Raw genomic sequence first — 144,179 nt, 5'->3', positions numbered from 1 at the left:
AAAACGTGAAATTGTTATTTCAATGTTGAATTAATTCACTTAGTTACGGTGAATTAGAGGGGCTCTGTGGTAAACTCTTTAATAGATATATGCGTGCGTGTGTGCGGTGTCTAAACAGAAGTAAATAAAGAAAGAAATACATTAAGTACAGAGGTACCAATGGGGTGCATACACAAACGTAATCAATCTAAATGACAACACTGAACCATTTCACATTACCCAGGAAAAGGAATTGCAATCATCATTTCAGTTCTTTAAACTTGAGCTGCTATTCATTAAGCCAACCAATAGATGGCACTGTTACCCTAATTTCCAAATGCGCGGTGGTGGCGTTCGTCTACTAAAAGGGAAACGCCTTACATTTAAATGTAATTCTGCACAGTCGAAACATATCGAAATGAGTAGGTCCCACAATTTAGCACGGCAAGAAATGGTAAATTCCGCGGGCCGGCAAATGCAGTACCAGAACTCCATAAAACTAATTCGTAACCCAAGCAAAATAAATGCAATTTTTCTTATTCTTAATCCTTAATAATAATAAATCGTAATACGTAATACTAATCAAATAGGTATATCAAAGCATTCACATCCGCACATTTTAATCCACAGATTTCCTTTAGGTAAATGATGCTGAAACATATGTAGGCATAATATTATTCTAAACAAACTGTCGAATAATGTTTCTAAAGTTATTGTTTATTTATTGTTGAAGAAAACGGCACTGTAAGCTTGTAGGTTTTCTTGTGACAGAGAATATCGCAGTGGTGACAACACCGATCCATATTTTGAGAACGAACGTTCCACATCAACAGAAGAGATCGGCAGCGCAATATAAACTTTAGCAAGAGCTGCTAAGCGAGGCAGTCTGTCCTCTAAGGCACGCCAAAAAGCAGCGATATCAGCTGGAATTACTTCACGAGATGCTATGTCCAGATAAGCTTGCCATTCATCTGCTGCAGCCATCATTGTTGGCACTGATTGTGCATGATCAGCAAATTCTTCGATAAGACTGGTAGCTGTCGTGGATCAAATATTCTCACAGATCTGAATAGGTCTACTGCCGGCTGTTTGGTTCCCACAAAATATTCTTCAAGTTTAGCAGCAGCATTGTGCTTTGCATCTTCAGAGCTGGTGGTTGTAATTGGAAATCCGTACGATTTCGGGCAAGACAGTAAGTCAGACACTTTGTTGTAGACATCGACAGCCATGAATGACTGTGCCTCAAAAGAAGTCAGAGTGTTCATAATTGGTTGGAAATGAACAGATACAAATTCAAGTTCAGCTCTCAGCTCGTTAAGTTTATCAGGACTTTGCAGCAACGCCGACAGCTTCTTTAACTGGACTGTAGCTCCACTGTTTCAGTAGCAACGAACGAGATATTAATGAGATGATGCAATAGGCTAAAGAAAGAACTTAAAGAAGTAATCAAAACTAATCATACTAATATCAATATGCCTCAAATGGTGAGATTTCATTCAGATTTGGAATTTTCCGCGGCAGTTAGGTTACGTTTTACTGCTGCAAAACCCTAAATTAAGCGGCGTGGCGTTAAATTCTATGGGCCCTAGAAATGAGCGTCTTAGAATACAGTTAAGTACAGCGCATTTCCCTTCAGTGTTATCAGTGATTAATATTAATATCCTGCTCATTCGCAACCAGAAACAGGGTTAGCATTGGCGCATTTACATGTACGAGAACTACGTGTTATTTTTTGTTTTTTTTATTTATTTATTTTTTCTCCAGCCGTCTGGATTTTTTTTTCCGTCCTTCCTGGCCATTGGACCTTACTCTTATTCTATGTTAATTAGTGTTGACTTATTTTGTTTTCTTATTGTGTCTTTTATTTTTCTATTCTTTATTACTTTGAGCTACTGTTTGTATGAAAATGTGCTATATAAATAAATGTTGTTGTAAAAGTTAAAGCGTGGGTTGTAAACTTAAAGGACACTAAACGTGTTAATGATTCAAGGCGACAGAATCTTCAGCAACGCACAACACACAATCAGCGGGTGTAAATTCAAACGCTGAACAGAAACCACAAACAAGTATGGAGTGGTAGAGGAGCAGCAGAGGACATCAGTTGTGTGTAATCTGATCCCATGAGGAGCCGGGAGTTGAACTCGACTGAATCCCCCAGGTCGGTCGGTCTGCTAAGTGTCTGTACTTCCTATTCAATGCCACAGCCGGGTTCAATTAATTGGCAGTAAAGGCCCGTTAGACACAATATTTCATTCTAGGGGTTGTTAATGCGGATATGAGACAGCAGCACCTTTGAGGTGGACAATATCATCAGGGATGTGCGGGCAGGGAGGGAAGGGGAGGCTTGCCATGTATTTGTAATGCAGTACACTATCGTTGCCTTTTTTTCCTTTGATAAGAACGGACGAGCAGACAGCGCATGGCTTTTTCTTTCTTGTCTTTATTGAACAGCAACTAACAAAATGTGCAAGGCATTACCAATCATATCACTAGGTGTCAACCCACAATCCGACATCAATAGCTGAACTGAAATGCACACTGTATACTGATATATAACAATTCCTCCCCTCTAAAACTTAGAAGTAATTAACTTATTCCTTTTTTTTTTTTTTTTTTTGAAGAAATCAAAACATTGAATTCAACCTATACATTTACTTTTCAATTAGTCTCTGTGGAGGCTTGCGTATGCGAATTGGGTAACGTCTCTCTTCACAGGGTAATTTTTCTTGATTTGTTACAGCAGTGTTCGCCTCTCAGAAGGTGATGGAGATAATGCACATGGGCTCTGTACTTGTGCTGCTTGAGGAGATGGTAAGTGCTCTGGACAGTTGATAGGAGCAACAGCAGGGCAGTCAACTGGCAGTGTGGGTATCTCTTCAGCTCAAATCAACCCTGATTTTCTCAACTGGTCAACATGACGTCGCCACATGACACCTTGAGTAACCACTAACTTATAGGACGAGGGACCAGTTTGCTCTTTGACTAGTGCAGGAACCCATTGCTGGTCTCCTCTGTAGCTCCTGCCAAGAACTGATTGTCCAATGGCATAGCTACGTGTAACCTTGTCAGTTGCTTTATGGCCTTGTTTGATTTGTCTGTCTTGCACAGTCTGCTTGAGATATGGTTACAACAGGTCTAATCTAGAGCGAAGAGGACGCCCCCAAGAACAACCTATTTGGAGTCTGGTTAGTTGTAACATGGATGGAATTCCGATATTCAAATAAGAAGTTGGCCAATTTTTGCTGAAGGGTCAGCTTCTCATTTGTCAAACTTTGCACAAATCTCTCTGCCAGGCCATTTGTGGCTGGATGCCACGGGGCAGATGTAATGTGTCGTATGCCATTTCTACGGAGGAATACCTGGAAATGTAATAATTGCTGCGAAATGGGGTCCGTTGTCACTCACTAGTTGTTGTGGAACTCCAGTTCTAGCAAATACACCCTTCAGTACTTCAATGGTGTGAGAAGAAGTGGTGAAGCTCATAGTGAAAACCTCTGGCCATTTAGAGCATGCGTCGACTACCACCAGGAAGGTTGTCTCCATGAATGGTCCTGCAAAGTCGATATGAAGCCGCTGCCAAGGTAATGTAGGCCATTCCCATGGGTGAAGTGGTGCACGTTCTGGATCATTCTGAACCATCTGGCAGCCACTACATTGCTGCGCTATTTTTTTTGATGTCTTCATCAATGCCTGGCCACCACACAAAACTTCATTTTCACCACACCTACTGTATACACAGTGGGTACGGAAAGTATTCAGACCCCCTTCAGTTTTTCACTCTCTGTTATACTGCAGCCATTTGCTAAAATCATTTAAATTAATTTTTTTCCTCATTAATATACACACAGCACCCCATATTGACAGACAAAAAAAAAGAATTTTTGAAATTGTTGCAGATTTATTAAAAAAGAAAAACTAAAAATATCACATGCTCCTGAGTATTCAGACCCTTTGCTCAGTATTTAGTAGAAGCACCCTTTTGAGCTCATACAGCCAGGAGTCTTCTTGGGAAAGATGCAACAAGTTTTTCACACCTGGATTTGGGGATCCTCTGCCATTCCTCCTTGCAGATCCTCTCCAGTTCTGTCAGGTTGGATGGTAAACGTTGGTGGACAGCCATTTTTAGGTCTCTCCAGAGATGCTCAATTGGGTTTAAGTCAGGGCTCTGGCTGGGCCATTCAAGAACAGTCACAGAGTTGTTGTGAAGCCACTCCTTCGTTATTTTAGCTGTGTGCTTAGGGTCATTGTCTTGTTGGAAGGTAAACCTTCAGCCCAGTCTGAGGTCCTTAGCACTCTGGAGAAGGTTTTTGTCCAGGATATCCCTGTACTTGGCCGCATTCATCTTTCCCTCGATTGCAACCAGTCGTCCTGTCCCTGCAGCTGAAAACCCCCCCACAGCATGATGCTGCCACCGCCATGCTTCACTGTGGGGACTGTATTGGACAAGTGATGAGCAGTGCCTGGTTGTCTCCACACACTGAGGAGAGGCAAGACACATGACAGCCTGCATGGAGTTTGCTAAAAGACACCTGAAGGACTCTGAGATGGTGAGAAATAAGATTCTCTGGTCTGATGAGACCAATATAGAACTTTTTGACCTTAATTCTAAGCGGTATGTGTGGAGACAACCAGGCACTGCTCATCACTTGTCCAATACAGTCCCCACAGTGAAGCATGGCGGTGGCAGCATCATGCTGTGGGGGGGGTTTTCAGCTGCAGGGACTGGACGACTGGTTGCAATCTAGGGAAAGATGAATGCGGCCAAGTACAGGGATATCCTGGACAAAAACCTTCTTCAGAGTGCTAAGGACCTCAGACTGGGCCGAAGGTTTACCTTCCAACAAGACAATGACCCTAAGCACACAGCTAAAATAACGAAGGAGTGGCTTCACAACAACTCTGTGACTGTTCTTGAATGGCCCAGCCAGAGCCCTGACTTAAACCCAATTGAGCATCTCTGGAGAGACCTAAAAATGGCTGTCCACCAACGTTTACCATCCAACCTGACAGAACTGGAGAGGATCTGCAAGGAGGAATGGCAGAGGATCCCCAAATCCAGGTGTGAAAAACTTGTTGCATCTTTCCCAAGAAGACTCCTGGCTGTATGAGCTCAAAAGGGTGCTTCTACTAAATACTGAGCAAAGGGTCTGAATACTTAGGACCAGGTGATATTTCAGCTTTTCTTTTTTAATAAATCTGCAACAATTTCAAAAATTCTTTTTTTTGTCTGTCAATATGGGGTGCTGTGTGTACATTAACCCTTATCATTCGGGGTCATTTTTGCTAAATCGCCTGTAATTCGACCTCTCCAAATTAGAATCATTGCTGTTATTGAACTATCTGGAGTATAAACACATGTTTGGTCTCTTTGTAAAGGTAACATTCTCTAGTTTCACCCTTAGTAGTCAGAATCACTGTAGGTGTGACTGATCAAAAGTTATGCACATTAGAACTCACAAAAAAAATGAATTTTTTTGTTCTCGCCTAAGTTTTTTTATGAAAATAAAGGAAAATAAAGCTGCAGTAGGTAGGTGGGGACAGAAACACACTATGTACCAACAGAATAACTTGTTGACTACTCAAATTTCAAATTTGAAAAGAATACCTGTAAAATGACATTTTTTACGCCAGTTTTTATGTGGGCATGCCCAGGGGCTTTTTAGAGGGACCATTATCCACATTTTGGAACGTATGGAAAAAGTGTAATAACTTTTGAATGCTTCAACCCACAGATATCAATGAGGGCTCTACTGAAAGCTTACACCTAAAGGAATCTATATCTACACACAGTGTCACTCTATTAGTTATGGAAATTCATGTTCCATAATAAAACAATAAAAATACACATTTCTATGTAAAAATAGTCAATACAAGTTATGGGCCAAAAATATATATTATATATTTTTATTTTTACTTTTTTTATAAAATGCACACAAACTATATATATTTCTTTTACAAACTGTTACAACACAGCTCAGCGTTTTCCATGTGCCACTTGATGGCAACAATCACTAGCAAGCAGAAAGCACAAGGGTTAGGGCACGTCGCTCTCTCCCATTATACCTCCGTGCGGTTGAATACTTTGCAACGCGTACATGCATCTATTATTTAATCGAGCGTTTATTTACGTTTAAACTTCTACTTTTATTCATATTTAAAATGCGAAAAAACTTGGCGAAATCACAATAAACAACCACGCACCAACTCTGCAGACTGGCACAAATGCCACCTTCACGCAGCCCCGATCGTTTTTTACAAGTTAGTATAGCAAGTTACATATCAAAATGCTCGGCTGCTCATTGGCTGTAAGTTTTGAGTGTCAGTCACAGTGTCCAATCAAACTGGTAGATTCTACCAGCGTTCAGAGCTATACGTCATCCTCAAGCTTTCTGTGACACTGGTTGGCTATACGAGGTGCCAGTCAACCCCAGACCCGTCGTAATTGGCCAACTTAGCTGTCTTTCGAAAGCTAACACTTCCGTGTTTCATGCGGTAGCATGGTTATCGCCGACAGAAACAAATTACGTCTAATATGAGCAATATAAGTGAAAAAAAATTACTTAGGTGGTCTCAAGTTATGAAACGTTTTCTGGAGTTTTTGTCCCTTTGAGAATATATCGTGTGTTTTGGACCTAAATCGTTTTACTGGATTATATTCGCTGGAGCCTTACGGACACAATGGGATCAATACTGCTCGGAAATATTGATGTTTGACTTGCAGGGGGTCTTCAAAGGTAGGCACAGTCAACTCTTAAAAGTATGTACTTCTCTGTAAAAAAGGCTTTAGTGTCAGTGCTGTGGTTGTTGTGTGTCAAAATGGTTTATATCATCGGAAAGACGAGACTTTGAAGTTTCATTTGATGGGTAGTGTGTCGAGGTGTATGACAGAGGGGCATGCACACATTACTGTAACGTTTTTAAAACGCTGTTATGTCCCGGGACCGGTACGTGTGCGCGTTATTAATGAAGGAAAAAATTAATTTAAATGATTTTAGCAAATGGCTGCAATATAACAAAGAGTGAACAATTGAAGGGGGTCTGAATACTTTCCGTACCCACTGTATGTCTATGCTCAGACGCAACTTGGAGAACGAACTGAAAGTGGTGTTCTCTCATTGCTGCTCCACAGGTTAGTGTACAATAAATTAGAATCATTTACCTTTTAACTGAGAGTCAAGTCTAATCAGAACATTACAGTAGTATGTTGACATGTATTGCTACAGAGGCGCGAAGTTAAAACTCGCTAAGTGCAGGCGGTAAGCTGCTCGTTTGTAAAGCAGATAGCCGGCGGTGCTGTGGATCATTAACCAGACAAGAGTGTGGCGTTTGAAATAGTTGCTCGGCTCCTGAACACTTGGTACTCTTGTTAAATGTATATTTTCTAAACTGTATTAGGTGTAAATAAGTTATAGAGTGGTTGAGATGTTTTTGATGAATGGTTATTGTTGTATTATTTTGTTATACTTGTATAAACATGAAACAGTTATGAAAGTGTTTGAAATATGATACGAGTAACATTGAAGATTTTTGATCAATGCTTAATGCTGTTGTTTCATACCTTTAGAAATGTTTTTTAAAAAAGGGTATTTTAATGAAGAAACATAGCTTGTTTTAAATACAGCATTTCTGTCATCTTTTTCTATATTACCCAAGTGTCTCGGAATTACTTACTGTATGTACATGTGTATGTGATCCTGTTTATTGAGACTCTTGGTGGAATGAAGAGGTATTGGGAGGTCACCTGAGAATGTGAATATAAAATAGTGAAACACATATATATATATATAATATATGCAGGGTTATAATGACTTTTGAATGTGAATAAAGAGACACAACTTGAACAACAAACTGAAAGCGGTGTGCTCTCATTGCTGCTCCACTTTACCTATTCCACAGGGCCAAAGACCTGGATCACATCACCACTGAGGGCCAGTGGAGTTCAGTTCCTGACCTGGTTGACGTAGATCATCCTCTGGTGGAGGGGAAGTTCGCGTACACTTCGGGATTTGCTACTTTCATCATTTCTGTTGCTGCTGCCCACTAGTGGAGCCCGTGACACCAACATCGATGAACGGAAAGGCAGAATCATCAGGGATGAGAAGTTTGGGGATCACAGGTCAGTGGCTAAGGGCATGGAAGGTCAGAATAAAACTTGAAATTCTGTTGATAAACACCCATCAGATAGAAGCACTAATGAATGGCAAACATCGATAAAGATTCAAACTGATCAGGAGCTTAAAAAAGCTGAGGGAGAGCCTCTATGTGAATTTCAGATAGCAAAGGTGACACCTGCTATAGCTAGCATTCAGCAGTTCAAAGAAGAAAATGGAGGTAAAGTCCTGGCGTTAACCCTTGTGAAGAAGCCTGGACCAAGGGAGGTCATCAGGTCAGGGGGACACTAAAATAATTCTGATAACAGGATCTCAGGTGCCCTACTGTCCTCCCCTAAACAGGTTGTCATCAGAGTGAACAGCCTGGGGACTGGATGGAGCACATGGACCTCCTTTAACAATGTCCTTTGGACTATTGGTACAGTGGCATGCAAAAGTTTGGACACCCCTGCTTAAAGTGTCAGTTACCGTTAATAGTTAAGTGAGCAGAAGATGAGCTGATCTCCAAAAGGCATCAAGTTAAAGGTGATACATTTCTTTTTCAGAATTTTATACAAAATTAGTGTATTGTTTTTGCTTTGTACAATTGTACCGTGAAAAAAGGAAAGAAGCACCATGCCAAAGTCTGGGCACCCCAAAATATTTGAGGTCTGAGATAACTTTTCCCCAGGTGGTCGCAGACCTTCTTTAGCTCACTAGGCCTATGGCTTGTTCACAGTCATTGTTAGGAAGCCCCAAGTGGTGCAGATTGCAAAGCTCTATAAATTCTCTGACTCCTCAAACCGTCCTAAAAATCAGCAGCCATGGGCTCCTCTAAGCAGCTGTCTAAAAGAATTTATTTTAATAAAGCTGGAGAGGGTGACAAGATGGTAGCAAAGCATTCTCAGGCTCATATTGTTATTAAGAAGTGGCGGTTAGCAGGAACAGTGGAGGTCAAGTTGAGGTCTGGAAGACCAAGAAAACCTTCTGAAGGAACTGCTTGTGGGATTGCTAGAAAGGCCAATAAAAAACACTGTTTGACTGAAAAAGACGTTCTGGAAGATTTAGCAGACTCTGGAGTGATGATCCACTGATCTACTGTGCAGCAACACCTCCACAAATATGACCTTCATGGTAGAGTCAGAAGAAGAAAACCTTTTCTGCATCCAAGCCCGAAATTCAGCGCCTAAAGTTTGCAAATGAACATCTAAACAAGCCTGATGCATTCTGGAAACAAGTGTTGTGGACCGATGAAGTCAAAATGAAACTTTTTTGGCCACAGTGTGCAATAGTATGTTTGGAGAGAAAAAAGGGGGGCGAATTCCAGGAAAAGAAAACGTCTCCAACTATTATATCAAGCTTTGGGCTTGTGTTGCAGCCAGTGGTATATGGAACATGTCATTGGTAGAGGGAAGAGTGGATTCAAATGAATACCAGAAAATTCTAGAGGCAAACATCACAACATCTGTAAAAAATGTTGAAGGATGGGACCAACAATAAGATAATGATCCGAAACACACCTGAAAATCGACAATGGAATTCCTCAAGAGGCGCAAGCTGATGGTTTTGCCATGGCCCTCACAGTCTTCTGACCTAAACGTGATTGGAAATATGTGGGGAGTTCTCAAAAGAGCAGTGCATGCAAGACGGCCCAGGAATCTGGCAGAATTAGAAGCCTTTTGCAAGGACAAAATGGGCGAAAATACCCCAAGTAAGAACTGAAAGACTCTTGGCTGGCTACAAAAAGCAATTACAAGCTGTGATACTTGACAAAGGGGTTCTTATTAAGTCCTAAACATGTCGGGTGCCCAAATGTTTGCTTCAGGCCTTTTTAATTTTTTTGATATTTTGCACTTGTGAATAATGGAAATAAAAATGTAATCTTACATAAAATATTAAAGAAATCTGCCATCTTTATGTTTATGCCATTTGGTGATCAGTTCATCTTCTGCTCACTTAACTATTCACAGAAGCAGACACTTTCAGATAGGGGGCCTAAACATTTGCATGCCACTGCAATCCAGGAACTGAGAAATATGTGACTCTGTCCCAGGACTCTTATCTGGCAACTAACCGGCAGGAATCTTATGGCTCCATTTTCTTTGACGTTCTCTGGAATCTGATCAGTTATATTTGTGACTTAGGAGAACACCGAGGTAAGTGTGACTGTTGAGAACAATACATCTGTTTGGGTGGGCGTAATGAATTGTAAACCTGATTCGAATGCAACATTTTGTAGGACAATTGAGAGGGGGTAGAAAATGACTGTGGTATGTATAGCTGGAAATGATTTGGCTTTATTTTTATTACTGTATCTAGCAACTATTGAAACAGTACCAGTAATGCTACGGGAAATTTGTAAAACAAGAAGAGGGAAAGGCCGTCCATTTAACACGACTTAAAGGCTGTAAAAACGTGAAGCAGCAAATAAAATCCTGACCATAACACTCACTATTAATAGCAGATTTGATGTAAAACTATAGGAAAATCTGAGAGGAGAAAATATGGTACTACACAGAAAAGAGAAAACCTTTAATTTTAAGAATTGGTGTCCTCATCAGGCCAAAATAAAACAAAGCAGGAATGAGACCTTTGGGGGCTATAGGAACTGGTCTAGGAGTAGATTGGTTAGGTTTAGGGTCCATAAACACTGCTGATACAGAACAAATATAAAACAAAATGGCACCTGTTGGTGTAGAACAAGCAAACATCTTCTGAAAAGTCATCATGGATGGTTCAGTGAATCAGTATGGACCGATTTTAACATTCCATGGATTATAAGATGTAGGAAGAGCTTGTATGTTTAAACAAATCCTAGCAATATAGCAGAACTGAAACTTTAAAACAAATTGGGTTTTAAACAATCGAGAACACCGGAAAAGAGAATGAAAACTGCCAGCAGACTGGTGATTGACGTCAAAATCATTTAAATGCGAAGTATCTGTTGGCCAAGCTGCATTCCAGGTGGCAGCTGCTACAGAAGAAGACACTATCTGGTGTCCATTTCTTGTCATTCCTGCTTTTTAGGAAGAACATGGTGGGTACAAAAACATAGATGGAAAGTGGATTGATATGGAAAATAATCCTGAGGAGCCTGAGGTTTGTTATACCTGGCAAGAAGGGTTTGTATGTCAAAGGGTGGGCACCGCAGTCCATCTGTGTTCAGATTTATTGGCGAAAAACAGCAGGGCACTTCACAGACGTAATTCAGACATCTGTGTGTTCCACGACTGTACAGGATATAACAGTCAGGGCTCGGGGTATTGTGTCGTAATAATGAAACTAATGGAAGTGACTAGGAAGCAGAAGCTGAGCCATCCCTCCAATTACAATTTGCTTTTATAGCAGAATTGCACAAATATAGAAGGAGGAGTCAGAACACGTGGTCATTGTGACATTGGAAAGCATCAGGGACCTGGGAGTGACCATTAAAACTGGAAAGAAAAAAAAATGAAGATGTCCACACACCAGTGGTGGGATGTTTTCACCAAGTGGTCGGTGTCTGCTAGCTAAGTGTGGCTACACATCCAGTTGTGTCACTAACTGTAGTATTTTATTACAAGATTAAGCCAAGAATTTGACTGGCATTACACTGCAGTTCTCTGTAAGTGTTCCTGATGAGCATTCTGTAGTATGAGGGGGATCGAGTGCCTCCTGTCTGTGGACAAGGACCACTCAGACCCACAGTGTCAAAGGGGGTTCGTAGTCAAAGGTTTGAAATGTGTTACTGTGACTTATGAGTTACATTCTACACTACATTATTTTATTATATTTATACACTAGGGGCTTCGCCCCCTGCTCGCTTCGCTTGCCAACCCCCCTACCTGCGCTACGCACCAGCAACTTCACGTCTCTGCTGCTCGCAAACAACAAAACTTTAATTTCTCGCGGATACGGGGGAAACACTGCTTTTCTCTGATGGCAACGTGAATTAAATGATCTAAAGTCTCCGACTTAAAGTTTAAAGCCCAACAATATCTACATACTTCTGTCATATCACCTATGTCCGTATATTCAATCTCTTTTTGCTTTTACCTTTTCCTCAACATCGCATTGAATTTTGATTCTGTATTTGGAATTACATTCTGACAACGCAAAGTATAATCGCTCATGAGTGAACATCATTTCTTTCTCTCTACATGAACTGCGTCTGACAATAGCATTCACACAAATGAGAAATGATTGAACCATGTGCTTGGTTGTAAATGTTTTAGATGTGGGCAGGACTTTTCCAGATCTCTTTGCATAAACTCTTGTCTCACGGGGCTTGAAATTTTCTCTCACAGGATTTCACTTTCACCAAACAACCAATCTTTTAATTCTCGCAGATAGAAAAGAAACACTACTTTTCCCTGATTGGAACACAAATTAGACGATCTACAAATCTCCAACTTAAACTTTAAATCCAAACAATATATTCAATCTCTTTTCGCTGTTCTGTTATTTCAACGAGTAATAATTTCCACGTGTTTGCGCTAATGCAATCTTTACGATCATTTTTTCGAGACTTTCAAATTTCTGTACTTCCATTATCTCTGACCTGCTTTGCATGTGTATCGAACCAACGTTTTTGAATTCTTTATGACGTTCTACTTTGTCATCTACTCTTTTGTCTTTTATTTCTGGCCCCGGGCGTAGTTAAATCTCTTGGCACAAAGTCTTGTCTCGCGGGATGTCAAAGTGTCTCTCTTCAAAAGATCACGTCTCGTCGCAGGAAAAAAAGTCTCGTCAACCAAGATTTTTTTATTATAATAGAGAGATTGTAAAGATTTGGTGACTAAGGCAACATATAGACACTGCTAAAACAACTGAAGTGGATTGGCAGACAGAGACAGAGAGAGACGGGGTGGTAAAGTGAGATGGATGGAGCAGGTCAAGGGGGCGCTTAACAGGCTGCAGTTAACAGGGACCGACGTGCTCCATGAGTGGTAACCGTCAACATGTGGTGAGGGGCCACTGCATTTGGGGATGGCAAGTGGGGCAACCACCCCAGGCTCCGCGCCTAAGGGGTCTCACTTTTGAGGTTGGTGTGTCCCATTTGAGTGGATTAGTCAAGTTATATTCTCCAGTATATATTTGAGATGCATCTAAGAGGAACCCTTTCAAAATCCCTCTTCAAGGTCAAATTCCCTACATGTATGTCTTTGAAACCATTCCATAGTCCGAATATTAATGCACAAAAACATGACATCAACGTGAGTTATGACTACGACATCCTGCATATCGAGACTCCGAGTATACTTGCAATCTGGGTCCTTTTCTAGAAGAGGCCCTGCTAATTTCCGCATGACACCGCATCGCATTTCGCACTGTCGTGGTATTGTCATGAATTGCACTTTTTTCATAGATTATATCGTTATATTTTGATAAAGTCCATAAAGTTCATACAGTCCACACATACCAGTAACAACGTTTGACGTAACCGGTCCCGCATTGGGTTGGTCAGCCCAAGGCCTCACACACCTCTAAGGCCGCCTCTGGACCACTGGGCTGCTAAGAAAAGTCTGACTGGGTTAGCAAAGACAGGAGTCCATGTTTATCTACTGCTTGTTGTTATTTTGGAACCAACGAATGAAAGATCAGTTGAAGAGTGCTGGCAAACTTTACTTCAGGCAGAACTTCAGTCAACTTCAAAACAAGAAAAGCGGATTCTTTCTTTAAAGTCATTTGCCTCCATCTTAGTTTTTCCAAAATAAAACTGATAACATGTATATTGTAGTGTGTATGAATATATATTTACAGTTGTGCTTATTTACAGTTGTGCTTGAAAGTTTGTGAACCCTTTAGAATTTTCTATATTTCTGCATAAATATGACCTAAAACATCATCAGATTTTCACTCAAGTCCTAAAAGTAGATAAAGAGAAACCAGTTAAACAAATGAGACAAAAATATTATACTTGGTAATTTATTTATTGAGGAAAATGATCGAATATTACATATTTGTGAGTGGCAAAAGTACGTGAACCTCTAGGATGATCAGTTAGTTTGAAGGTGAAATTCGAGTCCGGTGTTTTCAATCAATGGGATGACAATCAGGTGTGAGTGGGCACCCTGTGTTATTTAAAGAACAGGATCTATCAAAGTCTGCTCTTCACAACACGTTTGTGGAAGTGTATCATGGCACGAACAAAAGAGATTTCTGAGGACCTCACAAAAACAGTTGTTGATGCTCATCAAGCTGGAAAAGGTTACAAAACTATCTCTAAAGAGTTTGGACTCCACCAATCCACAGTCAGACAGATTGTGTACAAATGGAGGAAATTCAAGACCATTGTTACCCTCCCCAGGAGTGGTCGACCAACAAAGATCACTCCAAGAGCAAGGCACACGTGTAATAGTCGGCAAGGTCACAAAGAACCCCAGGGTAACTTCTAAGCAACTGAAGGCCTCTCTCACATTGGCTAATGTTCATGTTCATGAGTCCACCATCAGGAGAACACTGAACAACCATGGTGTGCATGGCAGGGTTGCAAGGAGAAAGCCACTGCTCTCCAAAAAAACATTACTGCTCGTCTGCAGTTTGCTAAAGATCATGTGGACAAACCAGAAGGCTATTGGAAGAATGTTTTGTGGACGGATGAGACCAAAATAGAACTTTTTGGTTTAAATGAAAAGCGTTATGTTTGGAGAAAGGAAAACACTGCATTCCAGCAGAAAAAACCGTCTCCCATCTGTGAAACATGGTGGTGGTAGTATCATGGTTTGGGTCTGTTTTGCTGCACCTGGGCCAGGACGAATTGCCTTCATTGATGAAACAATGAATTCTGAATTATAATAGAGAATTCTAAAGGAAAATGTCAGGACATCTGTCCATGAACTGAACCTCAAGAGAAGGTGGGTCATGCAGCAAGACAACGACCCTAAGCACACAAGTCGTTCTACCAAAGAATGGTTAAAGAAGAATAAAGTTAATGTTTTGGAATGGCCAAGTCAAAGTCCTGACCTTAATCCAATCGAAATGTTGTGGAAGGACCTGAAGCGAGAAGTTCATGTGAGGAAACCCACCAACATCCCAGAGTTGAAGCTGTTCTGTACGGAGGAATGGGCTAAAATTCCTCCAAGCCGGTGTGCAGGAATGATCAGAAGTTACCGGAAACGTTTAGTTGCAGTTATTACTGCAAAGGGGGGTCACACCAGATACTGAAAGCAAAGGTTCACATACCTTTGCCACTCACAAATATGTAATATTCGATCATTTTCCTCAATAAATAAATGACCAAGTATAATATTTTTGTCTCATTTCTTTAACTGGTTTCTATTTATCTACTTTTAGGACTTGTGTGAAAATCTGATGATGTTTTAGGTCATATGTATGCAGAAATATAGAGGATTCTAAAGGGTTCACAAACTTTCAAGCACAACTGTATATACATATACAAACAATAATAAAAATAATAATAGTAACAATAGAGGTTGATGGCATATTAATCTTGGAAATACAACAAAATTAGAATCTGCTAACTGCCACATGGTTCACCGAGGCTCACGTGATCGCTCTTGTCTTGGTCGACTGTCCTGTTCAATAGTCCATTGAAAGCAAGTGCAGCTCATATAGATGGAGGCACCAAAATCTTTGAAGTACTTAGGGCCTCTAAAGGTGCTAATCTGACCCTGCTCAGTATCTCCTTGATTGTATTTGTTACTGCTGAAGGTTTCCGACTTCATCATATGTGAACACTTCAGAAAGACTGCAAGCATTTGCCATTTCACTGTCTGTGTATTTAAATTCTCCCTTACTGTTCTTAATACTCTTAGTCTTCTCTTTGACTGTCCTTTAACTTCTAAAATATTACAAGAATCTCTGTAGGTCATCTTTTTCTGTAATATTGCTCTCCATTTGTCTTCTACCTTTCACAGTATCCTTTTTAACCATTGCTCTAATAAGCCCTACAGGTAGTGCTGAACTTATTACTCTTCTAAATCTTCTGCAACTCTATTTTCCCTTTGCACATTTGTTTCAGCTTCTTATTTATCCACTGTGACATTTTCTTCATGACTTTTTCTAAATTTTCTGATTCACTCTTCTCGTGGATCTCCTTAACTGTCTCCATATTTAACAGTTCATCCCAGTTCATCTTTAGGCTTAGCTGCATCTGCTCAAATCTCAGTAGTTTTAGGTTTTGTATTACATTCTGGTCACCAGACCTCAATGGCTCTGTCACCTCTACCCCCTCAAGTCTAGCCTAAATTTTACAGAACTATAAATCTGGACAGTGGCCATCTTGGTGGTGCTTTAAAATAAAGTTAGTGATTACAATCAAAAACCTCTGTTCTTGTGCTCTATTTGTAAGGCTAGCCCCCTTAACGCTTAGGAAATTCAAATCTCACAGGACTAGAATATCCTCATCTAAACAAACTTTTTTTTTTTAAACTAAAACTATGGTTAACACCATTCTACCTCATCGACTGAGTGGAAATCTCAAGGTTTTGAATCTTGATGCCCTCACTATCTCCTGGACCAACAGACAGCAGTTTGTGAGGCTGAGGGACTATGTGTCTCAGAAATGGTGGTGTGCAATACTGGAACACCTCAGGGGACTGTCCTGTCTGCCTTACTGCCTACCCCTCTACACGGCAGCTTTCCTGCACAATACCAGCGCTTGCCATCTCCAGAAATTTTCAGAGGACTCCTCCATCATAGGCTACATTAATAATGGGGACAAGTCAGAGTACTGGTGCAGCGTGAAGGACTTCATCTTGTGGTGTAGGGTGAAAACGTACAACACAACATCAGCAAGACAAAAGAGCTAGTGGTGGACATCTGGGGTCCCTCTGATACCACGGGGAGAAATTGGAAGTGGTGATGCAGAGCTACAAGTACCTGTGGGTTCACATGAACAACAAAATGGACTGGTCTGACAACACAGTGGTGCTGGACAAGAAGGACCAGAGCAGACTGTGCGTCCTAAAGAGAGTCAGGTCTTTTGATGTGTGCGGCAAGCAGCTGGAAATGTTCTACCAGTCCAAGGTGGCGAGTGTGAGGTTCTACACTGCAGTCTCCTGGAGAAGCAACCTGAGCTCAAAAGATGCACAAAGACTGAACAAACCTATCAGGAAAGCCTGCAGCATCACAGGGCCCTGGAGATGCTGGAAGATATTATGGAAAGGACAATGATGGCAAAATTGGATGCCATCATGAAACGTCCCCTCCATCCCATTCAGGAGGCACTCTCTTGGAGCACATTCACCTACGGTGTGCTAAGAAGTGCCTCTGGGGGTCTTTTCTGCCCACTGCTATCAGGCAATTCATTGCTTCCTCCCGGGGCAGTCATTAAGTTCATTTTGAAACATCTGCACAATATACATGTATTTGTTTATTTTTACTTACATCTCGCTTGATTGACTGATTGATTGGCTGTATCATCTGTCCTGTGTGTCTGTATCTTTGTTTTAATGTTTCTGAATGTCCCCACAGGATTAATAAAGTTGATCTAACCTAATGATCTAATCAAATGGGTTGGGTTGGTGCATAGCACGCTCTTAACATGAGGCTTCCATCACTGATGCCTTCTAGTTGAATCTGAACTTCTTCACTAAGATGTCACTCATCATTTACGGCGACCTCACCTCTTCTGCTTTGCATGTCTGTCTTATAAAAGTGCATCTGTCTATCTTCAAGTCATTCCCCATCTCTGGTGTATACCCAGGTTTCCATTACTGCTATTATATCATAATTATGTGCAGCTACATATAAACACAACTCACTTTATTTCTAATACTACTCCCATTATGGCAGCCAATGATTTTTTTGATCATATATTACTTACTTTGTCTTTTTAAAAGTATCTATCTACTGTGGTCTATGGCCGGCTTGTCATCCCAGCCAATACCCCCAGGCCGCCAGATGGAGCCCTCCCTGCAGCATGGAGGTGCCCCAAAGACCAGCAGGGAATCATGGACAATGGAGTTTTCATCCACCGCCCTGCTGGATACCACAGGGGCCGCTAGATGGAGCTACAGGGAGGAGCAAAGAATATTATTTGCACTACGCCCCGGAAGTACGTCCGAGTCACATGGACAAGGGCAATGACATGCTTCCGGGGTGAAGAAGAAGAGTTTTGATCTGACCCGGAAGTGCTAAGAAGTCACATGGACTGAGGGTTCAGAAGCACTTCTGGGTCACGGACTATAAAAGGACCTTGGCAGCTCCGAGACGACGAGCTGAGCTGGGTGGAAGGGTGGCAACGCGTCTGGGAGTGGAGGATTGGATTATTGTAGTGTAGTGTAGTGTAGTGTAGAGGAGGATGCTTTGTGCACTGTTGTGTAAACATAAAGTCAATATTTGGGCTTTTATCTGGTGTCTGGCGATTTGGACAAGGGTTCAAGGGAGCGATAGCACCCCCTATCTGTCACACTATATACATACATATATATATATGGTTAAATAGTTTACTGTCAAATAATGCAAAGAGTACGCAACACATGTGTTTCGCCCTAATTCTGGGCTCATCAGGCGTACACACTCACTGCACCCCCTCTCAGGAATCGAACCTTGGATGTCAGTGTCAGAGGCGACGCCTCTTTACGTTGCGCCAAAGCGCGTGGTTCGTTTATGTGACAGCATGTAGATTGGGGTAATTATTTGACAGTAAACTATTCAGCCATTCTATGATCTGCTTCTCGCAACTGAAAGAGGGCACTGTGGCGGACGTTTGCCGACTTGCCTACCAACCACAAGCGTTACCCGGTAGGTAACCACCCGTACAATCAGATTGTGATTCAGACTACGAATGCCATGAATGTAATTACCCCGATCTACATGCTGTCAAATAAACGAACTACACGCCGTGGCGCAACGTAAAGAGGCTGACGTCTGAGGTTCGATCCCCAAGAGGCGGTGCAGTGAGTGAGTGTGTACGCCTGATGAGCCCAGAATTAGGGCAAAACACGTGTTGTATTCATACTTCATGTACGGTTCTAAGCCTGGCTTGGGGAGAATCCTCGACTAACCTCCTCATATACATCTCCAATACCCTGGTGCCCCTCCTGTTCAAATGTAGCCTGTCATGGCAGGAGAGATCATATCTGTTCCAGAAGGAGCCTGAATGTCCCATAATTCTATGCCTCACTGTCACAAACCAAAATTTGTGTATAAAGCCTTCTAATCTCCTCCATTTTACCCAATACTAGCATGTGGCAGAGGCATAACTGTGAAGACCACCTTACCAATTCTGCTCCTCACCGTGATCCCTAATTTTTTAAGTTTGTATTGAAGAGCTGACAGCCTGCACTTTATGTACTATTTCATTTGTTCCAACAATTATAAGGACAACTGGAAGAATAAGACGCATCACGGGGTTTTCCCACAGGAGCTTCCAAGGCCTTCACGTTTGCAGCTAAAGTAGAACTGAGCAGATCTTCTACAGCACCAGCTGATTACTGATGTGTCAGCCTGGAGGAGCAATGCACATGATATGGCAGTGCCAGTGTGAAATTCATTGATTCCTTACATTGCTCACGTACAGACTGTGTGTGGTACGACAGCTGCAATTCCTCAGTAAGGAAAGCAAAGAACAATTGGTCGTACCCTGCCCACTCTGGAACAAATCTACAAAAATGCCACAAAAAAGCAATAGATATTTCACAGGATTCATCACATCCCGGTCATTGCCTCTTCCAGCTTTTGCCATCGGGTAAGAGATACAGAGCAATGAAAAAAAGGACAAACGCCTTAAAAACAGCTTTTATCCAAAAGCAATCATGGCCCTGAACTCCAATAAAGCTGCTCCATATCATTCTCTCAATGTGTAATATGGACCTTAAGTCAACCAGTGCAATTTGTATATATGACAAGTGTAATTTGTATACTGTATGTTTGTAATGTACTTTTGTTACGATTCCTTTTGTTGTTTTTTTAATTCTTATGCCTCACACTGAGTCGACAGCACCTTCAATTTCGTTGTTCCTTTGTAAAAGTGACAATGACAATAAAGATCTATCTATCGATATGGATACACTTATGAAGTTTACTTGTTGACTCAATAAAAACACTTTAAACTATATAATGAATTACGTTACTCACCATGATTTATATGTACAGTGGTGTGAAAAACTATTTGCCCCCTTCCTGATTTCTTATTCTTTTGCATGTTTGTCACACAAAATGTTTCTGATCATCAAACACATTTAACCATCAGTCAAATATAACACAAGTAAACACAAAATGCTGTTTTTAAATGATGGTTTTATTATTTAGGAGAAAAAAATCCAAACCTACATGGCCCTGTGTGAAAAAGTAATTGCCCCTTGTTAAAAATAACCTAACTGTGGTGTATCACACCTGAGTTCAATTTCCGTAGCCACCCCCAGGCCTGATTACTGCCACACCTGTTTCAATCAAGAAATCACTTCAATAGGAGCTGCCTGACACAGAGAAGTAGACCAAATGCACCTCAAAAGCTAGACATCATGCCAAGATCCAAAGAAATTCAGGAACAAATGAGAACAGAAGTAATTGAGATCTATCAGTCTGGTAAAGGTTATAAAGCCATTTCTAAAGCTTTGGGACTCCAGCAAACCACAGTGAGAGCCATTATCCACAAATGGCAAAAACATGGAACAGTGGTGAACCTTCCCAGGAGTAGCCAACCGACCAAAATTACCCCAAGTGTGCAGAGACGACTCATCCGAGAGGTCACAAAGACCCCAGGACAACGTCTAAAGAACTGCAGGCCTCACTTGCCTCAATTAAGGTCAGTGTTCACGACTCCACCATAAGAAAGAGACTGGGCAAAACGGCCTGCATGGCAGATTTCCAAGACGCGAAACCACTGTTAAGCAAAAGAACATTAGGGCTCGTCTCAATTTTGCTAAGAAACATCTCAATGATTGCCAAGACTTTTGGGAAAATACCTTGTGGACTGATGAGACAAAAGTTGAACTTTTTGGAAGGCAAATGTCCGTTACATCTGGCATAAAAGGAACACAGCATTTCAGAAAAAGAACATCATACCAACAGTAAAATATGGTGGTGGTAGTGTGATGGTCTGGGGTTGTTTTGCTGCTTCAGGACCTGGAAGGCTTGCTGTGATAGATGGAACCATGAATTCTACTGTCTACCAAAAAATCCTGAAGGAGAATGTCCGGCCAACTGTTCGTCAACTCAAGCTGCAGCGATCTTGGGTGCTGCAACAGGACAATGACCCAAAACACACCAGCAAATCCACCTCTGAATGGCTGAAGAAAAACAAAATGAAGACTTTGGAGTGGCCTAGTCAAAGTCCTGACCTGAATCCAATTGAGATGCTATGGCATGACCTTAAAAAGGCGGTTCATGCTAGAAAACCCTCAAATAAAGCTGAATTACAACAATTCTGCAAAGATGAGTGGGCCAAAATTCCTCCAGAGCGCTGTAAAAGACTCATTGCAAGTTATCACAAATGCTTGATTGCAGTTATTGCTGCTAAGGGTGGCCCAACCAGTTAGTAGGTTCAGGGGCAATTACTTTTTCACACAGGGCCATGTAGGTTTGGATTTTTTTCTCCCTAAATAATAAAACCATCATTTAAAAACTGCATTTTGTGTTTACTTGTGTTATATTTGACTAATGGTTAAATGTGTTTGATGATCAGAAACATTTTGTGTGACAAACATGCAAAAGAATAAGAAATCAGGAAGGGGGCAAATAGTTTTTCACACCACTGTAGTACTAGGGTGCAGTACCGTGTTAGCCATTAAGAATGTAGTGAGAAGTCAAAGCTTGCATATTGTAATCTTTTTAGTTAGCCAGTAAAAGGGTCATTTTGCTTGACTTCTCACCATGACCAAGCTGCAGGGAAATTATCTTTTCAATAAAAAAAAACAACAACAATAAATCACAATATCAAATCTCATTAGATAGACCATCACAATACTTACTGAACCAGTAGGCAAAAATCACTGTAATATCGAACTGAGAAGCCTCTGCAGATTTCTAGCCCTATCCAGTAGGCTGATTTGTGATTCCGGGTCTCTTCTCTCTTCTCATCGATGCCTGCCCATGTATATCCGTCGAGTCCACAAGTTCTTCTTTAATTTCCCGAATGAGTTTGTCCTCTCATGATTTTGTCATTTCTTCTAGTGAGATGTTCTCTTATGCTGGTTTACTTTTTTTCTGTCTGTGTAACTAACTACATGTTCTTCACATTGATTTTTTTTTTCTAATTCTCACTGCCCCTCTTCTTTATCCATTTGGGGTGATCTTCTCTTGTGACTTCTTTGCAATTTCTTTAAAGTGCAAACTTTTGCTGTCACATTCAGTCTGCTGTTAATCCATCCCTTCCTCGATTAACTCCTCCTGCTTGCTTTAGTGTTAACAATTCACTGTTTGAGAATCGCTTACTTGTGAGGAAATTCCACTTCCTCCACTTTCTCTAGTTCAGCGGTTCACAAACTCGGCCCTGGGGACCCCCTGTGGCTGCAGGTTTTTGTTCCAACCAGCGTCTGCTTTTCATTGGACTCTCAGCCTAATTAAGTGAGTCATTATTTCCCAGTTTCTGTGTTTTAGAGTCAATGTAGAAATAAATAATTAAAGTTGGTAGATGTTAATTAAAATATAATAAGCAGTCTGCGTTGGGCTGGCATGGGCCCTGCCCAAGTTTGCTCCTGCCTTGTGCCCTGTGTTGGCTGGGATTGGCTCCAGCAGACCCCGTGACCCTGTGTTAGGATATAGCGGGTTGGAAAATAACTAAGTGACTGACTAAGAAGCAGTTATATGGGGAATACGTAAGTCATTAACAGTATTTTCAACACAATTTTCAATGTGCTTTTCCAGGTGTTCAGGTTATTTAATCCATTATTCATTAATTAGTAAGTCTGACACCGGAGTCGTTGCTGCTTTCATCATCCTGGGTGTCTGCTGTGCTGGTTGTTAATTGTCACTATTAGGGTTAAATGAAGGGAACAAACTACACAGGAAAAGGGAAAATAATAAGAAAACAACAAAAGAAAGTTAAGCATTTATAGGTTTAGAAAGACAGAAATATTTCTAAACGTATTATAAATGTGTTTTTTCTGAATGCAGAATAAGAGAAGAGTAAAAAAAGACCAGCTAATTAAATGAAATCAGTTGTTATCAATTATCATCACCGATTGTGAATCTCGTTGGGACAAAAACCTGCAGCCACAGTGGGTCCCCAGGACTGATTTTGGGGACCACTGCGCTAGTTGTGGGTGTTAATTTCAGATTTTCTGATATGTAAATACTTTCAATGCAATTCTCTGCTGATAATATTATTTTATTTAAATGCTGGCTTTCATTCCCATATTTCTTTTTTCACTGTTAATTTGAAGTATTCAACTTTCTCTAGACTAGTTTGTTTTCTTTTTTAATTATTCCAGTTTTTCTTCTTCTTTTGGCCGCTTCCATTAGGGGTCGTCACAGCAGATCATCTTCTTCCATATCTTTCTGTCCTCTGCATCTTGTTCTGTCACACCCATCACCTGCATGTCCTCTCTCACCACATCCATAAACCTTCCCATAGGCCTTCCTCTTTTCCTCTTCCCTGGCAGCTCTATTCTTAGCATCCTTCTCCCAATATACCCCTCATCTCTCCTCTGCACATGTCCAAACCAGCGCAATCTTGCCTCTCTGACTTTGTCTCCCAACTGTCCCACTTGAGCTGACTCTCTAATGTACTCGTTCCTAATCTTGTCCATCCTCGTCACACCCAATGCAAATCTTAGCATCTTTAATTCTGCCACCTCCAGCTCTGTCTCCTGCTTTCTGGTCAGTGCCACCGTCTCCAACCCATATAACATAGCTGGTCTCACTACCGTCCTGTAGACCTTCCCTTTCACTCTTGCTGATATCCATCTGTCTCAAATCACTCATGACACACTTTTCCACTCTGCCTGTACTGTTTCACTTCTCTTCCACAATCCCCATTCCTCTGTACTGTTGATCCCAAATATTTAAGCTCATCCACCTTCGCCAACTCTGCTCTTTTCATCCTCACCATTCCACTGACCTCCCTCTCATTTAGACACATTTTCTGTCTTGTTCCTACTGACCTTCATTCCTTTCCTCTCTAGAGCATATCTCCACCTCTCCAGGGTCTCCTCAACCTGCTCTCTACTATCACTACAGATCACAATGTCTTCAACAAACATCATAGTCCACAGGGACTCCTGTCTAATCTCATCTGTCCGCCTGTCCATCACCATTACAAATAAGAAAGGGCTCAGAGCCAATCCCTGATGTAATCTAACCTCCAACTTGAATGAATCCATCACTCCCACCCCAGACCTTATCACCGTCACACTTCCCTCGTACATATCCTGTACAACTCTTACGTACTTCTCTGCCACTCCCGACTTTCTCATACAATACCACAACTCCTCTTGAGGCACCCTGTCATATGCTTTCTCCAGGTCCACAAAGACGTAATGCAACTCCTTCTGGCCTTCTCTAAACTTCTCCATCAACATTCTCAGAGCAAGCATTGCATCTGTGGTGCTCTTTCTTGGCATGAAACCATACTGCTGCTTACTAATCATCACCTCACTTCTTAACCTAACTTCCACTACTCTTTCCCATAACGTCATGCTCTGGCTCATCAATTTTATCCCACTGTAGTTATTACAGTCCTGCACATCCCCCTTATTCTTAAATATCGGCGCCAGTACACTTCTTCTCCACTCGTCAGGCATCCTCTCACTTTCCAAGATTCCATTAAACAATTTGGTTAAAAACTCCACCGCCATCTCTCCTAAACACCTCCATGCTTCCACCGGTATGTCATTTGGACCAACGGCCTTTCCATTTTTCATCCTCTTCAATGCTGTCCTTACTTCCTCCTCGCTAATCCGTTGCACTTCCTGATTCACTATCTCCACATCATCCAACCTCTTCTCTCTCTCTAGTTCTCTTCATTCATCAGCCTCTCAAAGTACTCTTTCCATCTGCTCAACACACTCTCCTCGCTTGTGAGTACGTTTCCATCTTTATACTTTATCACCCTAACCTGAGCTGCTTTCCCAGCTCAGTCCCTCTGTCTAGCCCATCGGTACAGGTCCTTTTCTCCCTCCTTAGTGTCCAACCTCTCATACAACTTATCATATGCCTTTTCTTTAGCCATCAGTTCCACTCTCTTTACTTTCCTCCTCTCCTCCTGCCTCCAGACACATCTCCCCGCATTTCTTCTTCTTCGGCCAACAGTAGCCCAATTTCTGCCAGCACCCTGTTGGCTAATAGTACTGGTGGCGGTTGTTGTTAACCCGGGGCTCGACCAATCCGGTATGAAAATTTGTATTGTTGTCCGCATATTGATTAGGCAAAATTTCACACCGGATGCCCTTGCTGATGTAACCCTTCCCATTTATCGGGGCTTGGGACCAGCACCAAGAAACACACTGGTTTGTGCATCCCCTGTGGCCGGTTAAGTATCCTAAATATGCATCAGTTATCTAATTTGGAAATCAATATTACACTTCTGTAAGTGGTAGCTTGCCTCGGTACAGTAGGCTGGTGCACGAAATGTGGGTGAAATAAAGTCCGAAAGGCAGTAGATATGATCAGATGTCTGGCCACAGGAGATGCCGCTATCAACTCCACAGTTGCCCAACTTTACTGCTGTAAACACCCCCTTCGAGGTGGTACAAAAGTAAAAATTACTTCAAACGCAGTCTGAACTCAGAAAGGACTTTAATTCCTGTTGCTGTGGTCTGTAAACAAAGTTAAATACATACGCTAAGTCACAATGTTACAAACAAGTACACATTTTAACTATTCTGTGCATCTTAAGTTTAACAAACATTGGAACCACTTTAAATTAATTTATCTAGAATAAACTTAATTTTCTGCAAGAATGCACAGCATTAATGGCTCAGGTGATATGGGAAAAGGAAAATCTGATCTCACAACGTGCAGTATGCAAACAAGGGAATGGAAAAATAATGAAGCATGAACTTTCACCTGGAAGTATGTAAGAAGAAGTTCAATGAGTGGTTTCTAATGTTCTGCATTTAGAGGTCGCCATTTAATCTGGCAAAGGACTTTCTACACTGAGGTTTTGCACAAGCTGTCCCAGGATACATTTCAGCTGAAAACTCATGGCCAGTTCTGTAAAACTAGCATCACATGGTCTCCTCTTTAACACTTGAGTGTCAAGTCCCTATATTTTCTTACTCACGGTATGATCGTGGGGTCTGGCCTGTTCCACTGTGGTGAGGCCACTTGTCCATTAATTTGTGGCTCTGAAGTGGACTCCTTTGTGATAAGCACTTGCCACATCCAGAAAAGCAAAATGGCTTTCCTCAAGTATGAATTTTTCGGTGGGTCGAAAGATTGCTCACTCGCGAAAAGCACTTGCCGCATTCAGAACAACGATAAGGCTTCTCTCCTGTGTGAATTCTTTGGTGGATCTGAAGACTGTTTTTGTACAAAAACTGCTTGCCACATTCAGAACAGCAATAAGGCTTCTCTCCCGTGTGAATTCCTTGGTGTCTGTGAAGTAAACTCCTTTTTAAAAAGTGCTTGCCACATTCAGAACAGCAATAAGGCTTTTCGCCTGTGTGAATACTTTGGTGGCTCTGAAGATGGCTCTGTCGCAAAAACTGCACGCCACATTCAGAACAGCAATGAGGCTTTTCTACTGTGTGAATTCTTTGGTGGCTCTGAAGATTGCTCTTTCGCAGAAAACGTTTGCCACATGCAGAACAGCAATAAGGCTTTTCCCCTGTATGAATTCTTTGGTGGCTCTGAAGATTGGTCTTTTGCAAAAACTGCTTGCCACATTGAGAACAGTAATAAGGCTTCTCTCCTGTGTGAATTCTTTTGTGTATGCGAAGATATCCTCTGGATGTAAATTGTTTGCCACACTCAGAACAGCACTGATGTTTGTCACCTGTATGAAGTTTTAAAGAAAAAAACATTAAAGCTTATTCTCAATCCACTTCTCTGTTATTCCCATTATGCCACAACATTAAAAACTTCCGGTTGAACAAACGCTGGTGGGACTGGTTGCCGCTGTTTGCCGGTAACTTTTACCTTTTTTTTTTGATTAGTTTATGACCTAATAGAGTGAGCAACTGTTTTCATTTGGCAGACTTATTCTTTGACTATTCTTTTTCAGTTATTTATAGCTAGACTGATGGTTTCTAGCTCACCTGGTGATTTTGTGGCTGTGCATGAACTAGTTTCAGCCTAACCCTGTTTTGAGACTTACCTGGTTCTGTTCTCTGGATGTCTGAGTTGTCCATGTCCTCGCCTACAATGTGGACTGATAGAATATTTAATTTGGTTTGTGTTTGTTTGGTCCCTCCTGTTGCTCGCTATCCAACCTGCAACAGGCCTGCTTCAGTACTCAGCTGCTGAGCTCCTCCAACTGCACTTCCACCTGTCTGAGCTTCCATTGACAGCACTGTATCTCTACCCTGACATCATATGCCTACCCTGTCGTAGAAGCATCCACTGTGGGTCCCGCCGGAGATTCCAGGCTGACACCTCAAAAATAATAAACTCCATCTGGTCCAATGCTTGACGTCCTCCACGTAACATAGGCAGGGTTGCTGACCACAGTATGTTAGCCGGCCTAGCTCGGTCGGCTAACACCGTTGCCAGATACAATAACACCATTGTCAACTTTGGCTTGTTGAACATCCGCTGACTTACGAAAAAGGGGCATCTCATCCAGGATCTCCTCACTGATCGTAAGTTTGACTTTTTCTGTCTAACCAAGACATGGCAACAACCTCTAACCCTAACCCTACCCCACCCTCTCTATATATGAAATCCAACGTCTGTCTCTCTCTATGTCTGTTCACTTTTCACGAGAGAATTACTTAACGGATTTAGATTGGGTTTTTTTCAATAATTTGCTTGAACATTCCGGTTGATGTTGTGACCTCGCTCATCGAGCTAAGTGTCATAGGTCGCTTGCGGTAACGATTTATTTGTGCACATCCGAGAGAGATGCAGCGGGCCAAGGAATGGGGATAAGCCTTCCTCACTCACTCAAGTGCCATCCTTGGGGTGTATCTTACATTCGCTTACCTAATGAACGAGAGAACTACTTAAGGGATTTAGATAGGGATTTTTTTCTAGAATTTGCGACTTCTCTCATCACGCTAAGAATCATAGTTTGCTTGCAGGAGCGATATATTTGCGCTAATCCGAGACAGAGGCTGTGTGCAGCACTTTTTGTACTTATTTGTAATTTCAAAGTTTTTAATGTTATATTGTAACTTTACATTGCGTTTTGTTGCATATGACTTGGGATCTGATTCAAATATGTAAAAGTTAAATGTTATTATTTATTAAGTTTTCCCTGCAGACAAGTCAAATTCTGCCAATGTATAAAAGGTACACAAACTCAGAAATGTGTAGCGCTAATGGATTCTTAAAATATAAGAATTTCTTCTTCTTCTTTCGACTGCTCCTGTTAGGTGTTGCCACAGTGGATCATCTTCTTCCATATCTTTCTGTCCTCTTTATCTTGCTCTGTCACCCCCATCACCTGCATGTCCTCTCTCACCACATCCATAAACCTTCTCTTAGGCCTTCCTCTTTTCCTATTCCCTGGAAGCTCTATCCTTAACATCCTTTTCACCAATATACCCAGCATCTCTCCTCTGCACATGTCCAAACCAACACAATCTCGCCTCTCTGACTTTGTCTCCCAACCGTCCAGCTTGAGCTGACCCTCTAATGTACTCATTTCTAATCCTGTCCATCCTCATCACACCCAATGCAAATCTTAGCATCTTTAACTCTGCTACCTTCAGCTCTGTGCCCTGCTTTCTGGTCAGAGCCACCGTCTCCAACCCATATAACATAGCTGGTCTCACTACCGTCCTGTAGATGTTCCCTTTCACTCTTGCTAATATCCATCTGTCTCAAATCACTCCTGACACTCTTCTCCACCCTGCCTGTACTGTTTCACTTCTCTTCCACAGTCCCCATTACTCTCTACTGTTGATTCCAAGTATTTAAACTCATCCACCTTCGTCAACTCTACTCTCTTCATCCTCACCATTCCGCTGACCTCCCTCTCATTCACACACATGTATTCCGTTTTGTTCCTACTAACCTTCATTCCTCTCCTGTCTCGAGCAGATCTCCACCTCTCCAGGGTCTCTTCAACTTGCTCTCTACTATCGTTACAGAACACAATGTCTTCAGCAAACATCATAGTCCACGGGGACTCCTGTCTAATCTCATCTGTCAATAATTCATTTAAAAGGGAAAAAAAATTCCACCGCAAGCGCTTTTACAGTGAAACAGCACTAATTAGAATATTGATTAAAAAACGGAACTGTGAAAATTACAATTGAAGTCATAGGTTTACATTCTGTACATTTAGGGTGAATTCTTTTAAGATCACTTTATAACCTTCCACAGATTTTATATTAACAAACCTTAAATTTGGCATGTTGTTTAAAACATCTGCTTTGTGCAGGGTAGAAGTATTTTTTTCCAACAATGTTCACAGTATTTCACTCTTTATTGATTACTAGGGGGGCAACCCCCAGTTGCAGCTAGAATATTAGTAAAATCTGTAAATGTACAAAAGAAAAATTATTATTTATTGGAGTCAAAAATTACAAAATTCTATAAATATGTAAAAGAAAAATTAATTATTATTTAACGGAGTAAAAATCATGAAATGAGAATAAAATATTTACTCTCTTACAGATTGGAGTATTCCCGTTAAACTGAGGTCCACTGTGCTCGATAAGTGTTTATAAGAGACTAAATAAATGATCCATTTGTTTTAACTGACATTCGTATAGATAAAAAAAAAACTTTTTTAAAAAAATGACTAATTTAAATAACAGGAAAAAATTACGTGAAAACTAAAGTGGTATGCAAAGGGTCATCGTAACTCGACCTTCAGCTAACTAAATCACTTAAATACAAACATTGGTGTTATGAATAGATCTTTTCTTAATAGTTTGTTCCTGTTGTGGTCTATGGCCGGCCAGTCATCCCGGCCAATACCCCCAGGCTGCCAGACGGAGTTCTCCCTGCAGCATAGAGTTAGTTAGCTAGTTGAATCTGAACTTCTTCACTAAGATGTCACTCATCATTTACGGCGACCTCACCTCTTCTGCTTTGCATGTCTGTCTTATAAAAGTGCATCTGTCTATCTTCAAGTCATTCCCCATCTCTGGTGTATACCCAGGTTTCCATTACTGCTATTATATCATAATTATGTGCAGCTACTTATAAACACAACTCACTTTATTCCTAATACTACTCCCATTATGGCAGCCAATGATTTTTTTTTTATCATATATTGCTTACTTTACTTTGTCTTTTTAAAAGTATCTATCTACCGTGGTCTATGGCCGGCTTGTCATCCCGGCCAATACCCCCAGGCCGCCAGATGGAGTTCTCCCTGCAGCATAGAGGTGCCCCAAATACCAGCAATGAATCATGGACAATGGAGTTTTCATCCTCAGCCCTGCTGGATACCACAGGGGCCACTAGATGGAGCTGCAGGGAGGAGCAAAGAATACTTGCCCTACGCCCCGGAAGTACGTCTGAGTCACATGGTCAAGAGGAATGACGTGCTTCCGGGGTGAAGAAAAAAGACTTTTTATCTGACCCGGAAGTGTTCCTAATCACATGGACAGAGGGAGCGAAACACTTCCGGGTCAAGGACTGTGGGGAAATCCTCAGACGACTAGCTGAGCTGGGTGGAAGGGTGGCAACGCGTCCGGGAGTGTGAAGGATTATTGATTATTTGTATTGGATTTATTTAATGAGTATTGTGGAGAGAAGGGTGCTTTGTGCACTGTGCAGCTCAAATAAAATAATAATTTGGACTTTTATCTGGTGTCTGACGTTTGATCTGAGGGTTCAAGAGGACGATAGTACCCTCTATCTGTCACACTGTGAAAAAAAGTTTACTTGATCAAAAATAAAAACCACAACTTTCTTGATATTTTAGTTTCATTTTGCTTGAATTCTCACTAAGTTTCACACAAAAAGCTCAAGACCACCCTTTCAGGATCATAACTCCCGACCCTAAAGCTTACACATGCTTTTATTTGTAACTTACCTTTTCTGGACTTCACTGAAGCTGATGGCTGATCTTCCCAAGTTTTAACAGATGAAACTTCTTCAGCCCTCTTTACTTCAAACTGTAATGATTCAGACTCCGCATTGCTAGAAGACTGTGGTGATGGACAGTGTCTGCTTTGAGAAGAAGCTAACTCTGTCACTGCTCCATCTTGTTCATCTTCTTTGACGCTCTCAGTCGTTTTATATTTGTGTACCTCGATGCTGACGGACTTCTCTTCAGCCTCTTCTTTAATGCCCACTGACCCCAGTTCACATTCCACAACCTTAATGCCCAGACTTGCCTGTTTAGGTTGGACACACTCCCTTTCACAGTCCTCCTCCTTTACATGTGGGGTCCGTTTCTCCATGCTATTCATGTCAGCCTCACATTCCTCTTTTTTCACATCCATCTAGGCGTTAGAGTAAATGGCAGCTCTCTCTCTTTCTGTGGAAAGAACAGGATTTGATTCTAACAAAACTGCTACATTCGGAGCTAAAGACATTTGCATTGAATTTTACAACATCCTCTCATTTAAAGTTTAAATCAAGTAAGACAATACATAGCATGTTGATAGTTCGTCACTACTGTTTATATAAAATTATAAGGTGTAAAACAAACCAAAGAGGACTGAGGGTTCAATAGACTGAAAGAAGACAACCAACTCCCACTCCACTTTTCATTACTTGGATTAAACATACGGTAATATTGGGGTCCTAGAACTGTGTTATCAGTTATGATGAGGAATTTTTAAACAAGTAAGGCATCAGGATTTTGGCATTAGTTATCCCACCGGCAGCCATGTACTGCATAATGAAGATTAATTGTAAGACGTGGTGTGTTGGCGGACACTGACAAAGCCCTTTAAAGTGGGGATTTATAAACATTGCAATAAAAGAAAAATCTGAATTTTACAGTTATCTTCCAATTGCTTTGATGAGAAGGTGTTAGCATTAAAAACATTTCAGGGATCTCATGTTTATGAGTGAATCGCGACAGAATCAGATGCAGAACAGCTTTTTTAAGGCACTTGTAGATCAAAGAGGGGCAGTGGTACATGGGGAAAAAATGTCACGAACTATATCGTGAAAGGGTCTGGCAACAAATTTTAGTAATTAAGATAACGGGATAATACTTTGAAATCATGAAAAGGCCGATTGTGGAAGTGAAGTGCAAAAACAGATCTGTAAAATGCTGCAGCCTTCCAAAGTGTGTCTGGAGTAAGTCGATGCCAAAATGAGTGCAGGTAAAACAATCAAACGTTCTCTTACAATCAAATATCACATTTTGTGTTTGAATAAAACAGTTTTAAATAAATACAAGTTATATTTGAATAGCAATAGTTGGCCAAATAGCCCAGTTGTGTGAGAACATACGTGAGAACATAAATTTGTCAAACGAGAGGGAGCATTCAGTCCATCAAGTCCATTTGTTTAGCTAATAGCCAAGATGTCCCCAATATCTCATCCAGACTCTTCTTAAAGGGTGTGAAGGTTTCTACTTCAGCTCCATGTCTCAGTAGATTGATGCTTAGAGTCCCACAACTCTTTGTGTAAAGAAGTGCTTCCTAGCTTCAATCCTAAATTTCCTCTGGTGTCTTTGAGTATGTGATCCACAGTTAAAGTTGCAAGAATCCTGCTGTATCTACTTTATCGATATCTGTGAGGATTTCAAATACCTGGATTAGCTCCCCACACAGTCTTCTCTGCTTGAGACTAATTCTCTGAGCCTGTCTGAGTAGGACATGTCTTGAAGTCCTGGGACGTATCTAATTGCTGCCCTCTTTACAGCTTCAAGAGCTGCTCTGCCTTTCCTGTAATGTTACTTTTGTTAATTAACATAACATCTTCTCCATCCCTCCTTAATCCAATTCTTTTCTAAGATGAATGGCTTCTGTCCAAAGCCACATCGTCGGTTTAGGCCACACAGTTTGAAGACTGATTGACTGACATGTATAACAGAGGCATTAGGCCTTAGCAAGGGGTTTACAAAAAAACTGCCTGGAAAGAGGTCTATTAATAAAGGACAGCAGCCGAATTGTGCAAGTCTTAATGAATAGTTGCAGAACTTACATCAGAAGCTCTAAAACAGACAATAACTTTATTGTTGTTTCCAAAACCTCGAAACAAGTTTCAAGTTTATCAGTTTCATCTTGTTGAGGTAAACATTCACAAACAAAAAAAATACAAATAATGTTTTAAATGGTACTAAGCCCCTATTAATTCCCAGCTCCAACAGTATTGTGACCTTAGTGTAGTGGAGGCCTTCAAGTGACTCAATCACCCTTACAGCACCAGTACATGGAGATCTGTGATAACCTGATTGACCAATCAGCTATGGGCAACCCTAAGGGGAGGAGGCAAATGAAGAACAACCCAATACTGACCTCTATGAGTATTCTATTTAATTTAATGAGGACCTTACCAGGTGGTTCGTTGTGTGGTGGGTGTGGCAGCAGGCTATAAGAGCACACTCCCAACCTCTGTTACCCAGAAGAGGAATACTACATAAGAGTTCCTAGTGGTATTTGGGTGTAGCTATCGCAAAATAAATTAATTATAAATAAATAAATAAATTGGGTGTGACAAGGATGGATAGGAATAGAAATGAGTACATTAGAGGGTCAGCTCAAGCTGGACAGTTGGGAGAGAAAGTCAGAGAGGCGAGATTGCATTGGTTTGGACATGTTCAGAGGAGAGCTGCCAGAGAAGAGGAAAAGAGGAAGGCCTAAGAGAAGGTTTATGGATGTGATGGCAACCCCTAACGGGAGCAGCGAAAAGAAGAAGAAGAAGAAGATATATATATAAATATAAAAGCCAAATACCACTGACTCACTCATCACGAAATCACCCAAACCATGAGGACTTGGGACTTGAAATTTGGAATGTAGGTTACCCTTGGCCCATAGGTGCTCAATAACAAATGGTTTTAAAAAATTTTGTCTGGATGTCTGTCCGCTTTTCACAAGAAAATTACTTAACGGATTTAGATCTGGTTGTTTTCTATAATTTCCTTGAACTTTCCGGTTGATTTTCTGACTTCTCTCATTGCGCTAAGTACCAGAGTTTGCTTGCGGTACCGATGTCTTTGTGCAAATACTAGAGAGTGGCCAGGGGGCGGGGCCTTCCTCATTCCCTTGCCAGCCTCTGTTTGAATTGGCCTACATCTCACCACGTGTTGGAGTGCACCTTGCCTCCACTTAGTTAGCGATACCTATTTCTTCAACAGACAATTATCATCTACAGATTGTTAAGGACTAATGTTTGATGTTTTTGAGAGAGAGATCAGAGCTCCCTGTGTTTTAGAGGGTAGCTGCTGTCTGCCAGAGATTTCATGGCCATGTGCTTTTCTCCCCACGTGGGGTATGCTTTCCCGTCACAGCTGAACACGATCAGATACAGTGCCAATGTCTATTGATTTTTAAAGTTTGTCCTGTTTCATAACTATGTGGGCGTAGCCACAAGGCGCCACTTGCGTTGTGCTGGGGGGGCTGAATGCACGCTTTGCTGCTGCCGAGCTGTGTGCTCTGCTTGTTGCGCTGCGCATGAATCAGTTTTTTTTTTAATTATAATAGAGAAATGTGTGTGTATATATATATGTAAATTTGATACTTGAGTTTGTAGAATATATTTTGTAAATTATATTGTATATTACAATACTTGCGGTGCAATCTTATTGTAGATATTTTCTTTTCAAGTGTAACTATTTATTTTTGATCTCAATGTATTTGTAACTAAGTATACAAAGTCAGTCTGAAGGGAAGAGTGCTGTGGTCATGTGATAAGCTTCATTGGTGGAGCGGAAATACACATATTGAGACCCTTAATGGACGCTCAGCTGAAGTAAGGTGTTTTCTTTTAATAAGATGGACATGAGTGCAGTATCAGAGGGACTGCAATAAGGACTACTGAAATTCTGGTCTGAAGGGGCACACGGCATGTTTTAGTTTTGTTATCCCTTTATCTGTGTAATTCATTTACTGTTTACTAGCTTAAGTTTAGTTTTTCACGGTGTTAGAAAGCGGTAAAAAACAGACAGGGCAACTAAATACTCTTCAAGCATCAGTCAGGGTGTGGTCTCATCTGTACCAGGAGAAAACTTTCAGGAGCAGCTACACTTGGGGGTGACCCACAATGCCCAGTTGGGCTCATCATGGTAAAGCTACATGTAGCAGCCACCACATGGGACTCAGCTGCAACCACACCACCATCGTCCAGTACAAAACAAACACAAACAGATGCCACTGGGATCCGAGAAGAAAACCAGAGTACCGTAAAGGGCAGGAACCAACTATGGGAAACTGCATAGATAGATAATCAACAGACCGAGGTTCAAATTCAGCCTGCTGGAATTATATAACTGTAACACTAACCACAGATCTCTATTCACTTCTCTAATACTCGTTAACAGGAATTAATGGTGTGGGCTTTAGCAACGAAAATGGGATTTTGGCGTATCTGATACCGTTTTAAAAACCAATACATCCAAATGCATGTGCTGTCTAACTTATATTAAGCAGGTTTTATTATGTCACGTTAAAAATGCACACATACTGATGTTGGTGGCCTGCATTTACCAGTTATTACCATTCAGGCACGTTAACAGAGGAATACAGCTACAGCGTTCTCCCGCTATTCAGCTATACTCGTTCTCAATCTGACTCTTCTCCACGGTCACCGACTCCTTTTTGTTCAGTTTGCTTTTCTCTTTTACGAACTAGAAGTGTAAGTCCCGACCCCCACTAATCAAGAAGAAACTAAAGCGCTGTGTGGGGGCGGAATCACAGCCTATTTGAATTCGGCGATTCGATAAGGACGCGACTGAAGGAATACACGAAAATGATCGATGAGAAGGAGGCGGCGAGTTGGAGTAGAAATGGGACTGGACAACGTGAAGTAAACCACAGATACCAGTGAACAGCAAAGGCACGCGGAACACAAGCCGATTCACTCGAGCAAAAGCCGATAGTTGGCTCACGGACACGGACACGGACACAGACGCGCTGCTCGCCTCTCATTCACGTCGCATGCGCATGCACTGATTCTGAGTGGAAAGTATGAAAACTCATACGTGCATAAGGCGGCGACCTCAAACTCGGAGGACTTACCCTTGTCCTATCGGTGATGAGTTATTTATGACACTCGTTTCTCGTTTGCAAACAACTCGATAGCAGTTTTTTTTCTATCGTGCACGGCCCAGTACAAGACGGTAGCGACAGTGACAGTGTGGCTTCACTTTTCCGGCGCCCGTGATGACGTCACGCGGCGCCTACTACGTAGATATCGACTGTTAGCAAATCAGGCTTAAGTGCGGAGTGTATAAAGACTCTCATCGCCGAAACACAGCAGCTAAGTGTTCGGGGGTTAGGGACGCCAGAATTACTGCATGCAACTTGAATCAGAACCTCGCGTGTCTCTGGTTTACGTCAAGTGCCCAGGCCCACCGACGAGAGTTTATTTAATTTCTTTTATTCCTGCACTTGTGTCTTTTTCGAATCGGCGAAGAACGCTAGGAAGCGACAATTCGACGCACACAAACGCAGCTTTGATGTTTGCCTTTCTTCATTCAATTGCGGTGCTCCGATCAAAAAGAGTTTAAGTAGTTGGTGAGCGCTCGGCTGTTGAATGAGCAGCGAGGGGTCAGTCGGGCTTTATGCTTCTGATTTATAAAAGAAAGAAACGTACTGAAGAAACTGGAGTTTGTGAGTGTGGAGAAGAGTCGATACGAGCCGAGAGCGAATACAAATATAAAGTGAGAGTAAACCACACTGCTACTCGTCTGTTAACCTTATGACTGAGGAAATGTGGCCATCATCATCATTAGTATGTGTGTATTGAGAAAGTGTGTCATCTCAAACACTGCTTAATCGAATTTAGACCTCTTGTATTTGGATTTTTTTTTTTGTTCATCATCCAATGTTTATAGAAATTGAAGAGTTAGCAGAGATTGTTATTAGTGTTACTGCCTCAGAGCTCTCGCAGACTGAATTTGGACCTCCGCCTGTTCATGGTGTGTATGCAGTTTCCATGTGTGCCCTGTTGTTGTTGTTGTTTTTCCCCATTTTTTTTTTTTTTTTTTTAAGATGCATAGTTTTAGTGGACTGGCAGATCTAACTTGTTTTTGTGTAATCATGACGATGAATGTGAGAGTACCCTGTGATGGCCTATAGGTGGCTCCTGCCCTGTACAGGTATAATAGTTGTGTAGCAGGAGGACATTGTGGTGCTGCCATACTGTTTATTCTTCAATTAATGTGACTGTAGAAATTTTAAATTAAAGGATAACTGGAAAGTCTTTCTCACCAACATCAATATTATATCTAGACATACATAATTTTATATGTGTATATTTTTAAATGTGGCCTAATATTCTGAAACTTTTTAATATTACAATATTAAGGTGTTTAAATTAAGCACGTGGAGTTTACAAATTCCGCTGATAGCAGAGGAAGATCATCGTCATGCCTGAGAGACAAGACTACCCCGATGGGCCACCTCAGATTAGGACCCAATTGCTGTTGTGCAGTGGGCGACGCCTCAGCACCACACCAGTTCCAATCCCCAACAGGCCTGACTGACCCCATTGGCTCTGCGGCGGTTTCGACTCTTCCAGGGATGAGACTCCAGAGGGCTTTCCTGCATCCCCTTCATAATGCGAGCAGCTGCCGTGGAGAGCAGAAAGGAGTCCTGTCTGCCATTTTGGAGCTGTGTGAGGTTTTTATGGTGGCTGCTGTGCCAGTCCTGCCACCAACCCACAGGTATTCCCTGCAGGGCCGGATGCAGTTTAACGTAATACCAAGGACAGTTTTCCGGAGGGTGGGACTGGACTGCGTGTCAGCCGTGGGGTTTGCTAATTGGGACCCTGAGCTGTTTTGCTATGTGTGTGTGTGTGTGTGGTGATGCACTGTACCAACGCATGCTCCCCAACCTGACCTGACCTGAATATTAGGTAGACAGCATGTACATCTACAGTAATCCTTCGCTATATCGCGCTTCGACTTTCGCGGCTTCACTCTATCGCGGATTTTAAATGTAAGCATATCTAAATATATATCACGGATTTTTCGCTGGTTTGCGGATTTCTGCGGACAATGTGTCTTTTAATTTATGTTACACGCTTCCTCAGTTTGTTTGCCTAGTTGATTTCATACAAGGGACGCTATTGGCGAATGGCTTAAAAGCTACCCAATCAGATCATGTATTACTAAAACTCCACAATGCTATAAGATATGCTTCCCGTGCGGTGTTCGATTGTTTGCTTGTCTCTGCCTCTCTCTCGCCCTCTCTGACATTCTCTGCGCCTGACGGAGGGGTTGTGAGCAGAGGTGCTGTTTGCACAGAGGCTGTTTGCTTAAAAGATACTGACGCTCCTCTAAAAAATTCCGCTTTATTGCGGTGCTCGGCATATTTAAAAGCACACGTATTGATTTTTTGATTGTTGCTTTAATCTCGCTCTCTCTCTCTGACGTTCTCTGCGTCTGACGGAGGAGATGTGAGCAGAGGGGCTGTTTGCACAGAAGCTGTTTGCTTAGAAGCTACTGACGCTCCTCTGAAAAATGCCGCTTTATTTATTGCGGTGCTTCGGCAAACTTAAAAGGACACATATCGATTTTTTGATTGTTTGCTTTTCTTTGCGAGCGCTCGCGCTCTCTCAAATTCTCTTCTCCTGATGCAGACACTCCTTTTGAAGTAAAGATATGTTTGCATTCTTTTAATTGTGAGAAAGAACTGTCATCTCTGTCTTGTCATGGACCACAGTTTAAACTTTTGACTAAAGGGTGTTATTTCATGTCTAGAGGGCTCTAATAATGTTAACAGTGTGGGAGAGTTTATAAGGGCTTAAAATATATAAAAATAACCATACAAACATATGGTTTCTACTTCGCGGATTTTCATCTATCGCGGGGGGTTCTGGAACGCAACCCCCGCGATCGAAGAGGGATTACTGTATTTGCATTGCTTGGACAAACAATTATGCAAATGTATTCATTTTTACCCCATTTCAACTATATAAATTATAGCAAAATCCCCAAATTAGCAACTTCAAGACTATTCCATTTTTGTTGCTAAAACACAAACCAGCAAAGTATGTGAATGATAACTAGAGAAGTTAATAGAGATTTATGGCTAGTGTTAACTTCTCACAGTTTCAGCAGGCTGAATTTTGAACCCCAGCCGGTCTATGCAGTTTCCAATAGTTGGTTCCTACCCTGTACAGGTACTCTGGTTTTTCTTCCCATATCCAATTACATCTGTTTGGGTTTGTTTTCTACTGGACCATGGTGATGAAGTGGAAGTTAAATCCCATTTGGTGGTTGCTGTTTGTAGCTTTATCATGATGAGCCCAACCAGGCATTTTGGGTCACCCCCATATACCACTAGGAACTCTCGGGTGGCATTCCTCTTCTTGGTATGGTTCTCTTTGCTTTAATTACAATTCACATGGAGGTCAGTTCAATACAATGCAATTTATTTTTGTATCGCCCAAAAGTGATACAATGGGCTTTAACAGACACTGCCTCTTGACAGCCCCCCAGCCTTGACTCTCTAAGAAGACAAGGAAAAACTCCCAAAAAAACCCTTGTATGGAAAAAATGGAAGAAACCTTGGGAAACGCTGGGAGGGTGGTGCAGTGGGTAGCGCTGCTGCCTCGCAGTTAGGAGACCCGGGTTCGCTTCCTGGGTCCTCCCTGCGTGGAGTTTGCATGTTCTCCCCGTGTCTGTGTGGGTTTCCTCCCACAGTCCAAAGATATGCAGGTTAGGTGCACTGGCGATCCTAAATCGTCCCAAGTGTGTGTACTTGGTGTGTGGCTGGTGCCCTGCCTGGGGTTTGTTTCCTGCCTTGCGCCCTGTGTTGGCTGGGATTGGCTCCAGCAGACACCCATGACCCTGTAGTTAAGATATAGCAGGATGGATAATGGATGGATCTGCTGGGAAATATGTTTTTTGCAAGCAACAACTTTTCATTTCCGATCTATCAATTCTGTAGTAAGCAGATGTAAGGCTTGGTCATCCCATTTGAGCACAGGTCTGTTGTTTAATAGTTTTGTAGCTTTGCTACATCAGATTCAACTCCACCTTTACATTTTCTGTAAGGGGTGGCAGTTTGTAAGAAGTACTTGCATGAAGACAACTTTCTTGTACTGTATATCTCCAGTCAAGTTTGATGGTTACTTTCTGAATCTTTCAGCTGGCAGTTTATAAAGGGAGCATGTCTTTCAGTAAGCAATATGTGACAGCATCTGTAATTTCTGCGTCATCTTGATGTTTTCTCATACAGCGTACCACTCGCAGACACACCGGTATAATTGTCTGGTTTGGCTGGGCCAGGCTTTTGTCTACCGTTAGTTTCACTTATATTTACGTTTGCATATTTACAATGCATTCATTGTAAAGTTCTGTGTGTTTTCTGTGATGCTGATAATGAATTCTTGTGTTTCCTCCAAAATGTATCTACTTCCGTGTAGCACGTTTTTGTACAATACCACAGACCCATCGATTGATGTTCGATCGTTTTTTTTCCTTCTTTGGTCAAATCCAAAGTAAAGTCAAATGACAGATTCAGATTTTTTTTTTCGTTACCAAGTCACCAACTTCTCCCTCCTCCGTTGTACTCCTGTTGGAAGAATGAACAACAGATTGGTTTATTCTGTTACCCCCAAAAGCACACACTCCACTAGTCTACTAGTTCAAAACCAATGACAATGGGACCAATTGAGAAGACATCTGATTGGTCAGAGTTCCTGTGTGTTCCACACGTCCATAGCTGAGGATCAGTAGACTGTAAGCAAAGCCCCCTGTAAGTGGGTGCAGCGACTGGAGGCACAATGTGAATACTACTGGTAGAAAATCGCGGCCTTCTGCATTTTAGTAATCGCATGGGTTCAGATCGCAATTTTGGTTTTAATTCAATTAATTTTGCAGCACTACTTGACAACCTTTAAGGTGTATCTAGATGAGATATTGACACAGCTTAGCTACTGGCTAAACAAACAAGCACGGTGGACTGAATAGTCTCCTCTCATCTGTCATGTTTCTTATGTTCTTATATATGTTTTACACAACAGGGCGGTCAGATTGAATATTGCTATTTGAATACAATTCAGATTTATTTTAAAAAGATCTTATTCAAAGGCAAAGCTGACATTTAGTTGTAAAAGAATGGTTGTTTGATTGACCCGTACTAATTTGGGCACTGAGCTGCTCCTGGCACTTTATGGAACGCTGCAGTAAGTATTTTGGCAGATCTGTTTTTTGCACTTCACTTCTACAAGGGACTCTGCTCTGTTGGGCCCTTAACCTGCAATTGCTGAGCGCTTTGAGTAGTGAGAATAGCGCTGTATGAATGCAAATAATTAATCATCCTTTTTACAATTTTGAATTGTCAGCTTGTTATCTGCATTACTAAAGCTTGCAGCCAGGGCCATTCACAACATAATTTGGGACAGTTCTTTTTTTTTTTTTTCCCCCTCTTCTGGGTTTACATCTGATAATATGGAAGAGAAAAATGTATATATTAGCATAAATAGCCATAAAAGTAATTGACAGCTTCTGAAACATTAGATTTAGCATAAAATAGAATGTCAAGCAAATAGTTAAATAAAAAAAATCAGTCATATTGCATTATTTTGTAAGCTTGAAGCAGAATTACTAGTGTGTGAAAGGAAAGACAGAACAGGAAAAGGATGACGCACAGAAACTGCCGAGGACAACAGAAGGAGGGGTGTGTGCACCTGTGTTCAGCAAGTTAGGAAGCTAAGAAACGAGATCAGTGAAAAATGGCCTTGGTAGGCATGCAGGAGGCCAGCTAGATTGGTGAATCGGCAGAAAAACAGCGAAGGGTGTTGCTACAAAAGAGGTCAGGATGATGTAATGCATGAAAGTAAAATTAGTATATTCAGGCACTAGCATAAATAAATCTAGAAGAATATATTAGAAACTAGCAGACCTCGTGCTGCAGTCGCTGTAGTTGGAATAATTATGTATCAACATGCGACTTATAGAGCTTCTTTATATACAACATTTTTGGTTTGTTCTCCTGGTGCCAAAATATATAAATTTTCTCTATGACTAATTTGTGAACATGCTACATAAAAAATAGAAATGTGAAAAACAGCAACACCTCCGGGAACAACAATAAATGAGATAAAGTAAAAGTCTACCAAACACTAAATGAGATAAAGTAAAAGAGGGGAACACCGCCGGGAAGAACGGTAAAAAACAACAGTAAATGACATAAAGTAAAAGTCTACTAAACACTAAAATACAAAAACGAAATAGAAAGTAACAGTAAACCGCAATACCGCCGGAAACACTGGCACACCGCGTCTACTAGAAACACTATAGAGAAACACTAAAGGAAAAAATACTATTCAGTAAGTACTGCGTCTAGTAAACAGTAAATCAGTAAAGGAGAGAGAGGACCAAACACTAAGGAAAAAGAACGGCAAGACCGTGTGAGGTGCGGAGCTCAGCTCGGAGCGAAATGAAGTGAATGAAATGACGTGAATGGGAGGGGAGATGATCACGTGACTCCCCCACCCGCCTTAACTCTCCATCCCTCCACAAACACAGTCTCTCGGATCCCAACTCTCCTTTATATGTATAGATTAACTTTAGCACAGAAATTAAGGCAAGTCAAGCAAATGATTAAATAAAGGCATATGCCATATTTCTTTTTAATTAAAGCTTAGCTTTGGGCATCAAATAAACCGGCTTAAAAGTCAGAGAAAGAGGAAGTGACGAGAGGAAGCCCATAAATGGAAGAGAGAGGACGTGGCCAGTGAAAGAAATAAGCAAAAATAGAAACTAAAAATGGACAATAGACAGTGAAATAACAGAGGCCAGCTGCAGGGAAAGTCAGGAGATAATGACGGTTCCCATGAGAACCCGAGGTATTGGCCGGACAGGTGCAGAGGGGAGTCAGAGAAAACCAGCAAATGAGCTAATTGAGCGAGGATGGAGTGATAAGAAATTACTATATAAGTTTCAAATTCTGAACTGTTTGGGGCTCAATCTCGTTTGGCCGAATTGGGTTGAGTCCGTGTTGTTGTTTTATTGCAATAAAGCTTTAAAACTTTGTTTGCCTATCCTGAGTCCTAATAGCCTTCATTTTCAGGTAAAAAGCCTCTTGGTGCCAATTTTTCACCACGACAATAACAAGCTAAGCGCCCCCCAGCAAAGCCGTTTAAATGACCCAATAGTCCAGTTTAAAAAGCAAGAGCCAGAGAAGCCATTGTGTAAAGGTGATGTGCTTTTGGTTTTTCACTATCAGAGTATTTAATTTTACCACATGTTACCTGCGGTGTGTAAATTGTTCAATTTAAGTAATATTCTTTCTTGTGTAGAAGGAAAGCCTAACTGCTATCCAGTACCATACAGTATATTATTGTTGAGTTTACTTGTGCACTGCACACAAACAGACAATGAGTGTTAAGGAGTACTGTACTTTATGAAGAAATCCTTGGTGGGCTGTAACATAGGTGATTACTACGGTTTATTTGATATTTGGTTAAGCTGTTTGAGGCGTGGACTTTGGATGTACTGAGAATGCATTATTCTTATTCCCATAGAAGATAATACGGTATAATGGAGGCTTCCTCCATCTGACTGACTGCTAACAGATGTTTTCTGGAACAGCTTATATTGGGATAACGCAGGATTAGCTGTACTTTGTTTCCACTAAGTTGTAACTAAAATTCAATTATTGTATTTTACGTTAAACAAATATGTTAAAATTTGCTAACTTTCTTATCAGCACTGTAGCAGTGCTACCATTAGTCAGAACTGCATCTCCCAGCAGTCCTTTCAGGGGCTGTTGGGGGTCAAAGGTGGCCAGAGGGGTTTGAAAGGAGGGCAGGGGTCGAAGGGAGAAAGAAGTTTGTTTTGTTTGTTTGGTGCTTGTATCTATCTGTTGAATTGCCTACCGTTTTTCTGCCATACATTTTCGTGTCCTGGATTGTATTGTTTGTTGGAGTCTGGAATCATTTGTCTACCTGTCTACTGTTACTGAGGACGGTGTCTATACCTGGAAGAAGGAGCGCTCCTGAACCATTCATCTGTCATCATACTTCAACAATTACCGGTAGGACTGTGTTTTTCCATTTCCCTCTCTTCATGCAAATCGCTGGACTTAACTTCACCGCTGCTCATTTCATCCATGGACTTTACTGCGTGTTTGTCGTGTTTATCTGTTAAATGTAATATCGCCGAAGGGAGCAGGGGTGGTATTATTGTTTTCATTTAGTTTAATTCCATTATACTTTTTTATCGTTTAAATTCCCAGCGTGTTTCTTTGTTGTCTCTGTAGTGTGTGTGTGTCGTGCCAAGGCTGGGGTTGTCCCTGGTAATCCTCGAGTAAAATAAATCACCGTCACTCCCGACGGTGTGAATCTTTTTGTGCTCATCTCGGCCACCATAAAAAAACCTTCCACTGGTTTCCGTTCCATCTGAACCCGTGTGGTGCTGAGGTGCCATCCATTGCATGGCTGCTCTCGGGTCCTAATCTGGGGACTTGCGTTGGTTTGTCATGTGGTGGGTGCGGCAATGCACTGTATCAGTGCCTGCTCCTAACCTCCTCCTCCTCCTCCTCCAGTAATGAAGGATGTCCGAGGAGCTCAAGTCAGGTCGGTGAGCTGTTTACTTCTGCAAAGGTGATGTCCAGCATTCAACAAAACAAAGCACATTTAAAATTGACTAGTCTATAAAAGGTATTAAGCAGTTACTATGTAAACGTCTTTGTCTAATGTATCACCAAAAATGTAGGGTGACCCTCATAATCCACACATCAGCGAAGGCTAGCAAACCCCTTATTTCAGCCACTTGTCTTCTCCTGTGGTAGACCGTTAAAGTTAAGCTCCACTTTCATGTCCGCCTTCTTGATTTGTCCTGAGGCCATACACAGTTAGAAATTCCTTAGCATAACTGCTCACACAATTCTAGGACCCTAACAACACTGTGCGTTTTAATCCAAGTAATGAAAACTGCTGACCTACACAGCTGTGGGAGATGGTCGTCTTCTTCCAGTCTGAACCCTCAATCCACTCCCAAGTTTGTTTTTACATCTGATGATTTTACAAGAAGAGTGATGACTTACTGTTTTACTGTCTTAACTGAAAGTCAGCCAGTCATTACCCAACCCGCTATATCCTAACTACAGGGTCATGGGGGTCTGCTGGAGCCAATCCCAGCCAACGCAGGGCACAAGGCAGGAGCAAATCCTGGGCAGGGCGCCAGCAAACACACATTTTTGACAATTTTAGGATCGCCAATGCACCTAACCTGCATGTCTTTGGACTGTGGGAGGAAACCCACGCAGGGAGGACCCGGGAAGCGACCCCAGGTCTCCTTACTGCGAGGCAGCAGCGCTAACACTGCGCCACCATGTCGGCCCTTAAGTGAAAGGATGTTGTAAAATTCAATGCAAATGTTTTTCGATTTGATGAATCCTGTTCTTTCCACAGAGAGAAAGCTAGCTGTGATTTACTGTAACACCTAGATGGATGTGGAAAATGAAGAATATGGCACCAATATTATGGAGAAAAAGGAATGTAAACGTTAAGGAGGAGGAGAACAGAGTCTGGGCATTAAGGATGAAGACTATGAACTGGGATCAGTGAGCATTAAAGACCGGAAAATTCTATTTAACAACAGCCAAGTGAAAGATATAAAAGCAACAGTCTCCATGTCAGTACTTTGTGGAACCACCTCTTTCTTTAATTACATACAGCACTGAGTCTTTTGGGATTCTTCTCTACCAACTTTGCACATCTAGACTGTGTAATGTTTGCCCACTCATCTTTACAGAACTCTTCAAGCTCAGTCAGACTTGACTGTGATGGTTGGTGGACTGCAATCTCCAAGTCGGGTCACAGATTTTCAATCCGGTTTAAGCCTGAGCTCTTATGAGGCCACACAAGGACATTCACCTTTTTCTCCTTCAGCCACTGTGTGGTCAACTTTGCTGTGTGTTTCAGGTCGTTATCATGTTGGGAGGTGAACCTTCTTTCCACTGACAACTTTCCAGCAGGTTTTCCTCAAGAATTTGACAACATTTCTACCCAGCCATGTTTCCTTCTATCTTGACAAGTTCCCCAGTCCCTGCTGAAAATAAACACAGGATGTTACGACCTCCATGCTTTATTGTAGGTATGGCGTATTCTTTGCATGTAAGCTGTATTGGCTTTCTGTCAGATGTATTGTTTGACATTGAGGCCAGATATCTCAATTTTGGTCTCATTTGACCATAACATTTTTCCATTTTGCTGTTTCAAGCTGTATTTTGGCAAAGCTCAAATGAGACCTAATGAGGCCTTTCTTGAGGAGTGTCTGTTTACTTGCCACCCTCCCATAGAGGCCATATTTGTGGAGTATTTGTGATATTGTGGTCACATGCACACAATGACCACTCTTTGTGAAAAATACCTGGTACTGACTCAAAGTTGCCATTAGGCCTCTTTGTGGCCGCTCTGACCCATTTCCTCCCTGCTCTTCCATCCAGTTTGGTGGGATTCCACAAAACTACTTTAATCTATTCCCAATTATAAACAGAGCTTGTTAGATAAATATATAACGTGAAAAGACACTATATGACAGTGTCACACACGTGCGTTTAGGAGGCAGCTAAAGGGCCTGGGGAACTGTAATACTACACCAGACCAGGGGGTGGCAGAGCGTGCTGACTGTGTCTCTCAGTCTCATGCAGACCATTCTCGGGAAATTTCACCCGACTCCGGCGCCTCTGATGATGTCACTTCCAGTTACGGACTAGATGACATCATTTCCTTCCCCAGCCCTTAAAACTGCCATCTTACCTCCAAACACTCAGTTCTGTTTTGGACTCTGTCTTGTGAGCATCTCTGTTCAATTATTACAAAAACTTATGCAGCTGGGAAATAATATACGGGTGGTTGCCCCAAACCTTTATGATGTCTGAAGTCTCATCTTTATTACAATAGATTGATATTTACTTGTCCCCAGGTAGATATCTGGCTTTTTACAAAAGCTCTTTTTTAATAAATAAGTTATGTCTCTAAATCAGGGGTGTTGAACTCCAGGCCTGCAGGTTTTCATTCTAACCCTTTTCCTAATCAGCGAGCAGTTTTCACTGCTAATTCACTCCTTAATTTTAATAGCCCTGTTTTGGAGGATTCAGTCCTCCTCAATTGATTTCTTTCTTCATTAAATGACAGCCAAAACGAGCTAACAGATGACCAGCTAAACTGGGATTTCAACCTCCAACCAGCCTCTTCATGAGAAGCCAATTCCTGCTGTTAATTAAACCTGTTATTTAATTCCATGGCTTGTTGCTGCTCTCATTCTGCCACAGCACACATTTCCAAAACTGTTGATTTTTCTGTCTTTTCTGAGAACACCGTCAGAATGTTTTGGTGTCCTGAGAGAACAACCTTACTGAGACCTTCACCTCTCTTTAATTTCAGATATTGTGTGATGGGCTCGTTTTGTGTCTCATTATTGTTTGCCTGCTAGTTAAGGAAAATCGAGACAACTAAGGGGCCCAAGTCTAGTTAATTAAAACAAAGGCAAAAGGAATTAATTAGCAGCCAAAACTGGTCACTAATGAGAAAGATGGTCAGAATGAAAACCTGCAGCCACTGCGGCCCACCAGGACTGGAGTTCGACACCCGTGATCTAAATAAAAAATGTGTAACCTTCATGTGACGTTATCTCTTGGAGGAACCACTTTGGCACCATTATTTTTAAGTGTGGGGCTACAGTTAACGTGTTTTACTTAATGTGGAAACTAATATGAAAATAAGTGAAAAATTGTTTGTTTTTTTTAAAATGTAAATTTAAAAACAATGGGGTGGCGTACTTCCATGATCCCTTTGTAGGCCTAAGAAAAAGTCATTTTCTTTCATAATTGGTAAGAAATTCTACTTGTACGTGCTTCTAAATGCTGATTTGATTGTTTGTGGGACAAGAAAAAGACCTTATTTATTAGCATAAACCTACAGGGTGGTGCAGATCTAAGTATGTAATTATGAAAAGGTGAACACATCGCACCCACTGCTCGACTGACAACCATTTTGGAATGCAGGCCAGGTGGTGCCATCTATCAGCAACAAAAAGATTTTTTTATGAATTCTCTAAGTAATAAACTTAAGTTATAGGGTAATGAAAATTGCATAATTAGATCTGGACCACCCTATATTTAAAGCTTCATAACCTAACCTGTAGGGGGCATCATATTTTCATGATCAATTGTGAAAATTCAATTTCCTCAAGCATTTAATAAATTCCACTTCTGTGTTTTCTGATCGGTTATCTGTTTCACTTTGGAGTTAAGATAAAATGTGTAAAGAAAAAAAGAAAACTCCTTTAAATTTTAAAAATCCCAATCTAAGGGGGAGTGAGTGTTTATATTTTTACTAGCCGAAGCCCGCCGTAGCATACGGCAGTGTAAGAATAGGAACGGAAAACGGTGAGAAAGGAATTCAGTATAACAAAGGTTTAGGAAACCACCGTCGCAGTATAACGAATATAAGAAGGAGCGAAACCAATGCCAATGGTCGAAAGAGTACCGTCCTGTAGCAGGCTACGGAAAACATAGACATATATAGACAGACGCCGGATTCACTGTGTTGCCCAGTCGACACGATACGTCAGCGCGTCCGCCCTATTGCGAGTGGCAAAAGTGCCATTTAAACTACTACAGGTAGACAAGGAAACCGGGTTTTCTGATGAAAACACAATCACGTTTAAAACAGTATCGTTTACATACAACAGATTTTGGCGAATCGTTTACATGCAAGTATTTATATCCATTTATACACTAAATGCGTGCGTATCTCATGGTCTTAGAGTTGGCGAGCGTGGCTCTCTGTCTTGCGTACCCTTGGTGAATTATATACTCAGCAAAAAAAGAAACGTTCCTTTTTCCAGGACTGTGTATTTCAACAATAATGTTTTAAAAATCCAAATAACTTTACAGATCTTCATTGTAAAGGGTTTAAACAATGTTTTCCATGCATGTTCAATTAACCATAATCAATTAATTAACATGCACCAGTGGAATGGTCGTTAAGACCTTAACAGCTTACAGAAAGTAGGCATTTAAGGTCACAGTTCTAAAAACGCAGGACACTAAAGAGACTTGTCTACCGACTGTGACAAACACCCAAAGAAAGATGCCCAGGGTCCCTGCTCATCTGCGTGAACGTGCATTAGGCATGCTGCAGGGAGGCATGAGGACTGCTGATGTGGCTAGGGCAATAAATTGCCATGTCCGCACTGTGAGACGCCTAATTAGGGCTCATTTATACTTCACGCGACGCGACGCATGCTGCAGCGGACGCTCCTGCTACGCAAGCGTTGAAGTGTTTATACTTGCGCGCGTACTTTACGTAAATCTGGAGGAGTCCACCAGGTGGCAGTGCGAGATATTATCACGGTGAGAACATGTTTGGCTTCTCTGTGTTGTGAATTGCCTAAAACACCTATTAAATTCCGATAACACCTTACCGCAATATCTGTGAAAAGGATGTTTATTGATTAAATCCATCAATCCAGGGATGTGTCCATTCCAAAAAGCATTGGGCACGACTGAGAAACAATCCCTGGACGAAGTCTCCGCTCATCGCAAGGTGAATACAAGCACACATACACTAGCGTTATTTTAGCGGCACCAAATCCCCAAATCTGCTTATCTTTGGAAGGAAACCGGAGCACAGTGTGGAATACAAGCAGGGAATACCAGCAACGTAACTCCCTGCGAGACAGCAGTGCTATTGCTCCGCCACCGTGTCACCCCCATGTGTGTAATTATTAACAGTATTCATTATTTAAATGAAATTATATGTAAAATGTAACATACACACTTCAATGCATTTCATCATGAAAGTGATATCAAGTATGAATCTAAAGATTCTAAATGTGCAGAGTTGGAATATCATACATTTAATTTGTTCTGTTTGGCGATCTATTGCTGCTTCCGCAGCTGTCAGGTCCAAGAAGCTCGTAGCGATTAAAAACTGGGATGACGTTTACGATGGTCTGCTTTAATGATAAAGTAAACTACGAGGTTAAAGTGGACAATTCGAGATTAAAGCCGAAATTTCCACTTTAATCACAAAATACACGTTTTCACCGTGTCCTTTATTTTTTTCTCAGTGGTTCAAATATAACGCTTTACATTATGTTGCTGTTGTGAAGTTGCAAAAATAAAAAAATTTAAAAAGACGACACAAAAGATGGTATGTGAGACTTTTAAAATGTATCGTGTCATTACATTCGGGAACTATCTACATGTGACAGAAAGCCTCTATGCCGATCCTACGGGATGGATGCTTCGATGTGGTGAAGCAAAATGCTGACATACAAATGCATTCGTGGTGCTTTTATATTCAAGCGTCTCATATTCCCGATCGTAATGACACGATACATTTTAAAAGTGTCAGTGCCGTCTATTTTTTTGCAACTTCATATCGGCAACATAATGTATAGCGCTGTATTTGAGCCACTGAGAAAAAAATAAATGACACAGTGAAAACGTGTATTTTGTGATTAAAGTGGAAATTTCGGCTTTAATCTCGAAATGTCCACTTTAACCTCGTAGTTTACTTTATTATTAAAGCAGACCATCGTAAACGTCATCCCAGTTTTAATCGCTACGAGCTTCTTGGACCTGACAGCAGGTAAAGTAAAAAAATAAAAAATAGACGGCACAAAAGATGGTATGTGAGACTTTTAAAATGTATCGTGTCATTACGATCGGGAATATGCGACGCTTGAATATAAAAGCACCCCAAATGCATTTGTATGTCGGCATTTTGCTTCAACACTTTGAACCATTCATCAAACAGCAAAGCGCGCACATCGATCCCCGAAGGATCTCCATAGAGGCTTGCTGTCACATGTAGATAGTAAACGGAGACTCTGGCGTCACGTTCCGACTTTTAGCACACTGCGCCCCCCGACTTTTTGCTGGTACTGCATCTCGCGCACGCGTCGCGTTAATTTCTGAGGACCTGCTCAGAGGACGCGTGAAATGAACGCTGGGAACGCGTGGCAGCCATGATGCGGGCGCGTACGCGTTCTGAGCGTGAAGTATAAATGAGCCCTAAGACAGCGCTACAGGGAGACAGGAAGGACAGCTGATCATCCTCGCAGTGGAAGACCACGTGTAACAACACCTGCACAGGATCGGTACATCCGAATATCACACCATGCGTGACAGGTACAGGATGGCCACAACTGCCCGAGTCACACCAGGAACACACAATCCCTCCATCAGTGCTCAGACTGTCCGCAATAGGCTGAGAGAGGATGGACTGAGGGCTTGTAGGCCTGTTGTAAGGCAGGTCCTTACCAGACATCACCAGCAACAACGCCACCTATGGGCACAAACCCACCTTCGCTGGACCAGACAGGAGTGGCAAAAAGTGCTCTTCACTGATGAGTCACGGTTTTGTCTCACCAGGGGTGATGGACGGATTCATGTTTATCGTCGAAGGAATTGAGCACGTCTGGGACCTGTTGGATCGCAGGGTGAGGGCTAGGGCCATTCCCCCCCAGAAATGTCCAGAAACTTGCCGGTGCCTTGGTGGAAGAGTGGGGTAACATCTCACAGCAAGAACGGACAAATCTGGTCCAGTCCATGAGGAGGAGATGCACTGCAGTACTTCAAGCAGCTGGTGGCCACACCAGATACTGACTGGTACTTTTGATTTTGAGCCTCCCTTCATTCAGGGACACATTGTGAAACATTTTGAGTTTATGTCTTATGGTGTTGACTCTTTTAGTGTTCATACAAATATTTACACATTAAGTTTACTGAAAGGAAAAACAGTTGAAAGTCAGAGGACGTTTCTTTTTTTTGCTGAGTATATATATATATATATATATAATATATAGAGAGAGAGATACATAGATGACCATTTTTTTACATTTGTATGCTTTTTAAATATTGGTATGATTTATTGGAGAACAACAGTCAAACATTAATCCAATTTAAAGGTAAAAACCTGATTTTGGAGTGGGGTAGAGCAGATTCCCACAATTTCTCTTTTGCTTGGGAAATGCTACTGCTGCTTCATTTGATCAACAATTTCTCCTTTTATCTTTTAAAAGCAAGATCTGTTGAAGTACATATGAAAAGCACAGTGTACAAAAATTAACAAATACATACAAAAAACCTTGACTTTTTATGAATTCTTCACTTTTGGCTTTACTTTTTTGGCCAGATCAGTATATGAACAACAATACAGATTTCCATATCAGATTGGTCAAGGCCTGGGTTAACAACGGCCGCTACCAGTTAGACGGCGGCAGCGCTGTGTCCGGAGGAGGAAGGTAAAGAGAGTGGAAGTGAGGTTAAGAACTTTAAATGTGAGTAGTATGGCTGGTAAAGGGAAAGAGTTAGCTGATATGATGGAGAGAAGGAAGGCTGATATTGTAGCAAAGGACTACTGTATCTTTGAGGAGTTCAGGACTTGGAGTGTTCAGTCCAGAGTGTCATTCAGGACACTGGTAAATGATGCAGAGAATTCCACGCAGCAGCTCAGAATGAAATTGACTTATTTATTTGAAAATATGCACGTGTATTTGAATAGCTATATATGTGTGTGTGGTCTTCAATAAAAAGAATATATAAAGCATATTGGTAAATTACACAAAAGTCCACTAGATGGCAGAATTATTCAAATTTAGCACTAGCTTATCAGCAGTATGAAATCCAAATCCACAAAGTTCATCAGTAAACAGTATTAACAAACTTATAGTAATGTACATTGATGTAATACCATAAACTATTATTAAATAATATTGCTGCATGTAAATAATACTAAGGCACATTCCCAACATATACAGAAAAATGTTAAACAGTACACTTTAAACAACGTTGCATCTTAACGTATAACATACACTACGAGTCAAGCGCAAATGAACCCACCTCTGGTCATTAACGCACACCTCTTACTGACTCATAGTTATTCCAAACACATGTTTCTCTATGTGGAAATGACTGCTGTAGAGCGCGTGCATCTCTTTTGTTTTTTAAACATCCCATAATATGTGCTCTTGTGCATGCTGGGAGGGGCTCTTTGAAATGTGAGCCATGTCTCTTAATTATTGCTGTCTCTCTAAAAGATATATTGAGCTTGAAAGAGACCAGACAGAAGGGGGAGTAAGGCCAGGTGGATCAGAGGTAGATTCAAATTGTTCTATCACGGTGTGGATAGGAGGAGAAATGGAGTAGGAGTTATTCTGAAGGAACAGTATGTCAAGAGTGTTTTGGAGGTGAAAAGAGTGTCAGATATAGTAATGATTATGAAGCTGGAAATTGGAGGTGTGATGATGAATGTTGTTAGTGCATATGCACCGCAAGTTGGGTGTGCAATGGGGGAGAAAGAAGATTTTTGGACTGAGTTGGATGAAGTGATGAACAGTGTACCCAAGGGACAGAAAGTCGTGATTGGAGTGGATTTCAATGGGCATGTTGGTGAAGGGAACAGTGGAGACGAGGAGGTGATGGGTAGGTATGGTGTCAAGGAGAGGAATGAAGAAGGTCAGAGGATAGTGGATTTTGCCAAAAGGATGGACATGGCTGTGGTGAATATGTATTTTAAGAAGAGGGAGGAACATAGGGTGATGTACATGAGTGGAGGAAGATGCACACAAGTAGATTACATCCTATGCAGAAGAGTTGATCTGAAGGAGACTGAAGATTTCAAAATGGTGGCAGGGGAAAGTGTAGTTAAGCAGTATAGGATGGTGGTCTGTAGGATGACATTGGAGATCAAGAAGAGGAAGAGAGTGAGGACAGAGCCAAGGATCAAATGGTGGAATTTGAAAAAGGAAGACTGCAAGGTTGAGTTTAGGGAGGAGGTGAGGCAGGCACTGGGTGGCAGTGAAGAGTTACCAGACAGCTGGGAAACTACAGCAGATGTAGTAAGGGTGACAGCAAGAAGTGTGCTTGGCGTGACATCTGGAAGGAGGAAGGAGGAAAAGGAAACCAGGTGGTGGAATGAGGAAATACAGGAGAGTATACAGAGGAAGAGGATGGCAACGAAGAAGTGGGATAGTCAGAGAGATGAAGAAACTAGACAAGAGTACAAGGAGATAAGGTGCAAGGTGAAGAGAGAGGTGACGAAGGCTAAAGGAAAGGTGTATGATGAGTTGTATGAGAGGTTGGACTCTAAGGAGGGAGAAAAGGACCGATGGGCTAGACTGGGGGGGGGCGAGCTGGGTATGATGTGCAGCAGGTTAGGGTGATAAAGGATAAAGATGGAAACATACAAGTGAGGAGAGTGTGTTGAGCAGATGGAAAGAGTACTTTGAGAGGCTGATGAATGAAGAGAACGAGAGAAAGAAGAGGTTGGATGATATGATGTGATATTTAAGAATAAGGGGGATGTGCAGGACTGTAATAACTACAGGGGGATAAAATTGATGAGCCACAGCATGAAGTTATGGGAAAGAGTAGTGGAAGCTAGGTTAAGATGTGAGGTGATGATTTGTGAGCAGCAGGATGGTTTCATGCCAAGAAAGAGCACCACAGATGTGATGTTTGCTCTGAGGGTGTTGATGGAAAAGTTTAGAGAAGGCCAGAAGAAGTTGCATTGCGTCTTTGTGGACCTGGAGAAAGTATATGACAGGGTGCCTCGAGAGGAGCTGTGGTATTGTATGAGGAAGTTGGGAGTTACAGAGAAGTATGTAAGAGTTGTATAGGATATGTACGAGGGAAGTGTGACAGTGGTGAGGTCTGCGGTAGGGTAGGAGTGACAGATGCATTCAAGGTGGAGGTGGGATTACATCAGGGATCGGCTCTGAGCCCTTTTTTATTTGCAATGGTGATGGACAGGTTGGCAGATGAGATTAGACAGGAGTCCTCATGGACTATGATGTTTGCTGATGACATTGTGAACTGTAGTGATAGTAGGGAGCAGGTTGAGGAGACCCTGGAGAGGTGGAGATATGCTCTAGAGAGGAGAGGAATGAAGGTCAGTAGGAACAAGACAGAATACATGTGTGTAAATGAAGGGAGGTCAGTGGAATGGTGAGGATGCTGGAAGTAGATTTGGAAAAGGTGGATGAGTTTAAATACTTGGGATCAACAATGCAGAGTAATGGGGAATGTGGAAGAAAAGTGAAGGAGAGAGTGCAGGCAGGGTGGAATGGGTGGAGAAGAGTGTCAGGAGTAATTTGTGACAGACGGGTATCAGCAAGAGTGAAAGGTCTACAGGATGGTAGTGAGACCAGCTATGTTATATGGGTTGGAGATGGTGGCACTGACCAGAAAGCGGGAGACAGACTGGAGGTAGCAGAGTTAAAGATGCTAAGATTTGCATTGGGTGTGACGAAGATGGATAGGATTAGAAATGAGGACATTAGAGGGTCATCTCAGGTTGGACGGTTGGGAGACAAAGTCAGAGAGGCAAAATTGCGTTGATTTGGACATGTGCAGAGGAGAGATGCTGGGTATATTGGGAGAAGGATGCTAAGGATGGAGCTGCCAGGGAAGAGGAAGGCCTAAGAGAAGGTTTATGGATGTGGTGAGAGAGGACATGCAGGTGATGAGTGTAATGGAGCAAAAGACAGGAAGAGATGGAAAAAGATGATCCATTGTGGTAACCCCTAACGGGGCAGATGAAAGAATATTATTATTATTATTATTGGCATTTCTTTAGGACAAGAAAATTAATCTATGAAGAATGAAATACTTTATGAAATGATAATGCCATTTACAGAAAGTTGAAAAATGAATGATAATATTATTTTAGGGGAAAAAACAATTGTTTTATTAAAGATGAACCTTTTTAGCACAAGTCTCTCTCTCTCTCTCTCTCTCTCTCTCTCTCATTCATATATATATATATATATATATATATATATATATATATATATATATATATATATATATATACACACGTGGACAAAATTGTTGGTACCCTTCAGTCAATGAAAGAAAAACTCAAAATGGTCACAGAAATAACTTTAATCTGACAAAAGTAATAATAAATAAAAATTCTATGAAATTTAACTAATAAAAGTCAGACATTGCTTTTCAACCATGCTTCAACAGAATTAATAAAAAAAAACTCATGAAACAGGCCTGGACAAAAATGATGGTACCCCTAGAAAAGACTGAAAATAATGTGACCAAAGGGACATGTTAATCCAAGGTGTGTCCACTAATTAGCATCACAGGTGTCTACAATCTTGTAATCAGTCAGTGGACCTATATATAGGGCTCCAGGTAGTCACTGTGTTGTTTGGTGACATGGTGTGTACCACACTCAACATGGACCAGAGGAAGCGAAGGAAAGAGTTGTCTCAGGAGATTAGAAAAAAATTATAGACAAGCATGTCAAAGGTAAAGGCTATAAGACCATCTGAAGCAGCTTGATGTTCCTGTGACTACAGTTGCACATATTATTCAGAAATTTAAGATCCATGGGACTGTAGCCAACCTCCTGGACGTGGCGCAGGAGGAAAATTGATGACAAATCAAAGAGACGGATAATAGAATGGTAACAAAAGAGCCCAGAAAAACTTCTAAAGAGATCCAAGGTGAACTTCAAGCTCAAGGAACATCAGTGTCAGATCGCACCATCCGTCGTTGTTTGAGCCAAAGTGGACTTCATGGGAGACGACCAAGGAGGACACCATTGTTGAAAACAAATCATAAAAAAGCCAGACTGGAATTTGCCAAACTACATGTGGACAAGCCACAAAGATTCTGGGAGAATGTCCTATGGACAGATGAGACAAAAATTGAACTTTTTGCCAAGGCACATCAGCTCTATGTTCACAGATGGAAAAATGAAGCATATCAAGAAAAGAACACTGTCCCTTCTGTGAAACATGGAGGAGGCTCTGTTATGTTCTGGGGCTGCTTTGCTGCATCTGGCACAGGGTGTCTTGAATCTGTGCAGGGTACAATGAAATCTCAAGACTATCAAGGGATTCTAGAGAGAAATGTGCTGGCCAGTGTCAGAAAGCTTGGTCTCAGTCGCAGGTCATGGGTCTTGCAACAGGACAATGACCCAAAACACACAGCTAAAAACACCCAATAATGGCTAAGAGGAAAACATTGGACTATTCTAAAGTGGCCTTCTATGAGCCCTGACCTCAATCCTATTGAGCATCTTTGGAAAGAGCTGAAACATGCCGTCTGGAAAAGGCACCCTTCAAACCTGAGACAACTGGAGCAGTTTGCTCATGAGGAGTGGGCCAAAATACCTGCTGAGAAGTGCAGAAGTCTCATTGACAGTTACAGGAATCGTTTGATTGCAGTGATTGCCTCAAAAGGTTGTGCAACAAAATATTAAGTTAGGGTACCATCATTTTGTCCAGGCCTGTTTCATGAGTTTATTTTTTAAATAATTCTGTTGAAGCATGGTTGAAAATCAATGTCTGACTTTCATTGGTTAAATTTCATAGAATTTTTATTTATTATTACTTTTGTCAGATTAAAGTTATTTCTGTGACCATTGTGAGTTTTTCTTTCATTGACTGAAGGGTACCAACAATTTTGTCCACGTGTGTATATCCATCCATCCATTTTCTAACCCGCTGAATCCGAATACAGGGTCACGGGGGTCTGCTGGAGCCAATCCCAGCCAACACCGGGCACAAGGCAGCAACCAATCCTGGGCAGCGTGCCCACCCACCGCAGGACACACACCCACACACCAAGCACACACTAGGGCCAATTTAGAACCGCCAATCCACCTAACCTGCATGTCTTTGGAGTGCCCGGAGGAAACCGGAGTGCCCGGAGGAAACCCACGCAGACACGGGGAGAACATGCAAACTCCACGCAGGAAGGACCCGGGAAGCGACCCCAAGTCTCCTTACTGCAAGGCAGCAGCGCTAACACTGCGCCACCATGTCGGCCCTTAACTGAAAGGATGTTGTAAAATTCAATGCAAATGTTTTTCGATTTGATAAATCCTGTTCTTTCCACAGATATATATATATATATATATTTTTTTACTTCAAACTTGTTTGGTTCAGTAATGAGACCCCGCACAATTCATAACGGTTGGATTATTAAGCAAGCAGTTAAGCAGGCAGACTAAGCAGAAAAAGACCTGGTGGTGGGCGTGGAGCAAGATGGTCGACCCAAGGTTACAGGAGTACTGTGTGTAGCATCTGTTGTTTCAATACAGTTTGAAATTAATTCATAATTTGAAAATTATTCCGACTTGTTATTGGACTGTTACACTGGCGACGAGGTTGTGGAATCTCCGGATATTGTAAATACCGCGTGAAATGGAGACATAACGAGAACATTTCTGAGTCTGATCGAGAGATGGACGTCTGGCAACAATACATAGAACGTCTGGAATTTTACTTTGAGGCCAATGATGTCTCCGATAGGAAAAGAAGCGCAATGTTTCTAACTGCTGATGGCGGTAAAGTGTACGCCCTATTAAGAGACCTGTGTCAGCCCTCCAAACCGTCCGAGTTCACTTTCATTCAAATCGTAAATTTACTTACGGATCATTTTGCCCCCAAACACAGCGTAATTGTTCTAAGATACAAATGTTACTCCTAGATGATGAAATCCGGCCAGTCTGTGTCCGATTTTATAGCCGAACTGCGACAGGCGTCTGAGTTTTGTGATTTTGGTGGAGCCCTGCAAGGCATGATAAGAGGCACAAAACGATGATCGGTTACTTTCAGAAGCGGAACTTCCGCCGAAAAAGGTCGTGGAAATGGCACTGGGTATAGAAGAGGCGGACAGAGGTGTCGTGGAGTTACAACAGATGGTAAATACTGTATGTCTTGGAACGTCCATAAACTCCAGGCATCCCAGGCTAAGGATGCAGTTTCCTGTTTTCGTTGAGGGGGCGATCACAATAGCGTTTGGTGCCTTTTCAAAACTGCAGTGTGCCATTTGTGTCACAAGAGGGGGCTCTTAGCCAGGAAATGTTTAACCAGAGGACAACACACCGACCAACAAAAAAGGATGGCACAAAAAGGAAAATACAGTACAACCAATTTTTTGGAAGATGAAGAGAAGGAAAGTGAGGACAAAAAGGCATTCACATTGTGCCAACTAACAAGCAATACCATATAAAGTCACTATAGAAGTGACTTTGAAATGGAAATTGGCACACCATAATGAGTGAAGAGACTCACAAACGACCGGGCGCTGTTGAAGTGCAGGAAGCCGGGGTGTGAGAGGTAATGGGGCAAATCTTATGGGCCTGGTTGAGGAAGATTTTTTTTTTTTTTTTGTTCTTTATTTCACCTTATACAATTTCTTGTATTAGGAATTTGTTAGTTTTCCGCATGACCCTTAGGGTCAGCCATTGTACAGCACCCCTGGAGCAATTGCAGGTTAAGGGTCTTGCTCAACTGCCCAGCAGAGTAGGATCTCTTTTGGCAGTGACGGAGATTCGAATCGGCAACCTTCAGGATACCAACACAGATCCTTAGCCTCAGAGCCACCACTCCACCCTTTACTTCAACTGGGGTGAAATATACAAAGTAGAGCCTGACCTGGAGACTATGTCGTTAGTGTTAGAAAGACACACAAGAATACTCAGGGAAGGACTAGGGATTCTGGTGGGACAGAGGAAAAGGTATACTGTATGTGGATGGAGAGGTTCAGCCTAGATTCTTCAAAGCTCATCCATTGCCATACAGTTTGAAAGACAAAGTGGAAAAAGAATTGCAGGGGCTTTGGAGTGAGGGTATTGCAGGACCTTGTCTTTCAGAGCGTGTTGTGCTGATAGCACCCGTAGTTAAGGCTGATAAAACAATTCAAATCTGAGGAGATTAAGGGCTCACCATAAATTGAGTTTCCACACTAGATAATTATCCAATTCCCAAAACAGAGGATTTATTGGCAGAGTTAGGGGTTAGTCAGAAGTCTGTGCAATTAGACCTCTCCCTGGCCTATCAACAACTAGTGCTAGAACCAGTCCCACAAGTTTACCACTATCCAAAATTTCATTCTCTCCGTAACATTGCTCGCCTCCATCCATTTTTGTCCTTTAATGATGTCCACCTCTGGTTCATTGTTTCATAATGTCTCGTATTGATTACATTGGCCTCCCTGCTAAATCTACACAGAAGCCACAGTATATTCAGAACTCCATACCCACACAAAGCGGTTTGCTCACATCTCCCTTGTTCTCTCCCAGCTTCACTGGTTACCAGTTCCATCAAGGATTAAATTCAAGATTCTGCTTCTCACCTTCAATGCCCTACATAACCTTTGCCCCCCTCTAGCCCACTCAGTTACTAGCTCCTTACACTCCTTTGTCGATCTCTCAGGTCCTCATGCAGTCATCTCCTTACTGTCCCACGCACCAGACTCTCCACCCAGCTCCTTCAGTGCTATAGCCCCTCAACTCTGCAACTCTCTTCCTCAGTCTCTCCATGATTGCTCCTCTTTCTCCACCTTTAAACCTCATCTGAAATACTTTCCTTTTGTCTTCTGTGTGATCTTTTTTTTTTCCTCCCCATCTATATGTAAAGTGACCTTGGGTTTGTGATAGGCGCTCTATAAATGCAACGTATTATCTCCCTACTACAAAAGAAAATTCGATTAAACGATTTTAAGATGAAGTTTATGATGTTCTACTTTAATGACAAAATAAACTACGTGATTAAAGTGGAAATTTCGAGATTGAAGTTGACATTTCGTGCCTTTTCCCCACCGTGTGCCTTTTTTTCTCTGCACCCTAATAAACTTTCATATGACACTCAGGCGGTGGGCTACGACTCGGCTTTTGACGGCGACTTTGATATGTGACTTCTTTTTTATTTCCGGGACTGTGCGATTTTGTGGATGTGAGCTTTCAAGTTTCTCCAACACGCTATGTCACTCGATCAACTTCACTTTGTTGATTATACCACGGTTTATTTGAACAAATAGGATGTTTTTCCTTTGCCTCCACTTGGTATTCTCTGAAATTCTTATATTTTCCCCGTGCTTTTCCCATTGTCTTTTCACAGAAGGCTGAGCTAAAGAGTGATTTATATTGATTTGCATATTCAAATAGGTGTAATTCTGGGAGGATTTGGGGCGTTACATAAAGCGCGTGCACGAGCGTTAGTTTTCACGCTGATAGGGATTTATGTAGCGGAAGAACGTGGAAGTTGGAGTACGCACAGATTCCTGCATCTGGATTTTTCTGTGCGTAAGCACATTTCGGCTTTTGTGCTTACGCCATGTTATAGTGCGAGTTCTTCGCACGGCGTTATACATGAGGCCCCAGGGGCGGAGAACTCGCACTATAACATGGCGTAAGCACAAAAGCCGAAGTGGACGCAAAGGAAAAACATACTATTTGTTCAAATAAGCCGTGGTATAATCAACAAAAGGAAGTTGATCGAGTGACATAGCGTGTTGGAGAAACTTGAAAGCTCACATCTACAAAATCGCGCAGTGCCAGAAATAAAAAAGAAGTCACATATCAAAGTCGCCGTGGAAAGCCGAGTTGTAAGCCCACTGTCTGAGTGTCATATGAAAGCTTATTAGGGTACAGAGAAAAAAGCCACACGGTGGGGAAAAAGCACGAAATGTCAACTTCAATCTCGACATTTCCACTTTAATCACGTAGTTTATTTTGTCATTTAGTAGAACATCATAAAATTCATCTTAAAATCGTTTAATTAACCAGTTTCTCAAATGACATCGTAATTAAAGTAGCACGTTAAATGCTTTGTTTTGTATTTGATCTTCTATGTGCTCTATGTGTGTGAATCACTACTTGCTTCTTAAACTGGCTCTCTTCCTCCAACTGGACACAGAATCCATTACATTCGTGATATTACAGCTCTCTGAATAACTAAAATACTGAGATGTATATGTGATGTCATTTTCATGATGATGGGAGTTAAAGCACGTTATTAAACATGGGTTTCACTTCGATGAAATAATTTATTGCAGCAGTACAATCAGGGGCGGCTCTAGGCTTGTGGTGGCACTGGGCAGAGGAAGAATCGGTGGCTCCTTCGCCCGCCCGTCAGTAAGGTAGCTTATGCACAGTGGATGGCTGCATAGCTGCCTCGTGCTCATGACACAACTTTTTCCGAAATTTGTCGCTGTGTTTTTAGCTGTGTTGTTATTTTCTCTTTCTGTTTAATATTCAATATATATTGGCGTGGCCGCCCCAAGAGTCCTTGCTTTTCTTTACCCAAGTAACCAATCGTCATACAATCAGCTCTGTAATAGACGTTAAGCCATCTGTAAGCTTAGCGCCGATTCTTCAAAACGTTTAAAGAACATTGAAATATCTTCGTAGTACATGTTTAATTATTCTATCCTTCACGACACTCCCAGTGAAGAATATAGATTATTTAAATGAAGTTAAAGTTTTATCTGTATAATTTAATAAACATATTTTGCTGAATTTCACCTTATAAATGATATCGTTTCTGTTTCTGAACCGCGAGCTTCATTGCAGTCCACCTGTGGTAAATTCAGTTGATTGGACATGATTTGGAAAGGCACACACCTGTCTATAGAAGGTCCCACAGCTGACAGTTCATGTCAGAGCACAAACCAAGCATGAAGTCAAAGGAATTGTCTGTAGACCTCCGAGGCAGGATTGTCTCGAGACACAAATCTGGGAAGGTTACAGAAAAATGTCTGCTGCTTTGAAGGTCCCAATGAGCACAGTGGCCTCCATCATCTGTAAGTGGAAGAAGTTCGAAACCACCAGGACTCTTCCTAGAGCTGGCCGGCCATCTAAACTGAGCGATCTGGGGAGAAGAGCCTTAGTCAGGGAGGTGACCAAGAACCCGATGGTCACTCTGTAAGAGCTCCAGAGGTCCTCGGTGTAGAGAGGAGAACCTTCCAGAAGGACAACTATCGCTGCAGCAATCCACCAATCAAGTGTGTATGGTAGAGTGGCCAGACGGAAGCCACTCCTTAGTAAAAGGCACATGGCAGCCCGCCTTGCGTTTGCCAAAAGGCACCTGAAGGACTCTCAGACCAAGAGAAACAAAATTCTCTGGTCTGATGAGACAAAGATTGAACTCTTTGGTGTGAATGCCAGGCATCACGTTTGGTGGAAACCAGGCAACGCTCATCACCAGGCCAATACCATCCCTACAGTGAAGCATGGTGGTGGCAGCATCATGCTGTGGGGATGTTTTTCAGCGGCAGGAACTGGGAGACTAGTCAGGATAAAGGGAAAGATGACTGCAGCAATGTACAGAGACATCCTGGATGAAAACCTGCTCCAGAGCGGTCTTAACTTCAGACTGGGGTGACGGTTCATCTTTCAGCAGGACAACAACCCTAAGCACACAGCCAAGATATCAAAGGAGTGGCTTCAGGACAACTCTGTGAATGCCCTTGAGTGGCCCAGCCAGAGCCCAGACCTGATTGAACATCTCTGGAGAGATCTTAAAATGGCTGTGCACCGACGCTTCCCATCCAACCTGATGGAGCTTGAGAGGTGCTGCAAAGAGGAATGGGCGAAACTGGCCAAGGTGTGCCAAGCTTGTGGCATCAAATTCAAAAAGACTTGAGGCTGGAATTGCTGTCAAAGGTGCAAAGGCTGTGAATACTTATGGACATGGTATTTCTCAGTTTTTTTTATTCTTAATAAATTTGCAAAAACCGCAAGTAAACTTTTTTCACGTTGTCATCATAGGGTGTTGTGTGTAGAATTCTGGAGAAAAAAATGAATTTAATCCATTTTGGAATAAGGCTGTAACGTAACAAAATGTGGAAAAAGTGATGTGCTGTGAATAATTTCTGGATGCACTGTGTGTTAACAAAAAATGGTCTTTGAATCTGTCACAATATAATTTGTTTAAAGTTTCAATGATTTCATTCCCAAACGGTGAACTAAACAGAAATGATAATCACCAAAGCCTATTTTTGGTTGCATTTGCGATTAATTTTATTTGCAGTCTGGAGCTCTGGTGGGACCACAGGCTGGGCCACTCAGCGGTTGGGTCTGGGACCACATGTGGCCCATGGGCCGCCATTTGAATAGTCCTGCCCTTAAGAGTACATCATTCACTGTCAAGTCCCGTATTCTATTAGTCCTTCCAGCTTCACCATGGTACAATCTTGGATGTGTGTTGGTATCTTCATGCAGCACAAGGAAAGTAAGCCAACTGTTTATTACTGCATTTGTACACATTGTCGGGCCTGCCTTGTCTGTGAAAACGATGTGAGCAAGCCGCCTTTAAGAGCTGAGCTCCTCACTCGCAGCTTGCTCTGTCCACAATGTGCCATTTCACATGATCTCCTTTCAAATGTCACCCAAGTTCTGTGAAAAACATTGCAATGTCATTTCAATGGAGTTAATATTACTTTTGAGATTACTACTTGAAGTAATGGGATCACTAGCAGTTTTCAGGATTTGTCTATTATTGTCTTCATTAGATGCCCTGTAACACTTAATGCTCAAAAACGGTGACATTTTTACAATTATTATTTTATAACTATCTACAGTAGAGAGAGGGAGAGCAATTCACACCAGGGCAGGAATGTGCAGTACTGTCAACAACAATGGCAGGAGACCATTTGATGAGGTTAAAAAGACATGCAAATATGGTAGGGTTGCCAGGCGTCCCTTATATACGGAACATGTCCCATATTTGATAGTTTTGTCCCCTGTCCTGTACTGACCTTTCAGGGTCACCCAAATGTCCTGTATTTAGTTCATTTTCAAATTTCATAATAAAAATATATTTTTACTACCTTCTTATGGTATTTAGATGCAACTTTATAAGTAATTATTCTTTCTTTCCTCAGATACTCTTGATGAAAATAACCCAAATGTAACGTGGAAGCTTGTGGTTGCGGTTTGCAACTTGCTCAGTTCCTATGGTTGGCTGAGGACGGCGACACTCTTACTGCTTTGCTCTCCAGCTGCACTGCTCTGCAGTTCTGTATCAGCATTGCAACATACAGGGTCAACAAAGTAGGTCGTTATTGTATTTCTCTGTTGTCTGTATTAAATAAATATTTTTAAATGATTTCACTTTTACAGAATTTTTTTAGCTTGTATTAAATAATTTTCAAATGATTTTACTTTTGTTTTCCTCATAACCCATTAAAATCCTTGCTTTATGTTTTTAACTTATGTCTCTACTTTTATATAATATATTGGTCTGGGTGTGTAGGGGGCATGTATATGGGGGTCCAGATCTAATTATGCAATTTTCATTACGCTATAACTTATTAAGTCTATTACACAGAAAATCACCCGAACAATCCCGGACCATCGAGAAGTGTGCGAACTGACGACGTGAAGAATCGTCTTCACGCCGAAATGGAATCATCCCCGCATAAGTCAAAATCATCCAGATGATCTGGTTCTGCATACTTAGATCTGGACCACCCTGTATACATTTATATGCAGAGTAATACAGAGAGAGATAGAGATTTTAAGAGTTTCCCGTATTTCTAATCTGGCAACTCTAAAATATGGTCAAGTTTCTTTTTTAATTTCATAAACAACATGCTTTAAAGTTATAAAGGTTGTGTTTAAGACAGGATCTCAGATGGAAGAATTATTGTCCTTGATTTGCCCATTTCCACCAAGCAAATCAAATGAGTTAAACCCATTGTTGTCTTAAAAAACCTTCCAGTGAATAAATTGCTGAACTTAATTTCATTTTAGTAAAGACTGTCACTTACAATTTCTGCTGTTTTGACCCTATAAGTTCCTGATTAAAACTGACTACAAATTTTTACAAGTTGGTGTTTTACTTAACAGACACGATTCTAGTAAGTTAGTGAGCAGCAGGATGGTGTCATGCCAAGAAAGAGCACCACAGATGCGATGTTTGCTCTGAGGATGTTGATGGAGAAGTTTAGAGAAGGCCACAAGGAGTTGCATTGGGTCTTTGTGGACCCGAAGAAAGCATATGGCAGGGTGCCTCGAGAGAGGTTGTGGCATTGTATGAGGAAGTCGAGAGTGACAGAGAAGTACGTAAGAATTGTATAGGAGATATGTACGAGGGAAGTGTGACAGTGGTGAGGTCTGCGGTAGGAGCGACGGATGCATTAAACGTAGAGGTGGGATCGGCTCTGAGCCCTTTCTTATTTGCAATGGTGATGGACAGGAGTCCCCATGGACTATGATGTTTGCTGATGGCATTGTGATCTGTAGCGATAGTAGGGAGCAGGTTGAGGAGACCCTGGAGAGGTGGAGATATGCTCTAGAGAGGAGAGGAATGAAGGTCAGTAGGAACAAGGAAGAATACATGTGTGTGAATAAGAGGGAGGTCAGCAGAATGGGGAGGATGCTGGAAGTTGGAAAAAGTGGATAAGTTTAAATACTTGGGATCAAATTGCTCTGGCGCGGAGGGGGAAAATGGCACAGAATTAATATGAATCGGCAGCGGTTTGTCCGTGCGCTTTGAAGGAGAAATGAGAATCGACAACGTGAAGGGCAGTGCGCCGCAGACTGCCAGAATGAACTCTGCTCGCCTGTGATTGAAGTCGCGTAACTGTGACGGAGCAAATGAAAAAAACATCTCTTTATCTATAAAGTGTTTGACCCGAACTCGGATTGCATACCTTCTACCTCTTGATGATGTGCTAAAACGGACTCACTCAATACCAAGAGCCCACGGTGTCGTTCACTGCCTTTAGTTTATTGTCCAAGTTTAGAAACACAAAGCACACATCAACTGCAGTTCTCGTCGCATTTGATGACGTCACAAAGTAAAAGTCTCGCAATCTGCCGGTTACGTGAACGCGCGTTCGCTCGCTCTCGCTTATGTGAAGCTGCACGCTGCCGCGATTTTCTGCCTCTGTTCCCCTTTTAAACGATTGATGAATGAATGAATGATCAGGAAGACTCGTTTGTAAAGTGACGTTTGTGATATAAAAGTATAATCTGTGTACACATTTTTATTATAGTTTAAAACAGAAAGGTTGCTGCAGAACGGATTACAATAGGTTTAAGGTCGAGGTAAGTATGTTAGTCGTGTAAAATTTCATGACTTGCATTTTAATCATTAATTAGTAAAGTAATCTGGATGCCATGCACAAAACGACATGCTGCTGATTTTGAGTGAGCCAACTTTAATTAAAAAGTACCACATTACCAAGCGGCAGAAGGTAAGCGATTCGACTTTGGGGCCGTCACTTTAAAGGACGTGGGGTTGTTCATTCTTTCCAGTCAGAGAGACACATCGTAAGAGTTGAATCGCAGTTAAACGGAGCGTTAAGGACTCTGCTCGGCTGAACTTCAATGTATCCCACAGTATGTCGTGTGAAAATTACGTCACTAACATCACTATAATCAGAAGCCCATGAAGTCCTCAGTTACAGTAAATACAGGTAGTCAAAGAGCTCAATCGAAGTACTGCACATCTGTCTCCGCTCACACTGTCATGCTGCATGCTTGCAAGGCGCTGATTGGCTGAAACTATTTATAGCGAATTGACGTGATAGGTAAGTGCCGTATACCGCTCAGAAACGGAAACACACATTTTAGGCATGCTGGACAGCAGTGTACCTGTTTAATATACATTCAGCGGACACCACTGTCTCCAAACACTTAAATATGAAGTTATTGTAAAGATCAGGCTTGAGGCTCGTAAGGCCATGTGGCTGGGCAGCTATTGAGCGCTGTGATTTCAGAAGGAGCAGTGCGATGTGAAAATGAAATATCTCGGCGAGAAGAGAATGTCCCGAGGAAAAGGGTGGAGCACGAGAGAGGGCGGAAAGTGCTGGAACAGAAGCGCTCTCTCTGCGTTGGTGACAAGAGAGTAGGAGGACACACTGTGCGGCTGTGGCACGCAGGCAGATAGGAAGGAGAAGCACGGTGTGTGCGAGCAAGGAATGGGGACTAAGAGTAAAGAGCGGCTTGGTTCTGGGCCGTAACAATGAAGAGGAAGACGAGCAGCACAGAAAAGTTAAACGAGTCAGAGAGCAATTACAACGTTAAGGCGCCGCCCTTGGACAGAACAGTGAGAATGCAGCTGGAACGCAATTACATCTTGCCTGAAGAAGGGGCCTGAGTTGCCTCGAAAGCTTGCATATTGTAATCTTTTTAGTTAGCCATTAAAATGTGCCATTTTGCTTGGCTTTTCTCTACATTCATAATGGCTAACACGGTGCAATACCCTAGTACTTAAAGCGCATCAGTGATACAAACTCCAGGAATGTATACTGGCGTTGTTCCTCCCTGCCTGGCTGTGGTTTTACAATATCCCTTCACAGCCACAATATCAGCGATGATCTAGACCAGGGGGGTATTTTTCGTACGTGGATTACTCGTTTAGCCGGATGTAATTGTTGACAATTTGGCCTGATCCTTAGATCTGTTGGTTTTTCGAAACTCTTGCTGGATGTGTTGTCATAGTAGCAGATCAAAATCCTCAAACCTGTTCGGAGCAGGTTTGTTCTGTGTAAACGAGGATTAGCTCACACACTTAATCAGTGTCCGTGCATGGAATTCATTCAGTCATGGCTTTGCCGTTCATGAATGAGCGACCAATTGATATCGGTAAACAAATTATAAGAAGAGAATTTCATATAGAGAGGGTTTTGCGCGATCGGCAAGATCCTTTATTGCTCCCGGAGGAAATTCTTTTTGAAAGATACCACTTTAGCCGAGGGGGAATATTGTACCTCAAAGATTTATTAGCACCTTCTATTCAAAGTCAAACTAGGCGAAGTTGGACTCTCACAATCACACAGAGTATGCATTGCTTTGAGGTTTTTTTTTACAAGCGTCACTTTTTATATACTGTAGGCGATGTGGAAAGTCTATCCAATTTGCAATTTGCAAAGTCTGTTTGGCTCTGAAATATTTCCTTCGGGCTTTCATAGTGTTTCCTGGACAGACAATAAAGGAGGCGTTTCATGCCATTGCAGGTACAGGCAAAAACACTCACAGTTCCATACAAAATCTCATAATCAGCCTAACGTTCTCATTACCCAGGATTTCCAAATGTGATTGGGGCACATGGGACTGATCAGAGTGGAGTTTGATCAAACATTATTTGGAAAATGTACCTCTTCTCCTGATGAATATTCAGACTCAGTGTCTTCATAAAATATTTGACCTTCGTTAATATTTCGTTGGTCAGAAACAAGTTCTAGGGATATTACATTCCATACAACTGACCCAACAAAAAAAAAAATGCCCTCAGAAACAGGGCGATGGGCATTTTGCTGGACAGCCAACTCTTCTGCAGGGGTTAGGTCTGGACTGCGTGGACCTCCACCTGTTTTTTGCTTGTCTGCCTTATTAACTTTAAAATTAATGTTTTTTAATATTATATACGATTCTTTATGTCAACCATCCATCCATCTTCTAACCCGCTGAATCCGAACACAGGGTCACGGGGTCCGCTGGAGCCAATCCCAGCCAACACAGGGCACAAGGCAGAAACCAATCCTGGGCAGGGTGCCAACCCACCGCAGGACTCTTTATGTCAACAATTCTTTAAATAGTTACCCCTCCTCAATCGCGGGGGTTGCGTTCCAGAACCCCTCCGCGAAGTAGAAACCATAGGTTTATATGGTTATTTTTATATATTTTAAGCCCTTAGAAACTCTCCCATACTGTTTATAAATATTCACCACACAGTTTTACAGTAAACCATCGTTTATCGCGGTTAATCCGCTCCAGACAGATAAATTAATTTCCACGAAGTGGGATTCTTTATTTATAAATCTAATATTTTCGCAGTTAGAGCATAGAAAAACTGTTTACGACCTTCTAAATATGTTTTTTAACATTATTAGAGCCCTCTAGACATGAAATAACACCCTTTAGGCAAAAGTTTACACTGTGCTCCATGACAAGACAGAGATGACAGTTCTTTCTGACAAATAAAAGAATGCAAACATATCTTCCCCTTCAAAGGAGTGCGCCCGTCAGGAGCAGAGAATGTCAGAGAGAGAGAGAGAGTAAAGTAAACAATCAAAAATCAATAGGGCTGTTGGGCTTTTAAGTATGCGAAGCACCGCGATAAAGCCGCCGCAATGAAGGGATCAATGTGAAGGTAGTCTTTCAGCATTTTTTAGAGGAGCGTCCCTATCTTCTAAGCAAACAGCCCCTCTGCTCACACCCCCTCCGTCAGGCAGAGAGAGTGAGAGAGACAGAGAAAAGCAAACAATCAAAAATCAATACAGGCTGTTAGAGCTTTTAAGTGTGCGAAGCACCGCGCAGGGAGCATATCGTATATCATTGAGGAGTTTTATTTAATACGTAATACATGCTTTGATTGGGTAGTTTCTCAGCCATCCGCCAATAGCATCCCTTGTATGAAATCAACTGGGCAAACAAACTGAGGAAGCATGTACTTTAAATTAAAAGAGCCATTGTCCGCAGAAATCTGCGAACCAGCAAAAAATCCGTGATATATATTTAGATATGCTTACATTTAAAATCCGCAATGGAGTGAAGCCGCAAAAGTCGAAGTGTGATATAGCAAGGGATCACTGTATATCAGTATTTACCAGTTTGAGGTATATTCTTGTACTTCACTTTAACCTGTCCCCATGTTCTCCTTGTGCTGACATTTGATCTGGAATTATGACAAATTAAATAATAATTAATCTGACACATAGGAAATGAAACTCTGCTTTCGGTATGTACAATGCACACTGCTTACGTGTTTAATCGGTCTTAATCTGCGTTTGAAAAACTGACTTATCCCGGATGAGTTGCACTGGCATTAACTCATCCAAGATGAGGCATCTGATCTCGGATGATTTAAGCGACATACAGAAAATACCCCCATGGAGTGATACAGCGTGGTGAACACACTCAAAAGTTCAAGTTCAGAAAGTCACGCAGTGCCTGAAAGAATAAAAGAAGTGGTCAGATATCATTTTTTTGTCAAAGTGGTCAAAATCAATTTTTGGAATTTGTCATATAGGTGTCAAAACTGCTCTCAGAATAAATTCTTTCTGTACGTTTGTGGTATAGTGGGTCCACAGCTTAGCAGAAAAGGCCAGTTTTAAATAACCGGCGCACTCGCGGCTTATAGAGGGGGCGTGGTAGTGTGGCCGGGGCGGTTCTCGGATGTGACGTGGTGTGGGCGCTTCCTCCGTTAAGTGCACAGGTGAGGAATCATCCGCATCCGTAATTGAGGCCAGAAGCTGCTAATCACCACACCTGTGCAACGTCTCCATTATAAATAGGAGAAGCGCAAGTACGTGGGGGAAGGCAGAGAGGCTGGCTGTAAGGGCAAGCAGCTGGGATAAGTGAGCCCTAGTGGTGTGTTTGGCCGGCACCCGGGGCAGTGTGATTGGGTCGCTCCTGCCAAGCGCTTGAGAGGAGCAGGAATGACTGGAAGGTGGATGGCTCGCCGAGGAAGGCAGCCGGAGTCAGATTTGGGAATGGAACCCCAGCGTGAGCACCCCAGCTCTTGGGGGGAACCCATGTCTTGGTCTGGGTAGTGGTGCTGTACAGAGACAGGATGGAAGACAACCAGACATGGAGGAGGTGGTCAGCTGCAGGTAGGGCGACTGCCCTGGTGCATAGCCTGAATGGGAGAAGCAGGAGGGCCGCCAGTCGAAGGCACCGGGTTTTGTTTTTGAAAGGACTGCTTCCAGCCAGTATTTCAACCTCGCTTTTAATAGAACTTTTCATTTAACATATTTTAACCTCCACTGTTTCACTCTGGTTTTAATGGGTTTATTTAATGACTATGATGCACTGCACCTTTATTTGGACGCTTTTGTTGGTTTGTAATAAATGCACTTTTGCACCTTTCCCTTTGCTTCATTTGTTGTCCTCACTGCCCAGATCTTATTTTAGAATAACAACTTAAATCAATGTCTCTGACTGCTACTAGCGCGGCCGAGAGACTTTACATTAAGCATCCCTTGTCTAGCTCTGCTCTGTAATGGTGAGAGAGGATACTCTTTTGAAATGAACTCGGCTAGCAAAGCAGCCAGCTAGTCGATAAATATGTGGTGCTCAATATGGACATTACTGGTAAGGGATATGTAGCTGCTTTTGACATTTCCTCCTCCTCTCCTATTTCACTTTGAGAAAAGAGCAGAAGAAGTGATAGTGTTCTTCAGGTTAGCTCCAATTGAACAGTCTGTTATGAACCCTTTCTTAATGTTTCTGCTTGTATTTTCGTATGCTACTGTGAGAAGTTTATTGCATGAAATGGTTTGTGCCTTTTATATATTAATATGAAACACTTCAATTTCAAGTTGTATTTGGACTTAATGCGATCTCTCTCCTTGGACCAAGCTTTAATTAGTCTTGGTTCCATTGTGCTGGGACCAGCAGTACTCTCACCTCAATGAAGGTTTTCTCCACCTCTACAGATGTTGCACTTTTGCTGCTACTCTTAGCTATTCTAAAATTTAGAATGGATCTTGAATGCCACCACAAGAATGTACTCGAGATTTGAGCAGTTAGGTGGGTGACATTTGACTCCTTCTTCTCCCTTTAACTCACTCCGGGCTTTTTTCCCCCAGTCTGAATTCTACTGTGTTTTTGAAGAGAAATCCCGTCCTAGTATTGTTTTAAACATTCCCAACAGAAATATGGCTTCACTGCAGTGTGAATTATTTTATGTCTCTGCACATCACCCCTCTGAAAGAATTGTTTTGACACGTTGAAAACAGCAAAATGGATTCTCACCGGTGTGAATCAAACTGTCTCGCTGAAGACCACTTCTGAAAGGGAAAAGGTTACCACATTCTGAACAGCACAAGGGCTTTTTCTCTGTCCAATTTCTCAACAATAGTTTAGTTTACTTACTTTTCAGGACAATATTGAACATTCCACTTTTGCATGCTGAGGCATGGCTGTTTAACTGGAGTCATTTTGCGCTGCTACTCTTTTTATTCTCTTGGTTCCTGGATACACTAGCAGAATTTCAAAAGATATCTGAACTCAAAATCAATTTGAATAAAATTTTAATTTTGAATAAAATTCAAAACATTCACCTTCATATTTACCTTAGTAGATCAGTTTATGTATCAAGGGATAAATATCACAAGTAAACATAAAGCTCTTTTTCAACAGAATTTTGCTGTATGCATGCATGGAAAAAAAAAATAAACGATGTGAATAGATAATATTACCTAACTTTTTATTTTATTACGATATCGACACGAGTCGATGAATATACCCAAGTCTGCTCTGCAGGTTAGGTCAGGTCAGGGCAAGGAGCATGCACTGATACAGCACGTTGCTGAAAGAGCTTGGGATCCCAGTTGGCAACCCCCAAGGCAGACACAGTTCAGTCCCACCCCAGCCTCACAACCATATAGCAAGACAGGAAGCATCAGGACTTTATAAAGACTTGGACCTTCGTTCTTTTGCACAGATAATCGGGAGCAGCACACACCCCTTTCCAGCAACCTCATGATCCCCATGCTCTCCCAATCTATCTACTAACTTCATAAGAAGAGTTATCAGAGCCATGAATGTTGCTGCTGAGGTAAGTAAACTTGTTGATGAGGCTGACACTACCTCCGTAGACAGACACAGTGCTGATGGATGTACTCAAAAGATTACTAAAGGCCTGATCTTGGGTTGTATCAGGACACTCGCAAGCCCAGACAGTCAGACTCCTCACTCAGTCTCTCGAGACCACTTATCAACTCTACGAAGATCACAGCATTGTCAGCGAAGATCAGCGAATCTTTACTCATCAACAGATATACCCCACAGCTGCTGAACCTGACAACCCTGCCTGACACCCAGTCCAGGCAAACATCCTAGAATCAACCGAGAAAAACACAGGTTCTGCCTCCACTCTGCACAGCACTCACAGTACCAGTGAACAGACCAGCTAGGAATTCCAGCAACTCTGGAAGTTTCAGGACGTCCCACAGGAAAGCTCAATCAACTGGGTTGAACACTTTACGAAAAGGCTGCAAAGGTACTTTGCCGATATTCGTGTTTGCGCTCGATGAGAATGCTCAGTGCTAGGATGTGGTTCATGGCAGACTTCTTAGACATAAAACCAGATGGTCCAGTTTCTGGCAGGTGAGCATGTGATAACTGATCCAATTGAGGAGGATCCCTAGAGAAGACCTTAGCCAACAGTTGTTATTCCCCTATAGTTGCCGCAATCCAAGGGCCTCATGTATAAACAGTGCGTACGCACAAAAATGTTGCGTAAGAACGTTTCCACGTTCAAATTGCGATGTATAAAACCTAAACTTACCGTAAAGCCAGTCACACTTCCATGGTAGCTCATAACCTGTCGTACGCAAGTTCTCCGCTTGGCTTTGCAGACTGGCGGCACCCAGCGTCAAAGCAGTGGTACTCTTCCTGTGTGGTTTATCTTTCTTTTTTAGATCCACATCCTTCATGCGGCTTTATAAATACACTGAAATTAACTGCATATTATTTATTAGTTTAAGGCATGTGATTGTAATTAACCTGTAACAATATAATGGTCAACGGAATGGCCAAACTATTCCAAATATCAGAACTGTTTCAGTGGTGTTATTCTCACTACGCCTTCTTCTTCTTCTAGCTCCTCCCGTTAGGGGTTGCCACAGCGGATCATCTTTTTCCATATTACTCTCACTGCACCACTCGGAGAAGCTGATCAGAAAGAGAATTATCGGTATACAGCATCAAGCACACACTGCCTCAGCCATGCTTCCCATTTGAAATGCTTCTCACACAGCAAACGCTTGAAAACCTTTACTGTACGGACCTCGCGGTTCATTAAGAGTTTTATCCCAAGAGCACTAAACGCAATCAATCAGTCCATCAAGTGCTCCTTGAAGAACTGTTTGTACTTATAAGTACAATCACCTCACTGTAAACTTGCACTACAGTTATAATATTGTACAACCTGAGCCACTTTATAAAGCGCATATTTACATATGATGACGATATCATTTTAAAGATGAAATGCAGCAAAATATGTTTATTATACAGCTAAAACTAACTTCATTTACATAATCGATATTGTTAATAATTAAAGGACACAGTGTCGCTATGCTAGCAAGGATCTTGCGCTCCGTTCACAGATTGTTTATGCTTCGCTGCGACTGGTGTGTAGGACAGAATAATTAAACATGTACTATGAAGATATTTCAGTGCTCCTTAAAAATTTTGAAGAATCTGCGTGATAAGCTTACAGATGGCTTAACGTCTATTACAGAGCTGATTGTGTGGCGATTGGGTATTTGGAGAAAGAAAAGTAAGGACAGGAATTGGGGGTTAGTACATTTGAAAGAGACAGAACTGCTACAATAAATTAATTCATTGAAGGTCGCGCACAATCACTGCGACACCTTGTTCCCATGTTTTATAACCTGTTTAACTCCTATCGTCATGAAAATTATATCAAGTATACATCTCAGTATTTTAATTATTCAAAGAGCTGTAATATCACGAATGTAATGGATTCTGTCTCCTGTCGGAGGAAGCACGTAGTGATTCACACACATAGAGCACATATAAGATCAAATAACGTGGTACTTTTGTTACGATGGGATTTGAGAAACTAGCAAATTAAACGATTTTAAGATGAAGTTTATGATGTTCTACTTTAATGACAAAATAAACTACGTGATTAAGGTGGAAATGTCGAAATTAAAGTTGACATTTCATGCTTTTTTCCCCACTGTGTGCCTATTTTTTTTTTCTCTGTACCCTAATAAGCTTTCTTATTAAAAAATGTAACTAAGTGATAGTCGACCCAGTGTAAAAATGTTTGTTATTCCAGCATTTCTGTGTTAAATGTTTAGCCCTACAATCGTTTCTTCATTGTGTGGAGCAGATGCGAGTTCCATTTTTCTTTTGGGTTCAAATGTATGAATCAGCATTGTGAGAATTAATAATCGGTTGTGTGCGAGTTTTTCCCTCTACGCAATGCGCATGTTCTGCGAGAATGTTCTCGATTTATGAGATTTGAACACGTGCACGATTCCACAATCTGTAGTTACAAAAGTTTGATAGCCGCGGCTTAAGGTAAGTACATAAGGTAAGTACATCCATTTACAATAGTAGGACTTTCCTTTGTTGAAAACCATAAAAAAAATCGGGGTACGGTTTACTAACAGGAGCCACTCGAGTAACCTTACTAACTTTGTCGACAAATCGATGATAACCTACTAATACGTTTTTACGTGTTTAATTTTAGCTTGTGTTATTTGAAACGTGTAATGACGGCGAGTCTGTTAATTACGGAAGGTTTTAGTGATTATAACAGAATCTGAAAATGAATAATCATAAAATGAAAGCTCAGTTGTGCTTACTGTGGTGGCTTTTAAGAATTTAGCAAAAGCCATGTCATTGCGATAGTTCCCTCCTTCCTTTTTCCACTACAACTCCTCTTGTGTTTTTATACCTCAAAACCCAACATCAGGACATTTTTTCACTTAAAGTTAGCGGTCTGAATTCTCATAGTAGCTGCTGCGGTGCCCAACTCAAGCTTTTGTGGTACAATACCAAAGTTTAAAGCAGAGACAGGACGCAGACGATTATATTTTATTCAGGTGGAGTGGGCAATAAGAGCGTACAGCAACGGTCAGATAATTTTGTTTTTTACACGGTGAATTAATAAAATGACATCAATATTCTGTACATTTTTTTTCATAAAATCGCATGCAGTCAAAAAAAATTAAAAGATGGCGTGCACGCCATGCACGATGACGCCTTGAAAACTGAATGTTCCAGTAATTATTACGGGCTGGGGTGCATATGCATAACAGCTTGTAAAGGCAGACACACGATTACTGGTTGGATTACTCCTTTCTTGTGTACATTCAATTTATGCCAAGTTTCTTTGAAAGAGGAAAATTAGGGTGTGCGTCATAGAGACAGAAAGCGAGCGATAAAGGGGGACGTATCTACAATGAACACACTGAGCGACCTCAACCACAATTCTTCTCTCCTTAAAGGAAAAAAAATATATACACTCACAAACATATGTTAATAAATATAAGTCGCACCATGTGATTGCTCATGTGTAAACGTGATGTTTAGCTTTACTGTGTTCTTTTTTAGATAACACCTTAGACATTTGTGATACAATTATTACAGAAGTGCAGGTAAATGTTTACAAAAGAGGATTTGGTTCTTCCAGCGGTTACCTTAAGAAACCTCGTAAATCTGAGGTAAATTATTGCCAAATCACCCTGATGGTCAAAAAGATGAAGATCTTGAAACAGAGAGGCAGCAGCTTGAGGATGAAGTGAAGAAGAAAAATATAAACCTGGACCTAGTCAACACCAAAGTGGGCCTCACTTTTTCCATGAGAAGAAAGGAGATTGTCATGGATGAACTGCTGGTCTCTGTAGTCCAACAAAGATGGCCAGGCCTTTTCATAGAGCAGCAGGTGAGTTTTACAGTGGGTACGGAAAGTATTCAGACCCCCTTCAATTTTTCACTCTTTGTTATATTGTAGCCATTTGCTAAAATCATTTAAATTATTTTTTTCCCTCATTAATGTACACACAGCACCCCATATTGACAGACAAAAAAGAATTTTTGAAATTGTTGCAGATTTATTAAAAAAGAAAAACTGAAATATCACATGGTCCTAAGTATTCAGACCCTTTGCTGTGACACTCGTATATTTAACTCCGGTGCTTTCCATTTCTTCTGATCATCCTTGAGATCACCTTCATTTGATTCCAGCTGTGTTTGATTCTACTGATTGGACTTGATTAGGAAAGCCACACACCTGTCTATATAAGGCCTTACAGCTCACAATGCATGTCAGAGCAAATGAGAATCATGAGGTCAAAGGAACTGCCTGAAGAGCTCAGAGACAGAATTGTGGCAAGGCACAGATCTGGCCAAGGTTACAAAAAAATTTCTGCTGCACTTAAGGTTCCCAAGAGCACAGTAGCCTCCATAATCTTTAAATGGAAGACGTTTGGGACAACCAGAACCTTTCCTAGAGCTGGCCGTCCGGCCAAGCTGAGCTACCGGGAGAGAAGAGCCTTAGTGAGAGAGGTAAAGAAGAACCCAAAGATCACTTTGGCTGAGCTCCAGAAATGCAGTCAAGAGATGGGAGAAGTTGTAGAAAGTCAACCATCACTGCAGCCCTCCACCAGTCAGGGCTTTATGGCAGAGTGGCCTGTCGGAAGCCTCTCCTCAGTGCAAGACACATGACAGCCCGCATGGAGTTTGCTAAAAGACACCTAAAGGACTCTGAGATGGTGAGAAATAAGATTATCTGGTCTGAAGAGACCAATATAGAACTTTTTGGCCTTAATTCTAAGCAGTATGTGTGGAGACAACCAGGCACTGCTCATCACTTGTCCAATACAGTCCCCACAGTGAAGCATGGCGGTGGCAGCATCATGCTGTGGGGGTGTTTTTCAGCTGCAGGGACAGGATGACTGGTTGCAATCGAGGGAAAGATGAATGCGCCAAGTACAGGGATATCCTGGACAAAAACCTTCTCCAGAGTGCTAAGGACCTCAGACTGGGCCGAAGGTTTACCTTCCAACAAGACAATGACCCTAAGCACACAGCTAAAATAACAAAGGAGTGGCTTCACAACAACTCTGTGACTGTTCTTGAATGGCCCAGCCAGAGCCCTGACTTAAACCCAACTGAGCATCTCTGGAGAGACCTAAAAATGGCTGTCCACCAACGTTTACCATCCAACCTGACAGAACTGGAGAGGATCTGCAAGGAGGAATGGCAGAGGATCCCCAAATCCAGGTGTGAAAAACTTGTTGCATCTTTCCCAAGAAGACTCATGGCTGTATTAGCTCAAAAGGGTGCTTCTACTAAATACTGAGCAAAGGGTCTGAATACTTAGGACCAGGTGATATTTCAGTTTTTCTTTTTTAATAAATCTGCAACAATTTCAAACATTCTTTCTTTTGTCTGTCAATATGGGGTGCTGTGTGTACATTAATGAGGGAAAAACTTAATTTAAATGATTTTAGCAAATGGCTGCAATATAACAAAGAGTGAAAAATTGAAGGGGGTCTGAATACTTTCCGTACCCACTGTATCTAATCTTATAATTCAATTGTTTAGTAGAGATGCTAGTATCTTGAAAATAAGTACATTATTAATTCCTGAATTTTGTTACAGGTATATGCATTTTATCGCATTACCCAGGTGCAAGTGAAAGAAACATTTCCTTGGACAATTCGACAGCTCTGATCAAAATGTTCAGATAAAAAGGAGGCAAGACGACACATGAATTGAAATCACTTTTAGAATTACTAGATGAACAGGTACATAATAAGGATCAGGAAAGAATAGTTTAATAGTCATAAGCATGAACTTAACATGGTATGTTGGCAGTGTTGTAATTAAGGCTGTTGAACTGTTTGCTTATGAAGGTGCTTGTGGCAAATCCATAGACTTATCAAATGCATGCAAAATGATTTTAAAGAACAAGCTAAATTATACTGTGTATGTTTATATCTGAGTCATTGCCACATATTCCCTCCAATGTCATGGACTACAAATTCATAATGTATTCATTTACAGCTTTCTTTAATGGTGAGATTTACACAAACAATATTTTACCAGAAATAAAAGTACAATTCCTTCTTTAAACCTAAGGTGTGACCAGCAACTTGGTGGTGTAATCAACAACATTCCTGAGCTACTCTGTTTATTATAAATTCCATCCATCCATCCATTTTCCAAACCGCTGAATCCAAACACAGGGTCACGGGGGGTCTGCTGGAGCCAATCTCAGCCAACACAGGGTGCAAGGCAAGAAACCAATCCTGGGCAGAGTGTCAACCCACAGCAGGGCACACACACACGGGACAATTTAGGATCGCCAATCCACCTAACCTTCATGTCTTTGGACTGTGGGAGGAAACCCACGCAGACACGGCGAGAACATGCAAACTCTACGCAGGGAGGACCTGGGAAGCGAACTCGGGTCTCATAACTGCGAGGCAACAGCGCTACCTACTGTGCCACCCGTTTATTATAAATTGACAATTTAAATTATTCAAGTTAATAGCAATTTTTTTGTGTGTCTGGATGTGTGCATATACAGGGAGTGCAGAATTATTAGGCAAATGAGTATTTTGTCCACATCATCCTCTTTATGCATGTTGTCTTACTCCAAGCTGTATAGGCTCGAAAGCCTACTACCAATTAAGCATATTAGGTGATGTGCATCTCTGTAATGAGAAGGGGTGTGGTCTAATGACATCAACACCCTATATGAGGTGTGCATAATTATTAGGCAACTTCCTTTCCTTTGGCAAAATGGGTCAAAAGAAGGACTTGACAGGCTCAGAAAAGTCAAAAATAGTAAGATATCTTGCAGAGGGATGCAGCACTCTTAAAATTGCAAAGCTTCTGAAGCGTGATCATCGAACAATCAAGCGTTTCATTCAAAATAGTCAACAGGGTCGCAAGAAGCGTGTGGAAAAACCAAAGTGCAAAATAACTGCCCATGAACTGAGAAAAGTCAAGCGTGCAGCTGCCAAGATGCCACTTGCCACCAGTTTGGCCATATTTCAGAGCTGCAACATCACTGGAGTGCCCAAAAGCACAAGGTGTGCAATACTCAGAGACATGGCCAAGGTAAGAAAGGCTGAAAGACGACCACCACTGAACAAGACACACAAGCTGAAACGTCAAGACTGGGCCAAGAAATATCTCAAGACTGATTTTTCTAAGGTTTTATGGACTGATGAAATGAGAGTGAGTCTTGATGGGCCAGATGGATGGGCCCGTGGCTGGATTGGTAAAGGGCAGAGAGCTCCAGTCCGACTCAGACGCCAGCAAGGTGGAGGTGGAGTACTGGTTTGGGCTGGTATCATCCAAGATGAGCTTGTGGGTCCTTTTCGGGTTGAGGATGGAGTCAAGCTCAACTCCCAGTCCTACTGCCAGTTTCTGGAAGACACCTTCTTCAAGCAGTGGTACAGGAAGAAGTCTGCATCCTTCAAGAAAAACATGATTTTCATGCAGGACAATGCTCCATCACACGCGTCCAAGTACTCCACAGCGTGGCTGGCAAGAAAGGGTATAAAAGAAGAAAAACTAATGACATGGCCTCCTTGTTCACCTGATCTGAACCCCATTGAGAACCTGTGGTCCATCATCAAATGTGAGATTTACAAGGAGGGAAAACAGTACACCTCTCTGAACAGTGTCTGGGAGGCTGTGGTTGCTGCTGCACGCAATGTTGATGGTGAGCAGATCAAAACACTGACAGAATCCATGGATGGCAGGCTTTTGAGTGTCCTTGCAACGAAAGGTGGCTATACTGGTCACTGATTTGTTTTTGAATGTCAGAAATGTATATTTGTGAATGTGGAGATGTTATATTGGTTTCACTGGTAAAAATAAATAATTGAAATGGCTATATATTTGTTTTTTGTTAAGTTGCCTAATAATTATGCACAGTAATAGTCACCTGCACACACAGATATCCCCCTAAAATAGCTAAAACTAAAAACAAACTAAAAACGACTTCCAAAAATATTCAGCTTTGATATTAATGAGTTTTTTGGGTTCATTGAGAACATGGTTGTTGTTCAATAATAAAATTATTCCTCAAAAATACAACTTGCCTAATAATTCTGCACTCCCTGTATTTTGAATAAATTGCAGATGTGCAACATCCTTTCATTATTTGGATTCATTTAACAAAGACGGACTTTTGTATATGTACAGTAATGTAGAAGAAAATGTCAAATATATGTAGTTTTGTTTAAAGCTTTCTCAAATTGTAATTTTGTTCAAACATGTTTCTTTGTATATTCTACCTCTATGACTATCATTCTTGTTAACTTTTCAGACAATGGATGTTACCACACACGAGGGCAACGGTTCTACAAGGACCACCTCTGTACTTAAGAGAATACAAGAAGTTATCAACAACAGGTCATGTGAGTTCTGTTGGAAATGTCAAACTAAATGATTAACAAACTAGAAAGTTAAGTTGGTAGACAACCTTTCACTTGGCTTTGGAAAAGAGTCAACTATGGTGTATCGTATCACACCTTAACTGTATCATTGTTCTATATTTTTAGGATAAAGACTCCCTTCAAATATATACAAATAAAATGAAGATAAGAATATTGGAGGTTGTGAGACACCATGAGACCCATCCTGGAGCGGCACCAGTGAACGTGGCTGTGGTAAGAGAAGGTCGAGTAGTAATTGAAGAGCTTGTCGACTTCACAACTGCATTTGTCATACTTGTTGGTCTTCTGTAGGCTGTAAACATTCAGTACCCTAAAGAACTGAAATACACTTTTGAAACAGAGCAGAAGGCGTTTCTAAATATTGGAGACTCGTACTCACATTGAATATGCTGCATAAATAAAATGTTAGGCAAATGTGTCTGAGATCTGCAGAATAGGATATGTTTGTCTTTTGATTTTAGATTAAATTTGCTATAGCTGCTTTTCTTTGTGTGGAATTCTTTTTCAGTTGCACATTAGCGTTAATATTACGACAGAATCCCTTTACCCTGTTCAGGTTCTGCTCAAAAAGACATTTTGGAATTATTGATGTAGCACTTTTCAAATTAAGATTCCACATCATCAGAGACGGCAAGGCTTGTGGTTATTAGTAATGATAACAATGTTGTTAAGACAAAATTTGAACATACTGAATTTAAATACATTGGAATTTTCATATTTCACATTGTAATAAGTGTAATGCCATGTCTAAGAAAAAAAAGCTGCATTATTTTAAAAAAGCTTTTTTCTTTTGTGTTAAAATAGAATATGTTGCTCAATATACTCAAGAGTTCTTAAGTAACTGATTATATTGTGCTTTTCAGTTTGCAAAAAATATTAATTTGTTGAATTACTACCTTGAAGTTTGCTTAAATTTACTTAAGTTTATTCAACATAGGTTTTTTAGTTACGCCAATTAGACATGACATCGACACAGCTCTAAACTTTGTTAGATGGGCTTAATGCTGTTTTACATATTAGTTATTTCTATTGTACTTGAGCTAATTTAATTTTTTTTTAGTTTGGCATAGTGTAGCTTGTATCCAGTGAACTCAAATTTTGTAATTGGCAGGATCTGTCAATGTAATGTTGAGCAAACTCAAAAAGCACATTGTAATTAGTTACTTAATATTTTTTAACTGGGAGTAGGATGGATTTTTTACAGTGCTGAAACTCAGACAGTGGGCTACAGCTCTGCTTTTCACGGCAACTTTGATACGTGACAACTTCTTTTTTATTTCAGGCACTGTGCGACTTTGTTAACTTGAGCTTTCGAGTTTCTCTGACACGCTGTTTTATCTTGGTAGAGTAATATATATATATTGCTCTACTGTCCCCTATTGTATTATTAATATGTAGCCTTAGAATACCTAATCTCACAGACTTACCACTGTATATAACTTATCCCCACCTTCCCTTCTATATCTATAACCTCAGGCAATTAGATGTAGTAAAAAGACAAGCAGGAGTTAAGTTACACATAAAATAAAGTATTACTGATAATATTCATAAATAATAACAAAATGCAAAGTACATTTGAATATTGGCAACCATACAACCTGATAAAATGGTGATGTGTAATTCAGGTGGCACACAGACTTGCAGTTTCTTAAAATGTCTCTAGTTAAGGCATCGTTGGTGCTCAGCTTTCAGCCACATGTCTGTTCAATATGGCTGCTGAGCTGTGCTCTTCATTGTGTTGTCTTCATCATCACAGGTTAGCAAGAGAGATGCTTCTTCATATGTGGGTCAGTTAGAGAGATGCTTCTTCATATGTGGGTCAGTCAGAGAGAGAATGTGGTTGAGCAAGTACATTTATAGATGTTCTCTCCAATTCCTAGAACCAATAGGATATCATGGTACTTGAAGGCCTCTGAGACAAGCCAATTCCAAACAGCCATACCTCAGACCAATGGGTGAAATAGAACATCTTATCTCCTGCCCAACCCCAAGACCATATATTACACTAACCTGGCTTTGTGTGGGAGATCAAACTGGTTTAAGTCACATCCCCCCAAATCCTGTCATAAAATTACAAAGAGACAGTCGTAAAAAGGGGGATGGGGGAAGGCAAACATGAATACCTCTCACCACTTGGTTTGCCTAAATTATAAATAAAGACATACAAAACATTTATCAAGTTATATGCAAAATCCTACATCACAACACACGCTATGTCACACAATCAACTTCCTTTTGTTGTTTATACCACTGTTTAAACCAAAAAATTTTTCTTTGTTTCCACTTGGTATTTGCTGAAATTGTTCTATTTTACGTCATGATTTTGCCATTGTCTTTTCACAGAAGGCTGAGCTTAAGGGCTATTTATATTGATTTACATGTTCAAAGAGGCGGAATTCTGGGAGGAGATGGGGCGGGACAGCAGGTGCGTGCATGGGCATTACTATTCATGCTGACCGGGATTTATGTAGCAGAACAACGTGGAAGTTGGCAAACACACAGGTTTATGCATCTGGATTTTTTTTTTGTGCGTAAGCACATTCCCGCTTTTATAGTGCAAATTCTACGCTCGACGTTATGCATGAGGCCCCAGGTGATCACCCTTCCCTTTCCAGATAGGGATGACAAGTCCGGCTTTCCAGTCAGTTGGGATGATGCATGGCTTCCAAATGGAAGGAAAGATTGCTTGCAATGCCAGGAGGACAGCTTTACCACCAGCCTAGAGCACTTCATCCTGAATACCACAGATCCCTGCAGAACTTCCCTACCCTCAGCTGGTTTACCATCTGTGCAATCTCAGTGAGGCTGGGTGGCTCACAGCTAATTATAGGTTCAGAATCAAGAACCATGGAGCCAGAGATATCCAACGTCCCAGCCGGAAATTCAGCTTGAAATAGCCGCTGCTGTTAAAAGCTGTTTTTAAGCAGCAACTGGTCTGCAAGAGAATTAAAACATTGCAGTACTTCTTTATATTCCCTGCACTGTGCCCCAGTAAAAACAAATTATTGTCAATACACTAATAATCCAATTGCCCTTCATTCACTCAGAATATAGAACCAATGTAGGAAGCACTTTAAGACAGATATCTGTTGTACTTCTACATGACAACCACTCTTTTCCACCCTCTCAAACATACACATTAATTTAATGTTTGGAAAATATCTGGAATTAAAATTGAATCAATGCAATTTTCCCAATACTTTCTAGCTAGAAACTCTACTAAACTAAAACTGCCAGGTTTTCCTCACCTTCCACTATTTCAACTACAGAAGAAATACTGATCACTCTTGAAGACTCAGATAGCATCTCCACAATTTATAAAACCATTTTAAAGTCCTTTCCTTTCAAAGATCCTAGGGCACAAAAGAGAAAGGATATTTCATTTAACATTTCAGAAAAGGAATGGAAGACAGCCGTGCACAGAATATACTTTAGCTCCATATGCGCAAAGCACTCAATTATTCAACTTAAAATCATCTATCAAGAACATCTATCACACTTAAAACTATCCAAAATGTTTCCAGGGCAAGATTCAGCCTGTGAATGTTGCAATCTTGCTCCAGCCTCACTGGCCAGATGTTTTGGGCGTGAACCAAATTAACATTGATTTGGAGAAAAACCTTTGAATGCTTATCAGATAGCCATGGTGTCACAATCACTCCTAACCCATTAACAGCTGTGTGTGGTGGACTCCCAGATGGGTGTAACATAGAGAAGGACAAACAATTCATAACTGCCTTTACCTCACTACTAGCACATAGAATTGTCTTGTTCAACTTAAAGAATCCCAACCCATCACATTTTAGTCAGTGAGATAATTGATGCCCTAGACTATCTGAAATTTTGAAAAAAAAAAAAAATCATCACTCAGAGTATCTGTTCAAAACTTTTTAAAAATATGGCAAGACCTAATCAATTACATTTTAGAATAACCTATATCGGGGAAAGGATACACTTCCTTGCTACTCCAAACATTTGCTTTGTTGGCTGGCGCTCCTCAATTTCTTTTGGGTAGGGGTTGAATTTTGGTTTTGTTAAAGTTGAATTGATTGTACGGATTGTTATTTAAGCCAGTTTGTTTATCTAACAGCCAAGCTTTCCCAAAATCTCATCCAGATACTTCTTAAAGGTTATCAAGGTTTCAACTCCATCTCATAACTCTTTGTGTAAAAAAAAGTGCTTCCTGGCTTCAGTCATAAGTTCACTTCCCCTTAATTTCCACTGATGTACTCAATTACATAATTCAGCATTAACGCAAAAGAATGTTGCTGAATCTACCTATCATTGCCTTTGAGGATATTGAAGACCTGGATTAAGTCCCCACGGAGTCTCCTCTGCTCGAGACTAAACAATTTTAATTCTCCAGGTCTGTCACAGTAGGACATGTCTGTAAGTCCTGGGATGCATTTGGGCTGCTCTCCTCTACACAGCTTCACGTGCTGCTATGTCTATTCCATTTTTGTGCAAGTCCTCTTGGCATATCCTTTAGTCAGAAATTCAGGATTTGTTGCATAAATGCAGCAGTACATGATCTTCTCATTATCTTCAAGTGATCACTGGACTACGTCCAGTCCTCTTAACCTCTTCTTGCTTAACCTACACTTTTGTGGTCAGTTTTGTTCGACTGTGACAGTACCAGCAACACTGCCCATATGGACTGACCGCACATTGAAAAAATCATCTTTTCTTCTTCTGAAGATTTTACACTATCACTAGCACCATCAACTACGCTAGTGCAGAGACAGGTGTTGGGTACCTTTTTATCCTGGGGTCCTTTTTATACTATAATAGTAGTTTTGCCTTGGTGAGGTTCAGTATGGATTTTGTACAATGAAGCCCACCACGTGAAGGTACTCATCGAGACTACAGTAGTTATAAAGGTGACTTTTTGGCTTCTTTCACCCTTGTTTCTCCTTTCTTCCTTCTACTTCTTCCCTTTTCTAACATACTCCTCAGGGCTTCTTTATCTCCTGTGTGAACTTTAGTGTGGCTCAGAAGATTACTCTGGCTACGAAATTTTTTGCCACATTCCAAACAGCAAAATGGCCTTTCTCCGGTATGAACTCTAGTGTGGCCCTGAAGATTACCCTTGGTACGGAATGTTTTTCCACATTCCAAACAACAGTATGGTTTCTCTCCGGTATGAATTGTAGTGTGGGTCTTAAGACTGCTAATATTTGAGAATTGTTTGTCACATTCAGAACACCAAAACATCTTCTCTTCAGTGTGAATTTTTTTGTGACTCTGAAGACGTTTCTTGTCATAGAATCGTTTTCCACATTCAGAACAGCAATACGGCTTCTCTCCGGTGTGAATACTTGTGTGACTCTGAAGACTTCTCTCATCATAGAATTGCCGGCTACACTGTAAACAACTAAACAGTTTCTCTCCAGTATGAAATCTTGTGTGCTTCTGCAGAGTACTGATGTTACAGAATTGTTTGCCACATTCCATGCAGCGATATGGCTTTTCTCCAGTGTGAATTCTTTTGTGGCTCAAAAGACTGGTGCTACATGAGAATCGTGCACCACATTCCAAACAGCAATAAGGCTTTTCTCCTGTGTGAATTCTTTTGTGGTACTGAAGATGACTCTTGCAACGAAACCGTTTGCCACATTCATTACAGCAATATGGTTTCTCTCCAGTGTGAACTCTTTTGTGGCGCTGAAGTTGGGTACTACCACGGAATTGTTTCCCACATTCCAAGCAGCAATATGGTTTCTCCCCAGTGTGAATCCTTTTGTGACTCTGAAGACTTCTCTCGTCATAGAATTGCCGGCCACATTCTAAACAGCTCAACAGTTTCTCTCCAGTGTGAAATCTTGTGTGTTTCTGCAGAGTACCCATATTACAGAATTGTTTGCCACATTCCAAGCAGCAATATGGCTTTTTTCCAGTGTGAATTCTTTTGTGGCTCAGAAGACTGGTATTACATGAGAATCGTGCACCACATTCCAAACAGCAATAAGGCTTTTCTCCTGTGTGAACTCTTTTGTGGCACTGAAGGTGACTCTTGCAACGAAACCGTTTGCCACAATCATTACAGCAGTATGGTTTCTCTCCAGTGTGAACTCTTTTGTGGCGCTTAAGTTGGGTACTCTCACGGAATTGTTTGCCACATTCCAAGCAGCAATAGGGCTTCTCTCCTGTGTGAATTCTTTTGTGGCTCTGAAGAGAGCGCTTGTGACAAAATAGTTTGCCACATTCAGAACAGCAGTGAGGTTTATCTCCTGTATGAAGCATAAAAGGAAAAGAGAAAATAAAAAACAACAAACAAACAAGGAAACAACAGCTTAATTTCACTCCACTTCCCCGTGGTTCAAATTAAATTAAACATTAAATAAATTCTGACCAAAATAACGAACAACCCTTTATAAGCACAAGCAAACTTAAGTTAGTTTGCTCTTGGAAAGACCACTACAAATTAAAAATACTCAGCACATGAGCATAATGACAGTAGCCAAGAAGCTGAAACAGTAAAATACATCGATCATGTGTCATAAATGCAACTGAAAAGATTGTTGGTCACATTTTGTTAACTATATATTACAAACCTAAATTGGTTTTGTCATCATACTCTTAAAGTCTCCATATTATATATAACATTATTTTATTTAATTAATGGAAGTCAAAAGTGAAAATCTTCAATTATTACAATATGGAAGTGGGTTTTCAATTATAAAACAGAATACCAGGCCAATATGTGAAATGCACTCTTGACAATCAGAATGTGCCCTGACATTTTTCCACATGTACGCAAAAGCAACTTGACTCAAAAAAACACATACACAATTGCTTATGTAAATCACTAAAGAAAAGCAGAGGGATGAACAAAGTGAAGTATGAATGTACAAGACTATATGAGCTGCAAGGGGTCATGGAGAAAAATCTGAAGCTGAGAAAACCCAGGATCAGGGCAGTTATTTGTTTCCCCTCTGGAAGGGCAGTGACAGAAGATACCAGGGCTGGTCAGCTTTCTGACACATGGCAACCCACTTGGTTTACACTTTCTTAGTACATTCTGACTGTCAACCGGATTCTCTGATCATAAAGTTTCAACACTAATTATACATCTTCATGTGTCTTAAACATGAGGAGCTCTCTGGCTACAAAATAAACTGAAGCACATGTTCCCTTCTCCTGTAAAACATCGCCAGAGCATTATAATCTCCTCCATCACCATTGCAAGGTCATTTAAATACCAAGAAGTTACTATTAAACCCCCTTTCTTAAAGATATCACTGCACTCAATCTTCATGTGTTTTGTGAAAAATGTGGCAATCCCTCCCTTCTCAGATTAGGATGAACACATGAATTTAAAACTACTAGGGGGCTCTTCCCCCTGCTTGCTTCGCTCTCCTACCCCCGGGTTTGATTATCCAGGTATACAAATTAAAAAGATTATTTTCATAGGAATTGTTACACATGCATTTATTTTCATTTTTACTTTAAAACTTTAGCAAAAACAATATTAGTAATTAACTTTTTTTCAAGATCACATTTGAATTTTCATTCCGTGTATAACGTACAACTGCCTGTGAGTGAATATCATTTCTTTCTCTCTAATAAATTAAACGATTTTTCCGAATGTTTGTCCATGCTCTTTCTTCTTCGCTTAGTCGTTGACGTGTCATCTAGAACGTTTAAAATTATTGTCCTGATAAAATTTATAAGAGATGAGAGTGCAGGAAATGTGTCTGCCAAAAGCATTCACGCAACTAAGAGGTTAGATGACTGTGGCCTTGTTTGAAAATGGTTGTAAGTCGGGCGTAACTTGAAAGAATCTCATGTTAAAAGTCTCCATCTCATGGGACTTCATACCGCACCAACGTTTTTGGAATTTTCTCGCTGGCAACACGAATTAGACGATCTACAAGTCTCTGACTTAAAGTTTAAATCTGAACAATATATTCAATCTCTTTTCGCTGTTCTGTTATTTCACCGAGTAATAATTTCCGTTTGTTTGCACTACTGTGATCTTTAATATCCTTTTTTGAGACTTTTGAATTTTCGTACTTCCATTATCTGTAACCTGCTCTGCATGTGTACCACGCCAGCATTTTTGGAATCTTAATTCTTGCAGATACGGCCCTTCATTGTGAAGAAACATTACTTCCCCCCCGATGGTAACACGAATTAGATGATCTACAAGTCTCCGACTTAAAGTTTAAACCCGAACAATATATTCGATCTCTTTTCGTTTTTCCGTTATTTCACAGAGTAATACTTTCTGATTGACTGCGCTAATGCAATGCTTACTATCCTTTTTTTGAGACTTTCAAATTTTCGTACTTACATTATCTCTAACCTGCTCTGCATGTGTACCATGCCAGCATTTTTGAATTCTTTATGACGTTCTACTCTTTGTCTTTTATTTTTGGCCCCGGCCGTTGTTAAATCTCTTGGCACAAAGACTCCTCTTGCGGGATGTGCAAGTGTCTCTCTGAGGAAATCACATCTCGTCTCCTTCCAAGAATTTTTTTTTTTATAATAGAGAGTGCTAAACCCTTACCGTTCTTCTCACTTATAATAATGTTCTCAACAATGGCTGGTGGCCCATTTCTTTTCAGCACTGGTACATTCCTCGAAATGCGGCACATGAGTTTGTTAATTGGGAGATAACAGAACCATCATCAGCTGTTCAGCTCTCAGCTCAGAAAGGCTTGTAAAATTTACTGTGAATCAATTTTAATTCAGATCAACCTATCTGGGACTGCATTAGATTATTGAATTCAGTGTTCTGAAGCCAGCTAATCCGCTTGCGTGAAATTGCACTATAGTAAACTGGAATTGATTCTACATTCCAGGATCATCTAATCTCTCTTTCTGGAACAGATCCTGGAAGTGCTTGCATTTGTCAGAAGTGCATGTACCACCTGCTTTAGCATGCATTCAGGTCAAATACCTGACAGTATAAGAAATGTGCTGATGGTGACCTGCATTACACCGGTAGTCTATTCTTCTTCAACTCTCCCATGAACCAGACATTTCTAAACCCTCCAAGTCCTTATCGCCTTCTGCTCATGACCAAGGTGACAACTCCCTCCACAGCATCACTTGGATTAGTGGTATGTTCTAATGGTCATAATCACAAATGCTCCCTGAGAAACTCAATGCACAGGCCTAGCACACCAATGATCAGAGGAAAACCAGCACCATGTACCAAACACCAACTAAACTAAACACACTTATTCATAAAAGAGCAAACAATGCAATGCCATGAAGAAAAGCAACAGCTACAAACATGGTATGACATAGCCCTGAAAATACAGCCACCAAGCAACATGCTTACAATAAGTCTCATCAACGTGCCAGGCTCAACCCCATCCTAAACACACTCCCTGGATTCAAACAGATCTTCAACTATTCAGCACTCAGAACCTAAGCCTCAATGGAATAAAATGAACTGCGATATTTATAGTGTGTACGGCACTTTTGAGTAGAAGTAATTAACAACTTTGATTGTCTTTAGCTGGTAAATATTTCTTCAATCCCTCTGTATAATGAGTCAGTACCAATACTAGACTTTGATGTCAATGCAGATTCAAGAACATGTACCTTTGGATGGGTCAACTCTGAATCATCTTTATAATTGAAGTAGTAGTAGTAGCTCAAACCAAGCCCACACCCACCACGCCCCTTACTGTGGATATATTCCGTGGACCATGCACACAAGTCTGACAGTTCTAAACCATAACAATTTGGACACAAAGCCAACCTTCCCCCTACACCAATCTTTACATTATCCACCCTTATGAAGTACTTAGAGAAACAAACACTTTCCAGACTGGAAAATACCAATGTATTTTCTACAAACACTTCACAATTTCTTTGACGTGAACACTCCTTAGGATTGACCTCATGGCTACGTTTGCTATTCCCTTTTATCTGAGGCCCAGAGGAATATTCATAATCCCCCAGGATTTGGTGCCTGTGTACATTGATTTCATAATCAACTTGATTATGCTGGTGGACTTCACTCCATTCAATTTCCTGTTATTTCAGTACCGAAGGGTCCACGCATTCAACTAGTGACTAATAAAATTACTGGCTATTTAGAAATACAAATTTGCCGATACTGAAAGTTATGAGCAAACTCATACAATATCCTGTGTATATCTTAAGAAAAACCTTGTGAAAGTGAGTGCAAGGTAAAGCTAATGACTGTTCTTTCACATTCAGATGTCACTTTCTTTGTCTTAAAACAGTCGCAGTTTTACTAGAAAGGTGATTGGACCCAAAACCCTAGTTATTGCATAGAACAACAATGTAAAGACAGCTCTAGTGCTATTTACTGGTTTGTTTGTTTTTTCTGCAAAAAGGTTTCATCATGTTCTCTTCAAAAAAATTTTGCCATACAATCAAGCAGAATGCACATCCTCTCCTTATTGATGTTCGCCATTTTCTGTTGAGGACAAATGTACTGAAAATCGCTCATTGGCACTGTGTTCAATGCCCGCTCCATCTGAGTTTATAACATTTTGAGTACCTCTGCATCAGAATGTATCTCTGGTCTACAATAGCGGCAGCACAGTACATGTTTTCTGTGTAATTCTTAATGAAATGATTGCTTACAGCCAAAACTTGTTCTCCTTTTTGACTCCAAAGTCAATGTGACCGTTCTTCGTCATCAGTCATTTTAGTGCATTAACTGACCGAATCACATTGGATGCCAAGACTTCATATTGACAATTTTTTCTTGTCAATTTTTAAAACAGGGCAAGGAATGCAATTATATTCTCAATCCAGACTCACCGATTAGAAGTTAGAGTTACAGGTAACTCAAAATCAGTGGCATAAACCCCCAAAAGCTATAAGCTGATCCAGCAAGCTTTGCGGCATAAAGAAGGTGCTACTACATCGAGCACAGTGCTAATTCAAAGTGTTTTGACTCAAGGACCACTTTACTAAAGTCAAAGCTAACAGCAGCATTTAAACCTGACAGTTGCATTTTACAATAATTCCACATTACATTCTACACATTTTATTAAAAATATTTATGTGATGATAAACAACATTCAAATCCTATGTTGCTAGATTTGAATTTCAAGGTCCCAGATTTCAAACAACGAAACTGTACTTAAAAATATTTAATGAAAATCTTACTGAAGAAAAAGTCAAAGGTATATTTAATGAAAGTTGCTGTAAAAATCAAAATTTGCATCTTACCTGCATTGTTGTCTGTTGCCATTTACCACTATTAGCTTAACACATATGAACAGGACTCGCACCAGAGTTCACTAACAACACGTTTTAAACGTTGCGTGTGTTGGTGGTTCCCCGTGAAAAGCTTTTGCAGCCTCTTTTCTGTAACTCATTTGATATGAGAAAGGCATTTGATATTACTGATCTCATTGTTAGAGTCATTACTCATAAATTAATATTTAATTCTTGAAAATATGTAATTATTTCCTTGGATATCCTGCAGGGCCATGCACCTAGTAAAAGGCCCTGTGGGCTCATATCATAGCATTTACTCTCATATGATTATATTTTTAAGTTTTCCTATTGTCACAATTGGGGTAATAGTTCTATTCAGGGCTGTGGAGTCGAAGTCGAGGAGTCCAGGACAATTTTGGGTACCTGGAGTCGGAGTTGGCAAAAAGTTAACCGACTCTGACTCCTACTAAATTTAAATGGGAATTAAAAAAGTAAGTTGAAATGTCCCAATTCACAAACAGTCATAATGAACTACTTCTCTGCTGTAAGAATAAAGCCCAATGCATGCAGTGCATAATGTTACCACAAAACGAACATGTCAAGTAACCATGAAGCATGCTTTTCATTGACTGTATGCGTCACTATATGGGATGTAATGCACAGGTAAGGTGCGGCACCGCTTTCCATTGTGTCGTGTTCCATTGTTACAGGGAACTGTGAACCTAGCCTAAAGCCCCCCAATACATTTACAGATGCACTGCCGATTTTTCGGCCGTTCAATGAGTCATCACGCGTCAAACGCCTAAAAAATCATCTGGTGTGTTCTCAGCTCCGTGGCTCCCTTCGCTATGCGCTAGTGAAGGGGCGAAGAGCCGAGAACACAGATCTCCATACCTGTCTCCAGCAGAGGCTCGTTCTGCTGATCAGCTGGCCGGTGAGTGACACAATGCACTAAACTTCCGGCGGGCTGACAGAGGAGACAGCCACTGCAGCAGACAGAGGCATCACATTACTTTGGATGGGGGCGGGGGTGAGATTTTCGCAAGCTGGATCTGCCCGTCCATGTGGACACCCGCAATCTGCGGCCGCCAATCAATTGTGTTTGTCTTTAATCTGGCATTATAGTAGAGTGTTGGCTTCCTAGCCAGTAGTTCTGTGGTGAAATAACATGTATGTTGCCTTCCTTTCCTTCAATGGATGTAGAAAATACATTAGCATAGTATATACATACAGAGGAGTCGGAGTCGGAGTCGGGAAGTCAGAGTCGGAAGATTTAGAAACTGAGGAGTCGGAGCATTTATCTACCGACCCCACAGCCCTGGTTCTATTAAAGTGTAGTTTAAATAATTAGATGTAGCATTTACATCCTTTCACCCCATTTTTTTCATGTATTAATAAATCAGAAGGAAAAAATTATCTATGCTAATAGAGATGAATGTCTGTATGTATGTATGTACTTACGTTAGTATGTTTGTTCTGTTTTGAAAACCAGATGGGAAAAATCCAAAATTCACGATAAGTCCCCTAGGAACCCTGAATTGGGGAGCTTATTGAACTAACCCACATACAAATATGTTAGAAACTTGAAATTTGGCACGAGTATAGTATGTATGCTTATTTAATACATAAGAAGAAATAAGTTCCTATTAATGAGAAGTATTAATAAGATGACATCCGTATCCACACCTCCGCACACCGAGGTCCCTAACATGCCTACACTTGAGAACAAGGGGGATCACTGGGCCGGAATGCACTCCGTGTGTCATCACGTGACCAGACCGACTGGTTTAAAAATAAGGTTTCACTAACATCTTTCTGAGCACTGAACAGAGGTGATGGGATTACGGCGTGATGCTCCGATTGGCCCCACTTCTCCCCATTCACACCAAAGCCATATAAGGGCTCCTGGTTTGTCGCGTCGCTCAATCAATCTTATGCTCTTCATATGCTCAGACGCTCAGACAGAGAATATGAATCGCACTATTCACATTAATTTAGTCTTGCCATTTATACAATTATTTTTTAGTTGTTTTTTTTCTTATATTTACTATTCCATTATTATTTATCCTTTTACGTTGGTTTAAAAATGGAACTACAGCTATTACCATTATCGAAATCTGTAATCAATGAACTGGTCAAAAATGATTATTTGTCAACAAGACCACATAGGTAAATTCAATGAAATACTAGCTGCACATACAGACTTTCAACCACAAGAGGTGTTATTATTTGTGGAATCCTAATGACATGGATATTATACCCATTTCATAAAATCACAAACATATTCAAATATTTCCTTCTGCAGCTACAGAACGTGTCACACACTGGATCTGTACCTACTATGATGGTACTATAATTCATGTTCATGATAGCTTAAATGCTAATAAAAATGTTAATACTATTGATGAACAATTCCGTTTTCTTAAAAGGTTTTTACTTCCTTACAAAGCTCCCACTGTTTACGAGGATGTTCAACAGCAGCAAAAATGGGACAGATTAGGGTGTTTTTTTCAACTGCATTTGCAGTTTGTATTGCCTTGAATATTGACACAACTAATCAGACTTTTGACATTTCTTCAATGCAAAATCACTTAAAACTCAATTTTGATAATAGACAATTAACTTCCAATTCCTGATGGAATCAATTTTCTGATGAGTTAAAGAAATGAGGTAGATCAATACAAATTCAAAGAGGAAAACTGAAAATACATGAAAATGAAGCTTCTAGAAAGTGTTGGGAAAGGTGTTTTAAAACTTAAAAGCTCAAGAAAGACAATAAGGTTTCTAACAGAGAGTTTCTCGTAATAGAACTGCCGAATCTGAGGAAGAAAAGGATGGTAGATTAAAAACAATGTGCTCAACCACTGTAAGCAGGAGATTGAACAAATCTGAGGAAGAAAGAGCTGCTAGATTAGAAAAAAATGCAATCAACCGCTGAAAGAAGGAGATTAAAATAATTCCATTAAGAAAGAGCAACTAGGTTGGAAATACACTACTCAAAAAAATAAAAGGAACACTTTGAAAACACATAAAAAAAATCCTGATGGCTATCTCTACTGATATAGAGTGCGTAATGTGTTAGGAACGAAAGGATGCCACATTGTTTGATGGAAATGAAAATGATCAACCTCCAGAGGGCTGAATTCAAAGACATCCCGAAAACCAAAGGGAAGAAATGATGTGGCAGGCAGGGGAGTCCATTTTTCATTGTAACCTGGTGGCGTCAGATGGACCGAAACAATGTCCCAGCCAGAGGTGTCCAATTGGATTGAGGTCTGGCGAGTGAGCGTGGGGGCCAGTCAATGGTATCAATTCCTTCAATCTCAAGGAACTGCCTGCATACTCTCGCCACATGAGGCTGAGCATTGCCGTGCACCAGGAGGAACCCAGGACCCACTGCACCAGCACAAGGTCTGACAATGGGTCCAAGAATTTCACCCCGATACCTAATGGCAGTTAAGGTGCTGTTGTCTAGCCTGTAGAGGTCTGTGTATCATTCCATGGATATGCCTCCACAGACCATCACTGACCCCCAAACCAGTTATGCTGAACGATGTTACAGGCAGCATAACATTCTCCATGGCTTCTCCACACCCTTTCACATGTGCTCAAGGTGAACCGGCTCTCATCTGTGAAAAGCACAGGGTGCCAGTGGTGGACCTGCTGGTTCTGGTATTTTATGGCAAATGCCAATCAAGCTCCATGGTGTTGGAGGGGCAGTAAACACAGGGCACACTAGAGGATATCGAGCCCTCAGGCCACCATGGTCTGTTTCTGATTGTTTGGTCAGAGACATTCACACCAATGGCCTGCCTGCTGGAGGTCATTTTGTAGGCTCTGGCAGTGCTCATCCTGTTCCTCCTTATCCAAGATACCGGTGGGTCCTGCTGATGGGTTAAGGACCTTCTACGAGGGGGCCTGTCCAGCTCTCCTAGAGTAACTGCTTGTCTCCTAGAATCTCCTCCATGCCCTTGAGACTGTGCAGGGAGACACAGCAAACCTTCTGGCAATGACACGTATTGATGTGCCATCCTGGAGAAGTTGGACTACCTGTGCAACCTCTGTAGGGTCCAGGTATCGCCTCATGCTACCAGTAGTGACACTGACTGTAGCCAAATGCAAAACTAGTGAAGAAACAGTCAGAAAAGATGAGGAGGGAAAAATGTCAGTGGTCTCCACCTGTTAAACCATTCCTGTTTTGGGGGTCATCTCATTGTTGCCCCTCTAGTGCATCTGTTGTTAATTTCATTAACATCACAGCAGCTGAAACAGATTAACAACCCCCTCTGCTACTTAACTGACCAGATTAATATCCCATAAGTTTCATTGACTTAATGCTATACTCTGATTAAAAAGTGTTTAGTTTAGTGAACAATCAGGGAAAAAAAAGTTTCCAATGAAATTCTGAAAAGTGTCTACAAGAATCGGGGAAAACTATTCTTTCTGGATACTGCAGGGGGAACACATAAAACTTTTTAATTAATTTAATGTTAGGTAAAATTAGATCAGATTATAAAATTTTAATAGCTGTCATCTGCGTCATCTGGCATTGCTGATACTTAATTGGAAGGGGGGCACCACTCATTCAGCTTTTAAGTTGCTATTAAACCTAACCTACAGTGAAACTCCTGTGTTTAATGTCTAGAAAGGGACTGTTCTAGCTTAACGTTTAAAAGACTACATGGTTATCATTTAGGAGGAGTGTACTATGTCCCACAGAGGGGGAACAGAAGCTCTAAACAGAACACTTAGAGCCGTAAGAAAAAATGAAAATTTAATGGGTGGAGTGACTGTTCTGTTTTCAGCCAATTTTTGACTTACTTTTTCCAGTAATTCAAGGAAATACCAGGGCCAATGAGGTGAGGGCATCCATAAAGTCGTTCTTTATATGGAGTAAAATTCACAAATCAACTCTTAAGATTAATATGAGAGTTTAGTTGAAAGGAGACTGTTGAGCGGTTGCATTTCCACAATTGCTTTCGAAAACAGGCAACTGGCAAATAACAGAGACATAATGGACATAATGAAATTCCAAACAACCTTGGAAGCTTGGTCAACTCCATTGAAGAACTGGCTGAGAAAGTTTACCCAGATATTATAACTTTACATAAAAAAAGTGTTCTGTGGTTATGTGAAAGAGCTATACTATCGCCTAAAAACGATACAACTGATGAAATAAATAACTTTTTGATTGAATAACTACACAGTGATGAAACACTTTTTCGACCGATTCTTTTATTTAGATCATGAAGAAGCAGTTCATTATCCTATTGATATTTTGAATTCCCTTAGTCCTTCTGGAATGGCTCCTAATGAACTGTTCATTAAAGTCTGTATACTAATAATGTTGTTACGAAATCTAAATGCTCCAAAACTATGCATGATCGAGGCCTCAATAGTAACTGGCTGTGCAAAAGGTGAAAAAGTATTTATTCCTCGGATTCCAATGATCCCCAGTGACTTTTCCTTTGAATTAAAAAAAAAAAAACAAACTGCAATTCCCTATGAGAATTTGGTTTGCTTTAACTGTAAACAAAGCTCAATGGCAAATTTGATTTGTTGCTGGCATTGATTTGCACACATCTTGCTTTTTGCACTGACAGTTTTATGTGGCATATTCAAGAGTCAGTCAGAGGGACAATTTATACATTTTGGCTCTGACAGGACAAACTAAAATCATGGTATATTAAAAAAAAAAAACATTTACAGTCCAGTCTGTGACATTCTATGTTAATGAGTTCCCTAAAAGCTTAGTGGATTGAGGAGTTCAACCAATCACATGAGACCGAAGGTGTGGCTTAGAGGTGGATCAGTCCTATTAAAAAAAAAAAAAAAAAAGCACACAAGTTTAGGTTCTAGCAGTGGCCTCATTTCAAAAAAGATCTGTTCATGAGATATTATAAGACCTTAGAGGAAGAACTGGAGAGATGCACAAAGTCTTGGGAGTCCATCAATCCATCATGTTGCATGACTGCACATTGAGAGCACCTACTGAGGCAAGTTACCCACGCCTAGCACCTTAGAAAACATGGTCACTAACACCTCTCCTCATTTCCCCAGCAAACCAGGGGGGTATTTTTCGTACGTGGATTACTCGTTTAGCCGGATGTAATTGTTGACGATTTGGCCTGATCCTGGATCTGTCAGTTTTTCGAAACTCTTGCTGGATGTGTTGTCATACATAGCCGCACATCCAAATCCTCAAACCTGTTCGGAGCAGGTTTGTTCTGTGTAAACAAGGATTAGCTCACACACTTAATCAGTGTCCGTGCATGGAATTCATTCAGTCATGGCTTCACTGTTCATGAATGAGCGACCGATTGATATCGGTGCGCAAATTATAAGAGAATTTCATATAGAGAGGGTTTTGGGCGATCGGCAAGATCCTTTATTGCGCCCGGAGGAAATTCTTTTCGAAATTTACCGCTTTAGCGGAGGGGAATATTGTACCTCAAAGATTTATTAGCACCTTATATTCAAAGTCAAATTAGGCGAAGTTGGGCTCTCACAACCACACAGACAGTAGGCATTGCTTTGGGTTTTTTTTGCAAGCTGCACTTTTTTTTTTTTTAATATACTGTAGGCGATGCGGAAAATCTGTCTAAAAGTGCAGTTTGCCAGGCAATTCGTAAAGTCTGTTTGGCTCTGAAATATTTCCTTCAGGTTTTCATAGTGTTTCCTGGACACCTGCATGTGCAGACAATAAAAGAGGTGTTTCATATCATTGCAGGTAGGTAATACGCAGGCAAAAACACCCACAGTTCCATACAGAATCTCACAATCAGCCTAACATTCTCATTACCCAGGATTTCCAAATGTGATTGGGGCACATGGGACTGATCAGAGTGGAGTTTGATCAAACATTATTTGGAAAATGTACCTCTCCTCCTGATGAATAATCAGGCACAGTGTCTTCATCAAATATTTGATCTTCGTCAATATCTCGTTGGTCAGATACAAGTTCTAAGGATATGATATTCCCTGCAACTGACCCAACAAAAAAAAATGCCATAGGAATGCTGATTGCAAAATGTCCTCAATAAATCTAATAGGAGAATATCAGGGAAGTAGAAGATTAACAGAAGTTGGGCGATGAAATAAGATGAAATAATGAATTGAAACACAGGAAGAAATCAACAACTTAAAGGTTTAACACAAGGAAACCGGTGTTCTGGAATAGCCAATCAGAGTCCAGAGCTTACTAGAAATGGAAATGCTGTAGCCTGCTCTGAAGGGAGTTGATCATGCAAAAAATCCCAGTGACACCAACGAACTGAAAAAGTTTGAAAAGCTACAAGAAGCGCTTGGTGGAGGTCAATAAAGCTAAATGAGATTAACCAGTTAGTAAAGACAGGGAGTCAGCAATTGGGACTCTAAATGTTTAAATGATGTGTTCAGAACTGAAAAGATGTCTAAATGTTTGCATGTTACTAGTTTAAAATGAGTGTGTTTGTCTGTTAATGGGACTTAGCTGAAGATCAGACCGCTTCATTAGGAAGAAGTACTGCAGAAATCCAAGGAATTCCAAAAGATTGACATTTTCTTGCACCAATACTATTACATAGCAAAATTTTTTTAAACTTCACTACATTTCTATGCTTTTCAAAAAAACATCAGACTTCCCTTTCAGGCCCCATACCTTCAATTCAAACTTACTGTACACATATTCTTATTTTATACTCACTTGTACCAGACTGATTTATAGCTGGTGGCCGATCGTCTTGACTTCCAACATATGTATTTTCTTCAATTCCCTTTGTGACAGACTGTAACGATTCAGACTTCACATTGACAGATGAACAGTGTCTCATTGGTGAAGACACTAGCACAGTCATCGGTCCATCTTGATACCCATAACGAGGTTCTTCTTCCTTGACACTCTCCACAGTTTTATTTTTGTGTGGCTCAATGGTGACACACTTCTCTTCAGTCTCCTCTTTAATTCCCATTGATCCAAGTCTACATTCCTCATCTTTAATGTCCAGACTCTCCTGTTTAGGGTGGACACTCTCCCATTCACAGTCTTCCTCCTTAACAGTTATGGTCCTTATCTCTGTGGTATCTGTGCTCACATCCATCTGGACGTTACTGTAAACTGCAGATGTCTCTTTCTCTCTGTGGAAAGAACAGGATATGATTCCATCAAAACTGCAACATTCAGATAAATAGATATTTGAACTTAATTTTACAAAACTCTCTTGTTTAAGTTTGTGTCACGTTTGACAGTATGTTGACAGTAACTAATTACTCTTTGATATCAATTATCAGGTGTAAAGCTTGAAAAGTGTGGAAGAAGTTGACCCTCTCCCACAGTTGCGGGCAAGCAGTTTTCAACACTTGGATTGTTGGGGTCCCACAGTTGTGTTATCAGTTTTGATGAGGAATGTTTTTGAAAACAGAGTGTGAGAATTGTGTTAAACAAGGCAATGTCAGAAAGGGGAAGATGAAAGAGGAACTAAACTTTGGTAAACTGCAGATGATGACAAGCGAGAGAACTAATGGCTTTTCTAGCTTGTACTGCAATCCATAATTTATGCTACATACCTTCCATTTTTGATGGTAACTTAAGACAAAGGACCTTTGACTGGTAACTGTCTAAAGCCAATTATGAAATGCTGGGCTGATCGTAATGTCTGATTGCAGTAACACATTTCATAAAAACCCTTTGTTCCCCTTTACATTTCAAAGTGCTTTGTTCTGTTGACCATGAACTTCACTTTTGCAAAAGTAAATAGCCGATTGACCTGACTTGACCTCCTCTGACATTGTTCATCGTACTGCCATTACAGGGACAGGCACTAATGGTGTTTAAAAGTAAAAGTGCTGTATGGCAGGCGGCCAGATTGCTTAGTTTATTAGTTTAACATAAAATACACTATTTGAAACTTCTATGGCGACTTAGTGGAAATCAAGTACAGCTACCCTTTATTATTATCTCAACAAAGTGTTCAAGAAAACATCTGATAGCAAGTTTTCTGATAAAGGAAACCAACATTTCATTACCGTTAATGGGTAAATAATAAAGCATTCCTAGAACATTCCAAGTCCCCCTACCCAGTTTTCCCAAATATTTCTAAAATTCTTTTAATCGCCTATAAAACAGCACATTTTGAATTTCTACACAAAACAGAGCATTCAAAAAACTAATTAATTATTCAGCACTTCATAGACTAATAAGTGTAACTTTGTTAGCTCTAGGTTTCCTCTTTCTCCCCACCCAAGTCCTCTGAAATCACAACACTTATTTTTGCTTTCCAAACAAATTGAGTATAATGCAAAAGACAACCTGAGTAAACAAGTTACACTCCTTTTTTAAATGATTATGTGATTTATTGAAGGGAAAAAAAACACCTATATCACCCATGTGAAAAAGTAACTGCCCCCTTAGTCATTCCATCAACCCATGAAACAAATTTCAACAACATGTTAAAGCTGGCTAGACGCACCCAAGCTCGGTTGCTGCCAGTCTTGCTGAATCGAAATATCACTTCAACAGAACCTTTTCAACAATATGAAGTTGGCTAAAAGGTCAAAACAAGCGGCACACCATGACTCAATCAAAAGGAAATTCCAAAAGATATGAGAAAGAATGTTACTGTAAACTATCTTTGCATTTATATAGCACTTTTCTCACTACTCAAAGTGCTCAGCAATTGCAGGTTAAGGACCTTGCTCAAAGGCCCAACAGAGCAGAGTCCCTTTTGGCATTTACGGGATTTGAACCGGCAACCTTTCAATTGCCAGTGCAGATCCCTAGCCTCAGAGCTACCACTCCGTCTATCAGTTGAGAAAGGGTTACAAAGCAACCTCTAAAACCCCGGGACTCCAGTGAACCCCTATGAAATTGCACCTGAAGAAAATAAAGAGACACATGGACATAAGAGAAGCTGAGAGCGGTGAATACTGGGAGGATTTAGAAGACCACCTGTAAAGCGCTCATGTACGTCATCAGACTTGAAGCATAAACATTGCTTGTACACAACGGTCATATACTGTAAAACAATATAATTGAGCTATTGGGAGTCTGATGGTTGTATCAATTAAGAGAGTTCACAAGTTGGGGTCTAACTTGTTTTACAAAAAGCTGCCTTAGGCAACTGCCTGATTCACCAAAACGTCAGAACTGGCCATGCTCGCACAGCACTGCTGTGGCTCTCAATTTTGACTGTTGTGGAAGAAATTTTAAACAGACCCCCACCCACTGGAATGCCTCGATTTAAGCAAATAAAACACAGGCAGGAGAAAGTGTCAATCATTAGTCTTTATCTAAATCTTGAAAGAGGCAAACAGCATATTAGAAAGTGATTGCCAAGAAAAGAGTGTCCTCTGCGCTATATTTATACAATTCATTGATCAGTCCGCCACTCAAAGAAGGAATTCATTACATAATCAGAAAACCTTTTAGCCTGATTGGTTACACCCAGTTGGTAATGGGACATGACAAACGTTGATACCTTAAGCGACCACTTTGTAACCCCATCCACTAGGCTGATTGATAGTCCTGTTATCTTAGGGTGCATGTGACTTTTAAATGTATTACTTTTATTCTTATTTTAAGAGACATGTGAGTTTCTGCACATTCTTCCCGTTTTCTCATGGTTTTTAGACCAATGGTCTAAATTATAATCCAGCAGAATACATCAACAGGAAACTTAGCACTAAGCAAAATATAGAAAAATGATTAGATCATAAAATATAACATTTTCTTTTAAATATTATATAGAAATAACAGCATCAGCTTTTAAGCATAAGCTCAGAAGGTTATGAGGCTCAGACACACACTAGGGGCACATTGGACCAGAGTTCAAATTCAACTATTACACTGTACATGTGAATTACAGATTTAAATTGAAGCACAATGTTTGGCATCTGCTCTTGGAATGATGACAGTTACCTTTTAAAAACGATTGTCAAAAACTGACCCTTTCAGGTTTATTCCATTTTAAAATAACACATTTTCTAATACAGAAATATGTGAAATAATGAAAACAACAGTAGAAGTACAACAGTAGTGCCAATAAGAAAAAACTATTAAATCAAATGTACTCATACTTGTACTCTGCACATAGCCATTTACTTTTAAACATGAAGTGCATAAGAACAATGCAATGGTCTCGTCTGTGCAAAATGTTGGGTACCTAAAAAAAAATATTGTAGGTACTACAATTTAGCAAAAAATGCTTATGCTCTATTTTACATACTATAAAATAACAGAACCTTACAAAAACTGTGATGAGAAAAGGCCAACAAGCTTGTCCGCCTTATTCACCTAGGATTGATCACAATAACATCAAGTCAAAATATGAAGATTCCTAATGGTGTTATGCACGAGGCCCCAGGACGTGCGTAGAATTCGCACTATAACATGAAGCAAGCACAAAAGTGGAAATGTGCTTACGCACAAAAAAAATCCCAGATGCATAAATCTGTGCAAACGGCAGCTTCCACGTTCTTCCACTCCATAAATCCCGGTCAGCATCAAAATTAACGCACGTACACGTGCCTGCTGCCCCACCCCAACTCCTCCCAGAATTACGCCTCTTTGAATATGCAAATCAATATAAATAGCCCTTAAGCTCAGTGTTCTGTGAAAAGGTAATAGCAAAAGCACAAGGGAAAATAGAATTTCAGCGAATACCAACTGGAGGCAAGGAAAAACTTACTATTTGTTGGTTTAAACAGTGGTATAATCAACAAAAGGAAGTTGATCAAGTGATATAGCGTGTCGGAGAGCTCAAGTTCACAAAGTCGCACAGTGCCTGAAATAAAAGAAGAAGTGGTCAGATATCAAAGTCGCCGTGAAAAGGCAAGTCGTAGCCCACTGTCTGAGTGTCGTATGAAAGCTTATTAGGGTACAGAGAAGAAAAAAAAAAACAAACAGTGGGGGAAAAAAAAATTTTTAAAAAATCACGAAATGTCAACTTTAATGTCGAAATTTCCACTTTAATCACATAGTTAATTTTGTCATTAAAGTAGAAAATCATAAACTTCATCTTAAAATTGTTTAATTTATTAGTTTCTCAAATCCCACCATAACTAAAGTAGTACGTTAAATGCTTTGTTTTGTATTTGATCTTCTATGTGCTCTGTGTGTCTGAATCACTACGTGCTTCCTCATCCTCCGAAAGGACACAGAATCCATTACATTCGTGATATTACAGCTCTCTGAATAATTAAAACACGGAGATGTATACGTGATATCATTTTCATGATGATAGGAGTTAAAGCAGGTTATTAAAAATGGGAACATGGTGGCGCAGTGATTGCTCATGTCTCACGCAAGATGCTTGCTGCGCCGTGCACATCCTTCGATGAAATACTTTATTGTAGTAGTACTGTCTCTTTCAAACGTACTAACCTCCAATTTCTGTCCTTACTTTTCTTTCTCCAAATATCCAATCGCCATACAATCAACTCTGTAATAGACGTTAAGCCATCTGTAAGCTTAGAACGCCGATTCTTCAAAACTTTTAAGGAACATTGAAATATCTTCGTAGTACGTGTTTACTTATTCTATCAATCTATCCTTCCAGTGTCGCGTCAGCAGCAGCAAGAATACAGCGCGAGGCAGGAACAATCCATGAACGGCACCGTGTCCTCATATGTTTAATTATTTACAATATAGATTATTTAAATGAAGTTTTATCTGTATAATATAATAAGCATATTATGCTGCACTTCATCTTAAAAATGATATTGTCATCATATGTAAATGTACGCGCTTTATAAAGTGGCTCAGGTTGTGCAATATTATAACTGTATCGCAAGTTTACAGTGAGGTAATTGTACTTATAAGTACAAACAGTTCTACAAGGAGCACTTGATGGACTGATTGAGTGCGTTTAGAGTCCTTGGGATGAAATTGTTTCTGAACCACAAGGAAAGGCTCTGAAGCATTTGTTGGATGAGAGCAGTTCAATAGACAGCATGACTGGGGCAGCGTGTGCTTGATGCTGTATCCCAATAATTCTCTTTCCGATCAGCTGCTGCTGTGATTCCCCACTCAGATACAGTGATATAAATACTCTGGTGGTGCAGTGAGAGTAATATAGAAAAAGATGATCCGCTGTGGCAACCCCTAATGGGAGCAGCTGAAAGAAGAAGAAGAAGAAGAAGGTGCAGTGAGAGTAACAACGCTAAAGCATTTATGGTATGGTATTTGGAATAGTTTGTCCATTCTGTGGACCATTATATTGTTATAGGTTAATTACAATCAGATGCATTAAACTAATAAACAGTATGCAGTTAATTTCAGTGTATTTATAAAGCTGCGTCAGGGATGTGGATCTAAAAAAGAAAGGGTAAGCACACAGGAACAGTAGCACTGCTTTGACGCTGGGTGCCACCAGTCTGCAAAACCGAGCGCAGAACTTACGTACGACAGGGTATGAGCTACCGTGGAAATGTGCATTGCTTTACAAGTTTAGGTTTTATACATCGCGATTTGAATGTGGAAACGTTCTTACGCAACATTTTTATGCATATGCACCGTTTATACATGAGGCCCCTGCTCTCTACCTTACTACTTGGTCGTGTATTACACGTCTGTGGTTCTTGAATCAAGTAAAACTTTCTAACATTTGTGTAAAATCTGCCCTTAATTTTTCAACTACATTGCTGTGTTGTTAAGGAATTAATTTTAAGGTGACAAATGGGAAGCACTGTACTAATTCCATTATCACTAGAATTACCAAAGCCTACGAATAAACTCGTAATCCTGGCCCACCTTAGATCCGTTTATACCTCTCTGTCAGCATCTTTTGTTTTGTGTGTCAAGCAGTGCAAGCAGAAAGCAGCCCACCGCCACAGAAACAGCAAAAATTGCTCTCAGCTCAAGCCTTGTTTATCTGTTAGTGAGGTAAAAATTGCACAGGTATGATTTTATCTTTAGTTGCAGAGACGGACTCTGCATGCATGAGAGCTGACAAGTAACAAATGCTCATCCGGAAGTATAATGCACAAAGTGCAGCAATGAGGAATAACGAACATAGGTGTTTTGCAGAAGGGATGCTTGTCTGTCTGAAGTCTTGTGTTTTACACACCACAACAGAATGAAAAAAAGAAAGAGTAAAGATTACGGCTCAACTCGCAGAATCCGTTAAACGTTCATAAAGCACATGCTCCATCAGCATGTTGTTATTAGCAATCAGGTAATTTGACATGACCAGCGATTTTAAGTCATGTTAACTGACATGGTCTGCCAAAAAGACGTGTAACTGCCATCTGCAGCTCTGACATACACCAGGACTTGAAGTTGTGTATTGTATATTTAGTAATCCCGGTTACTTTTAGGAGGTTGTCAGTTTCTTCACATGCTAATAGAGTTTGCTGTTTCACTGTATATTCCAGCTCATCTTTACTGCTCCAAGTACTCCTCGTCTCCCGACTGTTTTTAATGCTTAAATACTTGAAGAATCTCTTTGGGACATCTATTGCCTTTTCTGCAATGGTTCTCTCTAACACTCTTTTAGTCTTTGCAATACCCTTTTTGGTACCATCACTCACATGCTTGTACCTTATTCATTTTTTTTTTTAAACCTCCTTTGTAACTTCCTTTTTAGCTAATTTTTATCCACCTCAGTTTTTTCCTTAATTTAATGCTTCCAAATTTTGGGACAAACTTGTCCTGCATTATACGCAAACAAACTTTTCATTTTGCTCACAACTCCTCAACTGCCTTCATATTTAAAAGCTTATCCTGGTTTATATTACTTTGGGATTTGTCTCATCTGCTCAAAGTTTGCTCTTCAAAAGTTTAACTGTTTTAATTTTCAATAGGCATTCTTTCAAAATACAGAAAAATCTATTACATTATGGTCAATTAATTCTAATAGTTCAATCAGCTTTACCCCATCTGTTCTATCCTGTTTATTACAGAATATTAAATCTAGACCAGCCTCTCCCTAGGTGGCCCTTTAGCATAAAATATTAAAAAACAGTCTCTGATTATGTCCAATAACTCCTGGGGGTTATTCCACAAAGCACACTTAGTCAGAAAGTCACAGTTAAATTGAGACCCCAGGCTTACCTGAGCCAGTTTGGGTTTCACCAAAGAGGATTACGGCAAGTCACGCTCAGTAGCCAAGACAGTAAAATGTCACCACTTAAGCTGCTCCATACCAACGTGAAGGTGAAGCTTAGCCGAGTGTTGTGGACCGAGAGGTCATTAAATTCCTGTTATAGGAGAAAAACAAAATATAATCAGAGAAAGGTTCTTCTCTTGTAATTTTTTAACAAATATAATGTTGCTGACTTCTAATTTAAATTATTCTTACATGATCATTACAAAAATGATAAAACATAATCTAAACTATCTATTGAAAATATTAAGACTATCACAGTTATCAGGGGTGTGAAAATCCAACGCCTGACTCATCCGACACGGGTAAATTGACCGTTGGACAAACGTGTTTTTCTGGTTTCAGTTGTCCGCGGACAAGTGCAATTTTCTGGAGAAAAAAGAATTATGTGCTGTGCAGGGCACAATTTTACCACTACTTTCAAATTTGAAACATTTGGGTACGTACTTTGTGCGGAAACGGTCTACTTAGGCATATTCTTCATGTCTCACATTAGTCTTAAATATTTTTTACAAAATGACGGCTGATTTTTCAAAGGGGAAGCACTCTTACGGTCTTATTTTACCCTACTATTTACACGCTTGGAGATGCGGTCATTTTTTTTTTTTTTAACGCGGACATTACGATGTAATCTGATGATTTTTCATTATAATCAATAACTTTTAAATATTATTGATAAAATTCATTGTTTCTACATAAAAATGCGGTCATTTTACTTTCACCATATAACAAAGCCGGTTAGGCAGTTAATCTTTCCTGAAATTTGCGATTTCGCATAGGTTGTGATATATTGAAGAGTTAAGAAATTTACTGCGTGACAACATCAATTTTGATGAGCTGTCTATAGATCGTTTTTGATTAGAGAATTTTTATATAAAACAAAACAAGTTGGTTTCATGCTATCAGTTTGTTTATTAAAAATAAAGAAGAAAACATTCTAACAGTTTCCCAATGTTATGAAATAATCTATAAAAATCTTCACTTAGACACAATTATTTTTTCTCCCCGACATCATCGGTAATATTTACTTCTTTGGAAATGTACCATCTTGCAGAATTTACAGAAGAGTCTCTAAAGAATGTTAGTGTGCTGATCTTACTGTTTCTGACAGTTTCTCCTTCCACAGCTTCTTGTGAGAGATTATTCTCCAATATGAATTTAGTAAAGAGTTTTCTAAGAAACTGCCTGACTCAGGAAAACCTTCCAAACCAGATGTGCATTGTTTTTGATGGCAAACCTTTAGAAGAGTTTGACCCACTACCAGCTGTGGAATTCTGGCAATCATCTGGCAACAGGCACATCACTCATAAAAAAACCTGAAAAGTCATCAGCATCCACTTCTGCAGGACCATCAGTCCTGGAACCATGCAGTTCAGCTCAAGCAGAAATGAAGAGCATTCAGCCCATGATGTCTGAGATGGTAAAGATTCTTGGGGGAGAAGATGTTGCAAGACAAAAGCTGAAGAACATGGCAGGAAATTAATCAGGACAGTGTTCTGTTATGGAACTGTAATATGTGAAACAGAACTAGTATAGCTATAATGAAGGCATTATTTATTAGGGAGTTAAAATGATAAGGGAATATATATATATATATATATATATATATATATATATATATATATATATATGTTCTAGAGCAAGGTGGCACAATACTACTCCCTGAAAGAACTTTTTTCAGTTTTAAAATGGAAGGCAGTTTTGGTATCAATAAAAGAGATCAGAAAAAATAAACAATTTTTCACTTTTGTTATTTGTTTATGGGCAAGTGAATTTAACTGGCGGACAAGTGGATTTTCTAAGTTTACTTGTCCGTGGACAAGTAGAAAAAAATATTGATTTCCACACCCCTGGTTATAATTATGCAGTTCATCTGTTAAGTAAATGATAGTTATAAAAATCGGGAGGAGTCTCCCCTACACTTTCTCGTATACTCAGATATGGGGATGGATATTTGAGGAGTAAAACACAAGACAATGATTATATTATTATATTATGTACATCAAAGAACTACAAACAACAAATCAAATTAATAATATATTGAACAATTATAAAGCTAAATAAATCAGACTCTGCAGCTGCATGAATAAAAGGTAAAGTACGGTTAGCAGAAATAGTCCAAAAAGTTGATAGAAACCAACGTTTTGTACCTAATACTTGTATGCAAAATATGGTTGACCAAAGTGAACTCAACTGATTCAAGTTATCGTATTTACACACACACACAGACGTAATTCCAAAAATGGTATTTTCAGACTCAGGGGGGTCTAAAATGTCGAGATTCATCAAAATCTTGAAATCAAATTTTTGGACGATTACAATACTTTTCCTATACTTTATATATGGGAAAGTAAAAAAAAATTCAAAAAGGCTAGTAATGTCAATATTGTCAATTTAAAAAAATGCAAATTCTCAGTCAGTAAACCTCAAACACTAAAGAGGCACAAGAATGTCCATAGAAATGTAAAGCACAAGAAAAAAATGTCACACAAGACCTTCTAGGATCATCCCGGTGTGCTCCTGTCCTAGTACTTCGTAGAGCTGTAAAGCCACCATCATAAACAAGGATTAGAAACAAAGACCACTGTCATTTTTGATACAAGTCATGACGGTATTTGTATGTACAGTGTGTATAGAAAAGAATCCCCCCTTTGAAATATTCCCATTTTTTTTTTTTTTGCTTTACAGCATTAAATGAACACACAAACCAATATTTCTTTCCAGCTTTACTTACTCAATGCAATCTAAAACATCCAAGTGAAAGATATCAAAGCTACAGTTCAGAAGAATTTAAAAAAAAATCAAAAACAAGACCTACTGAGATGAATAAAGGATCAAAAAACCCCAACTCAATCAGGTGTCAGTGCCCACCATTTCCATTGCAGACCATGTGATCAATTGTAATGAGTGTGATTAGTGAAGCTGTTCCTGGTGCATTCATTCCCTTGCTTGGTAGTGCAACTGACAGCAAACAACTGACTATGGGTGGCAAGACACTTTCAAAAGATCTCAGGGTAGAGTTGTTGACAGACATAAGGTAGGAGATGGGACACAAACAAATCTCAAAGGCTTTATCAATCCCAAGAAGCACAGTAAAGTCCATTATAAATAAGTGGCAAGTGTTTGGTACTACTTGGACCCTCCCTGGATTCGGCTGTCCCTCCAAACTGGAAGGAAGATCAAGAAGGAAACTGGTCAGAGAGGCTACCAAGAGGCCAATGGCCACTTTGAAGGAGTTACAGGATTTTATGGCAAAGAGTGGTCATTGTGTGCAAGTGACAACAATTTCATAAGCGCTCCACAATTGTGGCTTGTTCGGGAGGATCGCAGGGAAAAAGCCACTTCTCAAGAAAGGCCACATTAAGGCTCGTTTGAGCTTTGCCAGAATGCACTTTGAAGATTCTGATGCCAAGTGGAAAAAGGTCTTATGGTCAGATGAGACCAAAATCACAACAGTACACCTGGGGGAAATCCATTGCAGCTCACAAGACACAACACACCATACCGACTAGGGAATCCATTCCAGGACAGGTTTATCCATTCCCGGGAATCCCGCATATCATTCCTGGGAATGACACAGTGCACGGGCATCTCACATGTGAATGGTTTTAGAACGACCGACACTTATTTTTAATAAAACTACTGCGATATGTTGACACTAATTAAAGACTAACCTTATCTACAAGCAGTTCATGCTGTCATATAAGTACATGTATCTAGTTCAGGGGTGCCCACACTTTTTCAGCTTGCAAGCTACTTTTAAAATGACCAGGTCGAAATGATCTACCTACATTAAAAATGCTATATTATATATATATTAGGGCTGTGCGATATGACCAAAATCTTATATCTCGATATTTCATTTCATATCCCGATATCACGATATAGTACATTTTCTTTGTATTCAGTGAATAGTTTATATAATCACCACTCCTTTTTTCATTTAAATTAAAAAAATCAAAAATGAGAAGTACTCAACTTGTAATTATTTCTGTTCTTTTATTTAGAACATTTGAGCAAATGTTTGACTTAGAATGTAAACATAAAATGTTAATGTATCAAATATAAAACACTTTTCAAAAACAAATTACTAAAGGCCCAATATAAAATACTGCTATATAAAATGCCTGACATAAACAAAATGTGAACTGTAGCAGCAGTAACTCTCACAACATATATTAAATATAAAAGGATCAAAGCACTAACAACTAAACTATATAAGGCCAATAAACCCTTTAAACAAAATAAATACAAGTCTAACATTAACTGTCAAAACCAAATGTAAACATTGTACTTCAAACTGTAGCAGCAATAAGGCTTACGACAAAAATATATTAAATATAACATTTTTTAGGCTACATTCTAGTAAAATGTTAATTTGCACATCGTAGTGTGGCAAATCTCCGTTAATGAGTTACAGCTGATCGCCCCATGCGTGGGACTGGACGGACGGGACTGTGGGGGACATTTTAGTACAGTGAACTCATTGTCATGTTCAAGAAACCAATTTGAAATGATTCGAGCTTTGTGACATGGTGCATTATCCTGCTGGAAGTAGCCATCAGAGGATGGGTACATGGTGGTCATGAAGGGATGGACATGGTCAGAAACAATGCTCTGGTAGCCTGTGGCATTTAAACGATGCCCAATTGGCACTAAGGGGCCTAAAGTGTGCCAAGAAAACATCACCCCCACACCATTACACAGTGGTAACAAGGCATGATGGATCCATGTTCTCATTCTGTTTATGCCAAATTCTAACTCTACCATTTGAATGTCTCAACAGAAATCGAGACTCATCAGACCAGGCAACATTTTTCCAGTCTTCAACTGTCCAATTTTGGTGAGCTCGTGCAAATTGTAGCCTCTTTTTCCTATTTGTAGTGGAGATGAGTGGTACCCGGTGGGGTCTTCTGCTGTTGTAGCCCATCCGCCTCAAGGTTGTGCGTGTTGTGGCTTCACAAATGCTTTGCTGCATACCTCGGTTGTAACGAGTGGTTATTTCAGTCAAAGTTGCTCTTCTATCAGCTTGAATCAGTCGGCCCATTCTCCTCTGACCTCTGGCATCAACAAAGCATTGTCGCCCACAGGACTGCCGCATACTGGATGTTTTTCCCTTTTCACACCATTCTTTGTAAACCCTAGAAATGGTTGTGCGTGAAAATCCCAGTAACTGAGCAGATTGTGAAATACTCAGACCGGCCCGTCTGGCACCAACAACCATGCCACGCTCAAAATTGCTCAAATCACCTTTCTTTCCCATTCTGACTTTCAGTTTGGAGTTCAGGAGATTGTCTTGACCAGGACCACACCCCTAAATGAGTTGAAGCAACTGCCATGTGATTGGTTGATTAGATAATTGCATTAATGAGAAATTGAACAGGTGTCCCTAATAATCCTTTAGGCGAGTGTGTATATATCTCATTTTTAATGTAGGTAGATCATTTCGACCTGGTCATTTTAAAAGTAGCTCGCAAGCCGAAAAACTGTGGGCACCCCTGCTCTAAGGAGAAGACTGCAGGGGTTGTGGCATTTTAATGTCAGGCCATTTGGTTGATGTAATGCGCCCGTCACATTCGAGCACCTGATGGAGTAGGTCCTTGCCGGTATACCACCTGGCCACTGGATTGTATATCTTGATGACGTCCTGACGCCCCCAGAATCGATAAAGCACTGCAGCACCTCGCAGAAGTATTCTCTGCCATCAGGGCTACCAAGCTACGGTTCAGCACAGGAAAATGCCAGCTTTAAAGTCGCGAAGTGAATATTCTGATCACTTACCCGGACAAGGTCTCCGCCATGAGTGATCTGCCGCTATCTAGTCGGAAAAGAGAGTGGCCACAGCTTCCTGGTTCTCACATCATATTATCGGAGATTTGTCCAGGGTTTTGCCCACATAGCAGCTCCCTTGCATCGGCTCACTACCCAGGGCTCCACGTACCAATGGAGTGAGTGCGAGGCCGTGTTTTGTCAGCTCAAATAAGCCCTCAGCACCGCACTTGTCCTGTACGTCCCAGACCCAATGAAACCATTTCTTATTGACACGGACACCAGCAACCAAAGCATCGGAGCAGTTCTGTTCCAGCATTCTTTTGAAGGGTCCTCTTAGCACTTCCTCAGAAATTAAAGTCAGGTTTATACTTCCCGCCTGCATACGCTATTGCTACCCCTCACGTGTTATTATTAATTATTTAAATGAAGTTAAAAAGATTTATCTGTAAAATAACATACGTGCTTTAACACATTTCATCATGAAATCGATATCAAGTATAAATATGTGTATTCTAAAAGTGCAGAGCGCTGGAATATCATACATTTAATATGTTCTGTGTGGCAATCTGCTGCTGTCAACTTAGGAGGGAGAAAAAAAACAGGTGATAAAAGATGGTATGTGCTGCCTTTAAATGAATCGCGTCATTACGATGGGGAATATTCGACGCTTGCATTGCATATGCGAAAAATAAACGAATACATGCACCACGGCGGCTGGGTGCGCAAGTCCTCGTTAGGATGGCGAAACCAACAAAAAAGGCACGAACAAGAGCGCTAATCCGTTTGTGCTTGCACCGCGCTTTGCTGCAATATCTTCCATTAAACTTGATAAGATACTTGCCTAACTTTGGGAACTTATTTCCGAAACCGTTCTGAAAGATGAAATCGTCGACTCTCCTTTCATTACAGCCGGACAAGGCTACTCTGGCAAAGAGCATACACAAAGGTGAGCGGGCGCCATGATAACAGAAACAATCCTAACATAACTTTCTGTGTTGTGCGGTGATTTAGTGACACAAAGAAATGAACGGCGAGAAGTCGTCAATTCACCGGGAAACTCCACTGAGAATCGAGCTGTTAAACCTCAGAAACACAAGAAACCACAGGGCTCCGCGTGCTGCTCAGGGACTTCGAACAGAATTTCTGACAATGGTGACCCCTTGTTCGCTCGCTCTCTCTCTCTCATATAGATAGAACTACGTACCTTTTCCTTGCGAGGATTTGTTTCTCGGACGTCTGCACACATGAAATTAAGCTGCACTCGAATTAACCAGGGTACAAGTCCACCAACTCTTCGATACGCCAGCTGAGCTGGAGTTCGCCTCTCGTGTAGCGTGGCTTCAGCTTCCGTCGCCGTTGATGACGTCACTGCGCTCTCCACAACAGGCAGATGTGTCACTTTGCTTAAAAGTTAGATGCAGGATTACGAGCGAGGCTGAGGTTGGCTTTATATATACTGTGCAGTTTCTCGTTCAAGGATTAAAACCCTTTACAGTGTCCATGAAACAATACCGTATATCCTATTCATTAAATATCAAAATATGGCCACTTTATTAGTCCATTTGTGCCATGTACTTGCATTCGGCTGGGCAAAACCAACTCGAATTAAACAAATGTACGGATGCCAGCCGTCCTCATTTTAAAAGCGCCGTGGACTGTCCGGGAGGAATTTATAACATTTTTAAAATGTCCGGAATTTTGGTTCCTAAAATCCTTATCAACGGTTTAAAAAAAAAAAAAAAAAGAATGCCTTACATCAATTAGCATTTGCGGAAGTAGCGCGCACACTTCTTTACCAAAATCTTCACTTCCATTCCGGTAGTAAACAACGCAGATATTGACGAGAATAGTCAGTTCCTGTCCAACTTGGCTTTTTCATGTAATCTTTTGAATTCAGCTTTATCTTCTTGGCAAGTAGACAGTTTATTATAAATTTTATTCATTTCCTTAATTAATTGTAATCCTAATTCACCGTAACTAAGTGAATGTATTCAACATCGAAATGACAATTTCACGTTTTCTATATGAGATCTTATTTTTAATTTCAGCAGCCTGGTTAAACAAGAAATTTCATACATCCAGGTACAGTCCATCATATTTAAATGCGAGTAAGTACTGCTTTGTGATATTTTACTAGAAAATATTGTTATTGTCACCCGTTGTTCCAAAATGGGGCGGTACGGTGGCGCAATGTGTAGCACTGCTGCCTCGCAGTTAGGGTCCTCCCTGCGTGGAGTTTGAATGTTCTCCCCGTGCTAGCGTGGGTTTCCTCCCACAGTCCAAAAACATGCAGGTTAGGTGCACTGGCGATTCTAAATTGTCCCGTGTGTATGTGCGCGCGCGCGCGCGCCCTGCCCGGGGTTTTTTCCGGTCTTGCGTCCTGTGTTGGCTGGGATTGGCTCCAGCAAACCCACGTGACGCTGTAGTTAGGATATAGCGGGTTGGATAATGGATGGATGGAAAATGGATTGATCGATGTTCCAAAATGGATATAATCGTAAATTAATGAGTCAACTATTAAATCTCACATTTATTTATTGTTGTATAAATGCAATATCTTTTTAGTTATCAGTTGATCAAGTAATAAATCATTTCAAGTAATTTAATATTTTCATGATCCATTCATTCATTTACATAAATTCAGGTATAACCATTATTCGGAAAAGAAAGTGCAAGTTCACAAACTACTTGAACAACACATCTCCTTGTTTTCGAAAGGGCAGAACAGATTCAATTCAAGATTCAATTGCAGTAGCGTGCTATGTACAGATTGCTATTCATTTTGATCCAAGAACTCCGATTTACTGAGAAAAACAGCTGCAGTGGAAAATATAAAAGAATGTAGATAAATGCAAATCACTTTACTCTTTTTAATTTATGTTTATTTTGCCATGTGTTTACACATGCTATACAGTTAAGCTCTCCAACTAAGAATGGCAGGAATGAAGTCTGTTCATTTAAGAGACTCGACATATTCAAAATATTTAATGGGTTATTCTTTTGCCAATGACTGTGATTGTGGCCATCATATCATAAATATAGTGATAAACTGCTCCTAAAGGTTTATATAATTTTAAAAACCATAAGACAGTATAAAGGCATCTTATGGCATCATAGGATTCTCATTTCCAGAGAATAAGAGTTGACAGCCCTAACAAATGCAACCTCATTTTCTCAAAAACTGCGAAAACTGGTGGCCCAACAGCATATAACCCTTTACTTTGCTTAATAACTTAACAGTAAAAACAAATCATTGGATATTAAAGAATGCCAACTTTGCCAGGCCATTTGACTAATATGCCCATGAGGGGCTGGGCAAAACAAAAATGCAGTGTAACAAAGGCATCTGTCTTTTCATTGAAATTGTGAAAACTGGGGTGGCCCAATGCACTATTGTGGCCCTCAAACACCAAAGTAAATCTCATCCATTAGATATTACAATGCGACAACTTAGCCAGCCCGCTTGACTCAGGTATTCGCATTGAGCTGGGGAAAAAAAAAAACTGAACTGCAACTTCACAAAGACATCATTGTTCTCTTGAAACTGTTAAAATAGCGATGGCCTAACGACATTTAACTCATTTAAACATCACAGTAAATCTCATTCAGTACCCACACTGAGCCGTGTTTTTATTATCTAAATCATCTGACGTGCTGTTAATGTTGATTACGTAACTGTTATGCACAAGGTATGTGACTATGTAGCTGGCTGGAAGCAAACAAGTAGCCAACTTCAGCCTCGTTCGACTCACTTGTTCTCTTCTGTAGTGATGCTCAGTTCACTTGAGACGAGGTTAGGCTCCTCCGTACACACCGCATTGGCCATTTTGCTCTTAGCAGGCAAACAAAAAGCAGAGTGCAGGAGTCATAGTCCGATAACGGGAGAGGAGAGACAGGTGAATTCCAGTATTTTGTAAATTATTCAAAGCAAAACACATTTCACAATAACAAACAAGTAAACACACTGTAGGTAACTAAGGTGGCGGAATACAAAGTGACACAATTGAATACATTTCTTTTGTTTTCTCTGTCAGTGACCATCAGTCCTAACACATCAAATCCTTTTGAAATTCATTCTAAAACACATCTGTCTGAGACAGATTACAATTGCATTGCTAGTACCTTATAATAGCTCTATGAAAGAACATTTTTGGGTAGAAAAAGAAATGTCCCCTTTAGGTTTACCTAAACACAGTTCTGTAAACAACCATAGATACTTCAGAACATTTCTATTCTTTTGGGTGGTACGCCAAGACAAAGGGTTGATAGCCCCCTGGTATAGATCTCACCTAACTAGGCCCACCATGTTAAGGTGCTCAAAGACTTTTTAGGCCAGTGTGGTTTGACTTCTTCCACCTTCTTTCTCTTCTGACATACTTCTCAGAGCTTGTGGAGATACAGTGGTGTGAAAAACTATTTGCCCCCTTCCTGATTTCTTATTCTTTTGCATGTTTGTCACACAAAATGTTTCTGATCATCAAACACATTTAACCATTAGTCAAATATAACACAAGTAAACACAAAATGCAGTTTTTAAATGATGGTTTTTATTATTTAGGGAGAAAAAAAAATCCAAACCTACATGGCCCTGTGTGAAAAAGTAATTGCCCCCTTGTTAAAAAATAACCTAACTGTGGTGTATCACACCTGAGTTCAATTTCCGTAGCCACCCCCAGGCCTAATTACTGCCACACCTGTTTCAATCAAGAAATCACTTCAATAGGAGCTGCCTGACACAGAGAAGTAGACCAAAAGCACCTCAAAAGCTAGACATCATGCCAAGATCCAAAGAAATTCAGGAACAAATGAGAACAGAAGTAATTGAGATCTATCCATCTGGTAAAGGTTATAAAGCCATTTCTAAAGCTTTGGGACTCCAGCGAACCACAGTGAGAGCCATTATCCACAAATGGCAAAAACATGGAACAGTGGTGAACCTTCCCAGGAGTGGCCGGCCGGCCGACCAAAATTACCCCAAGAGCGCAGAGGCGACTCATCCGAGAGGTCACAAAAGACCCCAGGACAACATCTAAAGAACCGCAGGCCTCACTTGCCTCAATTAAGGTCAGTGTTCACGACTCCACCATAAGAGAGAGACAGGGCAAAAATGGCCTGCATGGCAGATTTCCAAGACGCAAACCACTGTTAAGCAAAAAGAACATTAGGGCTCGTCTCAATTTTGCTAAGAAACATCTCAATGATTGCCAAGACACTTGGGAAAATACCTTGTGGACTGATGAGATAAAAGTTGAACTTTTTGGAAGGCAAATGTCCCGTTACATCTGGCGTAAAAGGAACACAGCATTTCAGAAAAAGAACATCATACCAACAGTAAAATATGGTGGTGGTAGTGTGATGGTCTGGGGTTGTTTTGCTGCTTCAGGACCTGGAAGGCTTGCTGTGATAGATGGAACCATGAATTCTACTGTCTACCAAAAAATCCTGAAGGAGAATGTCCGGCCATCTGTTCGTCAACTCAAGCTGAAGCGATCTTGGGTGCTGCAACAGGACAATGACCCAAAACACACCAGCAAATCCACCTCTGAATGGCTGAAGAAAAACAAAATGAAGACTTTGGAGTGGCCTAGTCAAAGTCTTGACCTGAATCCAATTGAGATGCTATGGCATGACCTTAAAAAGGCGGTTCATGCTAGAAAACCCTCAAATAAAGCTGAATTACAACAATTCTGCAAAGATGAGTGGGCCAAAATTCCTCCAGAGCTGTAAAGACTCATTGCAAGTTATCATAAGCGCTTGATTGCAGTTATTGCTGCTAAGGGTGGCCCAACCAGTTATTAGGTTCAGGGGCAATTACTTTTCACACAGGGCCATGTAGGTTTGGATTTTTTCTCCCTAAATAATAAAAACCATCATTTAAAAACTGCATTTTGTGTTTACTTGTGTTATATTTGACTAATGGTTAAATGTGTTTGATGATCAGAAACATTTTGTGTGACAAACATGCAAAACAATAAGAAATCAGGAAGGGGGCAAATAGTTTTTCACACCACTGTAGATACTTTAGTAATCCCAAGGGGAAATTCACATAATCCAGCAGCAGCATACTGATACAAAAAACAATATTAAAGAGTAATAAAAATGCAGGTAAAAACAGACAATAACTTTGAATAATGTTAATGTTTTTAACACCTTTAAAAGCCCTTTTCTTCTGGTTCAAAAGGCCTTTGATGTCACTTGTAATCCATGGCTTGTTGTTAGCATAGCAGCGTACTGTTCTTACTGGAACTACAATGTCCATACAGAAGTTGATGTAATCAGTAGTGCAGTCAACAGCCTCCTCAATGTTCTCACTATGTGACCCCAGCAGGATATCCCAGTCTGTAGTTCCAAAGCAGTCTCTTAGCGCCTGCTCTGCCTCAGGGGACCACTTTCTGAATGAGCGTGTAGTTGTAGGTAGCGCCTTAACTCTTGGTTTGTAGTGAGGCTGAAGCAGAACCAGGTTATGATCTTCTTTCCCAAGCGCAATTCGTTTGCGGCCCAGAAGATTCTGGTTTGTGAGAGAGCTGCAATACGCTTCTCTTGAGGTTAATTCCTCAATTTAATTGGGGTGTGTGTGTTTGTGACAAAGGATTATCTGTCTTTTGTAATTTTTTTGTAGCTTTAAGTTCTGAACTTCCCCAAAATCAATTCTTCCTGTATAGTTAGTAGCACTCCGATTGCATGTTGTAGTATGGATGCTAATTAACGTTACACACCAAAGACTGCATGCACCAGGCTTCTTTGTTAAGTAACTCGATTCTAGCTGCAGAGCTCCACTCCATTGAGGAGGTTGTTGCCTTACATTATACATCAGTGATAGTTACACTATGGCTAAGATTAGGGTTTGGGGAGGCTTATCTGATTCAATTCAACTGAACCAAATGAGAAAAACCTGCAAACCAAATGGCGGTCCAGCAGAGCTACTGAATCGCAGAGCTGCCGAGATCAGATAGACAATGAGCCAAAACATATTGTGACAGCAAACCAAGTGCTGTTCAATGTGATAAAGAGGAATATTCTGCAATGGCCAAGTCAATCAAGTGACCTCAACACAACTGGACATGCGCTTCACTTGCTGAAGACAAAACTGAAGGCAGAAAGTCCAACAAACAAGCAGCACCAGAAGACAGCAGCAGTAAAGGCCTGGCAAAGCATCATTAGGGTGGAAACCCAACACTTGGGGATGGCCAGGAGTTCAGATGTCAGGCAGTCATTGATTAGAAAGGACATTCAACCACATATTGAAGATGATCATTATGTTTATGTTCATTTGTCCAATGACCTTTGAGCCCCTGAAACTAGATAGACCGTGTATAAATATGTCCAGCTTTTCGAAACAGTTCATACAATATTTTTGTTATGACGCCTGATTGTTCAATTTCAAATCCATCGTGGGGGCGCACAGAGCCAAAATGATCTCACTATCCAAATACTTATGGACCTAACTGTAAAAACCATAAGTGTGTAAGAAGTGTTTTTTCAAGCTCTTACATGCAGTTTTGGTATGTTTTACTTTACAAAAATAAATATATAAATAAATAAATAAAAACAGCATTTGTTCTTTCAGCGCACTGTCATGTCATTTTAATGTAATTCGGTATGGTGAAAATGGCTGTGTGTATATTATGGATTTTAATTTTGTTTATTTTGTTTTGTTTATTACCTGCGCTTGGGAAAGCAGATCATAACCTGGTTCTGCTTCAGCCTCAATACAAACCAAGAGTGAAGTCGTTACCTACAACTACACGCTCATTCAGGAAGTGGTCCGCTGAGGCACAGCAGGCGCTATGAGACTGCTTTGGAACTACAGACTGGGATATCCTGCTGGGGTCACATAGTGAGGACATTGAAGAGGCTGTTGAATGCACAACTGATTACATCAACTTCTGTATGGACATTGTAGTTCCAGTAAGAACAGTACGCTGCTATGCTAACAACAAGCCATGGGTTACAAGTGACATCAAGGGCCTTTTGAACCAGAAGAAAAGGGCTTTTAAAGGTGGTGATAAGCATGAGCTCAAGTGCGTGCAGAAGGAACTCCGAGTCCAGCTCAGGGTGGCGAAAGAGCAGTACAGGAGAAAGCTGGAGCAGAAGTTGCAGAACAACAGCATGAAGGAAGTGTGGGATGGGATGAAGATTATCACTGGCTGCAGCTCGAAGCGGGGTGCCGCCATCGAGACAGACGTGGAGAGAGCAACTTCTTTAATAGGTTTGATCACAGTAATCCACTCTCACCTCGGAGTACTGCATCCTCCAACCATCCTTCTGCTGATACCAGCATAGGTGAGACATCCCCACCCACAATTACAGCAGCCCATGTGAGCAGAGAGCTGAGAAAACTTCGTGCCAGCAAAGCAGCGGGTCCAGTTGGTGTATCGCCACGATTGCTGAAGGCCTGTGCGTTGGAACTGGGGAGTCCTCTACAGCGCATCTTCAACCTGAGCCTGGAACAGGGGAGAGTTCCAAGACTTTGGAAAACATCTTGTATCACCCCTGTCCCAAAGGTATCACGTCCTAGTGAGCTGAATGACTTCCGGCCTGTTGCTCTGACGTCACATCTGATGAAGACCATGAAGCGGCTGCTGCTTCACCACCTGAGGCCACAGGTCCACAAATGCCCTCGACCCTCTGCAGTTCGCATACCAGGAGAAGGTGGGAGTGGAGGATGCCATCATCTATATGCTACACCGATTCCTTTCCCACCTGGACAGAGGCAGTGGTGCTGTTAGAATTATGTTTTTGGACTTCTCTAGCGCCTTCAACACCATGCAACCTCTGCTCCTTAGAGACAAGCTGACTGAGATGGGAGTAGACTCACACCTGGTGGCATGGATTGTGAACTATCTTACAGACAGACCTCAATATGTGCGTCTTGGGAACTGCAGGTCTGACATTGTGTGCAGCAATACAGGGGCGCCGCAGAGGACTGTACTTTCTCCGGTCCTGCTCAATCTATATACATCAGACTTCCAATATGACTCAGAGTCCTGCCATGTGCAAAAGTTCGCTGATGACACTGCTATTGTGGGCTGCATCAGGAGTGGGCAGGAGGAGGAGTACAGGAAGCTAATCAAAGACTTTGTTAAATGGTGCGACTCAAACCACTTACACCTCAACACCAGCAAGACCAAGGAGCTGGTGGTGGATTTTAGGAGGCCCAGGCCCCTCATGGACCCTGTGATCATCAGAGGTGACTGTGTGCAGAGGGTGCAGACCTTTAAATATCTGGGAGTGCAGCTGGATGACAAATTGGACTGGACTGCCAATACTGATGCTCTATGTAAGAAAGGTCAGAGCAGACTATACTTTCTGAGAAGGTTGGCATCCTTCAACATCTGCAGTAAGATGCTGCAGATGTTCTACCAGACGGTTGTGGCGAGTGCCCTCTTCTACGCGGTGGTGTGCTGGGGTGGCAGCATAAAGATGAAAGACGCCTCACTCCTGGACAAACTTGTTAAGAAGGCAGGCTCTATTGTAGGATTAAAGTTGGACAGTTTAACATCTGTGGCAGAGCGACGGGCATTAAGCAAACTCCTGTCAATCATGAAGAATCCACTGCATCCACTTAACAGGATCATCTCCAGGCAGAGGAGTAGCTTCAGTGACAGACTGAGGAGATCGTTCCTCCCCCACACTATGCAACTCTTCAATTCCACCCGGGGGAGTAAATGCGAACATTAATTTTATTTTAATTCTTTTCATTTTTATTACTATTTTAATTTAATATTGTTTCTTTGTATCAGTATACTGCTGCTGGATTATGTGAATTTCCCCTTGGGATTAATAAAGTATCTATTAATAGTTTGCATCTGTAATTATTAGTAACTGATTTATTACCTAAGCTGTTTACATGACACCCTGTTCTATTTTTTGCTTTTAGAAAGGGAAAAGTTTCTAAACTGCGGTTTCTCCTCTGTGTTGACTTGTTTCTGAAGCAATACACAGTACCACGGGTTCCGGTCGGTCACAGTGCATCCAGAAAGTATTCACAGCACATCACTTTTTCCACATTTTGTTATTTTACAGCCTTATTGGATCCTTAATGGATTAAATTCATTTTTTTCCTCAGAATTCTACATACAACACCCCATAATGACAACGTTAAAAAAGTTCAATGGAGGTTTTCGCAAATTTATTAAAAATAAAAAAACTGAGAAATCCCATGTACATAAGTATTCACAGCCTTTGCTCAATACTTTGTCGATGCAACTTTGGCAGCAATTACAGCCTCAAGTCTTTTTGAATATGATGCCACAAGCTTGGCACACCTTGGCCAGTTTCACCCATTCCTCTTTGCAGCACCTCTCAAGCTCCATCAGGTTGGATGGGAAGCGTCGGTGCACAGCCATTTTAAGATCTCTCCAGAGATGTTCAATCGGATTCATGTCTGGGCTCTGGCTGGGCCACTCAAGGACATTCACAGAGTTGTCCTGAAGCCACTCCTTTGATATCTTGGCTGTGTGCTTAGGGTCGTTGTCCTGCTGAAAGATGAACCGTCGCCCCAGTCTGAGGTCAAGAGCGCTCTGGAGCAGGTTTTCATGCAGGATGTCTCTGTACATTGCTGCAGTCATCTTTCCCTTTATCCTGACTAGTCTCCCAGTTCCTGCTGCTGAAAAACATCCCCACAGCATGATGCTGCCACCACCATGCTTCTCTGTAGGGATAGTATTGGCCTGGTGATGAGCGGTGCCTGGTTTCCTCCAAACGTGGCGCCTGGCATTCACACCAAAGAGTTCAATCTTTGTCTCATCAGACCAGAGAATTTTGTTTCTCATGGTCTGAGAGTCCTTCAGGTGCCTTTTAACAAACTCCGGGCAGGCTGCCATGTGCCTTTTACTAAGGAGTAGCTTCCGTCTGGCCACTTTACCATACAGGCCTGATTGGTGGATTGCTGCAGAGATGGCTGTCCTTCTGGAAAGTTCTCCTCTCTCCAAAGAGGACCTGACAGAGTGACCATCGGGTTCTTGGTCACCTCCCTGACTAAGGCCCTTCTCCCCCGATCGCTCAGTTTAGATGGCCGGCCAGCTCTAGGAAGAGTCCTGGTGGTTTCGAACTTCTTCCACTTACGGATGATGGAGGCCACTGTGCTCATTGGGACCTTCAAACTAGCAGAAATGTTTCTGTAACCTTCCCCAGATTTGTGCCGCAAGACAATTCCTTTGACTTCATGCTTGGTTTGTGCTCTGACATGAACGGTCAACTGTGGGACCTTATATAGACAGGTGTGTGCCTTTCCAAATCATGTCCAATCAACTGAATTTACCACAGGTGGACTCCAATTAAGCTGCAGAAACATCTCAAGGATGATCAGGGGAAACAGGATGCACCTGAGCTCAATTTGGAGCTTCATGGCAAAGGCTGTGAATACTTATGTACATGTGCTTTCTCAGTTTTTTTATTTTTAATTAATTTGCAAAAACCTCAAGTAAACTTTTTCACATTGTCATCATGGGGTGTTGTGTGTAGAATTCTGAGGAAAAAAATGAGTTTAATCCATTTTGAAATAAGGCTGTAACATAAAATGAGGAAAAAGTGATGCGTTGTGAATACTTTCCGGATGCACTGTACATGTGCTTACTGTCCAGGCAGGAGTGAACCTCACTCTTTAGTCAGGACAGTTCAGTTGTACTTCGCTCCTGTGTCAGTTCTACTTGTCTTTGAAGAGAACTCCTCCGACAAACAGCAATGTGGCTTCTCTTGAGGAGGAATTTCTTAACAATGGTTGAGTTGGCTTACTTCTCAGGAACCTCACTCTTGATTCCTGAAGTGTGGTTCTTCTTCTGGGGTGATTTTTGCACAGCTATTGTTTTCATTTTGGTGTGAACTCTAGTGTGTTTCCTAAGATTGCTCATTTGTGAAAACTGTTTACCACATGTATTACAGTGATATGGCTTCTCTCCAGTGTGAACTCTTGTGTGGCTCTGAAGAGTACTCTTGTGACTGAATGTTTTGCCACATTCCAAACAACAATGTGGCCTCTCTCCAGTGTGAATTCTGGTGTGGGTCTGAAAATTGCTCCTTTCAGAGAACTGCCTGCCACATTCATTACAGGAATACGGCTTCTCTCCCATGTGAATTCTAGTGTGTTTCTGAAGACCACCTGCTTGTGCAAACCGTTTACCACATTCACGACAGCAATATGGTTTCTCTTTGGTGTGAACTCTAGTGTGGCTCTTTAGACTACTCGTTTGTGAAAACTGTTTACCACATTCATTACAGTGATACGGTGTCTCTTTGCTGTGAACTCTAGCGTGGCTCTTTAGACCACTTATTTGTGCAAACTGTCTACCACATGTATTACAGGGATATGGCGTCTCTCCGGTGTGAACTCTTGTGTGGCTCTTTAGAAGGCCCAATTTTGAAAACTGTTTACCACAATCATTACAGCAATACGATTTCTCTTTGGTGTGCACTCTGGTGTGGCTCTTTAGACGGCACAATTTTGAAAACCGTTTACCACAATCATTACAGCAATGTGGTTTCTTTACGACACGTTTCTGAAGATCACTCCTGCCAGAGAATTCTTTGCCACCTTCCAATCTGCAGTGATCTTTGTTTCCTGTATAAAGGAAAAAAAAAAGTTTATTTTCAATCCACTGTCTTATTAAAATTAACGTATATTAAGTAAATGCAAGTTTAAACTAGGAACAACCTTTGACAAGTATAAGCAATTATAAAACTTTTAGTTGTACAGTACATGGAAAGACACTTAATTTGTTAATTTTATGTTCCCTATTATAAAACTTCCTTATGCTCAGAAACGTATGTAAGCCATTTCTTATGCAAAGGTCAGGATTTATAAAATCAGAACTTGGCATGGAAATTGGCGTAAAGTTATGTCAAGTTTTGAGCATCTGTAAGTCATTTGCAGACTTTTTTTGGTGTTGGTATTTTAGCAACTCCATAGGGCAAAGCGATGAACTAAACAGAAAATCTCAATTCATCGCACATTTCACACTCTGATGTTTAACACGATAGGGATCACAATGATTTTTTGGCTCACCATGAAGACTGAATTATAAGCTAATTTAGACTTCCTACGTTCTCTTCCCCTTTGAACTGGAGCCTACATTACAAAGACCATCACACAGAAATCACACGACTCCTGTTCTGTAACAGGTTTTAACAGCTGTGAGGAAATTGGCAAATGGACACTTTGAGTCCATTCAGACAGTTCACACGGAGTCACCCTGAACCACATCACGCCACCTGTATGAGATGGTATACTGAAAAAAACTACTGTACAAAGACACATGCAACATCTTGACCACCAGTGTGTGCAAGTTGTGAGCAAAATGCAATCTGCAGCAACTTCTTCTGCCATCAGTAGTGGAGGTCTTCCCTGACCTACCAGTCACTTTGTGATTACTCAGCTCACCAGTGCGGTCTCTTCTTAACGTTATTCCAGAAAATTGATTGAGGTCATCCTAAGGTTTAACTGATTTCTCAAATGGTTTTACTATTATTGTTTACCGGCTTCTTAGACTTTCATTGGCACAACTCTTGTCCTCATGTTGAGCAATGGCAACTATAGACGCCAAAGTAAATCTGTAGATAGAAGCAAGCTGAGTTAGGCCTGCATGACTAGAGCAATGAAACACACCAGAGGAATCACAAACACCTGTGACACCAATTGTCCCAAACATTATGGGGACTTGAAATTGTGGGGACCATGTAAAAAAAAAAAGTCTCATAGTTTCTATACAGTGTGACCGAAATGTCTACAAATCCCCTTAAATGAAAGTGTGTAATGTGCACTTTAATCGCATCTAAATTGTTTGATTAGTAATTTTAAACTGTGGAGCAGAGGGGTAAATGATAGAAAAAAAAAATTGTCTCAAACATTGTGGAGGGTGCCATATAAAACAGAATGCCAAGCATGAAAAAATCCACCTCTAATAATCAGACATTTATCCACAAATAAACTAAAACCATTTGACACCAAAATGGGTTCTTTAAAAAAAAAAAATCCCCAAAGCCAAAAACAGGGCAATGGACGAGTGGAGTGAGGCCTCATGCACAGGCCTACAGAATCTGCAGCGATCTTGAAGAACAGTCAGAAGATGAGAAAACCCAGGATGAGTGCAGCTGCTGGTGTTTCTGCTTTAAAGGGGAGTGGCAGGTGACACCAGGACTGGTCACCTTTGTGACAAGACGGTGGCATTTATACTCACCAGTGATTTATTTATGTTAATTAAACTAAGATGTGATAGGTTTTAATGCATATTTCAACAAGTGTGTGTGTGTTCATGTATGTAATTATTGTCTCTGTTATGGTATATATTATAGCTGGAAACGTCAAACATTTTAAGCCTGCACTCAATGAACATCATTATGGGTAAAAAAAAGAAGGAGAAATAAAAGTCAGGTGAATAGTAGTGGGGCACTAATTAAATCAGCCTTCAATCAGAACTGGCCAGCTTTTTCTCGTTATTGTGAAACTGCCAGATTTCTCTGCTGATTTGGTGACACAGAATATGTTGCTTCGAGGGCACACGCAGTACTGACAGAGAGCACAAAGTGAAAACTGGTGAAGAAAATAACTGCTCTTTGGAAATATCTTCAAGCAGGGGTCCTCAATCACAGTCCCGGAGGGCCGCAGTGGCTCCAGGTTTTGGCTCCAACCCGATTGCTTAAAACAAAGCACTTATTGCTCAACCAACACTTCTGCTTCACTTTAGTGGTCTCACTCTAAGATTTTGAACCCTTATTGCTTATTGTAGTCTTAAACTGCTGTATTCTTGGTTTTTAATAGCTCCAAATTAGCAATAACATGCAAATGACAAAAGAGAGCGGCACTTCTCCTTTTAACTTGTTACCAGCGTCACCTGTGCGTATTGATCATGCGCTATTGGGTTTGAATTAAATACTTGGAAGGAAAGTGAAGAGAAAAAAAAAGTGATGGACCAAGAATTACTCCTTCATTTTAGCCTTCAAATTATTTCGATTATATCCTTAGAAAGGGGAAGAAAATCTCAGATATGAGAAATGACCTAACATAGCAGAGTTAAAGCACTAACAAGCCATGAAATTAAATTATTACTGAGCATTGTTGTCTAATTAAGCCACTGGGTTGAAACAAAAACCTCTAGTCACTGCGGCCCTCCAGGACGGTGATTGAGGACCCCTGCTATAGACTTTATAGTGTCTTTTACATTTTTCTCTGAACTAGTGCCTTACATATCTATCACTAATCATTGCTCTGTAGAGTGGCGACATGCTGCATGTTTATTGGCATCTGTAAGTGAGAATTCCACTACACTCCGGTCAATTAAGACCCCATAATATAAAACAGCAGATCTAGTCATGTAAATGTCAAAGAGCAAAGGGCCCTGTCTAGAGAGAGAGAGACGCCAGAGGAGTTCACCGCGTTTAATGGTTTGTGTATTTGTTCGGAGTCCATGGATATCAAGTGATGTCTTATTACAAGTCCTCCTGTCTCCCACACTACTCGGTCACTTAGTCCACACGTCTCTGCTTTCTCTGCGTAAAGACAAACTTTCTAATCTGTCTCAACCATCAGGAATGGTATTGTTTGAAAAGAACCAGAAATATGATCAGGACAAAAAAAAAAAAAAAAATTTAAATTCAATCATTTTAGATAACCAACCATTCCCTGTAGTAGTTTAGGGTTCTGTCATTTAATTCATCACTTGGAGGCACAATATACTCTGCCAAGCAGATGATCCTTTTCAGACTTAGCATTACCCAAGATGTGCACTTCTGTAACATCTCATATAGAGAGTGACGTGACATACACAACTTTGGGGACCCCTTATCAAAATTTGTTACTGCAAATAGTTAAATTAGTAGAAAATGAATTGATTTCCAAAGAGTATAAAACTAAGCATGGAATGTTCCTTTCAGCATCTTAAGCAATATTTGTGCAATATTTTTGTTTTGTATAATTGTACAGTGAGAAAAAAGAAAAAAAAAAAAGGATGGAGTATCATGTAAACGTTTATGTCCCCCAAGTGATTTGAGGTCTCAGACCTTCATTAGCTCCTTAGAACTAAGGCATCTTAGTTAATCATTAATATAATTATACTATAATCATTACAATGGCCAGGTCATGCAAGATTCAAAGCTGTAGAAATTCGGACTCCTCAAACTAATCAACAGCCATGGGTTCCTCTGGGCAGCCGTCTAGCTATCTGAAAAATAAAACAATTGATACTTACAAAGACGGTGAAGCTACAAGAAGAGAGCAAAGTGCTTTCACTTAGCTGTTTCCTCAGTTCGTAATTTATTAAGAAATGGTGGAGGTTAAGTTGAGGTCCGGAAGACCAAGAAAAATTTCCAAGAGAACTTCTCAAAGGATTGCTAGAAAGGCAAATAAAACCCCTCTGTGTGCTAAAGTTTCCAAAGGTCTTTTGGAGTGAGACTCTGCTGTAGAACAGTGCACCACCACTCCAACGATGCCTCCACAAACATGAACTCCATGAAAGAGCCATCAGAAGAAAACCTTTCCTGTGTTCCCACCACAAATTTCAGCATCAGCAGTTTGCAGATGAACTTTTAAACATTCCTGATGCATTTTGGAACCAAATCATGTGAACTGGTGAAGACAAAACAGAACTCTTTGGCTTGAATGTGCAAAGGTGTATTTGGAGAAAAAAGGGCAAAGAACTCCATGACAAGAACACGTCTCTGACTGTTAAGCAAGGCAGTAGACCGGTCATGTTTCAGGCTTGTGTCGCAGACAGGAGCACTGGGAGATTTTCACTGGTACAGGAAATAATGGATTAAATCAAATACCAGAATCTTTTGCAGGCAAACATTTCACTGTCTAGAAAAAGCTGAAAATGAAGAGGATGGCTTCTACAAAAGGATAATGAACGGAAACGCACCCCAAAATTCGCAATGGACAACCTCAAGAGGCCCAAGCTTAAGTTTTGCCATGGCTTTCACAGTCCCTTGACCTAAACATCCATGAAAGTCAGTACACAGACCTCAAAAGAGCAATGCATGCCAGGCGGCCCAAGAACCCCACCGAACTAAAGGCCCTTTATAAGGACAAATGGGCAAAAATCCCCCAAAAAAGAACTGAAGGACTCTAAGTTGGCTACAAAAAGCATTTACAGGCTGTGGTACATGCCAAATGGGGAGTTAAGTACTGACCAACATTTGCTTTGGTCCTTTTTTGTTATTCTGAAACTGTACATCATGGGAAAAAAAAAATCTTGCTCAATATATTAAAGAAAGGTGTCATCTTTAACTTTATGCCTTTTGGAAATCGGGTCATCTTTTACTTACTTAGTCACAATATCAGAAATTTTGCCCGGGGTGCCCAAATGCTTGCAATCCACTGTACAAGCCTTGCTGAGATGGAACTCAATCTCTATAAGATGTGTAAATGGATGAACACGAGTGTGGGGGCCATTTATGGATTGTTCTTTGTCTGCCACCTACCTCTTAGTACGGAGGCGTATTAGGGCCACGGTCAAGAAAAAAAAAAAAACACTATATGTCAAGAATAAAGTCGAACATGTTGACTTTATTCTCGCCGTTTATGTTGAGATTAAAGTCGACATTTCCACTTTATTCTTGTAGTTTATTTTGTCATTAAAGTAGAATGTCGTAAACTAAAATTCATCTTAAAATGAATGTTTAATTCACTAGATTTCTCAGACTCCATTATAAGTTAATGTAGCACATTAAATGCTTTGTACAGTATTAAGTGTTCCCCGACCCAGTTGTTAATCGCTACACACTTCTTAAACTAATTTCCTCTTGCACTAGAGAGGCACAGGTAGCGATCGCCACACAGAATACCTGCACTCCATGATAGTCCTGCTCTCTGAACATTTTGAATGCTAAGATATATTCTTGATATTATTTTCATGATAAAATGCATTAAAGTGTGTATTAAACATGCACGGTAGTGTGGCGGTATTGCTTTCATCATGAAAATGATATCAAATATTTATCTTAGCATTCTAAATCTTCAGGGAGCAGGAATATCATGACATCAATGTATTCTGTGTGGCGATCGCTACCTGTGCCTCTCAGTGCAAGAGCAAGTCAGTTAAAGAAGCACGCAGCGATTAACAACTGGGTTGAGGAACACTTAACACAAAGCCTTTAATGTACTACATTAACTTATAATGGGTTTGATTAAATTAAATATTCATTTTAAGGTGAAGTTTAGTTTATAATGTTCTACTTTGATAAACTACGAGAATAAAGTCAACATATCGACTTTATTCTTGACATATAGTATTTTCTTTCTTCTTCACCGTGGCCCTAATATGCTTCTGTATCTTAGACTCACCTAGTGATGAGCACAAATCTCCACACATCATCACTGGGAGGACCACTGAGGCAGACCACTTATGGCAACCTTAGGAGTGGTTAAACTGCACAGGCAACACTTAAGTAAATTAACAGAGGCAACTTCAGCAAGAATAAAACGTCAAATAGACAAAGCAATTTTGTTCTAATTATTAGTTTCTCTTTGATGAATATGAGAAAACAAACATCTGTATTTATATAAAAAACAAATGTCTGGTGTCCATGTCCGAGGGTAACGCCTAATGAACAAAGGCAACAAGATGCACAATGAAAGAGGGATGTAAGGCCTAGCATATCCAGTGAACAGAGAGTCCTAAATACACGATGTGATCTAAACACACAAAGTTAACATTTCACCATTGTGCGCCTTTTACTAAACTGACATTTCACTGTGCTAGTATTTTAAAAGAAGATATTAAAAAGAGAAGTAAGAGATTGTGAAATTCTGTACGAAACTAATTAATAGCATCATTTTTTTCTACAAAACTATGAAAAACGCCGTCTTGCTCATCACAAATAAGCACAATTTAAATCACAATCAAAATACTGGTCACCAATGTCACAATTACAGTTTATAGTCCTGGTCAGCAGCACTAATCTCCAGACATCATACAGGGGTCACTGAGGCACACAGACCACCTGCCATAGCCAGCCTAGGAGAGGGAGCTGCACAGGCCACACATCAAGTGTTTATGTCACAACACCAGATACTCCATGACTGTGTAGGACCAAGTGGGTATTGTCTATTTTAATAGGATTTTTATTGGCACACAAGACCTGCTAAGACAGCAGATTTAATAAAGACGCAGAACACCGGCAACAACCCTCTCACTCCATAATCTGGAATGAATGACTGAACCTTAGCTCACACTAATTATCAGCCCAGTACTTCATCTAAACACAAAGGTGTAAATCTGAGTTCAGCCGACTCCTCTGCAGAGACTCCTTCAAACAAAACCCAAACAGACCTTCATTTTAGGCTTGTAACCAAGACCTGAACCTGCCCGTCTGTGATGGACAAAATAACGAGCCTATAAGCAGGCCATGAATCTACAAATGGAAGGGGCTTTAATCCAATCAGCAGAGGCTAAACCCTTCTTTTAAATCTAGCTGCATTCCTCTATTCTGTCTCTTCTGGTACTTGAAGGATGACGAAATGTCTCTAGTGAGACAAAAAAAGCAGACAATGCTTCCTCTTTGTGAGCTCAAAGCTGACAATTTGCTCTCTTTGGGGTGAGAAGCCATCCACACCCAGTGGAGAAAACAGTTCACAAACTTTCTTTGAACTGTAAGCTCCCCTCCATAGAGCCTTGGACCTGCACACCCTGAACTTCCTCTAAGGGCCACTCTTCCCAAATTCTGTTCTAGTGACTCAGCACAGTCTAAAAAGAATACAAATAAGCCATCACTTCAAGAAGTGAACTTTAGCACCTACACTCTTGGGCCAGAAAGGTGCAGAAGGCACAGCAAAGTGCCCGACAGTGAGATGAGAAAGGCAGCATCACAGCACACCATGAACAAAGGGAACACAAAGCAAAGACAAAGAGTGAACTCTAATGCAAGAAAAGTCCTCCACTTGAACCTGGAACTACAAAAGCAACAAATCCACAGAACATCAGAAATCCTCCTTAACACTAGAATTACCAGAACCTACGAAAAAACTTGCAGATCCGTCCCACCTTAAAACACTTCTCACTTCTCCGTCAGCGTCTTTTGTCCTTTAAATGTGTTGATAAGCAGCAAACACCAAGCAGTCTGCTATCACCTCCCCCCACCGGCACAGTTTTCTCAGCTCAAGTCCGTTTACCTGCGTGTCAATTGCTAAGAGCTGTAGAGACTGAGAAGTCAAGCAAAATAACAACACCTTTTATAAATACTATATCGTTATTTGGAACCCTTGTATTTCATGTGTGTTCCGTTTCTACAATGATCTATGTGCAGTAAACACTTTGTTAAAACAGAAACGTTTTCCATGTTTTAGTAATAATTGACAAAATGTAGACATGTGTATAATGTATGTGTATAGTGTATAATGTGTGAAGCCTGAATTCCAAATATCAAGGAAGCACTTTCACAAAAGAAAAAAAACTGAATAAGCTTGTTTTATTCTTTCAATGCTCTAACACCCCCCTCCACCCCCGATCCGACTCTTAAGTAACACTGCTGTTTTCAAATAAAGACGCGCTATAACAGAGGTGAACTCAGATCGGAGAAAACAAAAGCCCTCCCCGCAAGAAACGTCATCCTGCCAATCACCTGTCCTTCAAAGAAACATCACGGCTTACAGAGCTCGCCAACGCTACACCATCCAGATCTAGACACTAGCGTGGTTTATGTTCCCCAAAAAAAAGTCTAACTGCATTCTCGTACCATTGCTCGCGTACTAAAGTGTCAGCAGGTATTTTTCGTGGCATTACGCGTGAAATTTGTGAGCATGCCCTTGACGATCAAACAGGAAGCTATGCAGTATACTTGTGAGTTTATGCGGTAGGAAGATAAGTAAATAAAGTAAAACTAAAAAAAAAAAAAGACGCTAACTTTGGTAAGTACTATACATTTACAGCGGCTGTTACAGACGCAAATCAAATGTATGCTTTTATTGTATAATATTAACAATAAGAACAGCTCACTAGTTAGACTCAAACCCAGAACCTTCTGAATTGGAGTCGGCAGCTCTAACCAGTATACTGTACTACTCGAGAAGTCGGGACAACAAGCAACACTAACCTGATTTCTTTTTCTTCGGTAATAGTCTTGGGGGAAAAAAAGCGCATTTGTTCTGTTGTACTTGTATCTGTTGTGAAAGTGCTTCTTTGATATTTGGAATTCAGGCTTCACACATTATACACTTCACGTCTACATTTTCTCAATTATTACTAAAACATGGAAAACGTTTGTTTTAACAAAGTGTTTACTGCGCATAGATTGTTGTAGAAACGGAACACACATGAAATGCAAGTGTTCCAAATAACGATATAGTATTTATAAAAGGTGTCATTTTGCTTGACTTCTCAGTCTCTACAACTCTAAGCAATTGACACGCAGGTAAACAGACTTGAGCTGAGAAAACTGTGCACTGGTGGGGGGAGGTGATAGCAGACTGCTTGGTGTTTGCTGCTTATCAACACATTTAAAGGACAAAAGACGCTGACGGAGAAGTGAGAAGTGTTTTAAGGTGGGACGGATCCACAAGTTTTTTCGTAGGCTCTGGTGATTCTAGTGTTGGAGCCTTGGTATTGTAAAACTGTTTATCTCAGCCAAGATAAATTAGAACTCTAAACAGCAAGTAAACAAACAGCTTCTTCTGTGTTATGCTGGTATGTCTTCTTCTCTGTCGTCATATATACAGATATCATTTTTCTATAATCCTTGGGTTTTTCAGCACATTGTATTATTCAGTTTCTTAAACTAAGTGTGCATGAGTTACCTTGATATACAAGTCTAAAGGCCAGAGACCCCCTCCTCATACAGAAAAGGGTAAGGTAAGTAAAGTGTGGGTCTTACAAAATTTATTATGCTTTGATTAAACAGAAATTGGAAATAGTACAAAAAAATGTGATGAAAACAGGCCATTCAGCCCAACAAACCCAATTGGATCCCCCTAATTTCACTAAGACAACATTAATTCTAGTTTTGAACGTCCCTAAACTCCTACTCTCCAACACACTACTTGGTCACTTATTCCATATATCTGTGGTTCTCTGTGGAAGGAAAATCTCTCTAAATGTTAATGCAAAATTTCCCCTTAGCAAGTTTTCAACCATGTCCGCATGTTCTTGTTGAACTCTTTTTAAGGTAACAGCCTGGCCACTGCTCTAAAAACTTTAAGGATTTTAAACTCTTCATTCAAGCCTACTCTTAATCTACATTTGCTTAAACTGAAAAGATTGAGCTCTTTTAATCTTTTCTGATAACTCATACCTCTCATGCCAAGAATCAGCCTAGTCACTCTTCTCTGGACCTTTTCTAGCGCTGCTATGTCCTTTTTGTAGCCCGGAGACTAAAACTGCACACAGGACTCCAGATGAGACCTCACCAGTGCATTATAAAGGACTTGTACTCCACACATTAAGGCGCTATATAACCGGACATTCCGTTAGTCTTCTTAATGGCTTCTGAACACAGTCTGGTAGTCGACAGAGCCAAGTCCATTATGACTCCTAAATTCTTCTCATAAGGTATATTTTTGATTTTCAGACCTCCCGTTGTGTATTCAAACCTAACACGTTTCCTTCCTAAGTGCAATACTTTACATTTACGGATATTAAATTTCCTTCTGCCACAAATCTGCCCGGGCCTGTATGCTGTTCAAGTCGCTCTGTGATGATTCAACAGAGTCTCGATTTCCTGCCAATCCACCTATCTTGGAGTCATCTGGAAACTTCACCAGCTTGTTATTTACAGTATATTCCTATCTAAATCATTTATATATTTAAAATAGCAGTAGCCCTTGCACTGAACCCTGAGGGACAAAACTCTCAAAATCATCAGCCATAATAATAAGAAATCTGACAAAAATATCAGGATAGTAAAAGCTTAACAAAGGGAATGAGGCAAAACACAAGAAAAAAATAAAAAAGAAAGCCTTAAAACATAAGGAAATTGGTGTTCTGGAATGGCCCATAAGAGATGCCAGATTCTGTGGCCTGACCTAAAGTATCTATCTAAAGAGAACTGATCAGAAAAGAGCTCTCTGGGAAAAAAGAACTGACAGAGTTTGGAAAGGAGGAATAGGCTAAAAATTCAAGGCTGATCAGCAGCCACACAAAAGGGTTGGTGGAGGCCATTACTGCTAAAGAAGGATCAACCAGTCTGTAACCGGAGGGTCCCGGCGAGGACTGTGAATGTTTAAATGTTGTGTTCAGGACAAAAAGTTGTCCAATTGTTTGTGTGTTATTAGTTTAAGATGACTGTGCATGCCTGATATTGGAGCATAAATTGAAGGTCAGACCACATTGTTATTATGTATTAATGCAAAAATACAGGGAAATCACAACCTTTCTCTGGCAGCTGTACATTTGTATAGCCTCTTTACCAGGAACATATTTAGGACTTTTGAATAAAGTCATTATAATGGAAGAACACCAAATTGTAAAACCTTACATTAACATTAAATGAAATCTCAAACTAGACTTAGACAATATGACAAAGTATTTTTATTCCATTTCTAAGTTTCTCATAAAAACCACAAGACCCAAACTTTGAAGCCCATAAACCCCAAACCTAAAACTTACACATTTTTATTTTACACTTACTTTTCCCAGACTTCTTTGTAGGTGGTGGCTGATTTTCCTGAGTTCCAGCAGATGTAGTTTCCTCAGTCCTTGTTGTATCAGACTGGAATGGTTCAGACTTCACATTGATAGAAGGCTCTGGAGATGAACGGTGAGAAGAGTCTAACCCTGTCATCACTCCATCTTGACACTCGTCTTGAAAGTCCTCCTCTTTTACACTCTTCAAATCTGTATGGTTATGTGTCTCAATACTAACAGAATACTCTTCGTCTTTTGCTTTAATGTTCACTGGCCGCTGTTCACCGTCCTCCTCTTTAACGCTCAGGTTTTCCTGTTTAAGGTAAATGGACTCCCACTCACAGTTCTCCTCCTTAATATTTACAGTTATCTCCATCATATTCGTGTCCACATCACAGGTCTCCTGTTTCACATCCATTGAGAAGTTACAGTAAACAGAAGCTTTTTCTTTTTCTCTGTAGAAACAATGGGAATTAACTTCCATTAAAACTGCATCATTTAGATCTAAAGACACTTGAATGTCATTTTACAACGCCCTCTCAGTTATGGGTTATGTAAAGTTAGACAGCTCATAGCATGCTGAAAGTAACTCCTTGCTCTTCATTTCAAATTATCAAATGTGAAACAAACTTAGGAGTGGAGTGAAGGTCCAACAGGCAGAAACAAGATGACCATCTTACACAGTTGTATGTCAGCAATATTCACTACTTGAATTAAACATATAGTGCTGCTGGGGTCCCAGAATTGTTGATGAATGTTTATACAAGTAGGGGCACAAGACTGTGTTAAGGAACCGGCACATCAGGAAGGAGACGATGAAGACGAATTAAACTTTGCTAGCTTAGGCTGACAGGTATAACTAATGACGAGTACCTTCTATTATTGTCAGTAGGGTAGACAAACCTTCCCTGGTAAAGGATTAAAATCATTTATTAAAAGCCACCAGTCTCCATATTACTTGCTGAGTTGATAAGAATTTATAGTTTTAGATTCATTGTTGTCATAACTTGTAATGTATGTTGTTCTGTTAAACTGTGAACTACACTACTGCAGAAATAAATAGCGGACTAACCTGACCGGAGCTCCTGCATCCTCCATAACCGCACTGCTGTTAATAGGGATGGATATGAATAGTGGTAAAAGCATGGGCACCAATTTGAACAAAGAGATTAAGCAATTCCAGTGGCCAGCGATAACAACGCTGTATCCTTTTAAGTTTTTTGTGTACAACTTCAGAAGAGTCAGTTAGATATAACAACATGTATAACGTCCAAGCCAGGAGGTGAGTCCTGTCATGGTGGTCTGGTTATTAATAAGGGAGTTCGACACCCAGGTGAAATCTTTGAGCGGAGGTGAGACTCCTGCTGTTATTTGTTTAAGACAGCAACATTTAGTGTTTGAGATGATTACTGTGCTATGAGAAAGACATCCACAACGTGTATTGACTGAGGGGGCAGGAGAGGTAAACATACGAGTGGTTTTTAAAAGAATTGTATCATCTTTGTTTAGGAGATAGATCTTATCGATTGAAATCAAAAGCTGGTGCTGTGATCGTCTCCTTGAACACTGTCGAAATAAATCCAAGTGCTACATGAGAACGTACGACTGTAGGAATACACGAAAAGAAATGAAAAATGAAGCGAAGGAGGATGCGACGGTGTGTCTAGACAATGGAAAGTAGCCTATAAAATAGACTCGAAAACGAGAAGTTCTGCGGTGGGCTGGAGGTCGCGCTGCACACCACTCACTTATGCCTTATGCAGTAACTCTGAGTTGAAACAATGACATCAAATACATCCGCAATACGTTATCTCCAAACCCCGAGCACTTACCTTGCCTCGTCCCTCCCCGTGTGTCTCTACTAGTGATGGGCCACTCGATAGGTTTCGACACTGTGTGAGCTTTCGAAGCGCCGCTTCGAGGCTTGTTTCAAATGCGCCCGTCACGTGATTTTGAGGCACGCTAGCGTAATGACGTCATTGATATCTGCGCAGGCAGTGAGAAGGAGAATGACTTGACTGCTGAACTGCCTTGGCTCAAAGCGTAACACCAGTTGTCTTTGCTAAAGCGGTAAGGTGTGCTGACGCGAGTCCAAATCCTAGTTGGGGCTCGCATGTATTGAAATAAGGGTTTTGTATAAAACAGTTATGTAGTACTTGTCTGTAAGTTAACAAATATATTTAAGGACATGCACGATTTACATGGGGCACCTTTTTCCTTGGTGTGGAATCGTGTCTACCTAGAATCTGTAACAGTTGATGAGCATATTTTGAGTAAGGTAGCACGTATTATAACAATCCAGAATCTATTCTACCCCATGTCGATCATATCAGAGAGGCTAAGAAACGCTTCACTAAAGCCGACGTGGTCATTACACCAGTATATGCGCAAGACACTCCTCATTAAACGTTTTACTATTTAGCGATTCCCAGATCTGTAGCTGATTTGTATTATTGGTTTCCAAAAAGCAATGTGAGTAAAAGCGTGTGCTGCATAACTAATCACAACTGTCTTTAAAACAGAATCAGCGCCATCAACAGTGTCTTCTGCAATTTAAGGAAAGCCTCGGGATTTCTGCGTTAATAAGACAAAAAAGTTGTAAAGAAATTGTGCGAATTCATCCAGAGGTGAACATAAAGATCACTCAAGAACTGACAAGAAGGAACATCTGGATAAGCACATCTGGAGCCAAACTATCAAAAAAGCACCTGACTTTGTCAGCAACATCCTTTCCTTCTGAATTCATCTTATCAAAGGCTGCGCTTGGGGTGGTAAATAAGTAATCTTCCGAACTGTAGCATAACAAAGTAAATGATTTATGTAAACAGAATTATTGAAAGACTAAGCTTTTGTCGTTTCTGTATTCTTAAACCATCTTCCAGTTCCACAAATCCCCGCAGTCACAGTCACATTTAACATTCCCTGCTCCTTAACCTGTCTTGTTACCCAAAGCATCAACACTTTACCGTCCTTCCTTTTATAGACATAACATAAGACACACATTTCCTCTACATACGTGTCCAATAATAATAGTAAACTGGGAGGAACGAGAAAAAGCACAAGATGGGAATATTCATGACAAGAGCCTGGGCGAGGATGTGCCTCGTCACCCATTACGTGATCTCGTCTGCCGCTCCTCAGTTGCACTGGCACACGTTACACTCGGGGGCAAATGCAATGGAGAATACCGACAATGTACACCTTCAGAAGTGGAATAAATCGATTTTATAAGTAGAACATTTCAGATAAACGATTAATTTTGTTAATTATAAACAATGCAACATAAATATGTGTTGTTACTTTTTATTTATTCTAACCATACGTTACATATCTACATGGGAAATGAACATGGGTAATATGTTTATAATCATTCTCACTAAAATACACTTGTCAAACTATATTAATGCGCAAATTGAGACACATTGGCCTTTAGGAAATATAAAAAAAGTGTATGCGCTGTCATTTAGGACAGAATGCGTTGTTAACGTGACGCACTCTCTACTGACGGGATGTCACGAAAAAAAAAAGAAACCGCGCAGTCCATGCGAAATAATATCCTCTTTGATTTTTGACCTTATGATTAATTGTCAATATCAAATCAGTAAAGTCATGTTAAGAAGATGTAAGTCTGCTATAGTCGGTTCAATTAACGCTTCTTTTAAAAAGTTTGCTTAAACAGAATATAAAACAGAATCTCAATGATACGAGACTTGAGAGTAGTAACGAATAATATGTGACACTGAGAAATTATAATTCCTAATAACGGAACTCCCTAAAACGGACACTGTAAATATAGGCTTTTCAATAAATAATTTAGGAGACTTGTGTGTGCATTTCAATATCGATTTAAGAACTAGGTAGGCCACCAGTTGTACTATAAACGGTAGCTCAAGCAGCACTTAACAGTAAATAGTCTAACAGGACAATGACTGACTGAAACGAAGATGCTGCGCCGCTACAATAAAGGTTCACGCGATCCCTCTGCACGTTTGGAAGGCGCTGATTGGCTGAAACTGTTTATAGCGAATTGTACGAGTTGTAAGTGCCGTATAGCGATCAGAAACGAAAAGACACATTTAGGCATGCTGGACAGCAGTTCGTTTGTCTTCAATACAAATTCAGTACGATACCAGGGTCTCCAAACACAAAAATATGAAGCTTATTACGTTTTACAGTGAAACTCTTTACATACACAATATAATTAGGGACGTGTGCAACCTGCCCGACTACGGCGGCCCGGCCTTCCCTCGATAGCTCGATTTGTTCGCTATCTGTCTAAGCTGAAAATGTTAAATGGAGGAATTGGAAAAAAAAACAAGAGGAGGATCAGTGACGAGAACCCCTGGGGCCTCATGTATAACGCCGTGCGCAGAACTCGCACTATAACATGGCGTAAGCACAAAAGCCGAAATGTGCTTACGCACAGAAAAATCCAAATGCAGGAATCTGTGCGTACTCCAACTTCCGCGTTCTTCCGCTACATAAATCCCGATCAGCGTGAAAACTAACGCTCGTGCACGCGCATTTTGTAACGCCCCAGATCCTCCCAGAATTACGCCTATTTGAATATGCAAATCAATATAAATCGCCCTTAAGCGCAGCCTTCTGTGAAAAGACAATGGGAAAAGCACGGGGGGAAATATAAGAATTTCAGCGAATACCAAGTAAAGGCAAATGAAAAGCATCCTATTTGTTCAAATAAGCCGTGGTATAATCAACAAAATGAAGTTGATCGAGTGATATAGCGTGTTGGAGAAACATGAAAGCTCACATCCACAAAATCGCACAGTGCCGGAAATAAAAAAGAAGTCACATATCAAAGTCACCGTGGAAAGCCGAGTTGTAAGCCCACTGTCTGAGTGTCATATGAAAGCTTATTAGGGTACAGAGAAAAAAGGCACACGGTGGGGAAAAAGCACGAAATGTCAACTTCAATCTCGACATTCCCATTTTAATCACGTAGTTTATTTTGTCATTAAAGTAGATCATAAAATTCATCTTAAAATTGTTTAATTAACCAGTTTCTAAAATCACATCGTAATTAAAGTAGCACGTTAAATGCTTTGTTTTGTATTTGATTTTCTAGGTGCTCTATGTGTGTGAATCACTACTTGTTTCTTAAACTGGCTCTCTTCCTCCAACTGGACACAGAGTCCATTACATTCGTGAAATTACAGCTCTCTGAACAACTAAAATATTGAGATGTATACGTGATGTCATTCTCATGATGATAGGAGTTAAAGCACGTTATTAAACATGTGTTTCACTTCGATGAAATAATTTATTGCAGCAGTACTCAGGGGCGGCTCTAAGCTTGTGGTGGCACTGGGCAGAGGAAGAATCGGTGGCTCCTTCGCCCGCCAATGTCAGTAAAGTATCTTATGCACGGTGGATGGCCACGTATGTTGCAGACACTGCATAGCCGCCTCGTGCTCATGACACAAGCATTTAACTTTTGCCGAAATTTGTCGCTGCGTTTTTAGCTGTGTTGTTATTTTCTCTTTCTGTTTTATATTCAATATATATTGGCGTGGCCGCCCAAGAGTCCTTGCTTTTCTTTCCCCAAGTAACCAATCGCCATACAATCAGCTCTGTAATAGACGTTAAGCCATCTGTAAGCTTAGCGCCGATTCTTCAAAACGTTTAAAGAACATTGAAATATCTTCATAGTACAGGTTTAATTATTCTATCCTTCACGACACTCCCAGTGAAGAATATAGATAATTTAAATGAAGTTAAAGTTTTATGTGTATAATTTTACAAACATATTTTGCTGCATTTCACCTTAAAAATGATATCGTCATCATATGTTAATACGCGCTTTATAAAGTGGCTCAGGTTGTGAGATATTATAACTGTAGTGCAAGTTTACAGTGGGGTGATTGTACTTATAAGTACAAACAGTTCTACAAGGAGCAATTGATTGAGTGCATTTAAAGTTCTTGGGATGAAACTGTTTCTGAACCGCGAGGTCCGTACAGGAAAGGCTTTAAAACGTTTTGCAGTGGCAGAGACAGCGTGTCCTTAAAGCTGTATACCGATAATTCTTTTTCCGATCAGTTGCTGCTGTGATTCACACTGAGATACAGTGATATAAATACTCCGAGTCGTGCAGTGAGAGAAATATGGAAAAAGATGATCCGCTGTGGCAACTCCTAACGGGAGGAGCTGAAAGAAGAAGAAGAAGAAGATGAAGAAGGTGCAGTGAGAGTAACAACGCTAAAGCAGTTATGGCATTTGGAATACTATGGCTGTTCCCTGGACCATCATATTGTTACGAGTTAATTACAATCAGATGCATTACACTAATAAACAATATGCGGTTAGTTTCTGTGTATTTATAAAGCCGCGTCATGAAAATAATGAGTAATCACACAAGAACAGTAGTATTGCTTTGACGCTGGGTGCCGCCAGTCTGCAAAACCGAGCGGAGAACTTGCGTACGACAAGACATGAGGTGCCGTGGAAAAGTGCGTGGCTTTACGCCAAGTGTAGGTTTTATACATTGCGATTTGAACGTGGAAAAGTTCTTACGCAACATTTCTGTGCGTACGCACCGTTTATACATGAGGCCCCTGGTGTTTTTACTGAGAGACAGTTGCAATTCCATTGAGTCACCTAATCGGGATAATTAACCCGAACAACTGAACTACTACTACTGTTCTGACTGCGGCGGATGGAGACAATATATGTTGCTTGAAATATGGACGTTAAATTGGTTTAATTGACACGAGAGTATCATTGTTGTATTCTCCTAATGAAGACGAAAAAATTATATTTATAGATGTATACTATATGACGTACGGTTTTGAACAAAATTAAGCATTCCAT

General features: G+C 40.7%; 1 protein-coding gene and 1 long non-coding RNA gene across 2 annotated transcripts; one reads left to right on the top strand and one right to left on the bottom strand.

Moving 5' to 3' along the window:
- Nucleotides 1-25,677: 25,677 nt before the first annotated feature.
- LOC120534687 (zinc finger protein 721-like) lies at nucleotides 25,678-139,280 on the bottom strand. Its single transcript, XM_039762278.1, has 10 exons — nucleotides 139,181-139,280; nucleotides 137,352-137,803; nucleotides 125,539-126,361; nucleotides 115,558-115,672; nucleotides 115,007-115,062; nucleotides 100,635-101,065; nucleotides 86,676-88,020; nucleotides 80,765-80,870; nucleotides 31,057-31,468; nucleotides 25,678-26,895 (listed from the first exon to the last, which is right to left on the bottom strand). The coding sequence occupies exons 2-10, from the start codon at nucleotides 137,764-137,766 to the stop codon at nucleotides 26,306-26,308; spliced, it is 4,293 nt and encodes a 1,430-aa protein (XP_039618212.1). The 5' UTR covers nucleotides 137,767-137,803; nucleotides 139,181-139,280; the 3' UTR covers nucleotides 25,678-26,305.
- LOC120534474 lies at nucleotides 78,987-82,259 on the top strand. The gene is made up of 3 exons (XR_005634762.1): nucleotides 78,987-79,120; nucleotides 81,661-81,751; nucleotides 81,896-82,259. It is a non-coding gene; the product is annotated as an uncharacterized LOC120534474 (long non-coding RNA).
- Nucleotides 139,281-144,179: the final 4,899 nt, after the last annotated feature.

The sequence above is a fragment of the Polypterus senegalus genome, chromosome 8 (assembly GCF_016835505.1).
Source record: "Polypterus senegalus isolate Bchr_013 chromosome 8, ASM1683550v1, whole genome shotgun sequence".
Classification (NCBI taxonomy): Eukaryota; Metazoa; Chordata; class Cladistia; order Polypteriformes; family Polypteridae; genus Polypterus; species Polypterus senegalus.
This window is presented reverse-complemented; position numbering and strand designations above follow the sequence as displayed.

What these genes read in the sequence shown, in the direction of transcription:
- LOC120534687 (XM_039762278.1), bottom strand. Translation starts at nt 137,766, where the DNA reads ATGGATGTGAAACAGGAGACCTGTGATGTGGACACGAATATGATGGAG. An exon ending in TACAAAGAAGTCTGGGAAAA is followed by an intron (nt 126,362 to 137,351) that starts GTAAGTGTAAAA and finishes TCCTTTATACAG; the next exon opens with GAAACAAAGATCACTGCAGA. An exon ending in TGTACCACTGCTTGAAGAAG is followed by an intron (nt 31,469 to 80,764) that starts GTGTCTTCCAGA and finishes TCTAACGCCTAG; the next exon opens with ATGGATGTGAAAAAAGAGGA.